At 44.4% G+C, this 141,616-nt stretch overlaps 12 protein-coding genes across 15 annotated transcripts in view; 6 read left to right on the top strand and 6 right to left on the bottom strand.

Moving 5' to 3' along the window:
* itgav (integrin, alpha V) overlaps positions 1–8,641 on the bottom strand; it is a 39,413-nt gene extending 30,772 nt beyond the window's left edge. Inside the window, exons 1-2 of the mRNA XM_069662694.1 lie at positions 8,113–8,641; positions 6,041–6,171 (exon numbers count right to left, since the gene is read on the bottom strand). Coding sequence (XP_069518795.1) covers positions 6,041–6,171; positions 8,113–8,279 — 298 coding nt within the window. The 5' untranslated portion in view covers positions 8,280–8,641. The remainder of the gene's footprint in view (positions 1–6,040; positions 6,172–8,112) is intronic.
* Positions 8,642–18,642: 10,001 nt separating this feature from the next.
* Positions 18,643–19,557, bottom strand: LOC138592051 (olfactory receptor 5AC2-like). Its single transcript, XM_069662658.1, has one exon. It carries the CDS (start codon positions 19,555–19,557, stop codon positions 18,643–18,645), a length of 915 nt encoding a protein of 304 aa, XP_069518759.1.
* Positions 19,558–23,458: 3,901 nt separating this feature from the next.
* Positions 23,459–24,406, bottom strand: LOC138592050 (olfactory receptor 4D6-like). The gene has a single exon (XM_069662657.1). The coding sequence runs from the start codon at positions 24,404–24,406 to the stop codon at positions 23,459–23,461; it is 948 nt and encodes a 315-aa protein (XP_069518758.1).
* A 2,676-nt stretch (positions 24,407–27,082) lies between these two features.
* LOC138592049 (olfactory receptor 4C12-like) lies at positions 27,083–28,396 on the top strand. The gene is made up of 2 exons (XM_069662656.1): positions 27,083–27,994; positions 28,295–28,396. Exons 1-2 carry the CDS (start codon positions 27,083–27,085, stop codon positions 28,394–28,396), a joined length of 1,014 nt encoding a protein of 337 aa, XP_069518757.1.
* A 15,604-nt stretch (positions 28,397–44,000) lies between these two features.
* On the top strand, positions 44,001–55,289 carry LOC138592047 (MAGUK p55 subfamily member 4-like). Its single transcript, XM_069662655.1, has 17 exons — positions 44,001–44,022; positions 45,071–45,192; positions 45,300–45,377; positions 45,569–45,652; positions 45,730–45,861; positions 49,781–49,862; positions 49,968–50,053; positions 50,265–50,336; positions 50,424–50,620; positions 51,119–51,177; positions 53,042–53,080; positions 53,169–53,336; positions 53,419–53,499; positions 54,314–54,407; positions 54,526–54,634; positions 54,842–54,976; positions 55,104–55,289. Exons 1-17 carry the CDS (start codon positions 44,001–44,003, stop codon positions 55,287–55,289), a joined length of 1,746 nt encoding a protein of 581 aa, XP_069518756.1.
* Positions 55,290–58,952: 3,663 nt separating this feature from the next.
* On the top strand, positions 58,953–64,715 carry LOC138592434 (transmembrane protein 237A-like). Its single transcript, XM_069663243.1, has 10 exons — positions 58,953–59,022; positions 60,452–60,574; positions 60,670–60,775; positions 60,865–61,019; positions 61,374–61,494; positions 62,702–62,893; positions 63,104–63,177; positions 63,269–63,356; positions 63,448–63,569; positions 64,648–64,715. The coding sequence occupies exons 1-10, from the start codon at positions 58,953–58,955 to the stop codon at positions 64,713–64,715; spliced, it is 1,119 nt and encodes a 372-aa protein (XP_069519344.1).
* Positions 64,716–65,389: 674 nt separating this feature from the next.
* LOC138592909 (abl interactor 2-like) lies at positions 65,390–89,815 on the top strand. Its single transcript, XM_069663807.1, has 12 exons — positions 65,390–65,506; positions 71,970–72,137; positions 75,815–75,991; positions 76,429–76,446; positions 78,137–78,240; positions 82,900–83,052; positions 84,826–84,950; positions 85,174–85,506; positions 86,119–86,283; positions 86,425–86,505; positions 86,623–86,811; positions 86,929–89,815. Exons 1-12 carry the CDS (start codon positions 65,390–65,392, stop codon positions 87,102–87,104), a joined length of 1,806 nt encoding a protein of 601 aa, XP_069519908.1. The 3' UTR covers positions 87,105–89,815.
* Positions 89,816–92,059: 2,244 nt separating this feature from the next.
* On the top strand, positions 92,060–97,174 carry cnot11 (CCR4-NOT transcription complex, subunit 11). Its single transcript, XM_069663474.1, has 7 exons — positions 92,060–92,773; positions 93,164–93,328; positions 93,759–93,911; positions 94,820–95,022; positions 95,423–95,625; positions 96,365–96,461; positions 96,718–97,174. Exons 1-7 carry the CDS (start codon positions 92,455–92,457, stop codon positions 96,913–96,915), a joined length of 1,338 nt encoding a protein of 445 aa, XP_069519575.1. The 5' UTR covers positions 92,060–92,454; the 3' UTR covers positions 96,916–97,174.
* A 754-nt stretch (positions 97,175–97,928) lies between these two features.
* lcp1 (lymphocyte cytosolic protein 1 (L-plastin)) lies at positions 97,929–109,764 on the bottom strand. The gene is made up of 16 exons (XM_069662881.1): positions 109,648–109,764; positions 105,606–105,687; positions 105,160–105,308; positions 104,241–104,364; positions 103,935–104,067; positions 103,302–103,383; positions 103,048–103,213; positions 102,215–102,357; positions 101,446–101,541; positions 101,146–101,341; positions 100,766–100,844; positions 100,402–100,516; positions 99,378–99,511; positions 99,055–99,175; positions 98,831–98,955; positions 97,929–98,513 (listed from the first exon to the last, which is right to left on the bottom strand). Exons 2-16 carry the CDS (start codon positions 105,670–105,672, stop codon positions 98,381–98,383), a joined length of 1,863 nt encoding a protein of 620 aa, XP_069518982.1. The 5' UTR covers positions 105,673–105,687; positions 109,648–109,764; the 3' UTR covers positions 97,929–98,380.
* Positions 109,765–114,332: 4,568 nt separating this feature from the next.
* LOC138592541 (GDP-Man:Man(3)GlcNAc(2)-PP-Dol alpha-1,2-mannosyltransferase-like) lies at positions 114,333–119,319 on the top strand. The gene is made up of 6 exons (XM_069663373.1): positions 114,333–114,412; positions 114,683–114,904; positions 115,299–115,501; positions 115,607–115,775; positions 115,927–116,579; positions 116,984–119,319. The coding sequence occupies exons 1-6, from the start codon at positions 114,348–114,350 to the stop codon at positions 117,265–117,267; spliced, it is 1,596 nt and encodes a 531-aa protein (XP_069519474.1). The 5' UTR covers positions 114,333–114,347; the 3' UTR covers positions 117,268–119,319.
* Positions 119,320–119,718: 399 nt separating this feature from the next.
* On the bottom strand, positions 119,719–136,026 carry LOC138592540 (serine/threonine-protein kinase Nek5-like). The gene is made up of 23 exons (XM_069663372.1): positions 135,901–136,026; positions 135,672–135,768; positions 135,497–135,594; positions 135,330–135,413; positions 133,233–133,303; positions 131,375–131,461; positions 129,016–129,070; positions 128,596–128,709; positions 127,879–127,965; positions 127,030–127,117; positions 126,300–126,406; positions 124,148–124,194; positions 123,904–124,068; positions 122,899–122,977; positions 122,371–122,481; positions 122,180–122,260; positions 121,585–121,686; positions 121,413–121,493; positions 121,077–121,199; positions 120,817–120,994; positions 120,599–120,709; positions 120,373–120,514; positions 119,719–120,167 (listed from the first exon to the last, which is right to left on the bottom strand). The coding sequence occupies exons 1-23, from the start codon at positions 136,018–136,020 to the stop codon at positions 119,855–119,857; spliced, it is 2,541 nt and encodes an 846-aa protein (XP_069519473.1). The 5' UTR covers positions 136,021–136,026; the 3' UTR covers positions 119,719–119,854.
* A 5,149-nt stretch (positions 136,027–141,175) lies between these two features.
* Positions 141,176–141,616, bottom strand: part of LOC138592509 (integral membrane protein 2B-like) — a 19,299-nt gene continuing 18,858 nt past the window's right edge. For all 4 annotated transcript variants that reach the window (XM_069663334.1, XM_069663336.1, XM_069663335.1 and 1 more), the window contains exon 7: positions 141,176–141,616. This exon is cut by the window's right edge and continues 334 nt beyond it. The gene's annotated coding sequence lies outside the window, so the exon portion shown is untranslated.

The raw sequence follows: 141,616 nt of genomic DNA, 5'->3' as shown, positions 1-141,616 counted from the left end.
TGTGCACAGCAAGAGAGGACGCATGCAGGTGTTAGTACCACAGATACAGTCATTCATGGTCCAGGAGGATACATCGTGTGATATCAGCTGCTGGGCCGGTTCAGTGGAGGACGGACAGAACGTGAGGTAATCACCGTGTTTAACTGCTCAACAGATGCTTCAGTCTGTTTCTGGAAACTGTTTGGACCAGAAACTCCTGCAGGTTGAACTGAGCTAACACGCTAAGGACTGATCAGCTCTGACAGTCACACGTTACACTCAGAGCTCTGCGACATGAAGGCGACAAACATCAACACGTTATTCTGTAAGTAAACAGCATCTCCAGCATCATTTTCTTATTGCTTTTTCCATGAAACCTTAAAGCTATAACAAGAAGGATTCTCCTGGAAAAACAAAATACAGACGTTTAAAATAATAATAATATGGAATAATAAATAATAATATAATATAATATAACTCTTCACTTCTGGGCCTCTGTACATGTGTGTTGGTGAGTGTGTGTGCAGACCCTTGTGAGACCCTTCCCTCTGCTTCTATTCTGTTGTTTTGCTTTGCAAGGGATTCAAAGCTAACCGTCAGTTAGCATACTAGCACAATGGTAACCGTGATGCTGGCGGTGTTAGCGGGGTGGGCGTGTGCTCGCACGAGAGAGTGAGAGTGAGCTTCTGGTGACGAAGAGCCCAGGAGGAGGAGGGGCCCAGTTTGAGTGTGCTGTTGACAAAATGCAAAAACAAATCCTCCTGATGAAACCTTTCAGTCTGTTAAATGTCAGAAAATAACAAAGATGTGGTCGTTTCAAACTCTGACCTACACTTCAAATATAAATATAAAGAATGTGACTGTCAGATTCAGTTAAGAAGAAGAAAACAGGGATGCAGGGAGCAATGACACCTGAGAAACGTCTCTTTTCTGTGACTCACTAATGATCAGATGATTTCTAACTTCAGATCCAACAAAAGTCACTCTTACTGAAGGAGCTGCTGTTACACCAGAACTCAATTAACTCTAATATGTATATGATAGATATAAAATGTGTGTAAACCTGGGTCATACATTCAGCTCACTCCTGTAAACACCTTCTGGACGGCACGGGAAACATAAACAAACTGTTTCAGACTTTTTTTCAGCACAAACATCAGATATGCTTCCTGCTTCGTAACGAGAGCATGGGCTGCTTCTCTTCTAAAAAAGTCTTCAGGATTCAGACTGCTGTCTGCATAAACAGAGGACATCTGAAGACGTAACTCTGGGCTCTATGAAATGTTCTTAAGCAGCTTTAACAACTCAAAAAATCTATATAAACAAACTGTATCTGCAGCCCTGAATGAGAGCTAACGCCCTGTTATCAATGCTGGTGCACTGTCCAGTTAAACCAGCCTCTAACCTGAAGTATGTTACAGCAGCAGAGCGTGTGAGGGAAACAAACTCTCTTCTTCCTCTTACTGAGGCGTTTTGAGCTCATCACTGTTCTGTGCTAAACACAGCAGCAGCATCGTGTCTGCCTCGTCACTGTGTCTGAATGAAGCTGAAGGAAAGATCTTATTCACGTGTGTACCACAGGCCATGCAGTGTGTGTGTGCGTGTGCGTGTGCGTGTGTGTGCGTGTGTGTGTGGAGGGGGCAGGGCACCACTGTGTTAGGACTGTGGTGTGTTTGTTATTTCCTGCTTTCATGGCTGAGGTCTCCCACAGAATACCAAACAGGCTCAACACAACTCACAAACAGCCTGCTATTCACACTCCGTCTGCTGGACACTTCCTCTTTCTTTTATGTTGAGAGCTACTTTGCTTCATCATAAGCACTTTGCTTCATCATAAGCACTTCAAACACGTCAGAAAACATTCCTCCAGGGAGCAGCAACGTCACGATGGCACAAATCCAACCAAACCTTTGCACTTTGGGACGATTACAGCGAATGAAACCAATCGTCCTTTTTGTTTTCTTAAACAAGTGAAAAACAATGACTGTACATACAGATGGACGACGCGCCTCCATCTGCTCTCATTGTATGAAAGTGATGCCAAAGCGGCCCCTGTGATAGGCGCTGCCATCTTGGGATGGTGACGTCAGTTGGGGGCACAGCTGTGCAGTAGAGATCAGCGGGTGGAGCCGCTGTAACCACTTCCACTAACTAAAACACACACTTAACTTAGTAAAACAAAAACAGCTTCTCTGTGTTGTTTTGAGGTCAACGTTCACAGGTATGAAACTGATCAGCTGCAGGAGACGTATACATCAACAGAGCTGTCAATCATCGAACCTGAGCGTAAATGTAGCATGTGCAGATTCTCCTTTGCATCTATGGACAGGATTGAATGTGCACTTGCATTGAGAAACAAGCTTTTTAAGGCAGGTACCTTTGTTTTATTCTGTTTTTACAAGTCTTATTTGGCATCTTGTCACAGGAAGTGATGTCAGAAGACAAACAGCTCTCTCAGCCAACAGATGAGCTAAGTAAGAAGCTGCTGGCCATCAGGCCGTCATATATATTTGTATTATTATTGCATCATCATCACTGGGTCATCAGTCAGCTGCTGCTGCATGGACCGAGCTGGAACAGGATGGTATGAGTGACGTCACTGTCTCACATTATTCTCTCTATAAAGCAGCGAGCTTGTTTCTGTCCTAATCTTTTCAGGTTGTTTCTTTCTGCACATGAATCATCTCACACTCTCACATCTGGAGCCTCTCGTTTCCAAACAGTGACACCTCCTCCCTTAACGACCGCCTGCAGCACAGTAAACCATGAGAGGCTAGTTACAGTGCAGCTACAGTGGGCGGCGCGGGGCAGCAGCAGAGGATCCGACGTGTTTTGAAAGAATTCCTCTGATACGTTTTGTTCCCAGCAGCTGATAATCTGAGTTCAATCTTTAACATGGAGCAATAAACCCCCCCCCCCGCCTGCACCCACTGCTGCAGTCTCTCCTCTCTGTTAGCTACAGGGTAAACATCAATACAGTGAAGCGTCCCAGTAAACTGACACACTTATTAACTAGCAAGATTCAGACCAGCAGACAATCACTGTAGTGTTGTCTCACTGTGTGGGAGTCAGTCCAGGATGCTAGCAGACGCTAAGCTAACGTTAGCAGCTCTGTCCTGCTCTTTGATGGATTTGGGGAAGTTTAAACTCCGGCTAAGATTAGCACGACGTTTGCCAACACATCAGTTAGTCCTCGTGCTGAGAGGATTCTCTGATCTACATTTCACCCTTGTTGGAAACAGTCCGAGACTCCTCCCTGATGAAGGCGAGGTAAAGCAGCGGCGTGATCAGGAGAAGAGCTTTGTTTGAACTCTGAAGGACTTCGAGCTAACACAGACCCGCCCCTCACGATGAGCACACGCTCTGAGAGTAGGAAGTTCCTCTCACATGTCCTTATCAGAATCAGAATCACTCTATAGACCAGGACGTGAGCACATGAAATGACTCAGGAGTCGCACACAGTTACAGAGAAACACACAATACACATGAATACAGCAAGAAAGGGGCAACGCAGCAACGACAACAGGTCCAATCATCTATAACACAGAACTACCTTACACCTGTTAGCTGTCGCCTCAGTCTGTTAGCAGTGTAGGTACCATGACCTGGGACCTGTTACTTTAGCCTCAGTAAGTTAGCTTTAGCCTTAGTCTTTTAGCATGGAATCTTGATCTGGGACCTGTTAGCGTTAGCCTTGGTCTATTTGCACAGTGGAATGGACTGGGACCTGTTAGCCTTAGCTGCAGAGCTCCAGTCCGTTAGCGACATATGATGTAGAAATACCGAGCCTATCAAAGACTCTTTCTGCTGGATTGTTGTTCTAAAATGATTCCAGCAGAAAAAATGTAAAAGTCCTCCAGAGACAAAGTTTCCAACTAAACAATGGAGCAAACAGAAGCTTAGCTAGCAGCTAGCAGCTAGCAGACTAGAACTCAGCCTTTATCTGACAGTGGCAGCAGAGTGACAGACAGGAAACACCAAAGGAAGGAGAGGGATAAGACTTGGTGGTTGTATAATGTGACACCAACACGCCCCTCCATGGTTATTTTTGAGGCTTTACACACATCCCACTGAAGTGTTCCTGTTCTGACGCTTCTATCAGTCAGCAGCTGTGAGCATGTGGCTGTATCATGCATGCCCTGCTTAGTGTGTCCCCTCTATTCCTGTCAAATACACTGTTGTTTCTTATCACAGAGGAAACAGGCTGAACTGTCCCGAGAACATTTATCGAGAAGAGAAAAAAACAACCTGCTGTCAGCTGATGAGTTCTTCTACACCCTCATTTAAAGACAGTGATGAAAGCTGGTGTTAATCTCAAGTGTTAGTCCATACGTATCATCACCCAGACCACCATGACACACACGGTGTGTTTCTGCGTGGTGAATGTTTTTGTACAAGAACGTCACCATCCACAAGAAGTGACAGGTGTACATAGTGTATATATTTATTATTTATATTATTATAGCATTTTGTCTTTTTGTCTTCCCTCCCTTGTTTGACCCTGTCCTTCACTTTGAGCTGTTGTAACAAGTGAATTTACCCCAATGGGGGTCAATAAAGTCAATCTTATCTTATTCTATCTTATGTGACATCAAGGCCTCCTAAAACACTTATCAAACACTCATCCGACTTTACTCGCTTTACACCTGGGTCAATCCTCATTGGTCACATTTATGCAACGTCACCGTTTTCTGACAGCACAAAGAAAACAACTAAATCCATTTCAAACAAGCGGAGCGGTTGGTTCTGTTTGTTTGTGTAAGACCACCGCGTCAGACTTTAGGTTTCAGAACGCTGACGGTCAAAACTTTAAAGTGAAAGTGCAAACAGAAAACTCTCCTGGCCCTCTCTCCTTTCAACCTTAAACACCAGTTAGACATTATGAGTGCTGTACAGACCCAAAGAGCAGGAGTTCACCTCCACACAGGCGAGCCCACACAGCTCCTGCTGCAGCACACATTCCTGAATGTGTCCTGACATGAGATAACAGCAGCCGGCTGAGCTGAGGCCTTATTATCCCATCACTGAGACTCTGTCACTGTGAAAGCTGCTACACGCTGCTGTGAGAAGGGAACGGCCATGAGGCGTTCAGTGACTGGAGATCTTATTACTAGATGTGTCTGTGCTGTATATTCATACTTTCAGTTCTTTCATGTAATCAAGCTCCAGTTTAAAACTAGTTAGTGTTGTACTTTCCCTGAGCCACTCAGTGAGCTAACACGCTGCACAGGCCTCTCTGTTCAGCAGCTGTTCAGATGGACTTTAGATGAAGGTTGGGCCATGGTTACCAAACTGGCCAACAACATGCTGCTTTGGACGATGATGCTGTGTGTGTGTATGTTTGTTGTGGGGGCACTGGGTATACTGGACATTAAAATGAAAACAAAACACAAAGCCAGTACGCCCTGAGAGTATTAAAAGGTAGACACAGATAAATGCAGGTCTGCTTGTCTGTCTCTGCTCTGGTGATGACTGCCACGACGTGTGTCTGCCTGAGCGTCAGGGAGGGACCAGAAGCAGCAGGTTGGGGGCTTTTATTGTGAAAGGAAACGTGGTGTGTTTGAGACGGATGTGACTGCTGACTGTGATCATTTATCAGATCTGTCAAACCAGACGTTTCTATATGTCCTTGTTTCTGTGTCAGTGAAGCTCTGCTGTGTGTCTGTCTGTCCTGACATGAGAGTTAGAGGCCTCCACCCCCCCCGACATCAGCGCTCAGTACAGCTCAGTGTAGCCGGGACACACCGACACACTGAAGCTGCACTTCATAGATTTACACTCTCTGAATAAATCTGATCGATTTGACCGGCTTAGAGTGAACGTGCTCCCACACAACACTGGACATGTTGTGGTTTCACTGTTCATGCAGCACAGCAGCTGAGGCAGGGCTGGATTAACCTATTAGGGGCCACCGGGTAAAAAGGTCCAGTAGAGCCTCTACTGACCTCCCGCCCTGCGTGTCAGTTAGCTTAAACAGAAATGAGGCAGGTCTGTAGTGGCAGCAGGAGACTCTGAGCACGTCGTGTCCTCACATGAGACACAGAAATGAGGTTTTTGGTACCTGAAATGTCAAACTGCAGCTGCTGACAGGCTGAGGAAGCCGTCCAGGGGCAGCTGTACACCGCTCCTCTCTCCACCACACTGCTGGGAGTCGAGCTGTTGGCCCGCGGAGCTCCGATCAGAACGTCTGACCTGAGGGAAGGAAATAGGAGAGGAGACACAAGAGGAGACATGAAGTACTTGACAAACGTTACTGAGTTATTCCAGAGTCCTGACCAAAGTGTCCTATAAAAGCACATTGTGCATTACATCATTATTTACCTAAAAGCAAAGAAACTTTCTGCTCTAACATTTCATTGCTGAAGGAACAGCTGCTCAGAGACGCGCTGGAGGCCATGCAGGCTCGTTTAGAGGATTTCACTTCACGTGAACACAAAGTTTAAAGGTGGATTATTTTATATTCAACCGATTTTTACACATTTTTTGGGTGTAAATGACAAATAGGTAATAGGTTAGATTTCTGATGCAACAAACATTACATCTCTCTCCTCAAAGCCACCAGCCTCCATTAACAAAGACAGTACTTTAAGCTCACAGACACAGGAGGTACTGGTCTGCTGCCTTCACTGGTCAGTTTGTTTTTTATCTGTCTTCCACTTTAAAACATCTGAAGTGAGTTTGGTGTTTTTAAATGTAAGACACAAACAAAGTAACCAGTGAAGGCAGCAGCAGACCACCTCCTGTGTCTGTGGGGTAAAAGTACCGTCTCTGTTCATGGACTCTGGTGATTTTTATTCACGCTTGTTAAGTTGAGAATCTTCTGGTTTCTTTCCTCTTCTGTGACATGACACTGAATATCTTTTTCTCTTTAAAATCTTCTTACATATTAATAAACCAAACAAATAATCAATAATCTAGAGATAAATGATTCATCTGCAGAGAAAATGACCATTTGTTGCAGCTCTATTCTTATGTCTGTTTTCTGACCCATGAACATAGAGGTCACTGTAAGGTCACCAGATCCTCAAAAACTCATCAACAACAACAAAGAAGATGGTTGTATGCTGTCTGATATTTGGGACAAAGTAAGCGTAGACATACTAAAGATGAAGTTCAGAGTCTGCAAACTGTACGGCTGACACTCCTCATGACTTATACTATTATAAACGCTCATACAGTGGAAATATTGCACCAGAGGAGGTGAGGAACTGTTTCCCAAGCCTTCATCCTCTCTCTGTGCACGCTTGATATGACCCCGGGCTGTGTTCCATCGGGCCTTCTGGCTGCGATCAGCAAGTTTAGCTGCTTAAAAGCACCCGTTGTTATAGGTTAAACCTCTTTAATTACAGCGCTGGAATGTAACGAAGTCCAGTTCAAGTTTGGGGTTCTCTCTACACGAGGTAAACTTTGTGCACTTTGTTCCAACACATTAGTCCGACAGCTTTGGTAACTTCTGTACAACATTCTTCTCCTTGTTCAGATAAAGACTTTTCATCCTCTCGTTGGACTGACAGGAACATAAACACTAACAGGAAACATTTTACAGCAGCAGGACTTTTACTTTTCATTCTTGTTGTCTGCTTTGCTGACAATACTTACAGACTTTCATTTCAGATTGCAGAACTTTAACTGGTGTGTAAGTAGATTATCTTTCAGCAGTGTAACGATCACTTGATACAGTTTGATATACAGACTCAATGATCAGTGCGTCAGTGAGGATTTGCTGCTTTTGGCAAATTTAAATGAAAACTGAACTCTGTGACAAAAAAAGCTTTTTGCTCCGGAAACTGTAATCTGCATGCAATTGCATTTTTGCACTGGTGTCTGACAATTTATAGACCGAGCGACTATTGATCAATCGTGATCAGAGCAGCAGTCGATTAGCAGTCTAATCGATCATGAAAATAATTTGGTTGCTGCCCTAATGGTCTGTTTGGAAGCTTTCCAGGACAGTATGACTTTTTTATAAACTAAAGACTTTCTGAAGGCACATTAAAGCTTTAAATCACCAGAAAATGTGACAACTGAACGAATAATGTAGTTAGAATTAAGGTATCGATCCTTATTATCTAGTAACAGCTGAACAAACGCTAAGGACGGTGTATTCAGACATGTACATGTCCATCATCTTACTTTTGGTTGTTTGAGGTTTTGAAGAAATCCACCGAGAAGCCGAAGTAGCTCCCGTCCGGTCCGGAGAACACGGACGGTTTGTCCACATCCAGGTTGAAGGAGCCTGAGCGGCCGAAGAGCGAACACAGCAGGACGAGCAGACGGAGAGCGGCGCGTCCTCCGGCCATGGCTGCTGGACTCCTCCGCGGGTTAGCTGGGGATGAGGACACCGATGAAGATGATGCCAGTGAGTTAGCTAGCGTGCTGTGGTTTGATATCCGCCCACTGAGTCACTTTAAACTGATGTTGAATCTCCGTCTCCTAATGGGTCCGCACCTACATAGACCACGAAGAGAACAAGCCGTCATGGAAGTGTTAAATAAATCGTATTTCCGGTTTGTACCGCAGCCGTTACACACGTTAGAGCGGCGGTACAGAGCCTGACGTTAGTCCGGTCCTGGTCGGCTGGTCGTTAGCTTGTTTTAGCCGATAAAAGCAGGAGAAACATGGGAGGGAGCCCGGGGAGAGGCCGTGACTGTTTGTGTGTGTATGTGTGTCATCTCAGGCTTGTCCCAACAATCTGAACTCACGTTAGCTGCATCATTAGCTACACAACGTCCGGTTAATTTCTTTCAAAACAAAAGCCTCGGACCTGGTAAATCGTACCGATGCGAATTTCATCAGTACAATCATTCGGCTCAAAAGATAAATGAACCGAATAAACAGTAACAAATAAAGTGTTAAAATTTAAAAAATTAAAGATAAATAGACATTTTAATAGAACAAAATGAAGCGCTCATGTTCATGGTATTAAGAATATGTGCAAAATAATAAATCAAAGATTAGTGGTAGTGTTTTAAGTAGGTCCATGAGGCAGGATGAGAGTGTCAGTGGGGCTCCTGAGCCTGCAGAATGAAATGTATTTTATCTTAAAAAAGAGATAATACAGTGTTACCCCATTTTAAACAAATACAGCTGAGTGAAATATAAGTTAGAACTTTATTGATCCCGAAGGAAATTATATAAGTGAAATATTTTATTTCATGTCGTACAAATTGAGCAAGGTGAAATGTGATTTGTGGCGATCAATTTTTTTCTTTTAAAGCTGCTGTGAGGAACTTTAGCTTTGTGTTGATTTTGGCGCCCCCTGTGGACAAAGCCGGACCTCTTATCTCTCTGCTAATTTTCAGAATCAGGATCAGAAATACTTTGTTAATCTCTGGGGGTAAATTCGGGAAATTTGTCCTGTACATGCTTAAGTGGTGGTTTTTAATCAAAAATGTCCTCCTGTTTTCTTCAACAGTCATATTTATTACTCACTTTACATTTTTTGCCCTGGAAAATGTAAACAAACGCAGCGTGTAGTTAACTGCTTCATCTGACATCTATTTCATAACCAGTAAAAAACTCCTCACATGAGCTTTAGGAAAAAATGACTTTAAAATGTATTTTGCAACAATGAACGTTTTTTTTTATTTTTTTTATTTTAGAGGATTCTTTAAAAACCTTCAGAACAGTAAGTGATATCAGACACATTCATATTTATGTCTCTGAACAGTGGTGCTTCAATCTGCACAAACTGGGGTTGTGGCCTTTTTTTGCACCTCACACATTTTAATTTAAAAAGGCTTTTATTCTGGCAGGTTCCAGCATGTTTAGACTCAATAACATCCATTATTTTTCTCACGCAGTGTGAGGTGGACACATAACTCAACCTTTTATTTTAAACTAGGAGCACTGATTATGTCAAGCAATCTAGTTGTTGATTACTGGTATTAGGAACTCTTGTTTCTCTTTGAGTGATGTGTTTATTGGCCTGACAAGATATTATTTACACACACGTCTTGAGAACTATGACTTGACCACGTACTTGATGATGTCAAAACACGACTGGGCCAATGACTACTGCAACTTAATTTAAACAAGATTACCCAGCAGTACAAGACTTTATCTTATTTTGAAAGCCGAATGTGTTTCCTGTGTTTCCCGTCAGTGTACGTTTAGCTTGACGGAGCGAATTCCTGACGCACAACGGGAAGTTCATCCCGCCGCATCAGAGGGAGCACGCACTGCTGCAAGACAAGCAGGCGTCACAGATAACAAGGACATTATATTTGGGTTTTTCTTCTCTGTCTCGTCTCGTGACATTTTCCTTCACAGTTTAACAGCGTTCAGATCAGTCAACGGGGATATTATATTAATTATAGGACATCATGTTTGTAAAAATCAGCGTTACTACTTCTAATGCTTGGACTAGGCTACTATCTCAATTGCTGCTATAAAAGTGAAGCAATTCTGTGTGAAGGGAGTGTAGACTGATCCCACAGTTAGTCATTCTGTCAGAGATAAACTGATACGAACTAATGCCCACACACTTTATCTTTATACAAGTCTATAAATGTGTGTAGGTTCTGCCCATACTTAGTCATGCAGTGATGAACATTTCAGGTGGAGCACAGTGTCTAGCAGGGGTGCAGAAAGCATTAAGATTCCCTTTGTAAGTAGAAGTAGGCCTACTGATACCACACTGTTGAAGTATAACCAGGAAATGTCCTTAGAGTGGTAATAACAGGCAGGTCCCAGCAGTTCCTAATCAAGTCAGGACAGTTACGTCATGACAGGCTGCACACACGTTAAATTAGATTCAAGTTCAAAGCTAAAGACACTGAAGCCGACAGAAACAAGTCCCAAGTCAATGCAGGCAAGTAGAAAGCCAAGTTTCAAGTCAAGAAAGGCAAGAACCATTGTAAGAAACAAGGTCCTGTGTCATGATGTTCAAGTTCTCAAATTGTTTTAATGTCCAAAATCAAGACAGGAAACTTCAAATAAAGTCCAGATTTAGTCTTAAGTTCAGACAGACATGTCAAGTCTAAATTCAAGTGCAGTTAAGGACAGTCAAGAACCCTCAATGTAAAATGCCACAAGTCGACAAGTTGGTACGTCCCAAGTCAGGACAGTCCAAGCCAATCCAAGATAAAAACAGTCCCACCAGCCCCACGTCAAGCTGCATGTCAGGACGGTCCCAAAACCCCAAAAGCTACTCGTTCACAAGTTAAAGATAGAATCTCGGAGTCTCGGCCGGCTCCCTTTGTCACGGCTGTAACTCCTGATTTTCCTTTTCAGACTGTTTGCTTCATCTGAGCGTCGAGTTTGTTTCTTCTTCTTTGGATTTTCACTTCTTGTTGAAGTTGTATCTGTAGTCATCCATCTTTTCTTTGTTTGTTCAGCCATAGTAGATTACTGTTTACTCGCAACACTTGCAGAGAGCGGAGAAGCAGCCGCTTAGCTACGCCTACCCTCTCTGGCAGACCAACCACTGCTGGCTGATGGAAAACGCGTCACTAACTGGGCGCCGCCACAGACACCCAGCCCATAATAATACTATATACTGCAGATGCAAAGGCTTTCATCAGTGGGACATAGGCTCAGTCACCATGTGTTACCTCATTCAGAGAGAGAGAGAGACTTACAGACATTTATTCATCTCTTAATGAAATGAAAATCTTCAAGATTGTTACTTTAAGGTCTTAAGTCAATAAAGGTACGTCCTAAGTCAAGACAGTCAAGGCAAGTCCAGGTTAAAGTTCAACTAAAGTCCCAAGTTAAAACAGACGAATCCCAATAGTCAAACGACTGGCGAAACCTTGTTCAAATCTGTTTAAGTTTTAAGCCAATAAAAAGATGCACAAGTCAAGACAGGCAAGTCTCCAATTATTGACCATTCAGGAAAGTAAAAAAACAAGTCTTGAGAGCAAAATCCAACATGTCCTTCAAGTCTCAAGTCAAGACAGACCGATCTAAGTCATGTTCTAGTCCAAGTCAAGGTACAACCTAGGACATGGGAGTCAAGATGAGCAAGTCCCCATGTTCATTCTAAGTCATGAGTCAGTTCCAAAGGTAAGGAAGTCAAGTCGTGTCCCAAGCTGAGGCCAGAAAGTTCACACAACTCGAGTCCCAAGTCAGAACTAACAAGTCCAAAGTCAAATGTATATCCACCCAAATACAATCAAGTCAACGCACAGAGGTTCATGTCAAGGCCTGCAAGTCCCAAGCCCCTCCTAGGACAGGAAAGGTAAGAACGTTGTGAGGTAGAGTTCAAGCTTAAGAAAAGTTTGGCAGCACAAAAGTTCTTACAGAATGCACGGAGAACAAGCCAGTTCTTTGTCTTTAAATCAGCAAGCAGCCGTGTGTGTGTGTGCGTGTGTGTGTGTGTGTGTGTGTGTGTGTGTGTGTGTGTGTGTGTGTGTGTGTGTGTGCGTGCGTGCGTGCGTGCGTGTGTGTGTGTGTGTGCAGCAACATCTCAGAAGTGGATCCAGAGAGTGAGCTGAGGGGTTTTCGTCTTATTTGGCCATGAGCTGCTCTGAATCACTAACAATGAATCGTGCTCTCAAGAATGTGTGGCAGAACTCCCATGAGATCCACAGGAGGGGGGAGCTTACGTGTGTGTGTGTGGAGGAGAAAGAGGGCTGGTGTAATACACACTGTGTGAGGCAGACATATGTAGATGCTGGAAGGCCTCAAGGTACACATGTAAGCCTGGTTTACATGCCAGGATGGAGACGTGAATGTGTGTGAAAGAGTGTGTGACAGGGTAAAACATGGGAGGAGGGAGCGAGAGCGTGCGCGTGTATTTGTGTAAGAAAGAGAGAGAGATGTTGTAATGGACATTGAGCAAGGCACAGCTATGCAGGCTACGTATCATTTAGAGCACATATGCTTGTAAGCCTGGTGTTCATGCTCTGTGTGCTTATGTTGGGACGAGGGCCTTGTGGCGCAGCGAGGAACACCTGGCTGTAGAGAGGTCCTTAAAGGGGCTGTTTGAGGGTTGACCCCTGGCTCTAAGGTTCAGGTCATTCATTTTAGGTGATGTCAGGGCTTTGATATCGATCTGTTTGGCTTACAGCAGCAAAAGCAGGTATGTTAGACTTCTTCATCCGGGCCCAGTTGAAACGTAGTGTAAATGTATTACAGCTTACAGATTGGATCGAGTGATGGGTTGTTCAAAAGAAAGAAAGGATTCTTGAATGGGAGTGATCAGGTGATCCAGTTTAGTTTTTGTATCTGGATGAAACCTTCAGTGTGTGTTTGCCTGCTGCTGGCCAGTAGAAAGAATGCAGGTGTAACACGAGCCTCTTATACTCTGCAGCTCCGCCTCAGCGCCGTATGAAGCTCCGTCCTCTTTCCACCTTTGTCATTCTACACTGGACCACGAGACGCCGGCGTAAAGCCGCCCCAGTGTGTGTTTCTAAAGCCCTTTTACACTACCAGTTAAAGTTGGTATTATTACACCTCTGTTCTGAAATAACGCCGGAACGCTTTAGAAACACACACTGGGAGGCTTTACGCCAGCGTTGCGTGGTCCAAGGTGGCACGAGGACGGAGCTTCGTCACGGCGCTGAGGCGGAGCCACAGAGTAAAAAAGGCTTATATACCGACCTGGCGCTGCAGAGGTGTAAACAAACAGCGCGTGCTTCAAATACTGATGGCGGCTCAGAGGCGGTACGACTTCGCCCCACCATTCAGCCTCCGTGCGTTTACATAGAAGACGGAACAGAGGCGTAATAATCCCGGCAGTGTGAAACGCCCTTAAGATGCTCCGTCCTCTTCTTCCACAGAGTCCTTGGTCTGTAGTCATCAATCTGTTCTTTTTCAGCTCTGGTTACAGTTTACTCACAAGAGACCTGGAAAACATTACACAGCTTCCACCCACTCGTTTTTCTGTGGTGGACGAACCACTGCTCTGTGACGTCTGCTCAACACCCAGTTTATAAACCGAAGAATACTGCTGACACATCGTCATCTTGTAATCAGATGTGCAGAGCAACATCATCATGTGTGATACTGTTTGTGTCCACTCTTTTCACCATCTTGTCTCTAACTTAGTTTGTCTGCTCTCTTCTGCTGAGTTAGTGAATTCAAGCAACAAAGGGAGAAGGACTAAAATTCAGGCACACAAAGAAAACGAGTAGGAAGACGTTACATTTACAAAAGGGCAAGGGTCAGGAACAGGTACATATGAGTTAGCAACAAGATCAGACAAACAAATCACTAAGAACACAGTTGGTAGGCAGGTAAGGAAAGGGTCCAAACACATGAGAAGGTAACGAGAAAAGAGGAAGAGGGCAATTTAAAGATAAAGGTAGGCGGGTGCAGGCTGCGTTAGACATTCACCATCTGGCCATCAGCAGGTGACCACTGGGAAAGTCTGCAGTTGTCTTGGCCAGGTGTCTCTGGAGAGTCAGACTTTGTGTCTTGACCTCCCTAAAAAAGTCTGCAGGTATCCGGTGAATTGATTTGAGAATGAGTAGTCTGGATTGGCCCTCAGGATTGCACCGTAGGCCTGAGGGAGGAGAGAAGGTCCTGGACAAAGGGACAGACTGTTGGGACCAAAGCTTTGAGCCGGCGAGCTTCACAGTGAGACTCGCCATGAAGCTCCGTGACGTCGAGGAAAGCTGCAGACAGCTGATCAGAGGTCATCACTATCAAAGCTTTATGTCGTCACATTGTCAATCCATTCATGATATTATAGAATGTAGATGATACCTGCTTTAAGGTGAGTGTAACATGTTATATCAATAAGGATCATCTCAATTACACCAGGAAGAACAGAAGTAGGCCTTTTGCAAATGTGAAGCACAAACAGGTGTGAAAGAGTGCGAGTGTTATAAGTAGGACTCTTTTCACACAGTGTGGAGGCGGTTTAACTCCAATACAAGAGAGTTTCATTTGAAGCTAAGACTGATGTCCAGTTTAATGGTAGACAGAAACTATGCACCTGTAACCAGGGGCCTCTTCCTCCACAGGTGAGTTATGAAGCTGCTGTAAGAGGAAGGCTGTCCCTGGTTGATCTGTTTTGTTCTGACACACAGTGAAAGGATCATGATGAGCTGTGGTGAAAATGATCAATAATAGTAGAGCAGGAAAACAGTGCACAGGGGAGAGATACAGGGGGGAAGGATGGAAATGTGGGCTGCAGCAGACACACAAACTCTACCTGTGACTTTGCTGCCACTTAGTGGTCAAACAGGAGACTACAGATCAATACGTATGAGTCAAACGTTTCATCAACCATCAAAGACAGGGATCTTCAGCAAGACCAAAACTAAAGTTCAGTTATAGAAGTAAACCTAATTAGTCTTCAGGCATCGGGTCAGGCGGGTTCCCTCTTCTGATATGATGTTTGTTTCCTTTAGTGTTCATACACGGTGATGAAGCTTTATTCACTTCAAATCACCCAGTTCATGTCTGTAAAGTCGGCCTTTATATTTATCAATCAGTATTTATCCCAGAACTTATTGCAACCAGCACCAATCAACCAGCACCAAGCTACTTCTGTCTGTTGTCTTTTTGCATTGTGCGATACATTGGGTCCATTAGCCGTCGTGCAATGGTTCAGAAATGGGGAAGAAGAGAGAACCACGTTCTCTGACTGATGATGCCCAGTAGTCTCTCTCCTGTTTGGCCCACATAGGGAGGATCCTAGTCCAGATTTGCCCTGTGTAACCACTACCAGACTCTTGTGACGTAATCTGTCCTCCATGCTTTGTCTGACTTTAATCTCTGCTCTGGCCTCCTGTGAGTCACTTCCCTCCTTGTGTTTCACCTCTTCTCCAGCTCTTGTTACTTTGAACACCTCCTGCAAGGATGAGAGGAAGAACATCTTCAAGAGCTCCAAACAAGTCCAGTTTCCTTGTGGATTAAACCTGAGTTTATGTTGAAACTTCACAGATGAGAAGGGGCCCCAGGATTCATGGAAGGAAACCAACCCTTGAACTTCACAGGCACGCCAGTCCTGTGTGCAAACTTCAGCCGCTCAACAATATGAGCAGGACGGAGGCTGTATCTTGCAAGTGTGGTCAAAAACTAAGTTCTAAATAGGCTTCTCTCAGACTCTCGGAGTATGCAACACCGAACTTGCATCCAAACACACATCAGCTGTCAAAGCCACTGAAGAATGAGTCTGATCTTTGGGGACAGTCGTCAGTGATTGATGTAAAGCATCCGCTCCATGAATCTGCTCATCCATACCGACAGCCTGCTCTGAATGTTCCTGAAGAGACACTGAACCTGAACTTGTTGAGAAGTCTTTGATTCAGCTGGAGACTGCTAGTTGTGATAGTGTTGCCTGCAGACGTTTATGTAGAATGGAGTTCCTGCATTTGCCCAGGGCGAGCCATGACAACACAAGTTGGTCGTCTATATCTGTTGCCTGCTTAATGAGCTGCTTAATTACACCAGTGCACTCCAGGTAACCTGGCATCCCCTGAATTCCACAGTTCTGGACTACCGTGTCCATGCAGCTGTTCTTCAGACTAAAAGTGCACATCCAGATGAGACAGTGCCGAAGGAGACCCTCTGCTCATACCAGTATGGATGTGCGTCTCCCAGTTTGTCATTGACTCTCCAGTTGCTACCCACGTTACTGGTGTCATCCAGTCTTTTTGCTAGTCCCTCATGTAGGAGGGATCTAAACTTGTGAAGCTATATCTACTGAAACCTCTGTACACATCTTGACTGTGAACAAGCAGGGATCAATGAGGCAGCTGCTGTCTGCCACAGTGACACGATGGTCCGACCCTTTAGGCTGAGATGTTTGTGTGACACAACCCTTAACGACAGTGTGCGATAGATGCCCATACTCGCTGTCCCGGGGGGGGCACATTGGCCAACCTTTTCTGTTGGATAGTGAGGAAGACGGGTTGTTGGGATTGTGAAGAACCTTTCTTCTGTAACACAGATGAGAATAATCAGGAACATTCAAGTATAATTCTGCTGGTGGTGAAGCGGCTGCATTTTAAAGCCTTTGTCCCAAGGTCAGGCACACTGCTAAAGACTGGAGTCCAGACATGGGGGGGGTTGTGGTGTGACTGTGGACTTTTGTTGTTACTAATGAAGCAGATACGTTTGTGGAGACCGGGCAGGGATGGGGAATCTGCAGGGACCATGCTAGGCTAGCACCAATGAACCAGAGACAATAAATAATATCCCAGTAGGCAGAGACGAGATGATATGTTAACAATGATGTGAGTCAGTGTGCCATCAGAGAGCTGTATCCAGCCAATGAGAGAAGCTGTCAGAACAGAACAGGCGTGTCTGTCGTTGCATGTCATCGAGGGGTGTTTGGTCCACTGGCTGTCGGGGATGCAGAACTTTATTTCTTGTAACTTTAGGCGACACCAGACGGGAGCTCATGAAGGGGAGGGGGCTCTCCACCAACAGTCGGGCTGAACAGTCCGGGATGCATGCAGTGCAGCTACTTCTCCTGGTCCTTCCTTGAGGCTGATACTGCTTTCTTTAATTCTGTGCCTGAACTTACAGTTTTCTGGCTGTACCTTTGGCTACACCTGAGATGATTAATTTGCTGTAAAAATAAAATTGAAACAGAAAATAGGAACGGGAGGCGCAGTAGCTCAAAGAGCCCAAAACAAGTTGATGTAAATCAATAAATTAGAATCTTGTTTTGGGCACTTTCCACTGATCTGTGTCACATGCCAGTCTGATGTAGCTTCTCCAAAAAGAGTTCAAAGGTCACACAGTGCAGGACTGGAAAATTACAACATTATCTTCCAGAACACAAACGGAGAAACAGGGTGCGAGTCATGCTAGCATGTTGAGCTTGCAGCAAGCTGGCACCAGATAACACTGTGTTAATGAGAGCCCTGACAGAGAGGCTCATGTCAGCAGCAGCCAGGGGCGCAAACAGTGGGTATGCACGACATGCGGTGCATAGGGGAGGTGAGTTTAAATGTCTGCACTCAGACATAACACTACAGTGCTGTTGTGATGTATCTGAGTCTGATCAGATGCAGCGTCCAATCAGTAACTGATCGTCTGCTGTAATATGTAACTTAAAATAAAAGTCTGTAATAAAAGTCTTATGTTTTATAAGTCCATGAATAAATACGATTTATACACGTAGACATTAAAAAGAAGAAAAAACCTCATGGAGGAGCCTACTCCTCCTACGTCCACAGGTGCATCTTTCATGGAACAGATAGTTAAAAGGAACACGAATAGTTACAGAGGTTATAATTTGTGAATATACAGCAGTACGTAGAAACAAGTGGAACATCTTTGGTTCTACTCTTGTCGAGGTTTGTTGTATTTCTCTCTCTCTCTCTCTCTCTCGCTCTCTCTGTCTCTCTCTCTCTCTCTCTCTGTCTCTCTCTCTCTCTCTGTCTCTCTCTCTCTCTCTCTCTCTCTCTCTGTCTCTCTCTCTCTCTCTCTCTCTCTCTCTCTCTCTGTGGCTGGAGAAGGCAGACGGTACACTTCGTATAGAATGAATGGTCTTAGTGGTAATGGTAAAGCATCAGTCTAATCGTAGGCCATCAGTGAGACAGGCGGTAAAAACACCTACGACCACGCGCTGTTAGAAGAAGCTGAGAGGGGACAGAAACATGACAAAGTGCTGCCTGATGGAGCTGCAGCTGACACGAACAGGAACACAGACTCGTTCCTGTCTCACATCGTGAACAGGATTCACAGCATTGTGATGAATGCATTATTAAACATGGATCATCTGTGACAGCGTCTGTGAAACCACTTTAATAATCAGATTAGAAACAACCTTCTGAGGTGCTTAGAGATCTCTTTCATTTTGACTCCATATATGATCGGGTTGAACAGAGGATGGTACAGAACGGCCTGTAGAGTCATCACTAAGCGTACGGTCTTTGACAGATCCGATCCCAGCCGCACTGTGAGGATGTCATATCCACAGAAACAGGAGAAGCTGATTAACACCAGCAGGTGTGGCAGACAGGTCTGAGCAGCTTTCCTCCTGACCTCTCTGCAGCTCTTGTAGGATATGATGAGGATCCTGGTGTATGTGAACAGTATGAAGAGCATCGGGAGAAGCCCCACATCCAGCAGAGCAAACACTCCAAAGACAGACAGTGCCCTCGAGCTCACACAGTGCAGACTGTAAATCAGATTGTTACAATAAATCCCCTTCAAAGTGAAATGACAGAGTTTCATATCAGCACTGAGTATCACTGCGACCGCCGTCTGACAAGCAGGCAGGAGCCACGCCAGAGCCAGGAAGGCGCTCACGGTGGCTCTGCTCATGATGCTGGGGTATTGTAGAGGTTTACAGATGGACACGTACCTGTCGTAGGCCATGCCTGCCAACAGCAGGAACTCTGCACCGCTCAGAGAGTAAAACAGATAAAACTGAAAGAGACAGGCAGAATATGAAATGATCTGTTTCTCTGATAAATAATCAATGAACAGCTTCGGGTAAATCGCAGCGCTGAACATCGCCGAGTTCAGCAGCAAAGCAGCGATGAAGACGTACATCGGCTCGTGGAGGTTTCTGTGCTTCCAGATCAGGCACACGATGGTGAGGTTAAAGCACAGGATGAGAGTGAATACGATGAACATGATCCAAAAATACAGATATTTATATTTCCTTACTTCCACATGACCTCCGAGAGTTATATATGTGACATTTAATTCACTGTCCATGCTGAATGTCATCAATTAAACCAACACTGAAAGAGACAGATAACACGTGTGAGAGAAATCTGACTCTGAGGATCACATCGACACAGAACGTGTGTTTGATATTATTGATCAAAGGATACCTGAACGTAACATGCACCTTCTGCGAGCTCATCTTCAGGTGTCAGACGGTGTTAGAGTCAGACTAAATATTAGATGAGAGTTCGTCCCCCTCCATGGATCTCATTAAGTCCAAAAGCTGCTTCTGTGTGAACAACTTCATCAAACTCTAGAGGGACGAGGTGCCTGAGATCAACAGTCTGTCCCACGTTGGTGCTCGGCCCTAATTATTACAGAGTACAACAAGTTTCACTGTAAGATGAACTTCCATGAAAATGCAGCGATCGCCTCTCAGATACGACTAGAAATATGTGAACAGGATCTTTAACCTTCTGAGGATTGAACCTGAACGCAGCGTACGAGCTTTAGTTAAGATCAGATTTAACTCAGCATCAGAGGATACTCAGGTTACAGTGGCACAAACAACCGTCATCACATTCACACTGGCTCTACCTGTAGGTTTCATACGGTGGGGCGAAAGAGGAGAAGCTCCGAGGACTAGTGAAGTGAGTTTATGTCACAGACACAATAAGGATGAAGACACACTTAGATAACGTGAGTATACTGAGCCGTGAACAGGTACAACAGCTGATGGACCTCAGTGAGCCAGCTCGACACAAAAACAAGGACACAGCCCGATGTGTGGATGTGTGTCGATCCTTCTGCCCTCGTCTAACTGTTGTAACAGTTACGTTTTAAAGGAGCAGTCCTTCCTGGTCTGGACGGACCACAAGAACATTGAGTACATCCGAGCAGCTAAAAGACTGAACCCTCGTCAAGCCAGGTGGGCCCTTTTTTTTTCACGGTTCAATTTTTGCATTTCTTACCGTCCAGGCTCTAAAAATGTCAAGCCTGATGCCCTGTCTAGACTGTTTAAGGGAGATTCTGCTCCTAAGGATTCAGAGACAATTATCCCTGAAGTTTGTGTAGTGGGATGTGTCACCTGGGAGATCGAGGAGCGGGTCAAGAACGCTAACCAAGGGGTTCAGATTCCCCCAGAGGTACATCTCAACAAATTGTTTGTCACCCCTGATCTTCGGGGGCCAGTGATTACTTGGGCTCACTCTTCTCTCTTCTCCTGTCATCCTGGTTTCCGCAGAACTCTGTTCCGGGTCCACGAGAGGTTTTGGTGGCCAGGTATGAGGAATGATGTCAATGAATATGTGGCGGCCTGCATCACCTGTGAACAGAGCAAGAGCAAGAACGCCCCTAGTGTCGGGCTTCTCCAGCCTCTACCGGTACCACAGCGGCCCTGGTCGGACATTTCTCTCGACTTTGTCACTGGTTCACCGCCTTCTGAGGGTAACACTGTAGTGCTTACAGTAGTAGACCGCTTCTCCAAGATGGTTCGGTTCATACCGTTACCAAAGATTCCCTCTGCCAAAGAAACGGCAGAGGTGCTCTTGTCTCATGTTTGTCGAGTTTTTGGGTTTCCCAGGAATGTCCTGTCTGACCGGGGTCTGCAGTTTGTGGCCCAGTTCTGGAGGGCGTTCTGCCAGCTCATAGGCGCCACTGTCAGCCTGACCTCAGGCCACCATCCTCAGACCAATGGGCAGACGGAGTGGTTAAACCAGGAGCTGGAGAAGGGACTCCGCTGCTTGGCTTCCCAGAATCCTGCTTCCTGGAGCAAGTTTGTCATGTGGGTGGAGTATGCCCACAACACGCTCCCCTGCTCCTCCACTGGCCTGTCCCCATTCCAGTACGTCTTCGGTTACCAGCCACCTCTGTTTGCTACCCTGGAGAAGGAGGTCAGTGTCCCGTCTGCTGTCGCCTTGGTCCGACGTTGCCGTCGGATGTGGACCCGGGCCCGTCAGAACCTCCTTAAGTCCTCACTGGCGTACAAGAAGTTTGCGGACCAGAAGAGGAGAGCAGCAGAAGAGGTTGGACAATGCGTGTGGTTGTCCACCAGACACCTGCCCCTCAAGCTGCAGTCCCGTAAGTTGGCACCCCGTTTTGTTGGACCATTCCCGGTGTCAAAGATTATTAATCCTGTTGCTGTGAAACTGAGACTTCCTAGGTCCCTTCGTGTGAACCCCACTTTTCATGTCAGTGAGGTTCAGCCCGTCAGAGCCAGTCCTCTGGTCCCTCCTGCCAGACCCCCTCCTCCCGCCCGGATCGTCGATGGGGGCCCTGTTTACACAGTCCGGAGACTGCTGGCGGTTCGCCGTCGGGAGGGGCTTCCAGTACCTCGTAGATTGGGAGGGTTACGGACCTGAGGAGAGATCTTGGGTCTCTTCTCGGAACATCGTGGACCCGGAGACTTCCACCACGACCACCCTCATGATCCTGGGCCTTCAGGAGTCGGCCATAGAGGGGGGGGGTAGTGTCAGGTCCTGAGTTTTTGTCTGTACTTCCTGTTTTATTCTGCTAATCTCCCCACTTCCTGTTTGCATTCATTTGAGGTTTTTTTACTCCCTGTGTGTGTGATTGCTTATTGTTTTCACCTATGTCTCGTTGTCTCCTCCCCTCTTGTGTATATTAGCCTGTCTTCCCCAGTGTGTCTTTGTCAGATTGTCTGCATCCTTTGTGAGTAGTTTTCCGGCGTTTATTCCTCGTGTTTGTTTCTCAGTGTATGATCAGTTTTCCTCGTGTTCTCCTTTTGCCCAGTGATTTGGTACTTCTGCCTGTCTCGTTTGCTACCTTGGTTTTGACTTTTGCCTGTTTTTTGGACTACGACTTTGCCTGCTGATTTTGTTCTGCTGCTATTGACTGATCTCCCGTGTACCGAACTCTGCCAATAAACGGTTTAACGAATCTGCTCTGCCTCGGGTCTGCTCTGTTGGGTCCTGTTGTCTGCCTGAACGTGACAGGCAAGGCTGAGAACAGCTCTCAAACTCAAGGACACAATGATATCTGGCCTGTGAGATAATACATGTCTATCAGAACTGGCCCGCCAGTACACAGCACACACACCGCTGAAATCCCAGAATGCACTGCAACAGTGGGCGCGCCAATCAAGACCTGCGAGCACCGGCTGTGTGAGTTAGTAGGCTTGTTCGAGATGAGCGAGGCCTGCGCAGAATCGGTCGCCGCCTTGCCAAGCACATCACATGACGGTTAGATTGTTGTCCTGACTGTGCGAGACTTTGAAGTCCCGCGGGAGCGAGGCGGCCGCAGTTTTCAGGGCCAGGCGCTGCAGTTGCTCTCCACCGACTGCACAACGCCGTGCATGATGGGAAACGACTCGCGCTGGCTTGAGTGAAGCACCTATTGGCTGAAAAAAGCCTTGACACCCCCACAAGGAAGTGATGAGACGTCTGTCTGATTCATCATTATTCATTAAACTTCATGAAGTGTCAGACAGACACCAAACGCTTTTATCAAAGTACTGTCATTCACATCGTCATGCTTTACTCATTCCTCATGAACGCTGTCTTAATAAACATGAATACAATGAAGTTTATATCGAAATAACTATCAAAAGCCCTGAAGTATAATCAGAACTTAATATGAAATCCAGTTAAAATAATGATGATAGTAATAATAACAGCAACAATAAATGAAGACTTTATTCACTTCAGTTTACAGTGTGTTGGTGTTATCGATGCTTGACGAGGCGAGCAGCAAACTTGTCAACAAAGAAGTGTCCGACTTTATGACTCCTCCCCCGACTGCAATCGGCTGCTCTGGCCTGTTGTCGAGGCGAGCCGGCAGTCATCTGTCTCTCGACAGCGAGGCTGCTGAACGACATCTTTGAGTTGACTCGGGCCGTCAACACTAAAGAGACTCTTTACTTGTGCAAATAAATACATTCATTAAATACCTTAAAGACTTGCATGATTATTCCGGAACAATGAAACCTGCATCAGTGATTCGTCTTCACACAGAGGACAGTGTCGGCCGGGCACAACAACTTTTTCAGGTGTTTGGAAATTTCTTTCATTTTCAGGCCATAAATGAGCGGATTCAACAAAGGATGGTATAACACTACTTGTAACATCATGATAAAGCGTGCAGTTTTGGGGAAATCAGATTCCACTCGAGCTATGCTGATATCATACGCACACAAACAGGAATAACTGATCAAAACCAGCAGGTGGGACAGACAGGTTTCAGCTGCCTTTCTCCTCACCTCTTTACAGCTTCGGTAGGAAACAATCAGGATCTTTGTGTATGTGAACATAATGAAGAGCAGCGGCAGAACTGTAAGATCTACCAAAGTAACCACACCATATAAAGTGATTAATGTCGAGCGCACACACTGAAGTCTGTATATTGTGTTGTTACAAAATATGGCTCTTAAGGTGAAGCTGCACAGTTTGTTCTGCGCGCTCAGGATCGCTGGGACAGCGATGTGACACGCTGGCACGAGCCACGCGAACAACAGCAGCACACTCACTGTGTTCTTCGTCATGATGGAAGAATACTGCAGAGGTTTGCAGATAGACACATACCTGTCATAGGCCATGGCTGACAGCAGTAAGAACTCTGAGCCTCCTGTAGAATAGAATAGAAAGAACTGAAAGAGACAGGCTGAGTAAGATATGATCTGTCTGTCGGATAAAAAGTCGATGAAGAACTTGGGGTAGACGGACGTGCCGAGAACGACGGAGTTGATGAGCAAAGCTGCGATGAACATGTACATGGGCTCATGGAGGGCTTTGTGTACCCAGATGAGGTACACGACCACAGAGTTACAACAGATTATTAGAACATAGACGATCAGCATGAGGAAGAAGTAAAGATATCTGTATCTGTGAACGTCCACATACCCATCCAATGTTATATATGTGACATTTAACTGGTCAGCCATTAATAATGTCTGAAACTAAAGAGGCAGGTGACATGAAAAGTGCACGTGAATATGAATTCAAAGTCTATAACACAAACATGTAAGTGGTGCTGGAGTTTCTTGGTCCTGTGAAAGGAAGCTGATGAACACACACAAAGTGAAGCGTCTGAGTCTTCTGGAGGCTTTTATCAGATCGCTTCGTCCCCAAAGGATCTCATTAAACTTTCAACCAAAGTCAAAGTAACAAACTTCATCCAGCTCAGGAGGCCCGGGGCACGTGTGCAGGAACAGGAAGTCCTCTCTGATACGTGTGTCACACCTATAAACATCTGTCATGGCCTTTTAGGTACATCTGATGCCTTGTTCCTAGCACATCATATCTTGGGTCATCCTTCTAGTTTGCCATAACACACTGTGATTTCATCTCTTGTGGCCTACAAAGGTCAAAGGTCATTTTGTCCTTCATCCTGTCATCCTGACCTGAGTTTAGCGCGGTGAGAGGCAGGTGCTCTGCAGGAGCTGTCGACAGTCTTAATCTAAAGTTTGGCTTAAATCACAACAAAGCTGTACGACTCTAGAGCGAGTACGACCGGGAGGCCAGCAGGATGAGAGCATGACAGGAACAGATCACATCACCTCCAACGTGTCACAGGTTTTATATTTCACTCTTTAGGCCGTTCAGAGTTCTTACTGCTGTCAGCCGTGGCCTATGATTGATATGTGTCTACGTGTTAACCTCTGCAACATCCAGCTGTCAGGACTAAATCAACTGTTAGTATTGTCTTAGTTTTGGCGTCTGCCTGCTTGTCGGACGGATCGACTACAGTTAGTCCAAAAAGAAAAATCTGTACGTTTACTTTGAAAGAGATCTTTGTGTGAGATGATGAACAAACAACCAACCAAGGACAGAAAGAGATTCTTTGACAGCTGCTGCCGGGCCGAAGGAGCAGGCTTACAATATATCATTATTCACCCAGGAACCACGGGGTCGAATGGCGCTCCATTAGGACAGTCGGCTCTTCAGGCTTTGCTGGATAGTCCAGCTGGATGCACTATTCATGTGGAGAACTGGAAACTACAAGAGTTTTCCAATGACTGTATATATAGATGGACAACGTGTCTCCATCTGCTCCCATTGTACGAAAGTGATGTATTTAGATTTTATAGTTTGACTCATGTCCCATCTGTTAACATGGAGGAGGCGGGCTTTATGAGCTATACTGCAGCCAGTCAGCAGGGGGCGACAGAGAGGGTTTGGCTTCACTTTTAGGGAGCGGTCATGTCGGCCATCTTTTTATACAGCCTGTGGAATTTTCCTAAATGTTTAGTTGCAAACTGAAAACCATCGTCCCTGGCAGAAGGTTTCCTGAATGTCTCACGTCAAACAAAATCGTTCCGTCTTTCCGACTGCTGCTGGGAAACTGTCTGCCATTCTGGGAGCCCCAACAGCTCGCTCCTCGTGATGACTAAGTTTCCCAAATGACCCGACACAGCAGTGACCTAAACGTGAAGCGCTCTGACTGGGTGGGCTCCAAATGGAACGGGAACCATGGCCACCCTGTTCAAAAAGGTATTTCAGACAAAAATAAGGAATTCATAACATTTTAACTGGAAGGATTCGGATGAATTCATGAATGGTCATGTCTTTTCTTAATGGAAAAATGTCGGCAGGGCCAAAAGGGAAAATGTTTTCGGGCATTTGACGTCAGTTAGCACCAAACAATTTCAACCAATCAATCTGCAACATTTAGCCGCAGAGCACCAAGAACGCTCGGTCAGTTAGCTAGCTGCTGCGCTGTGGAGAACGTCTGTCTACGCCCACTTCTCAACGATCACATCAAATCCCTCTCATGACATGTCCCGCCTGCACGTCCTGTTTCACTCGGAAACACGTCACGATACGGAAGCTGGATACTCTCGAGATGCCGTTTCAGCTCGACTTTAAGAACCTGTTTTCCACATGGATCATTCCAGAGGGTTCTTTGTGTTTAACGAAAACCAGAATGTTGGAAACTTTTGTGACTCAAAAATGGATTTGTAGAAAAAACTGAATTTAGCATGTTAAGGTTTCCTGAACTCGCCAGTCGAGGTCGCCTATTATACTGAAAAAGAAAGTTGACTCACGTGTGAACAGAAACATTCAGGAAACATCTGGACCCAGATTATAACCCTGGATCACTGATGGCTCCCCGGCCTACAAGACACAAGCACCTCTTTAAAGACTCCTGTAGAGGGAACAGGGGCTGGAGTCTGAACACCTGCAGCCTGTGGCCAACCTGCACACCGGAAGAGAAGGCCTTCAGGTGTGCAAACGTCTGGGTGTTTCTGGTCGGTTGTTTGGACGTGGCAGCACCAGGCACATGCTCACTTTCTGGCACAATGAAGGATGTTTGCTCGCATGAATTTCAAATTGAACCCATTTTCATTCCATGCTGACTGAAATAATGAGAGAACAGTGTAACAGGGCAACATCACAGTTTGCTGACGGTGTTGACGTGTTGGTGGAGCCTTTAATGAGCTCCTTGGAGACGATGAACAACATGAACAACAGAGTCGAACAAACAGCAGCTGCATCTTAAAGCCTCGTGACTACATGAACCAGACATTAAGATACACAACACATGGACAGTCTGTTGTCAGTCTGACTCTTTGTTGTCTTTAAGGTATGCTGCACATTATAACCTGATGATGTTCTTAATGGATGAAGTGTTTAATGTAACATATATAACTCTTGGTGGGTATGTTGAAGGAGAGAAATACAGATATGTTTCTTTTGTAATTATTTTCATTCTCTATATTTTAATAATCTGCTGTAATTCCACGATCTTGTACCTCATTGTGATCCACCAGAACCTGCATGAGCCGATGTACGTGTTCATCGCAGCTCTGCTCATTAACTCTGTTCTCTTCAGCACCAACATCTACCCAAAGCTGCTGGTTGACTTCTTATCTGAGCAGCAGGTCATAGCATACCCAGCCTGCATCTTTCAGGCTGTTATATACTACATTCTTACCTACTCAGAGTTCTTACTGTTGTCAGCCATGGCCTACGACAGGTATGTGTCTATATGCAACCCTCTGCAGTACACCACCATCATGAGAAGCACAACAGTGAAGGCCTTTCTGGTCTTAGCGTGGTCTGTGCCTGCCTGTGAGGTGACCGGGGCAGTCGCGCTGAACTACAACATGAAGCTCTGCAGCTTCACTTTGAAAGGGATTTTCTGTAACAATTCAGTGTTCAAGCTTCAGTGTGTGCGCACAGAGGCACTCTCCATATACGGAGTGATCATGTTGCTCACCCTTGGACTCCTGCCTGTGCTCTTCATCCTTTTCACGTACACCAGGATCTTCATGGTGTCCTATCGGAGCTGTAGAGAAGTCAGGAAGAAGGCAGCACAGACCTGTCTGCCACACCTGATTGTTTTACTCAACTTCTCCTGTTTCGTCAGCTACGATGTGAGCATCGTTAGGCTGGAGTCAGATATTCCAAAAACTGCTCGCTTAATAATGACCCTACAGGTGGTTCTGTATCACCCGCTCTTTAACCCCATCATGTACGGACTGAAGATGAGAGAGATTTATAAACACCTCAAGAGGTTATTCTGTCGGGTCAAATCATACTAACATGTCAACACAAGTTACTGTTTCACCTGTATTATGTGATCTCACGTACTGATGGTTTTTAGAATGATGCCTGACACACACTAATAAGTATCAAAGTGGGCTGAACCAGGCCGTCCGTCTCCAAACATCAACAACAGACTTAGTGTTATTTAATGTCCTGTTCACTGTGTTCACGTGTTTCTTTTAGTTTCAGTACGACTCACAAACAGCTTCATGAAACCTCAGCGTCAGTTCAAAGCTGCTCCGTCGTCAAAATCTTCATGTTAAAGATGTTGTTGTGTTTAGAGACTGACGCCTCCTCAGGGCTCTGACGGACCTCAGAGCTCTGACGGACCTCTGACGGACCTCGGGGCTCTGACGGACCTCAGAGCTCTGACGGACCTCTGACGGACCTCGGGGCTCTGACGGACCTCTGACGGACCTCTGACGGACCTCAGGGCTCAGACGGACCTCAGGGCTCTGACGGGCCTCTGACGGACCTCAGGGCTCTGACGGACCTCAGAGCGGTGACAAAAGGAGAACACAGATCGTTTCAAATGTTAGAAACATGAATAATTGAACATTTTTTAAGTCCCAGCATCTTTAATCACAGGAGCATTTTTTTTTTTTTAAGATGATATTTTTGGCTTTTTGCCTTTATTCATAGGACAGCCTAAGAGAGACAAGAAATGTGGGGAGTAGAGAGAGGGGGATGACATGCACCAAATGATCGGCAGACCGGGAGTCGAACCTGCGATCAGTGTGACGAGGACTGTAGCCTCTGTACACGGGGCGCCCGCTCTACCAACCGAGCCAAACCAGCGCCCCAGGAGCATTTTACAGACCTGTCATCTTTCTTCATATTAAACAACAATGTGGAAATTATTTTTGTGTTTCTTGTGTTTATAACAGTTTAAAGTTTGTATTTTAGCTTTCAAATGTCGGTGCGTGAGACAAGAGAGGGGGGTTTAAGTAAAGTATAAGTACACGTGTGTGTACTAGTTTTATTCATCACTTGTTTATTTCATGAATCTTAACCTCCTGAGACTCTGAGTCCTCACACGGGGACATCACATGTTGGCTTCACAGCACCATAATATTTAACTCTGCAAAACTTGGACCCGTTGGTCTCATTCATGGACACGTTGTCCACCACCCTGTGATCACAAAAGCACATTACACTGATCAGTGTACATTCAAGATGGCCGTGATCCCGACCAAAATGTGTTACAGTCGGTCTCTACAGAAAACTCCACCAGGTACAAAACCTCTTCAGATCTTATGATTGAAACTTGTTTATTTAATGCGTATGAGCAGTTGTAGCTTGATATGGAACATTTAACTCATTTTATCAACAGCAACAAGCTACGACACCGTTACGACAAGGTGCTCACATGAGGACATGGGGACCTTTTCAATGTAACACAAAGACAATTCTTAGGTTTCATACTTATTAGGTCCTATTAATCCCCAAACGGTAGGAGAAATTAAAAATGCATACCAAACAAAAGCTCGGGTCTCAGGAGGCTATGAAACTAAATCTTCACAGTACTTGACTAATAAAGGGGAAGTCCAGCAATGGTAAAGGTAAAGGTAAAGTTTGCTTGTCTTGATTAAAGCGTTGTCTGATATCTCGTTGAGCTCTGTCGAGTGTGAGAAAACAAACGTGTCAGATTCATTGAACATTTATGGCTGTAAGTTTGGTTCTGATGGCAGCGAGGGTCACGTTAAGATGGATCTCACAACTTTACTGCTTGGTACTAAAGACACAGAAAAATAATCATTTAATGATCATTTTATTTGTATGGTACTTTTCTAGCTAGCAGCACTTCATGTGCACAGTAACTAAACATGTCTTTACCAGTGTAGAGCGCACGGCACTAAATGATTTAGGGCGTCTGACACACTTTTGCTAGTAACACGGAGACAAACTAAGGCGCAAAGAGGTTGGCTTAAATCCCTGGATTATTCATCGGCGTTATTCATCGGCGTGTTTTCGGACTAACGTGAATCAAACCCGACCCCGGGATATTGAACTTATTTCTATCCACTGTATCCTTGAACACGCAGAAAAAACACAGGTTACTGTACGATACATGTCGAAGCACGGACTGATGTTAAAGCCACTGAAGTGATCCCACTGCCCAGGAGAAACAAAGATGAGAAGAGGCACGCTGTGTGTGCCTCCTGGGGCATAATTGGCACTGGACAGCGTTTTAATATCTGTGGGCACGACTGTCGGTGCCACAGGGAGTTATGTTTGAGTATGGTAATTAAGTTAGTTGCGTCTCGGATTCTGCTGTATTATAGAGAGCGTAAGTCTGAATGAGCGCGCAGTATGGAGAGCTTTTTGTCTCAGTAGTTTTTGGCCCATGTGCGGCTGGAGCAGGAATCTCCCTGAGGTGGAGCAGGTGTGTGTGGAGGCAGCAGTGAGCTTGTCCACGTCTTCCTGCACTTCTCAGCAGATCGGTAACAAACCGAAAGCAGCATCATGATTTAAGGAGACGAGGGAAACCAAAACTCGCAGTCTGTCCCTTTAACAATGTTATTTCACTGCATCTGCAAACACACTGCTTTTCCCTTAAGAGTCAAAGCGCTGCTGTGGGTCCCCGTGTGAGTGACAGGCAGACTCATGTTGATTCGTGTGAACTCTCCGATGTACAGTACGTCCATAATGCGCTCTCTAAATAGCAAACACTGACTGCACCACAGACTTTAGACTTTGTTGGTCTAAGGCGCCGTCACTTTCTGCGTCCTCTAGACAGCAACGCACCACCCGTTTGCCTGACCACACCTCATTTCAAAACCAGCACAGGCGCTAACGGTGGCGCAAGATCACTCGCTATTTACACAACGTGGGCGCTGGGAGTAACAATGACGACTGCGCCGGGTGGAAGATAGCAATGACACTTGCGCTGTGCGCTTTGGCGTTTTGCACCGGGTGGACGATTGTTATCTGGGTGACTTTATGAAACGTACAGCTCATGATGAATGTCAACAGAGCAGACAGGCAGGGAGTTACAGCAGGTGTAGGTGTGTGGGGAGAAAGAACTCGAGAGGTGAGCAGATTAAAGTAGTTTTGTGAACAAACACGACAATATAGTGGAGAATGAAGCACATTTCTAACAGGGAAATAGGGTATATCCTTCTTTAAAGGGGCTTTATGTAAGGTTTATTGATCTATTCATCAATCAAATCATTTTTTATTGCCAATGTGTGAAGGGATCGTAGAGGAACTGATAAATTGAGACCTTCCCCAGCTTCCTCCATCGGCCCGAACAACCTGTGAGCTGATCTTTATGTAAAGCACTCGAGACAGTTTTTCCTCGAAAGAGGATGTGACGTATCTGCGCGTTCACGAGTACCTCTACTGAGAGCTCGTTCTACACTACAGTCACAGTGTGCAACACGAGACAACGCAGGCTGTGAAATGGAGACCGAAGTGACCGGCACCCACAACAACACCAGCACAAACTACACACAAGAATAATAACATAAGTTTTATCTAGTGAAGCCCGTTTGACCAAACAGGAAGTGACCGACGTCAGGGAGAAAACTAGAGTCAACATCGGCAGGGCATGCGAATCATGGAGACCTTCGATTGCTTTGGGGATCAAAACAGACCCACGACTTATTGTTGTCATAGAAACCTGCGTGCAGCATTCTCTCACCAGGTGCAGCGTGTTTCCTCTCACAGTAGAGCTAGTTGGCTAACCTTAGCATGCTCGCTAACGTTATGACTACCAAAATACTATCTCAGTGTGTGTGTCAGTTATCTAGCTTGACAAATAACTTCACCAGCTAACGGTGTTGATTTGTAAATTATGTAGCAGAACAAAGCAAATGTATAACTACCAATTGTTTTCTATTAGCCAGTATCATTGCATTACCTGCCTAGGCTAAGGTTAGCCGGCAGTTAGGCATCATAACAAAACACCATCGAGTAGATAACATCAGCTAACTCACGCAGACTCACGGGGCTGATCTGGCTGCTAATTGAGTAATTTGCCGTTTGGTTACGAAGCTCATTGACAGATCCATGCAGTGTAGTTATGTTAGAGCTAGTCGGCTAACCTTAGCATGCTCGCTAACGTTACGACAACCAAAATACTATCCGAGTGTGTATGTCAGTGTTGTCTAGCTTGACATATAACTTCCCCACCTAACATGATGCTAAGTTAGATATTATGACAAACAGTGTTGATTTTGGACAACATGATGCCGGTCAATGAGCACGTCTCATCAGTGAAAAGTAAACAGGGCCGGTGAGACTGAGCATGCTCAGTTTCGTGTGTCTTCGGCAAAAACCCCGGATGCTCGATCATGCGTGAGTGTCCGTGCGAGCGCGTACAAGAAGGTTGACTGAAGTTCCCTCAGCGGCCGACCGTGTCGCTAGGGATGAGGATTTTCTGAAAGTTACATATAGCACCTTTAAATAGGGTACTGGTTTTCTTTGGTCTCTGGTCCTCAGATACAGCCCAGGACTCCCAGGAATGTAAAGCTCTGCACCCTTTCCACACATACTCCATTAATGCAGAGGGGGGCGGGTCTGCGTCCCTTCTTCCTGAAGTCCAATATCATCCCTTTGTTTTTGTGGTGGTCAGTGACACATCAATCGTTATACCTCTAAACCTGATCTCAATAACACGGCTTTTACACAAATGATGTGCATTACTTTCATAGGTATAAGTATGGACAGTGAATAAGAACAACCTGCACTCTAAATAGTTTCTCATTCCAATGTTGAAGCTGCAGAGCCCTCATTTACATCACATGTTGATGGTGAATATAAGGTCAGAGTCAGACAACTGTAAGCCCTGCATGATAACAGGAGGCCACACCAGGGACACAGCGAGGGGCCTTTTCTGAGGAGGCTAAAATACATTGAGCCACTGCACAGATCAACTGCAGTACATTGTTCAGCTTCTCCAAACTGGTTATACAATTACTCTGAATAAGTTCCTCATTAAATCCATTTACTATACGTAAGAAGTGGACAAAGACCTTTAAAAAAGGAAGCAATGCAGCCTTAAACCTGCTGTGTTTCTAATGGCCAGCAGGGGGCGACTCCATTGGCTGCAAAAAAAATGTCTGACTGTATGACTAGTTGAGAAAATGAAGAGTTGACTTCTGATCTTAGAAAACATCTTAATGAGTTTATGGCCTCAGGCTCAGGTTTGAAGTCTTCTTTAATTTAGCCTGATGTTCAAAGTATGCTTTAAAGCTAGGCTACCTGTGACTGACAAGCATCATGGCAGCCTTTCAACCAGCGTAGAGACGTGTGCACCCTCTCAGCCAAATATGGTCCAAAAGAACAAGAGAGTGACGTCACGATGGCTACGTCCACTACTAAAGCTCTCCATTTAGAAGATACTTATATTTTATACTCTAATAGAAGGTCAAAGAGGTCATGACACGGTTTCAAGTACTATAACGAAAGCATCTAAATTCAACAGATTGTTTTTGTCCAAGTGTGTGTGTGTGTGTGTGTGTGTGTGTTTGTGCGTGTGTGTGTTTGTGTGTGTGTGTGTGTGTGTGTGTGTGTTTGTGTGTGTGCGTGTGCTTCAGAGGAGGAAGTTAAAAAAGTAAATGCCAATTAGCATGATGCAATGTATTTGGATAACAGCGATAATGTCCACACAGCAGCCCTCAGCTAACGTGATGTTACTGTAATGAGAGTCATTAGCGTCCTCCGGTGTGTTCCAACTCGACTGTGGTGAACAACAGGACAGGTCCCAGGGGACAGGCCGGACTACAGCCAGTCTGATAAACAGCTAATTAGGACCCAGCAGCCACAGCGTGCTGCCCCAGGAGAAAATACCTTCTACCCTGCTCATCACCAACAACTGTCCAAATGATGACACCAAAACAGTTCAACTTTAACTGAGTGTAAGAAGCAGCAAAGTTATAAGCACAATAATAATGTTACAGGAGGTCAACAGGTCACTGTGTCTTTTGTCCTTTAACTCCAGACTGTAAACCCAACAAACCTTTAGCATGTTTGCTTCTTACTACAAAAGGAAACATTGGCTGAGTTATATCTGTAACGATAACTAAAGTCTGTCTGAGATTACGAGTGTGTTCTTTCACCAGGTATAAGTTAACCTGACTGCTGTGCGTGCAAAGTTAGCCTGCCAGTGAACACGTACACAAACCATGCCGCCATGCTGGCGTCTCAGAGCATTCCCTATAGGGCTGCAACAACTAATCGATTAAATCAATTAAAGTCAATGATTAAAATAGTTGGCAACGAATTTCATCATCGATCAGTTGGGTCTTTGTCATGATGCACGGCATGCGCTGTGAAAACCACACCGGGGGCAGCCAGCCAGTGCCGTGGCTTGTGTAGCTCCCGTGATGAATTACAGGAAGTAACGCTCTCTCTGGTCTCCTCTGGGATAAACATTATATTAGTCATTTTTCAATGAGGCGTATCCGTCTGTTGTGCAGTGCTGTTGATGTGTCCGCCTCCGGTAGATTAGTGTCCGTTTACACGGACAAACGCACAACTACGGTTTCATTTGAAAACAAACGTAATGGACTGAAACTCCGTCCGTTTCCTCTCCGTGTTGTGATGGGCCCACAGCCGGGCCGCTGGTGAAGGAGGACAGACACATCTGCCGCAGACAGCAGATCTAGCTAATGCTAATTAGCTGGAATTCAGTCGGACAGACACTGGAGGATAACTTAACGTTATGGAGTTTTTTAATACTCCGTGCCGTTAGTCAGAGACGGACTAAAGTGAATATTTTATTTATTCACAACAGAAACTTCAGTAGTGTCTGATTAAATAAATAAATTGATTAGTTACAGTTCCATATTATACTCAGGTCTGCATCCTCAATGTCCTGTTTTTTCTGTAGTGGCCTCGTCTGAACTTTCCTTTTTCATGTGAAATTATTAAGTAAATCAACAAGATATTAACTGAGTTACATAAATGATATATTAACTTTGCATAGACCAAGAAAATAAGATCATATTTCTTGTGTTTTGAATATACATGTAATACTAGAGTTGAGCTTTTTTTTTCTTTTTATCCGATTAATTATCAATTAATTGTAGAAATAATCGACAGATTAATCGATTATCAATCATTTGTTAGTTGCAGCCCTAAACTAGTCTACTCACCCTTCATGTTGTTTCTTGTGCCTTTAAAGTTGAGCTGAAACGGCATTTCGAGAGTATCTAGCTTCCGTATCGTGACGTATATCAGAGTGAAACAGGACGTGCAGGCGGGACATATCATTAGAGGGATTTGATTTGATGGTTGAGAAGTGGGCGTAGACAGACGTTCTCCACAGCGCAGTAGCTAGCTAACTGACCGAGCGTTCTTGGTGCTCTGCGGCTAAATGTTGCAGATTGATTGGTTGAAATTGTTTGGTGCGTACTGACGTAAGCACGCGAGAAATTTAGTTTAACTGGAAGAAAAAATGATTCTGATATAAGAATACGAAGAAATTGATTTTCTGTGTTTTTTTTGGCCTATTTTGTCAAATAGATGCACCATGTCACCGGGGATGTGATCTGAAAGGATTAAAATGACATTTTTCATTTCACCTCGACTTTAATAGAAGGATGCAGCGTTTCCTCATCTGATAGTCTCTCCATTCATTATTACATTTCTTATTACTTTTCTTATATAAATCCTTTTTAAAAACGTACCTGTGATGATGAACAAAGTTTTCTGAGCAGAAAGCTAGTTTTCACAGGTGACAGTGGACGCAAAAAACCAGGACTGCGGCGGCTGCAGCTTCTTCCTGGAGTGCTAGCTGTGCCTTGTTAGCCTAGCCTGTGGGCTAACACTCACTGACTGTTGAAGCTGTCCCTCGGAATTCAGACGTCGGTCCAGCCGTCTCTCATTGTGGTACCAGCAGCGGAGTTAGGTACCTAGCAGGAGGAAGCTAGCACCGGGAGTTTAGTGTCTGTGTTTCGTCGCGGGTGCTAGCGATGTAGCATGTTCAAGGTAGGAGGCCCACACACCGACGAGAGTTACGAAGAATGTGTTGCAGTTGATCAGGATGACAGATTATGTGGAACAACTTTCTAATGTACGTTTTTTGATGTAGTTACGAGTCCGACTCCTGTACCTAGTGTTTTTGAAGGGTGGTGAACTGGAAGTTAGACGGATCTATCCACCTAACAAATTAAAATCAAGAATCAATTCAATGTGATTGGTCTAAAGTTACATCAACCACAAACAGAAAATATTTAATGTAATTAATTGAATTAAAATCACACCACAGCCAAGTCACGAAATTTAGCTGGTACTAGCTTTTGAGAAACTGGGTTTCCCACCCCAAACTCACTGCAAGGCACCGTCCTTCTCACCAGGAGACCATCCGTAAGACAACAGCCATATGCTTTGACCTTCACCTCTGCAACAGGCGTAGCAGCATCCAACAGCTCCCTCACAGAGGGCTCTGACTGCTAACCCTAACCCTAACTCTGCGTGGGAAACAGACAGACTACTTCAAACATGGTTCCCCAGTAACACGCACCTCAACAGGTTCTCCACCAGCACGAGCTCCAGAGCGTGTCACAGCACAGGCTGCAAACACCTCCCGGAAGTTACACTCACTCTCTGGTTCACTGCTAACCACAGGCACTGGATTAACAACTGGAGGAGGAGGTACACCCGGCCACACCCGCCCACCAGCTAGCCCATTCCCAAGAATGACATGGACTCCTTCTACTGGCAGCGCCGGACGTACCGCGATGCACACCTCACCCTGTACCAGATCTGAGAAGAGATTTATTTTGCACAGGAGCAGACAAACTGGACAGTCCCATACCCAGACCTCGCCTGAACCACCAGTGTCAGACTTCTCTGAGAAAGGAAGAACTGAGGCCAGAATAAATGAGCCTAATGCACCTGTGTGTCTGAGGAGTTTAACTGGCACCTTCACTAGAAGCTGTCAGAGAGACAAAACCCTGCGATATGAAAGGCAAATAGGCCTCATCACATGTAACACTGTCACACACCTGAGTAACAGGTAGGTCAGAAACCACCTTCACCACAGGAGCAGCCGGTGCCACCGACTTCACGTTTAATTGCTTGTTTCTTCTCTGAAGAGCAAAACAATCAGCTTTTACACGTCCCCTTTTTGGGACAGAAATGGCACTCTTTTCAGAATCCTGTGAGTTTGTTACGCTCCCCTCTGAGCGTTTCCCCCCGGGGAAAAAACATGCGCAACAGAGCTATCTCTATGACCACCACCCCTATGCACGTTTCCCCAGTCATTAAGGTGAGTCAACACATATTGGCCTGCCAACGCAGCTGCCTCACCTACCGTTTCTACCTGCTGCTCAGTTAAATACGTGGCAATACGGCCGGGAGCTGAATTTTTAAAATGCTCCAACACAACAAGATCACATAGATCATCAAATGTCTCCACCTCAGAAGCTACACGCCAACGATTAAAAGAGTTCAACAAGTCACGTGAAAACTCCAGGTAAGACTGTTTATCATCCTTCCTACTGTTTCTAAACCGCTGGCGGTATGCTTCAGGAGCCATTTCGTACACCTTGAGGACCGCAGCTTTCACTGACATGTAACTCAAACAATCAGTCACAGACGACGCTGAATACGCCTCCTGCGCCTCGCCGGTCAGATGCACTGCAGCATAACCGTACGATCCGCCTCAGGCCAGCCCCTAGCATCTGCTATTCTCTCAAACAGAGAAAACAACGTTTCAGGATTCCTTTCATTAAACTTAGGAACGAGCCGCAAATTTCCAAGCAAATCAAAATGAGAAGAAGAGGAACGGTCCGCTGAAGAAGAACCATCTCCGCTTAGACCTTGACTTGACAGACTTAACCTCCCTTCTCTGATTAAACTGAGTTTTTCCCGTTCCAAAGTGATTCTAGCCTGCTCAGTTTCACACTTCATTTTCTCCAGGCTGAGCTCTTTGTCCACTTCAACACGACGTTTTACCTTTTCGTGTTCTATCTGCAACAACAGCAACTCTTTCTGCTGCTCAAATGACAAAGCTATACCTGGAGACAAACCTGCAGCACTCGCACCCTTACCTCCCGCTGTGCCTGGTAACACGTTCATCTCGAACAAATTAGCCTTCAAAATAGACTTAACGGTGTCCTTGAGCCTTTCATCACTGATCTCAGCTTTATAGTGGTCCGCGATCTTCAGCAACTGTTCTTTGGTACGACCATCTAAAAACATGTCTGACGGACTTCAAAAAGCCGTTTTCTAAACTCACACATGGAACATAATGTTTAACCTTTACCTTCGCGTGGTCGAATAAGCGGTCAAAGCTCCACTCTGCTTCTCTGGACACAAAGAACATCAAACTCAACTCATTCACACAGGTGTTTTCTCTCAGCTCATTACACTCACCAAGACACAAATGCCAATCACAGGGAATCCCCGTACACCCGCCTCCAAACTGACATACGTACCACATACGTCACTGAATCCACCAGCGCGACTGCCAGGGGGAACCCCCTACAATTAGCAGTACCAGGATGCGTTCAACACAAAAACTGATTAACATGACATGCACCAAATGATCGGCAGACCGGGAGTCGAACCTGCGATCAGTGCGACGAGGACTGTGGCCTCTGTACACGGGGCGCCTGCTCTACCAACTGAGCTAGGCCAGTGCCCTGTATGTGCTTTTCTACATTGTCTCCATCGTGATGTCACAAAACCAGCAGCTGAACCGCTTTACGGCAGTTTTTCACATCATTTAGACGACGCTTAACGTTCTAACCCTCGCACGTGGGAGTGGACCTGGAGTGAAGCATCGAGGGAGGCGCTGTTTATTAACATGGACATGAATGTGCAGAGAAGGACTCAGACTCAGCCCAAGTGAACACAGACACTCACTCAGGATTATCCAGAAACTGGTTTACCATGTGGTGACTTCATATCGACTAATTAGCCTATTTGTTAAATTACCAGACAACATGATATATCCTGATATCGTCATCAAGATATGAAAAGTCTTATATTGTGATGTAGGATTTTGGCCAGCCGTAGCTAGTGCTATATTATCACGGCAGTAAAGTCCTGATGCTCAACATCTGCCACCAAAGATCATTAACACTGATCACACTGATCTCACACAGACTGAAATGGACCACCGCTAACATGCTCACACTTATAAACAGCTGAAAGGTATCTGTGTGACCGGATGGGTTTGAGGAACTTATTGCATCATTTGTGTTATAAATGTCAGAGTTAAATTAAAACACGTTGAATATCAGAAATGCTGCCAAACACAACAAAACACGACTATTTAGAAACTCGTTTGTGAAACTTTCAGATCCTTTCTTTAACGCACAGAAGAACCTGAATGGTTGATAGCCTAATGTGGAATCGGGTTTAACATTTGACCTTGAACTTTGACCCTTGCTCATGAATTGTCGCAGTCCAAAGCACAAGTGTGGTGACGTTTTGACCAAATCAAACCTGATGTGAACATAAAGTGATATCAGTCTTTATTAATATGAAACGGGTCTAAAAATACAGTTTCATTAATGTACACAAATACTGAATGTTGATTGTTTTCTTCACTGTTCCTGGACTGTTATTATTTATCTGTTATATTCTGAACATTCAGTCTGGCTCATATAACTCGGTCTCAACAGTCCACCGTGAACCTCGGCCCTCTTGCTCAAGCATGCATCCCAGTCCGTAGCACACCAGTCCACTGCAAAGCATTATGGGTCAGAATAGCCTTTAAAATCATGTTAGCTTTATTGTTGCAACATGTAAGCAGATGAAGAGGACATGCTGGTACTTTAGGCCCACTATAGGCCTGAGACATAAATCAGGACTGAATCTCGTCCAGCTGAGTAAACATGAAAATGTTTTGCAGCACCACGGCTCTTCTGTTGGCGGCCATGTTTTCTTACATCTGCTTGTGTCTACGGCTCTTTCTGTCTCTTTCTGAAGGATCAGTATTAATCTGTGAGGAGGTGACCTAGTGACCATTACCCTGTGTTAACCCCAAAACACACACACACACACACACACACACACACACACACACACACACACACACAGGGTTACATATGAGCGCACACACAGCTGATGACGGCTGGCCTCTTGAAGACCCAGATGTTGCAGCCGGATTTAATGCCCCACTGTTATTGTGTGTTTGTGTGTTACCCTCTTAACACTGTGTTGCCTGCTGCTGCTGAGCATGTCTGACCTTGTGTGTGTGTGTGTGTGTGTGTGTGTGTGTGTGTGAGTGTGTGAGTGTGTTACTAAAAGCAGCAAAGAGTTAAGAAGCTTTGTGATCTGTTGAGGTACTTAAAGTGAGTGAGGGAGCGAGGAAACGATAGAAAGAGGAAGCTATAGGATGAAAGAGTGAGGGGGGAAAGAGATGTAGGATGATGAACAGATGGATTGATTGACAGGGGGCCAGAAAGGGAAGGAAAGAGATGAGTTAAAATGCAGAGAAGAAAGCAAAGAGAAGAACAGAAGAAGAAGGAGAGAGGGAGCGAGGTGGGTGGGGGAGAGGGTGCTGGTTGGTGGATTAAGTCGGGATAGAGAGGATTAGAGTCTGTTTTGGTCTGGTAGTAAAATCACATCCATGTCAGTCACCACTGGCCGCTGCAGCCGCTGACACACTCACACTGCTGACACACTCCAGAGCCGCACGCTGAAACATCCCCGGAGCTGAACTGGACCAGAGGACGACGACGACGACACGGTGAGTCACATCTTACAGTTTGGACTGTACGTGTGTTTTTACTGAGCACAAACCACGAGCACTGCCTGAGAGTCTGCAGCTCTGTGAGGCTAAATGCTAACATCAGCATGCTAACACACTCACACTGACAGCGTGAGTCAATTAAGTTTAGTGTGTTAGCATGCTAACAGCTGCTTATTAGCACTGCGTTGAAAGTAGGGACACGTCGATGATGCTGCAGGTTTTCAGTCGTAAAGAAAAACGAAATGTTCAACGTGATGAAACGAAATGAGAGGAAGTTTAAATTCCCTGACGCGTCTTATAGCAGAAGAATTTAACTGTTACAGCGCGCACACACACACACACACACACACACACACACACACACGCACACACGCACACACACACACACACACGCACACACACACACACACACACACACACACACACACATTACAGCGCTGTACACTATGTCACTATGTAGTACCCACACCAACCACTACATTGCAACCCTCACATTGCTTTGGGGCTCTCCTGATCAGTCCTCCATGTGACCAGCCTGGTTATCTTTCCTTCGTCCTGAAACAACCCACAGGAACATTTCCTGTTGATGCAGGCAACACCTCCTCATACCTGTCTGTACCAGACGAACAGGTGGAACATGTGGTTAACAGCTGAAGTTTACAAACCTCTGGTTTGGGCTAAAAGTGAACACCTCAAACACACCTGGAGGAAAGTGTTTGTTTGACTGATCCATCAGAAGACATCCGCCTTTTCTCCAGGTATAACTACTAGGACACCTAGAGGTCGCCGCCAAGCTGTTAACATAATCAGGGTCATTAAAGGCTGTTGTTCAGAAGCTGTGAGGTCGTGTTTTTAGTGTGGACGGTCTTCCCACCTCTTTTGTTCGGTCCAGACGTCCAAACCTTCTGAACCAACCGAACAGTGTGAAACCTCCTGCTTGGATAGTTCGGACTTTTGTACTGATTACAGGATGTTGTGTCGGGCTTCAGTAAGATCCAGAAAAAGGAAAAATAATTGAATGTTAACTTTAAGCTGCAGCAGCACACGGAGAGAGGAGGAGACCAGGTGATCACCTGAAGGCTGGTCTGAAGACTTCATGAAGAGTTCATTTTTACATTTTGTATTATTTGGAAAGTCCAAACTGACTACACCTCGACGTCAGACACACACCTGTTTACAAGCCAATCAGTTACAAGTATGCAGCTCATGTAGACGGTGACAGGAGGACGTGTGTAGGTCTCAGTGTGAAACCGGGCGTAGACATGAAGCACAAACCGCTCAGCTCAACATAACGCTTTGGTTTAATCTCATCCTTTTGTTTTAGACATTAATAACATAATTTAACATTTTAAAACCATGAACATCTCCTCATTCATCATCCTGTCACACAGGAAGTCACACAGGAAGTAAAAGCAGGGCGCTGGGAGCTACAGCAGAAACTGCTTCATGTTTCCGTGTCTCTGACTCGGTTCCCTGGGTTTGTGAGGCTTCAGGTGTGTGTGTGTGTGTGTGAGTGTGTGAGTGTGTGAGTGTGTGTGATAGCTCTTCCTGAAGACTGCGAGTGGAAACGGAAGCTGAGGGAAGATAAGGAGCTAAAGAGGAGGCGTAACCTCAAATTAGCCCACATTCATTAACCTGCTGCGGTAAGAGGAAGTACCAAAATACCCTGAGCTGTGTTTGCATCATGCAGTGACGTGTGTCACGTCTCTGTGCTGTCACCGCAGATCAATATATCTGTCTGTAGAATGACAGAATCATCAATACAAACCAACATCACAGACCTCATCAGCTGCTTTATGACGGTAAAATAAACGATCATGTTCAGGTCGTCCTGAGTGACATTAAAGACTTAATGTGTTAAAAACCACCTGCTCAGTGTGAGTGTTGTACATGAAGGTGTGTTTTCCTTTTCCATGTCATCACCAGGTTAACATTTAATTATTAATAAGATATTTCTTGCCTCTAACATAGGGATGCCGATATTGGATTTTTTGCCGATATCCGATGTGCCGATATTTTACAACTCATTTAGCCGATTACCGATACCGATATTTTTTTCCCGCACACCTAATTGCAGAGATCATCAACTCTCTTCTATTGGAATTAGCGTACAGTATGATGGTGACACTCTTATCACATGTGTTACAACGGTCTGGGTGACGGGTCTTGAGATGGTTAATCAAGTTTGTAGTGTTGAAAGACTTTGCCTTGGCTCGTCCTCGCATCACCGGAGCTGAGCAGTCATTGCAAACAGCAGCTTTGCTCTCTATTTTGGACACTTTGAAAAACTTCCACCCCGCGGACATTTTGGCTTCTAACTCTCTCACGCTGCAGGTAGACACACGTGACATCATCACGCTGCGCCGCGCAGGTATTCTTCGCGCCGGGGACATTGCAGCGAGGGCGGGCATTTAATCAAGTATGCAGCAGCCCATTATTTTATCGGTTAATTATATCGGCAGATATCGCGTGATACTGATAATGTGCCGATAATATCGTGTATCCCTACTCTAACACACACACGTTAGATGGCGGTGGCACGAATGCCCCGCAGCCTTCAGGACGTCCTCCTGGGAAGCTGTGAGTCCTCGAGCTGCTCTGAGAGCGGCCTAACGTCACCCAGCAGCTCTGTGACAGACTGGAGGAGAGGACAAGAGATGCATGAGAGCTGTGGTTAAGAACCAGGTTATTCACCAAACACTGACCTTTGAACTCTTCCTGAGCTGAAACATTCTGTTGTTTCAACATGAACTTGTTTCTTTGCTTTATTCGAACTCTGAATGACATATTTTGGTTTCTTAACCAGTCGACATTTTCTGCAATAAAAGACTCAGTGAGAAGATTTGATTTGAAGTAATAGAAATGTTGTTTACAATAAAACTAGAGTTCATTTCACACAAACACAAACGTGTAAACAGAAGAACCAGAGAACAGGTTCTGTTTGTTGTCTGAAGTCTTTCTGACACATAAACATGTGTTCATATATTCTTTATTTATTATTCTTTTGTTGTTTATCAAATCTTTTTGTGATCACTATTTTACAGTTTATTAACCATTATAACATATTTGTTATCAGCCCACATGCTGCCTGAGAGACAATGTTATCTAATCAGTGCACATCAATATTATATTTATTATATTTATAGATGTTTCTGTTGTGAACACGTCTGGTTTTAACACTTTAACCTCCACATAAAAGACTCATGCAGCACGTTGAAGTTTCTTTGTGAGAATGAACCGTGTTCTTCTTGTTCAAACACTGAAAACATTTATCTCTTATTTTCAGTGGAATAAACCTTTTTATTCTTCTGCACTGACGGACCATCACCATGAGACAAGCCATGGAGGATGGTGAGAAACACACACGTACACACACACACACACACACACACGTACACACACACACACACACACACACACACACACACACACACACACACACACACACACACAGACACACACACACAGACACACACACACACACACACACACACACACACACACAGACACACACACACAGACACACACACACACAGACACACAGACACACACGCACACACACACACACACACACACACACACAGACACACACACACACAGACACACAGACACACACACACACATACGTACACACACACACACACGCACACACACACACACACACGCACACACACACACACACACACACACACACACGCACACACACAGACACACAGACACACACACACACATACGTACACACACACACACACGCACACACACACACACACACACAGACACACACACACACACACACACACACACACACACACAGACACACACGCACAGACCACCTGACCTTTAGCGATGCTTTTATTGTTTATTGTTTTACTCCAGTCCAGTCCGAGCCCTGAACTCGAGTCTGAATCCGTGTGTGGGTTTACTCTCAGAGTAATCTAAAACCTAATTCAGTTGGATTTAGAGTCTGTTAATGGGGTCAGGGCTCCTCCGTCATTAATCCTGTCTGTGTGTTTTTCACCTTCTGCTCAGGAGAAACCTCCGCCTCGAACAGCTGCTGTCATATTACACACATGAAAACGATATTTAATCTGCTGCTGACCCCTGGAAACGTCTTAGTGCACAGCGTGAGGCTGCTGTGCTAAAAGGGTTTCACATACCGGTGGTAGAAGTCATAATATCTTACAGACACATTTAAGGGAATTGCTGCACAGCAGAGTCACACTGTGCAAGAGTCAACTAAGAGCAGTTGTGGCAGAAGTATTTACAGACAGCCCTGTGTTCAAACCTTACTGAAGTAAAAGTGTGCGTCTGCAGACTGTAGTTAAAGCGTTGCATGTGTTCTGCATCCCTGCATAATGACTGTGTGTGTGTGTGTGTGTGTGTGTGTGTGTGTGCGCAGGTGTCAGCGAGGTGCTGTCCAGTGTGGTGGAGGACGTCGGCCAGGCGATGGACAGAAACATCAGCGGAGCTCATATCCTGCACGAGCTGCTGAGCGCTCCGTGGCTGCGCGCCGTGCTGGAGGTACAAACACGGCTCAGCAGACAGGCACACACACACACACACACACACACACACACACACTGTGAAGATGTCAAGCAATGACATCATTTCCTGTTCTGTGTCTCCAGATGTATGAGTGCCTGTTGCAGTTCCAGAGGTTGACACCCAGCCCCTTTCTGCCTTACGCCTCCGGACTGTCATATGAGGTCAGTACACACACACACACACACACACACACACACACACACACACACACACACACGCATATCCAGCATGTACTAAAGATTGTGTCAGCACTTCTTTGCGCTGCAATCACTTTCATAAAAACAGAGGCCTGAAAGTTTGAATCACATACGTGTCTTCAGACTGTGTTATCATCTGTCTATCTGTCCGTCAGATCATGACCACCATACAGAAGATCCACCGTCCTTCAGCTGAGGCTCGAGAGCTCTACAGCCTCCTCAGCTCACCTCACATCCAGGTGTGTTCTCTCATTCAGGAGCTCGGACATAACTCCGACTTGTTGCTCTGTTCTAACACCTGTCGCCCGTCTCTCAGGCCCTCCTGTCGTCCCACGACAGCGTAGCTCAGTCAGACTATGGACCTGTTTTACCTCCACTACCTGACGAGATGCCTGAGGATGAGGAGGCCATGAGGATCGTCTGTCTGGTGAAGAACAACCAGCCGCTGGTAAGACAGAAGATATGTGCTTTAGTTTTATACTCGTAGGTTTAGATTTTTAAGGTTTTGCTGATTCATTCGGGCAGCGGGCCTCTGAGTGACAGTGTGGTGTCTTCTAGTTAACTATTCTAATGGTGGAAGCTTTGAGATTGTCCTGGTGTAGTTTGTGCTGTCAATGCGTTGCTTTAGATATTGTCCGTATCCCTGGGTTGCCTCTCTAAATCTTTTAATTCAAAACTATAAGAAAAGATCTCTCCTTTATCTTTTGTCCACTAAGACCAGAGAAGAGCGCAGAGGAAGTATAGAGGATGGAATAGGAGTGATCCGTAGTCGTTGGAGCAGCCTTCGTCGCTTCACGTTGGAGCGCCTCGTCCCAGCGAGGAGGGCGTGGTCGGGGGAGGAGCTCAGAGCGACTGAGACTGAAGCCGTGCCTTTGCCCCTCCCCAGAGGAGGACGGTCACGTCCTTTTCTCCCCCGATATGAGTCCACGGGAAGCTGCTGTTTGTGTCCGCAAAGCACAGAGCTGCAGAAGAAAGGGCTCAACCAGTCAGCTCCCTCTGTCTTTAGCCCCGCCCCCTGCACTGGTAAGAGGAGGACAGGAAGTCATTGAATCCATCAATCATCCGTCCAGTTTCTCATTCCGTCGTTCTTTGATCTGTCATCAACATGTTTAATAACCAAAGAAGAAGAACGACCCTAACCCTAACCCTTCACCCAGCAGGGTTTTTATCTGAACCGCTCCAACAAAACACACTGAAGGTTAACCTTAAACTAAACGCTCGACCTCCAAGTGTACTTGAGACGTTTCAGGAGGTTAGATAACGTTTCCGACATTATTCAATCCATCTCTTGATTCTTCCATTTCTGCGTTCTCAAATTCCTTTGTGGAAAGTCCATCTTTTGATTCATCCTGCAAATGTGTTCAAATCAGTTCATCATCATCCATCTCTCACATTACTATCCCATCGTCCTCACCGTCCATCAGTCGTCACCAAGTCAAAGACATCCTCTCTTGCTCCTTTGTTTTCATCCATCTTTTTCATCTCACCGTCATTCTGCTCCTTGTTGACTTGTTGCTGCTTTTCGGTTCTTTTTCAATGATGTGTCCAACTTTATCTCCTGTCTTCATCCTCTTCCCACATGGAGGTGCATTTTTAGAGAAACCCAAACACACCAGGGAAAAGCGTGCCTCTACTGGAGGCAGCAGTGATGACTACGCCTACCCTCCTCCTCCAGTCCCAGCGTACAGCCTCAGCCTCCCAAACTCTCCCGTCCTGTACAAGAGAGGACCTACAGGTGGACACTCGAGGAACATCCCTACACCGGGAAGAAGCCCCTCTGGTACTGGGACGAGCCCTCTCAGAGCTCACACAGCACCTTGTAGCCCTGCAATTCTTCGCTCCACTCGGCAGCAGGGGGTTAGTACTCTCCCCACCAAGGGGAGGCAACATGGGGCTCAAAGTGGATCTAATCAAAAATGCCAAGAACAGCCTTTCTTGATGGTCAACTACTCTACTTCTCCTCGCCACAATGGAAGCAAAAACCAGACAAGAGATGAGCAGCAGCCAAAGCTCCTTCAGCATCTTCAGCCTCCTGATCTCACCAAACAGTGCAACGTGGAAGAGCTCTGGTCCACTGTTCAATCAGTGCCCAGTAGTGTTGGGTACGGCACTCAGGATGTCCATCATCTTGGCGAGAAGATGGTGACAGCAACAGAGAGGATCACAGTCAGCACAGAAGATAACACCCAGGCACTCAACCTGCTGGCTGAGGTGGTTGACAAGCTCCAGGGGCTCATTGTGGCCAGCAAAAACCCGGAGGTGTCACCTTCACGCAGGCAGAAGAAGTCCACTCCTCCCACACCACCTCCACGGGTCTCCTCAATCTCTCCAAAAGTGGTCCGCAAACCTCCCACACCTTACCCACGCCACCTCTCCTCCTCTTCCTCTTGCTCCTCCTCCTCCTCGTCCACGTCTGTCAGTGCAGAAGACTTTAAGACATCCAGGAGTCCTAAACGAACGAACAGAGGCTCCAAAAGGACAGTGGTGACCTTTGGTCCCACCCACAGAGCGAGCGTGAGTGGTAGTAATGGACAGATCAGGCTTAACAACGGAGCTGTTTCTAGAGCCCCAATGGAGGACAAACAGAACTGTAACAGCACAGGATGCCTGACTACCAAGAAGAAGAGAAGGAATAAGTAGACTTAAAACAGACTGCCCCCTCTCCTTGTCTGCTCTGGCATTGAAAATAGAAACTAACTTACATACCTCTAGTTCTTTAATTTTTACACTCTAAGTTGTAGATCCACATCAGCACTCGGACTCCAGCTGTTAGTTTAAGGAACATCTGAGTGCCGTATGTTTGACCACATAGAGAAGCAGACCGATGTGAAAAACTTTCCTCTATGAGACGGTTTGTTGTTCATATCTGGATTTATCACTGAAAGGAGAAGAAGCTAAATATTTACAGGTATGCTGAAAAACATTTTAACTTTTTGATCCAGCTATCCCTGATCTGTGACCATCATCATCGACCACCTGTCATTCATTCTTTTATTGGACACTCTTCCCATATGTTAATCCAAGCCTTTCTTTTGTTGCAGCATAAGAATGATCTAAATGTCTCTATAATTACTGAATGGAGTCACGGCTCATCCAATCATATAGCAGTTGCTAAGTGACACAGCAAGATAAATGTAGGTGTCATCTACATACAGTATGATGCAAATGTAAACTCTTTCCAGTTGTTGGGACCTTTACTGCTTATGTTTTAAAAGTAGTATAAAGCCTTTATTGTCTGTAGATGGAGCTTGGTGACGTCTGATAAATGTCCTCAAGTGATGTCACTTGAGTCAGCATACGTTGTGGTTGCAAGTTGGAATAGGAAACAAATGTGTTTTGGGGAAGTCCTCTGTAGCCCACTGCTCATATCTGCTGCAGGCTAGAGGCTGAAGGCTAGTCACTAATAGCATATCATAGCATGATCTCCCACCTCACTCCCACACACAAAACTGTTTTAAACAAAAGAGGCCCAAGGAGTGAACCCTGGGGAAATCCACATGTCAAGCCTTTTTTCTCATATACAGAGCACATGGTCCTTTTTCAAAGGTGTAACTTGAGCCAATTATAGACAAAAAGCCAAACCCAGTGTTTGAGTCTGTGTAGCAGTATCGCTTGATTGGCAGAACTAAGATCCAACAAAAGCAGCCATGTGTCAGGAAGCAGTTCTTCCACTCATGTTCCATATAAGGTCGTCAGGCAGACTTGTATGCACTTTAGCTTCCTCCCTTTCAGTCAGTTATCAGTAATGCTAGCTGTGTAGCCTGGGGAGGACATTCACATTTTTCTAGCAGTCAGTCGGTCCACCAATTTAGTCCAGACTGAAATGTCTCTAAAACTAATGAATGGATTGCAATGAATGTAAGTTCAGGACTTCATGTTCCCCTTAAAATGAATCTAAATATCTTTACTTGTTGATGTCGCGCCATCATCAGGTCACTTTAGTTTATGACCAAGTACCTGCAAAACTAATGACACTACCATTAACCTCAGCTGTCCTCTCAGTGTTTGCAGCTGAATAGCAAATGTTAGCATGCTAACAAAGTAATCTAAGATCATGCTAACATCATGTTGGCATTCTGATGTTAGTATTTAACAGCCTCATAGAGACTCGTAGTGTTGTTAAGGACATGAAGGCTAAAAGTCTTCATGTAAGCGTATGTCGGGACCAAGTCCAACATCAGGTGTTAATGAAGGTGTTCTACCTGTTAAGCTTAACAGAGAGAGAGTGGCAGAGTGACAGTGCTTCATCGTCTGTTACTTTCATCCCATCCTCCCTTCCTAATTCATATCCCCCTCTTTACACACTGAGCCACACTAACAGGTGGTTTTGCAGCTGAAGGTTGTTGGAGTAACTCTTTGTCTTTCAGGGGGCGACTATAAGGAGGGACGAGGACACGGGAGAGATCTACATCGCCAGAGTGATTCATGGAGGACTGGCCGACCGCAGCGGTGAGACTGTGTTAACTGTGTGTGAATGTTTGCATGATGGACGGGACAGTAACAGACGTCCTGTTGATTTATCTGACTTTGATCAAATGTTTGTGTGTGTCACAGGTCTCCTCCATCCTGGTGATATGTTAGTGGAGGTTAACGGAAACCCTGTGGTGGGTCTGGAGCCTGAGCAGGTCATCCAGATACTGGTGGGTCACCTGAGGGAGATATTAATCAATAAAACTAGATGAATAAGTAGAACCAGGGCGCGCAAAACATTGTGTTCAAAGTGCAGATAAGTAAATGAGATAAGAATCAGCTCTACTTGCTATGAAAAGTAGTGACTACAGGTACAGCTCATACTTATGATGTTCTTCTGACTCTGGAGATAATGGATCCTTTTCTTTCCTGTATGTGCAGATTAATTCCCACGGAACCATCCTGTTTAAAGTGATTCCAAACGCAGCTCAGAGCAGCAGCAGCCAGAAGTCGGTAAGAAACCATCCACCCAACATACAGCAGGAGAGACTGAGAACACAGGAGACCTATCTTCATCTTTCCCACCTGTCTGTCTGTCAGGTGTACATGAGGGCGATGGTGGACTACTGCCCCATGCAGGACTCCTCCATCCCCTGTCCCAATGCAGGGATGCCGTTCGGTAAAGGAGACCTGCTGGAGGTGGTGGACCAGTCGGACGCTCAGTGGTGGCAGGCCAGGAAGATGCCCTGCTCTGTCTCCTGTGCTGGTCTGATCCCCTCGGCCAGCATGCTGAAGAGGTGACACTTACACCTTTCACCCTTGTTCAGGATGAGACTGTTTGGTTAATGAGATCAGGTCTTAAAGGGCAGTTCCACTGTTTTAGCATTTAATACAAACACCATGTTAATTATGTTAGAGTCCTGAAATGTGTCATGGTATAACAAAAGCTGAATGCAGGTTGTGACAGGTGTGTGTGGCTCACATGTTGTGTTCTGTTTTACTGTCTTCCTGCCTGTCTGTCTGACTCTCGCTCTCCCTCTCTCCCCCCCCCTCTCCCTCTCTCTCTCCCTCCCCCCCGCCCCCCCCCCCCCTCTCTCTCCCTCTCCCCCTCCATCTCTCTCCCTCTCTCTCTCTCTCGCCCCCTCTCCCTCCCTCTCTCCTTCTCCCCCCCTCCTCCCTCTCCCCCCCCCCCTCTCCCTCTCTCTCTCCCCCCCCCTCTCCCTCTCTCTCTCCCTCCCCCCCGCCCCCCCCCCCTCTCTCTCCCTCTCCCCCTCTCTCTCTCTCCCTCTCTGCAGTAAACAGAGGGAACAGTGGTGGTGTGAGCCGTTACAGGTCCACACGTGCATCAGACCCTGTGAGAATCTATTATTTTATAATCAATAACTTAAATGAACAGTGAGTGTAATCATGTTGTAAATAATAACATATTCAGCCTGTAAGGACATAAAGTAAAAACAAGCTCTGTGTGTGAACAGTATAAATGATCTTAAAGGTGTAGTTACAGCTGGCTGCCTGCAGAGGGCGGTGTTAACCTCCACACAGGCCTAATGTGAATGTGGTAATACAGCAGAGTCACTGTTAACAGCTGCTTCTTTCTGTCTGTGAACCTGCTGTCCTCAGTGACGCTGCCTGATGACGGTATTATTATGATTATTATAGTCATGTAGTCTTTATCGTCATTTTATTCCAATAGTTTAGAATCCTTTCCGGTGACCTCTGTGGGAATGTGATGATACGAGTGACCTCTGTGGGAATGTGATGATACGAGTGACCTCTGTGGGAATGTGATGATACGAGTGACCTCTGTGGGAATGTGATGATACGAGTGACCTCTGTGGGAATGTGATGATACGAGTGACCTCTGTGGGAATGTGATGATACGAGTGACCTCTGTGGGAATGTGATGATACGAGTGACCTCTGTGTGAATGTGATGATACGAGTGACCTCTGTGGGAATGTGATGATACGAGTGACCTCTGTGGGAATGTGATGATACGAGTGACCTCTGTGGGAATGTGATGATACGAGTGACCTCTGTGTGTAGCAGTGACAACCTGCCTCTAACTTTGTCTGTAGTTGTAGTGATTGAACTGTTCTTTGCTGGAGGATCATTTTAAGTTAATTTAGCGACAAAGGGATCAAATATTCTTCATATGACTCGTACAGGCCTGTTATTATTTACTGCTGAGTCATGTGCTGAATGTTTCCTTCATGTTTAGTTTCAGAAACGCCCACACACACACACACACACACACACACACACACACACACACACGGCCCTTACACTCCGTTATATAGGACAGGTTAAGAAAATATAAGAAGGGTAGCAAAACAAGATAATTGTAATCTAACAGAAAATATTTAAAAGCTTCACATTATTACTGTACGACTTGAATCACACAGGATCCTGCACACTGTGTGTTTAGCTGTTATAGATGAGCTTTAACTTAACGTGTCTTTTCTGTGTGTTTCAGAGGACGATCGATTACACGCTGACAAACTCGCCTTATCAGGTAAACATGTGAGACACAGCGCTGAGTTTGTGATTCTGATTGTATAGACTGAACAGAACAGAGATGTAGCATACAGTATACAGTATACAGTATTTAGTATACAGTATACAGTATACAGTATACAGTATTTAGTATACAGTATACAGTATACAGTATACAGTATTTAGTATACAGTATACAGTATGGCATTTCAAACACGTTCACATCAATAGTTATGGGAAGGGCTGTGCTGCCCCCTGCTGGACACAATTGAAATATCTCACCCCTGTACTTCTTCTGTGATGTGATTTGGTGTTAATGTGACAAAAATAATTGAATGTTAAAGACCAAAGGGCTGGATTAATATCTTTTTGATATGTATGACTATAGTTACAACAATAAACACACACATCAAATGCAAAGAGTCAACAGCCAGAAGGTTCCTGGTTCGAGTCCCGGTTCAGACGTAGTGGGCGTTCCTGTGTTCGTCTGCATGTTCTCCCCGTGCATGCGTGGGTTCCTCCGGGTTCTCCGGCTTCCTCCCACAGTCCAAACACATGCTTGTTAGGTTCACTGGTGACTCTAAGTCACCCGTAGGTGTGAGTGTGAGTGTGAAAGGTTGTCAGCCCTGTGATTGACAGGTGACCTGTCCAATGACAGCTGGGATAGGCAGACAGATGGATGAGTTTAATGTTAATCATATTGATCCTGTTTTCTTCCTTCAGATGAGAGTGAATGTGATATAGCTGACGGGATCTACCTGGGTAAGACCGATAGTTAACTAGTTAACATGTTTGTACAAACAGCTAATCCTAACAGAGTGAATGAATGCGTCATGTTTTTAACCCTCAGCTGGTTTCCGTCGGAGTTTCCGTCTGTGGAGGAGGACGTCGTTCAGGAGGAGGCGACAGTCCTGCACCTCCTGCTCGCCCAACAGCAGCGCTCTGTCCACCCCGTACGAGGAGGTGGCTTTGTACCAGCGCCCCCCGCAGGAGAACCACCGCCTCATCATCCTCATCGGTAAAGAGTGTTTACGTTGTGATGTCCTTCAGACTGTGAAGAGGATCTCTCATCTGTTTGTGTTTCTCTGCCGTGTGAACAGGAGCTTCTGGAGTCGGCGTTTCTGAGCTGAGGAAAAGACTCATCAAACACAACCCTTCGACCTTCCAGGGACCCGTACCTCGTGAGTGCCCACTGCCAATTTAGATGTCCCCATAGGTTCAAACGCTGCTGCATGACACTGAATGAAATCATAGAAGGAAATAAAAACATTAAAGAAGAAGAACAAATCACTGCTTTGAAGCCTTAAGTTCAGCTTTTAAGCGTCGCCATCTTGGATTTTTAGAGCCACAGCTGACCACATTTAAACAAAAGGGCGGAGCTGGAGAGAAGAGAGGGGTTAGCAAACAATTAGCAAAGTCAAAGTTATATTGATTAGCTGGCTAATTAGCTTGTTGATTTGATTTGTGGTTAGCTGAGTTATTTTCCAAAAGGCTCGGCAAACACGGCCCAGAGGTTACGTTCAGTGACTGAATTAGCTGAGGGGACACCTAGCAGACAGCTAGCAGCTCCCAGCTGTCACTCAAAGAGGCCACGCCCCTAATGCTGCATCACTGTAAGCCTTAATATAATGTAAACAGGTGAGCTGTATAAAGATTCTCCCCGTACAGTTGTCATGAAGAGAGAAATGAGCTGTAGAGACCCAAACTGTTTTTTGTACCAGGCTGTAAACATGTTTATTTCTGCTGTAAAGTTTAACATGGGGCTCTATGGGGACTGACTCACTGCTGGAGGCAGCCTCAAGTGGACACCAGAGGAACTGCAGGCTTTTGTACTTGCAGGTTGTTTTAAGGTTGCTGCTTAATTACTGAACATGACCCAGCATTTTCAGCAGCTTTTTTAACTGGTGTTGTTAGCTCATTGATTTGAACTCTGCTCAGTAACGTAACTGAATATTTCCTGAGAGGTTTTGATTGGCTGTTTTCTTGTTCCTCCAGACACCACTCGTCCAATCAGAGCAGGGGAGCAGGCAGGACGAGAGTACCACTTTGTCACCAAAGAGCTGTTTGAGTACATGGTCTGTAACAACAGGTGGGCTCCTTCATCGTCGTCTAACTATATGTTAACTTTTCTACTGTTTTGGATTAAATTTAATTACATTATAATCTTTTTATTCATTTACCTGATGTGTGTGTGTTGATGAGTTCAGGTTTGTGGAGTACGGGGAGCATAAAGGTCACCTGTATGGGACCAGCACTGATGCTATTGATGACGTGCTGAAGAGAGGCCGAATGTGCATCATCGACGTCGAACCACACGTGAGTCAGACATGCGTTCACTTCTTTTGTCCTTCTGTTGTCGACCAATCATTTAAAAAGATTAGAAACAACATGTCAGTCCATGTCGCAGTACGATCTGGCTTCCTGTCTGTGGCTCTCAGCTCCAGGATCTGTATAAGGAGGAACTTGTTTGGGACTATTTTCCGTGGAGGATTAATCCAGATATGTTGTTGTTGTTATTGTCAGAGCATCCAGGCGCTGCGGACGAGGAAGCTGAAGCCCTTTGTGATCTTCATCAAAGCTCCGGGCCTGGACAGACTGAGACAGACCCGCAGAGACGCCCGAATCATCAGCAACTACACCGTCAGCAGAGTGTTCACTGTAAGAGCCCGACGCTGGTTAAACTGATGATCTTTAAGCATCTTTTACTGCTTTCATAAATCTGCTGATACATAAAGAGAGAGTACCCGCATAATCAGAGTTGTTCATGAAGCACACTGTCCTGCAGGAGGACGACTTCGTGGAGCTGGAGGAGGCGTCCCGGCTGATCGAGGCCAAGTACAGACAGTTCTTCGACAGCATGCTGGTGAACGACGTCCTGCAGGACGCCTGCATGCAGCTCTGCTCCACCATCCAGGAGGCGCAGGAGGAGCCACAGTGGATTCCTGTCAGCTGGAGCCGGGCCGAGGAGTAGAGGAGAAGACACAGTGAAGAGAGGAGGACAGAAAGAGGAAGAGAAGTGTGGGATGTTATGTGAGGATGGAAACGAGACTGTGAAAACATTTGCTCTTACTCTTTGAAACGTTTCATCAATCAGCCGTTTAATTTGCACAAATGTGTTTTTCTGCTGCGTTTAAATTGCAGAAGAAGAATTTGAACCTCACTGCTCAACTCCTGAAAGTCTAAAGAGCTCTCCTTCATACCAGTGACAAGGCTGGAGAGCTCAGGTCACACACTCTGAGTCTCCTGATAAAAGCTGCACTTTAGAGTAATGTTCCTTCAAAACGTCTTATTTTTGATACTTATCACAGTGAAGATTTAAAGGAAACGAGCCCCATGTCAGCCGTGGCTCGGCTCATGTAAACCCTCCTGTGACGCCGTGCTGTCTGCTCTGTACTGTAAGTGCTTTTGCCAAGAAACCTGTTCATTAAAGGGGATCTCATAGAGGCTTAAAATGTTGGAATGACAGTCATCACTGTTTCACAGTCGAGCTTATAATGTGTGAAACTTGTAACAAAGACGTCTGCTTCTGCAAACGAGGACTCTGATCATCACAGCCTGTTGGATGTAGAGTTAATGATCATGTGTACATACGTGTGCTAATTAAAGATGAAGCTGAAGTGCATGTGTCGTTCCTCCACCCCCCCTCTCTGTCAGGTTAATCCTGTGCAGGACAGATGCAGCTCAGTGGATTTAACAGAAGGATTAGTGTCCTCTCACCGCATCAGGCAGCTTTACTGTCATGTAGACAAACTGCAGCGAGAGGCGTCGGAGGAACAAGACAGGCAGACGACTGTTTATATTCAGTTTACAGGTGAAGTGACAGAAACATGAACGTGAGAGAGACGTTAAACTGAACGTGTGGATTAAGATTTTATTCATTTCATCACCAAAATATTCAAATAAAAGCTTCAAACTTCAATAATCAAATGTTTTTCTTAATAAATGCACACGCTGGACTCCATGCTTAGAGTACGTGTGTGTGTGTCTGTGTGTGTGTGTGTGTGTGTGTGTGTGTAATAGGATTCGATGTCTTGACCTGGTTTCTGCGGTGTGAAGGTTTAAACTTTGACCTGAAACCTCAGACGGAGCCGACACACCTGCTCAGGTTTACTCTGCACTGTTTGATTTCACTATACTTGTTTATAAGTGTCTGTACGATTAATATGACCTCATGTAATCTGTGAGATCAATAACTCTTCAGTGAGACGGACCTGAGCGCAGCAGCAAGACAAACAGACCTTACCAGAGCACGTGCTCGCCCCCTGTGGAGACGTCAGTGAGTGAGGTTCAGCTCAAGCTTCAGATTGTGCAGAGACGTCTGAATAACAGAGGAGGCAGTTTGTTGTCTTCAGATCTGATGAGGAGAGAATGAATAAAACACGGTGTCGTCTGCGTAAAGGCTGACCTCAGGATGTCGTCCCACAGGGGAAATCTGAAGCTCTTCTCATCCTGTTTGTACGTACTTTATTGTGATTGGCTGTGTTTTGTTTTGTGTCTAAATTAATGTGATAAAATTGTGCAAATAAGACTGATGATGCATTTTAAGTGGAAGCAGGTGAGCAGTTTGCATCAGCACATTTGGACGTGTACGATCCTGAAGGAAGGATCTAAATTTCACCACTCAATAATTCTCAGACGGCCTGATTCAGTTTCTGAATTACCGACCTGCACAGCGATTGGATCGATTGCAGGTAAGATTTGTAGGTGAAGGATCATCAGCATCCATAGCTGCTTTGTAGCACTGCCAGCAGGTGACATCACAGCTGATCAACCAACCACAAAGCTCCTGCAGGCCGTCCCACCTGTCGCTGTAAACAGGCCTCAAAGCTGTGGATAAACCTCCCCCTCCTTCTGTCTCTGCTCTCGTCTTTATCTCACCTCCTCACTTTGAGATCTTTCAAGTTTTTATCTTGAACATTTTAAAGCCAGTCAGTAATTTTGAATCCACCTTCAGGATTAACCGAGCGGAAGGCGGAGAAGTAACGGGAAGGAGGGTTTGTTTACACGCTGTGGATCATCCTGAGACGGCTCGGGCTGACAGGAGACAGACGGCCAAGCTCTGAACTGTTTCCTCACAGAGACACAGCGGGTCAGCTGCACAGGTGAGCACTCATTCAGCGTTACACACCCTGTAAATACCTGATGTCTTTCATGTTCTCGGTGTAGATAGAAGTTCCTCTTTATGATACAAACATGTGCAACGCTTTAATGAGGTCATGCTTCGAGTGTTTCCCAAAGACGAGCGAGTTAATCAGAACATTTACATCATTCATGTTGTTGTTATTTTCATGTTACGTTACGTGTTTGTGTAAAACTGAGGAAACAGAAAGGACAAATGATGACGTGGCGGGAAGAAAGTGACCTCTTTCTGGTCTCAGCTGTTCGCTCTCCTCGTTACTGACCTTTGACCTCATTTCATTAATCATGCAGCATGTTAGCTTAGCTTAGCTTAGCATGCCGATCGTCCCTTAAGTGCTCCGAGAGTCTGTAGAAACACCAAACAGCAAAGATCTAGTGGAGACGAAGGTCGATGTAAGATGACTCGCCCTTTGTTGAATACGTTCTGCACCTGTATGAGAGGACGTTACACTCCACACCAGCAGGGGGCGGTGGTCTCTTTTCATCATTTGTAAAAGAGAAACAGAATACCAAGGAGACGAGCTCATCTCGCTCCCCGATGACACAGTTTCGTGATAACGCTCCTGCTAGTGTCGGTTGTGTCTGACAAAAGGAGGCAGATGTCTGACGGCCATCGTTGTTTTGCTTGTAGAACGAGAAAGGACTCGTTAGTTTACTTTACTCTCCTCTGTTTGTCCTCTTGGGCACTGATTATCTGAACAACCAATCAGAGTGATCTGTCTCACCAATGGGCTCCATCTGCCAACATACTGCAGGACACCTCAGAAACGGGCTGATGGCCGACCGTCAGCCAGGTGCTTCTGGTCCCTTTGATTGATTGACATGATTGATATCACCCTCTGTATGCTAAATATGAGGCTACAGCAAACAGCCAGTTAGCCTAGCGTAGCACAATGAACATTAACTGATAAAAAGCCACTGTAGTTCTGTCTGATGGAAACAACATTTAAAATGTAGAGCTCGATAACTGTAGCGACTCTTAATGTGAAAAACACAAGTTACGGTTTTATAAGAGGGGTATGTGATTTAACTTTATGCTAAGCTAACTAGCTGAAGACTGCACCTTTACATTTACAGCATCCCTGAACCTGACTGTCTAAACAAGGCTTAAAAAGTGTGTTTGTCCTGATGGGAGGAGCCGGTTCAGATGAACGTGAGCGTCCCTCAGACACCTGAGCTCAGAGGGCGTTAGCATCCTGTTCAGAACCACAGTGATCATAACACTGAAGAGGTGTTGGATAAAGCAGAGCACTCATTAGATGAACGTTACAGCTGTGGTTTGTTTCCTGAAGCTTTGTTCTTCACCTCTTCTCAAAGCTCAAATCCAATTATCTCAAATAAGCATCGACATGCGGCGACCCGTAGATCCTTAAACGTTCGTTAAGTGACCTGAATAAAAAACCCTAAAAAGGGAAATAGTCGTTTACACTCTGGAGGCTCTTTTGTTTGACTTTCACATTTTATACTGTTGATCCTCTCACAGAGACACGCCACCATGCCCACGGTCAAGAGCAAGAAGAAGAAGCCCAAGAAGGAGGTCAGCGTCGGAGAGGAGCAGGGAGAAGGTGAGAGAGTAGACACTCAGAGGATACCTGGGATCAGATATTCAGGCCGATACTGCCTCCTCTTTGTGCTGCTCAGAGCGACTTTCAGTGCAAGAATGGAGTCATGTGCAGATATCTGTTCATAGAGATAAATACAACACTCAATAACTGTTCAGCGATGGTTGACGGGTTCCTCACATCTGACAGGTTAGCTCATGGAGGTGACGGCAGTAACCCTGACTTCTGGTGTAGGCCGCGATTCTCTGGTCCCTGATGTCAGAGATCAGGGCGGGTCCTCCTCCTCCTTGTGCGGGTCATTGTTTACATTGTTTACAGTCTACGACTTCAGAAAGGAGCGGAGGTTCAGATACACAGTCTACAACCAGAATTGTTTCCTGATATTAAAGATCTGGGAGAAAACCTTTTTATTATTCTGGTCTTTGTTCACAGACTAACGACAGCTTGAGACGCTGGAATCGGGTTTGGGACAGCGATCTGCACTCCTCGGCAGATATCTGTTTGTGGACATGAATGAAAAAGAAAAGTCGTTGTGTGACGAGACGTCAGGTTCCTGAAATGCTCTTCTGCCGATGTCAAAACCGATTGGCTGTCGTCTGATGATCTGATGAGTGTAGCTAGCAGATATCAGGACAGCTGGTATTGGACATCCAGGTGCAGACCATCTCGACCTCGTGCTGGTCATTGTTCAAAATCCAACTTTCAGCTTGAGATGTAAAAAAGGAGTTTGAGTTGAGAGATGATGTCTGTGACTGGACTGTTATCTGCATTCATATAAAGAAATCTGTTTATTAAGTTCACTTACAAGAGAATCATCATCCACTGATTGCTGACGGGCTCTGGGTTTACATTTCAACCAGTGTCAGAAGTCATCTGTTACCGTCTGACAACAACTGAGCCTCTTAGAGAGGCGGCCCACATGCAGGACTTCTGGTGTAGACAGCAGATTAATGATTAACTGATATCCAATCAGGACTGAGACTTCCTCTTCGCTGTGCTGGTCTCTGTGTACAATCTGACTAACCACAGAGCTGGAGTTGAGAGCTGACATCTTTGATTGGATCTTTATCTGCACTGAGCTGTTCTATGTTTATGGAGGGAAATAACACAGTCAATGACGGCCGACGGGCTTCAGGATTCATTTAGGCCGTTATCTTCTTGACAACGGCAAATATTCCGGGTTACTGGTGGAGCCGGTGGAATTCCAGTTAAATGGGAAAGGACTTCCTCTCCCGTGTGCTGTTCACCGTCTGAACCGTTTGCATCTTTTGCTCTCCACACTGTTTTGCACCTGAAGCTTGCTCAGACGTGATTTGTCAATATCTTCAGACAACAAACAGAAAGCAGAACACTTCTGACTCACCTGCACACCTGCACACAGTCAGATATCTGTGTACAAGAGACTCACTTGTTTTATTATGTTCTTCTTCAGTGGCTCTGGAGATGGAGGAGGTGACCAATAAGAGCCCCTCTGACAACAGAGAACCTTTGACCCCAGAGCCGCAGGATCCAGCACCACAGAAGAAGAAGAAGAAGAAGCGGGCAGCGACCATCGGTAACACCAATTCATCAGCTGTTATTACAAACGTTACAAGGAAAACGTGTTCGCTGGAGGTTAAATCCTGTTTGATGTCATGTTTGTCTTGTCAGACCAGGAAGTAGAGCACGCAGACACGCCAAACGGCAACACCAACGAGGCGGCCATGGACGAAGAGGAGATGACGGTCGCAGTGACCAGAAAGACGAAGAGGAAGAGGTGAGTACCAGGGTGACAATCAAAAGGTTGAAAGGTCAGCTGATCACCAACATCATGAGAATGAATGTCTGATCCGCATCTCACGGCAGGAAGGTGAAGGCGACGGAGCATTACAGCAACGACCTGGAAGCCGAAGACGACGACATCATCACAGACGCCCAGTCCCCGATCCCCCAGCATTCCCTGTTCTCCGCCCCGCATGGACAGAGCCAGCCGGTCGGGAAAGTCTTCGTGGAGAGGAACCGTGAGTGTGAAGCAGGTGTTATTGTGTGAGACGTACGAAGCAGCAGCAGTGACAAAAACCTGAGCAATGATACGTAACCTGGAACAACTTCCTGTTGGCTCCACGCTGCCTCCACAGTGCTGCTGTCTAACTGGGTCACCTGCAGCCAACTTCACCTGACCAATCAGGTGGCTTTAGTCCCTCTGAGGGTTCAATCAGGCCGGATTACATTCAGCTGCAAATGTGACCAAAGAGTCGAAATATGTTGCTCTTGTACTTGTTAAAGTGTGTGTGTGTGTGTGCGTGTGCGTGTGCGTGTGCGTGTGCGTGCGCGTGCGCGTGCGTGTGTGTGTGTGTGTGTGTGCGTGTGTGCAGGGCGTTTCCAGGCAGAGCGAGTGGAGCAGCTCCGACACGCAGAGATGATGGATGACTACATGGACCCCAGAGCGCTCTGGACCACCAGAGACGTCGCTCTGAAGGTCCACAGTGGCTTTAGGTCAGCACACACACATACACACACACACACACACACACACACACACACACACACACACACACTGCACTGACTTACATGTACTATCTTATGTTAGAAAACAACTGGTTCTTATTTACTGTGATCTAAATTAGTTGCTTAGTCGCCAAACAAGAAGCAGAAGTAAATCTCTGTTGATCATATCATCACCTCTGAGCCGTCCTGACCTCTGACATCTCGAAAGCTTTGATTAAAACATTTTGTAGTATTTTTTCTCAACTGACTTCATCTAATGTGTCAGGTTTGGTTAGAATCACAAAGGGAGAGGACCCCACTGCAGACTTAAAGAAGGATTATTGAATCACAAAAGGACAAAGCAACAGTCAGAACAAGAGGTGGACTGTTGGTGTGTCCAAGGGGAGCAGCGACAAAGTCAACATCTAAAAGAAAAGTAACAGTCGAGAAACAGGCGGTAAAGCACGAGTGCAGCTGAAACCTCCACACGAGGAGCACAGGTAGACAAACACAAACTGCACAGAAACAGGAGAACACAAAGACGATACACTGGGGAGGTGAGGGTAGTAAGACACAGGTGAAAACATTAAGGGCGGGACACGATCAAACACTCAAAGCAGGAAGTAAAGCAAAAGTGAGTGACAAAATAAAACAGGAAATGAAAACGTAACACTAAAATACACGACAAAACGAGGATAATGCGTGACAACTTACTCAGCGTCCTCCATCCATCCATCCATCCATCCATCCATCCATCCATCCATCCATGTCAGCAGTCAATCACAGGGCTCAGCATCCTTTGCTTTGTGAAACTCGTGGTGACACTTTTGTTTCCAGTTTCCTTCAGCTTACTGACATGAGCGTCCGCTCTCCCAGAGACAGCGGACACATACGGGCCTGAGCTGGCTCACCTGTGGTCTGAACATTTGGTCCTGCAGAGCAGACACGTCCGTCTCTGCAGAGGCTTTGTTTGTGTTTAAAGAGATATAAACAAGTAATGAAAGCTGATCCATTGTGCACGTGCAGTACAGCTCGCCTCACTTAGGATGCTGGTGTTATTTAACTGTGTACATTGGTGTGTTTGAGGTGTCAGTGATGTAATATAACTCTCTGTGGTGTGTGTGTGTGTGTGTGTGTGTGTGTGTATGTGTGTGTGTGTGTATGTGTGTGTGTGTGTGCGTGTGTGTGTGTGCGTGCGTGTGTTGTCTGTGTGCAGGGTGATCGGTCTGTTCTCTCACGGCTTCCTGGCGGGCTACGCCGTGTGGAACATCATCGTAGTGTACGTGTTGGCGGGCGAGCAGATGACCACGCTGCCCAACCTGCTTCACCAGTACCACCGGCTGGCCTACCCCGCCCAGTCCCTGCTGTACCTGCTGCTCGCCATCAGCACCGTGTCCGCCTTCGACAGGTCTGTGTGTGGACTGTGTGTGTGTGTGTGTGTGTGTGTGTGTGTGTGTGTTTAAAGGACTAATTCCAGACTTTAAAAATACTAAATTATTCCCTGTGCATTCATGTAAAAGCAGGATTTTACTGTTCTGGTTTATGAAACTGGAGCTCAGTTTTTTGTAGGACAGTCAAACAGTTCAGATAATAAAGGTGTGTTTGTTCTCACCTGCAGAGTGAACCTGGCCAAAGCCTCCATGGCTCTGAGAGGCTTCCTCACCCTCGACCCTGCTGCTCTGGCCTCTTTCTGTGAGTGACACAAAGACAGGATGATGATGATGATGATGATGGTGATGATGATGGTGACAGTGTGTAATAATGACCACCTCTCTGTGTTCAGTATATTTCATCGCCCTGATCCTGTCCCTCAGTCAGCAGATGACCAGTGATCGCATCAACCTCTATCCTACAGCCAACGAGACTCTGTGGTGAGACGCGACATCCTGCTCTGTTCCACTGTATTTATTGTATTGTATAATTATTAGTATTATACTGACATATTCACCCTCCCTCCTGCAGGCCTCCAGGTTCAGAGCAGCAGATCCTGCGGCCGTGGATCGTGGTGAACCTGGTGGTGGCGCTGTTGGTGGGCATGGCCTGGGCTGTCGTCTCCACCCGGCCGGACGTCGACTACACAGAAGGTGGGCGGAGTATTACACATAAAATAATCCACCAAATAACATCAATATTATAATGTATAAAGTATTTTATCAAAGCAGCTGTGAGGAACTTTCATGTGGATTTTGGCCCCCCCGGTGGACAAAGTATGTAGGATCTAGTCCCAATCCCGTTTTACTTTGAAAATCCAGGACAGAAGGAAGAAGGATTAGCTGATCCTGGATAGCAAAATCTGGATCACTGTGAGCCAGATTCATTTAAAGCTGCTGTGCCGATTTTACTAGCTTTACTAAACTTTGGATATTTAACACCGGTGGCTGTTAAGTGAACTGCAGTCAGCTTCCTGTTGCTCACACACGTTAGTGCAAGCATGCATCCTAGGTATCTTCAAAAACCGTCACATGACGTACACAAGACTGAGCGGCATCACATTAGTCATACGTCATTGCTTGCATTGTTAGTTCATCATTTATTGTTGGCTAAAATCAACATCTTTTAACACAACACATGAGTTATGAATCATGTTAGCTAGTAAAGTAATTTGGCAAGCTAGCCCACCAACATGTACACTCAGATTTATTATGCTAGCAGTAGCAAACACGCTAAGGCTAGTCAGCTAGCTGTAACTAAGCTACACTGCATGGATCTGGTGTATTTTGTGTACCTCAAGTTAGCCAGTTTACTAGGATCAGCCTCTGGTGTCTCGATGGGTTAACTCAGCCAGTCAAGACAGGTTTCTGATTTTATTTTACATTAGCTATCTGGTAATTCCTTTCCTTTGGGTGAGAAAGATAATGTTAGCTAACAACAGCACACAAAGGTCCCTCCATAGACTGAATGCCCTGCTGATGTGAAATCTAGTCTTCAGCCATGTTAATTTACCCCATCATGAGTGAAGTCCTGCATTCAAAATCCTTCTCAGGGATTATCAGCTTAATGTACTTGTAGTATGAGGATAAATCTATTCATTTAAACTGGAGTTTGAATTGTGCCAAAGTAAGGATTGTTTATATCCTGCACACACTGACTTCCAGGTTAGTTACGTTTCATGTTATTGAGGTATACTGGTGTGTACTAAATCTCTTTAAATCTTCTTTGCAGAGTTTTTGATGACCATGGAAGTGGAGTCTTACCCGAGAGGAGACGAGAATATGGACAGCCCTGCCTGAAACTCTAAAAACCTTTTCCTGTCTGTCTGCCTGTCTTATGTGTGTTTTTATACAATAAGTTATATAGCACTTTGTTTTCCTGAGTGTGATTTTTTTTTAAATAAAGAAATACAGTATGTGTACAGTAGCAGCTGTCATTTGTTGGTGTTTTTGTTATACCTCTTCTGTCAACAAGGTGGCGCTAATGCTCAGGAAAAACAAGCAACAGACAGTGACATAAATTGTAAACTGTGAGAAGGTTCATAAAATTAAACTTCACTGTAGCGTCATTCACTTAGCGTCATGGCACGAAGACAATGAGTGGAATCTGCCAATATAATTCATATGAATCTATAATTTGTACAAAAACTTACTTTCTTATCGATCCCCGGTTGACGCGAGTCACCTGAACGCTCCATTAAACTGATGAGATGAAGATCTCGGGATAATTAGACACTTTGGTAACTTGCCAGACCGTTTTTTTTCATAATAGCCTTATAATTGCAGATGTTGATATAATTTGATTATAGGTTTGCTCCTTTCCCGTCAAGAGTCACATCTCGGAGTAATCCCCATTTTCCCATCTTTTCCCGGTTAACCGTATTAGAGTTGTGATATTTCCCAAAGTCCATGAACGTTGCAGGATACATCCAGTCAGCGCGCGCCGCGGCCGTTAGTAGTAAAATCATGTAAAGATGGCGGAGTTACAAATGCTGCTGGAGGAGGAAATTCCTGCGGGACGGAGAGCTTTACTGGACAGTTTTACTAACCTGGAAAGAGTCGCGGAGTACTGCGAAAGCAACTATGTCCAGGTACGAGCCAGTATTTTGAAAACCGGTGTTTATAGGTCAAGTCAAATGAAATATCGGGCTAATGTTGGGAAGGAGTGGGCGTTCTGGAGAGGGGAGTGATGGAATGACAGTACCAAGCTCCGTTATGTTACCGTTAGCTTTTGTACGAAAGGTAAAAGTCAGGATGAAATGAATATAAAAACTGACTTATTCTCTGTCTGAACAAGGAGGACCCAAAAGTCAATTCGGCTGTCAAATATTCCACCAAACGTTACCCTTTTTTGTAAAGATTTAACTTTTTACAACTGGTTTAACTCCACGCTACTGAGGGAAACGTGACTGTTGGAATGTCATGTAATCAACTGTTTTAGTTTGAAAAGTTGATATATCACTTAATCGTTTTTAAATTTCTTTATGGAATGGATGCCGAATGAAAGGGCAATGCTTGTTTATTTGTAAAATGTCTCAATGCATCTCCTACAAGGTGTGTGATATATACAAACAAGCAGGGAATCATTAAATTAAGGTGTTTTTTAATGGGAGTCTGGTCTGACACTCAGTGTGTACCATAAATCAAACAATAGGAACGGATGGCCTGGTAAAACTTAATTGTACTGTTGAAAATCGATATTGTAAGTAGAATTACATTGTTGTAATAGTAACTTGAAATATTGAGCATTTTCTTGTTTCTTCATATACTCGTATAAACACACAACGTTGCTTTAAATCTAGTTTCAAACCAGTCCATGAGCTGGTATGGATGTGTATCTGGCAAGCTTAATATTTGTCTTTGAAAGAAAATATTATTGATTTCTTTTGTGATAGTTAAAGATAAATTTTACGTGTTTGCAGCCTTGAAATATGGCCATACATGTATTAAGACATTTCTTGAAACAGTAGCAGGCTAGCACTTGGAAGAGTAGAAACTGGGCTTATAAATGCTTATGGTCTAAACCTGAAATGATAAATCACTTAGTTGTATACTAACTATTAACTGTATACTAACTATTAAAATGAATGCCAGCTATTTTGAATATTGATTAATTAGTTTGAATGTTTTTTTACATTTCATCTTCTTTAATGTAAATATTTTTGTTACGTACCTCTATGATAGTAAACTAAATATTTTCGTTTCAGGACAAAACGGGGCCATGGGAAAGACATTTTTTTTTACCACTTGTCACATTCCACATTTTATGAACCAAATAACTTCTCGTTTATTCCAGAACATATATGACAGTGTTTCTGACAACAACAATACTCCTTAATTAGAGCCATATAATGAAGATTTGAAAAGTACAGAAATATAAATGTTTAGTCTGCAGCTCAAAACCAAAATACATTTAAATTATTTGTCATATGAGACAAAAAAATGCAGCAAATCCTCATGACTAACAAGCTGGAACTATATGTTATTATATGTATGTTATTGTGACATATTTAAATGTTAAAAAGTCACAGATAAATTAATTCTCTATTGATTTATTTTGGTTATGTCTGTTTGTCTTAAATATCCAGTGATAAACACATTCAGGCGGCTAACAGGAGGTGTGATGAAAAGCTTGTTATATCCATATTTCATGTTTATAATGCTGGTTAGATAGCTGTGTACTACATCCTTCTGTGTGTGTGTGTGTGTGTGTGTGTGTGTGTGTGTGTGTGTGTGTGTGTGTCCGTGTGCGTGCTTGTGTGTGTGTGTGTGTGTGTGGTGTGTGTGTGTGTGTGTGTGTGTGTGTGTGTGTGTGTGTGTGTGTGTGCGTGTGTGTGTGTGTGTGTGGTGTGTGTGTGTGTGTGTGTGTGTGTGCGTGTGTGCGTGTGTGCGTGCGTGCGTGTGTGTGTGTGTGTGTGTGTGTGGTGTGTGTGGGCAGGCAGGCAGGCAGGCAGGCAGGCAGGCAGGCAGGCAGGCAGGCAAGGCTGTTCTGGACAACTGTTCCTCCTCAGTTGGCTCACACGCACCTGTTTATCATCATGGCCATGTTTCATATTCAGCTCATATCTGCAGCTCTGCCTGTTTTTCAGTCTCCATCAAAGAAACAGGACAAACTGAATGATTATATTTCTGGAGACATATCCAGACATATAAAGAGGATGCATCTCCCAGTGTTCCCACGTTTCATCGCTTTACTGTTTTGACTCTTTCTGTCTCTGTGAGCAGTCACGTCCTGCCCGCAGCGCCACACCGAGTCTGCTCCAGTAAAAAACCTCTTTTCTGCTTCATTAGCGTGTTCATGCTACACATCCACATGGGGTCTAACTCAGGCCTCAGTGTGTGGCCTACATCCCCCTGCCTGCAGATGTTGAGAGCTGTTACATAATCCAATAATATTACTGTTATCTTGTTTGATGGGCTAAATATTTGGGTCCAGGTTTGACCCGTGTTAAGCCCCGCTCGAGCCTTTGTTGACAGGATTAAATCTGTCTACATCTTTTTAAGATGCGCAGCATTTTATGGATAAAGTATTTATGATCTTGTTCTTTTGAAAATTACAAAATGTGAAGAACTGAGGAATCAAATGTCATTACAATAAGTGGGGATGCATAATAATATCTGCATAACCAGGCATTAAAGCCTGCATGCTGTAAGAGCTGGAAGAGGTGAATGTCTGAGCAGTCTGCACAACATAAAGTTTGCATTTAAAATAAAAGAGACATTTTCTGTGAGGAAAAATGAAACAGACTATTACTGCAGGAACTCAAGTTGTCCAATATAACACCGCCCACATCTCCACTGTGGGCTGCAGCTGGGAAAGCTGACAGAAAATCGAGCTGCTTCTTACTCAGAAAGAGCTTCTTCTGCTGCTGTGTTCGTGTCCAAGACAAACCTGGAAGTTAAGGCTGCATATTTACTTTTATTGAGTAAAACATAACGTCTCCATGTGAGTCAGAGCTGCCGTGACAGTGAGCAGGAGGAAGACCCCAAACTCCACTCATCAACGTCAGTTTTTATATATCATAACCTGAGATTTACACGTCTTTAGTAAAGCCCCTGAGTTAGCCTGTACTGAGCATGTGCAGACCCTCCCTCCTCCCTCAACACTCTCACACACACACACACACACACAGTCCCGTCCTCCTCAGCTGGTCCTGGTTATTTGTCAGCAGAAGAAGTCGTCATGTAACTCGACCTCCTGCTGCTCATTGAAAACACATGGTGCTGCTGCAGGAGGCCGGGCCCGTGTGTGTGTGTGTGTGTGTGTGTGTTTTTGTTGGAAACCATGGCGATTGGTTTTCCAGTTGACGGAGTATCAGCCTCCACCTTCAGCGTCTGTGCCAGGAGCAGATCCTGCGGGGGCGAAACGAGCTGAGTGTTTGGAAAGACGCGTTGGATGATATAATTCTGAAATTCAACGTTCAAACTGATTTAAATGATTTAGTCGGTTTTCAAACGGCTTCTTCCTGCAGGTTTCTACATGCTCTGTTGTCCTTCTACTCAACCTACCTCGTCTCCATCTCCTTCAGTCATGTCCTACATTTGTCAGAGTACCTTTGAAGTAGAACCAGAGAGGAGCTGTCTTTTCTCTAGTCATTGCAAACGCTGCAACATTTTCACACATTTAAGCAATCCTGATTATATATACAGTGAATCCATGATAATCAATCCAACTCTCGATGTTCTTGTGATCATTCATCCTTGTTGGAAACTGTTAGCCGTCCACTCAGCCACTTCCTGATGCCTTGTGTTGAGTCTATTGACCAATCAGAAGCTGCGTTCCTGACCGGAGGCTCTGTTACTGATGTGTGTGTCAGTGCTGATTTATAAGTGTTTGTACAGTGAGATAGTAATCCCCCTGTCTATCGGTGCTTTAATACGGCTGCAGCAAGTAAGACAGAGTAAATGTAATAAAGTGCAGATTCTCTTTGCATATAAAGAAAGCATTGTAATGTACACATGCATTGTAATGAGCATTTCATGGCTATTGTAGTTTTATAGTTTTTACACTTCATGTTGCATCTTGAGACTGAAATCAACCAGAAGTGATGTCAGAGGACAGGCAGCCTGCTCAGCCAATAGATGACTTTATTGGAGTGTTTGTCCCAGTCGCTCACAGAGGATGTGTGATGTGTTCTAAAAGCCTCAAAACAGCACCACCTGCACTGCAACTAAAAAAACGATGAGATACGACACGATACGACACGACACGACACGACACGACACGACATGACACGACACGACACGACACGACACGACACGATGAGATACGACATGATACGACACGACACGACACGACACGACACGACACGACACGACACGACACAATATACATTATCCTCGTAGGGAAACTTGTCTTGGAGCATGAAGTTGAGTCGTTGTTTTTTGAGGAACGTGCACACATTCATTCAGTGAGACAGAGAGCAGCAGAGTGTTCATTAAAAAAGAGGTCAGAGGAATCAGAGCGTGCATATGATGAAGATCTGATCTGATTCATCTACAGGAAACTCGTATAGTTAGAAATGAGAGAAAAGCAGCAGCAGAAGTGTGTGTGTGTGTGTGTGTGTGTGTGTGTGTCCTCAGGCCAGAGGAGGCAGCCCTCCAACTAGGTCAGTGCTAACAGGACATCAGATGTCTGACGGGGAAACAGGACAGAAACAGGAGAAATAAGGATGAAGTGATGAAGAGAGGAGAGAGAGAGAGAAAGTGATGAGGAGGGAGGGATGGAACAATCAGCGAGGAAGAGAAACAGATGGGAGACGGGAGAACAAGGGTGTGACTGGATCTGAAAAGGTTTCTAGTGTTCAGGTGTGTCTGTACCTGTGTAGAGTCCTGCTGTGAACCTCCTCAGCTCTGCCTACACATTAGAGATGGACAGGTGAGAAAGTGCTCAGAGGTTATTAAAGGGTAGAAATACTCTCTACAGTCCTGCTTTTATTCATGTACTTATCAAAGTCAATGTACAAGACAAACATAAACATAAAGAACTATATATATATTATAATGTTTATTATCACTAATGTGTAAGCATGTTTATATTGCAGCTGGTTGAGCTGATAGATGAATCGCTGTAAAAACATCGTCGTTAATAATCTGATTCATTAAAGCCGTCACATAAATATTAAGGATGTTACATGATTAACCTCTGAACTGCTGCAGAGCACAGGCATAAAGCTGCATAAACAGGAAACACACAAGTTAAGCACAAACACCTGCAAGCTGTGTAACTGTACCTGAAATGTAAGGACCAATCAGAACACAGTATTTAGTTTGTTATTTAATTAACTTCTTTCTGAGGGATCGTTTGAGCTCCGACTGGATGTAGGTCTGTGGGTCACTGAGATTGTGTGTGTGAGTGTGTGAGTGTGTGTGTGTGTGTGTGAGTGTGTGTGTGTGTGTGTGTGTGTGTGTGTGTGTGTGTGTGTGTGTGTGCTTCTGTTTGTGTTGTCTGTTGTAGTATTTCAGTGTGTGTATTTTGTGTGTGTGTGTGTGTAAGAGAGAGACAGTGGTGTCAGTGTGTTTCTCGTCAACCGCATGAATGAGTTAGCACTGACCTACATCCTGCTGCACACACACACACACACACACACACACACACACACACACACACACACACACACACACACACACACAAATCAGTGTGTCTTTCTGCTGTATGTACACGTACTGTAAACATTTGCACACATAAATAAATGTACTCACACGTGGTTACACACTAACTGATGCACACTGACAAATGCACTCATTCAAGCACACACACACACACACACACACACACACACACACACACACACACACACACACGTGGTATCTCTTGGTAAGATGCAGAATGTGACATTTCAGCAGGAATCATTGTGAGCTTCTGTGTGTGTGTGTGTGTGTGTGTGTGTGTGCTTGTGTGTGCTTGTGTGTGTGTGTGTGTGTCTGTGTGCGTGCAAGGGTCGACAATGAGCACAATTTTCCAGTAGCACTCCGGGCCAGTAACTTTACAGATTCACTGGCCCTGCCATTAAAACCACCGGCCCTGAAATCATTTGTTATTTCGATATTATTTTAACGTCAGATTTTGTGTCTCTGTTTGGGTTCTTATTAATGAATGTGTTCAATCGTGGAACTATTATAAACTCATAAAAACAGACCATAATAAGCATGTGGGTGTAAAGAGGCTTCTCTTACCACTCTTGGTTCAGCAACTCTGACACCTGCATGACTAAGTAGTAATAGAAAGATTGAGTATGTTACCCACCATTACTGACGCTGTTCAAATGTATGTTTAATCAGCGTGATCAGATCCAATCTTACCGTCTCCTACTTCCTGTGGTCGTTAAAGGTAAACAGTCCGCGGCACGTCCTGAACGGTCTGTTTATGTAGCCACAGCGCTAACGTGCACAGCCCGTCTTCCTCCTGGTTGGCTTCAGTTTGCCTTCATGTTTGAGACATTTAAAACAAACCTATTTTAACTTGTTGCTCGTGTTCTGCCTTTCATGGTTTCTTTCCTCAAGGTGTCAAATAAAATGGCGGCCTTGTTTAATCTGTGTCCTCTCTCCCTGCAGTCAGCAGACAAGCAGCGAGCGCTGGAGGAGACCAAGAGCTACACCACCCAGTCTCTGGCCAGCGTCGCCTACCTCATCAACACGCTGGCCAACAACGTGCTGCAGATGCTGGACATCCAGGCCTCGCAGCTGCGCCGCATGGAGAGCTCCGTCAACCACATCTCACAGGTCTGCTGGGAAGTCGGGAACACACTGCAACATCAGTGTGTTTAATTTATGTTCATGTTGAGTCCCAAAACCTCCAAATGCACAGGCTTTCTTCTTCTTCATGGTAAACTGAGATGCAGGTTTTCCCTCCAACATCCTGCTTTTTAACATGAAACCTGCAGGAAGAAGTCACACATGCATCCAGTCATTTATAGCTAGAGGGTGCAATCATGGGTGAAAGCACACAATATGTACTCATGTATGCATGCAGGCTCCTTCATGTTCTGCATTGGTCTCCTCTCTGAGTAAAGCCAAGTGCAGCGGCCCAGAAATCATCTCAGGAGGACGTTGATCTTAAAATATCCCCGAGCATGTCACAAGAATAACCTGTGAGGGACATTAGCAGATGAATGTGTGGAGTGTAGAAACGTGCACTCCGGCCGCTCTCTGGTGATGGATATTATTAATAACAGAAGTGTTCTTGCTGGAACGAGCTTCTCTCAGGTGAAGACTTACAGACTGAACAGAAATAGTTTAGTGTTCTGAGAAACGCAGACCGTGTTAACACCGTGCAGAGCTCCGCACACAGCCAGGTGTGTGGGTGCAGAGTGTTGTGTAAGCCTGATGACTGATGGTGATGCTTCACTGCTGGGAGCCTTCACACCTACAGGTGCATTTATTTACAGCTGAAAACACGAGGTTACTTTTCTTTGTCTTCCCAGTGTGAGCATTTTAATGCCCCTAATAAGAGTGGTTCATTTGATACTGGGAGGAAGGATGGTGATGGAGGAAGGGACGCGCTGCCTCAGACACACGAGGACACGACTGACCACCTTCATGTACCGTGTCAGTTTGATTCTATTCTTCTCTCCTTGTTCATGTCAGATTTCAGCCTCATATAATCTGACGGTGCTCTCCTCTGAGTGCAGCCACATCCCATCGTGATATTAGAAGCAGCATTAGCTCGAATGAGACCCACATGGAGCTGATCACAGTGAACCAGACTGCATGAGTTCAGACAGGAGGCAGACCCCCCCCTCGTTGGGCCGCCTGCTCCCTTTCAGCACAACTTGTTATTCAATATTTGTTCTAATTAGATTAATCAGACTTTGTTTGTTTTGCATGTGTAACTCTAACTTGGTATTAACCCACACACACACCACAAACATAGATAACAATAACTCAGTCACGTAGGTCAAATATAAAAGATAATGATGCATTCAAAAGCTCAAGTAAAAGCTGTAATCAGGGACGTCGTGATTGTGCTTTAAAAAATATTAACCTAGTAAGGGCACTGTGACAGTAACTGCTATTTAAGGTGAACTACTTAATAAACCACAAAGTAACTGTGATTTTAGTTTCAACATAAAAGACAAATATTCATCTTTGTGTTCGTCTGGTTCAAAATGTCCCCAGCTTTTATTTTGAAAATATAAGGAGGCGTCTCACAGGATTAGAGCTGCCAACTATTTTAATAATCGATTGAATCGTTTAAGTATTTAGTACTCGGGTCAAATGTTCTGGTTCTGGTTCTTTGCTCCTCTCTGACAGTTAACTGAATGTCTTTAGGTTGTGGGTTAAAACAAGACTTCATCTCGGGCTTTGGGAAACGCTGATCCACATTTTATGGACAAATAACCAATCGATTAGTAAAGAAAACCATCTTTAGATTAACCAGACGAGATGACTCTTCACCTCCAGGTGAGGCACAGGTGAGGCACAGGTGATGCTCTGCTCTCTGTTTGCTCTCAGAGGTCTGATTAGTTCTGTGCCTTCATCTTCACCCTCAGAGTTTCTCCTCACTGCTGCAGCTCTCTCCAACACTTTCAGTTTCCTCAACAAGCCCACATTTCATGCACACAGAGTGACACCCTGCTCAGTGCACTCTGTGCTCAGACTCATTATTTAACACCAGCTGAAGCGAAGCAGTGTTTTCATTGATAAAACAGGCCCACAGCAGTCCCTCACAGAGGAGCTGTGTGCTGTCTAAATGTAGAGACGTGTACAGAGGCTCGTTTTCCCCTCAGATTCAGTGTCATCAGAAAACTTTGCAGGCAGAAATAATGAGTGTGTTCTGTGAGGCCTGATCTGTGATTGCACGTCATAATTACTGCTTCTGTTCAGTCACATCTGTTATGTAGGCGACAGTTTGGTGCTGTGAGTTCACTCATAAAGCAGCACTTTGACAAGATCTTTCATAATATATTCTGTGTTTCATGCTGCAGTAATCGGCCAACTAAGTAGTTCTGTAGGAAGAAGAAGAAAGACGCAGCTCAAACTGAGGCCACGTCTGCACGCTAACAATCTTCTGTCTGATGAATCCGTCTTAAACAATGCTCATTTTCTAAACGTGAGTTTGCAGGAAGTTTCATGAGGTACTGTAAACAAAAAATACAATTAACACTTCTTGTTCCTGAGGCAGTGCTGGAAGATTGTTCATGTTAAAATGCACCAAAAATACCCTCAGTGTGAGAGCTCGGCATCGGTGTGAGAGCTCGGCATCGACGTGAGAGCTCGGCATCGGTGCGAGAGCTCGGCATCGGTGCGAGAGCTCGGCATCTGTGCGAGAGCTCGGCATCGGTGCGAGAGCTCGGCATCGCCGTGAGAGCTCGGCATCGGTGCGAGAGCTCGGCATCGGTGCGAGAGCTCGGCATCGGTGCGAGAGCTCGGCATCGGTGCGAGAGCTCGGCATCTGTGCGAGAGCTCGGCATCAGTGCGAGAGCTCGGCATCGGCGTGAGAGCTCGGCATCGGCGCGAGAGCTCGGTATCAGTGTGAGAGCTCGGCATCGGTCAGGTTTACGGACTGTTAGTGAGACAAAGACAGAATCACTGTGGGCACATAGAACAGATGATTTATAGACACGATGGCTAATGAATTAGTATGACTGACAATAGATTGAAGTTAGTAGCAGCCTTTTTAAAAAAGCCTTTGTTGTGTTGACTGACTACAAGATTGTATGTTCGGGGCATGTTTACTCGTCTGCTGCTGTCTTAAAGGTAAAAAACTTCTAAATGCTCAATAAGGTCGATCATTTTGTTTCATTTTTTTTAAGGGCCAGTTCACCGATTGTCAACCTCAGTCCTATCATGCTAACATGGGGAGCTAATGCCGTTATGGTAGAAAAAAATGCTATTTGGCTCTGTGCCTTTGGAGGACGCTATCCGCTTCTCCAGCGGGCCCTGGAAAACCGACTATGTAAAACGCGTCATCTGGCCGAGGCCAAGGAGCTCGCTAAACTACACTTCCTCAATCTAGGACGCCGCCTCCGATGTCATATCTCGTTCAAAATCATCAGGTATGAAATGTAGACTGCAGACCTGAAGATTTTTTGAAGATCCACCGGTATGTTCTCGTCGTATTTCTGATTCTGTATCGCTCTGAGCCGTTGCCTGCAGCGATCAATGTCCTTGAATGGAAAACGGTAGTGTTTCACTCCAGCGTCTCTCACTAGGCCGTTCTTTTCAGAGGGAGGGCCGCAATGCATGCTGGGTGTTGTAGGAATGTAGAATTGGGCGAAACCACGAGCTGTTTGTACAACTTTCTCCACAGCTGTGGCGCCAATTTCAAATATCATTGCTTCTATCGATGACAGAGAACACCAGCTTTGACTGACAGGAGCTTTAACAGGGGAGGACTGCTCCTATTTAACTGACTGTAAGTCAGTCTCTAACTCTCTCCTGCGTCTCTCTGCTCTCAGACCGTTGACATCCACAAAGAGAAGGTGGCGAGGAGAGAGATCGGCATCTTGACCACCAATAAGAACACGACGCGCTCACATAAGATCGTAGCTCCGGCCAATCCAGAGAGACCTGTGCGCTACATCAGGAAGCCCATCGACTACAGCGTGCTGGACGACATCGGACATGGAGTCAAGGTGGGAATAAAGATTCAGACACACATGATTAGAGATGTTTTCAGTCACATTAAGACACTGTAGAATAGAAAATGATGCAAGCAGTTTTTTTCCAACATTAGTAAGACATATTTTTGTGCAGGTGAGAGTCTACAGACTGTAGACGTGCATGTCCCTGTGCTCGAGTGTTTCTGCTCCCAGTGTGTCTCATTAAACATGTAGAGTATTCCTTGTATGTAGGGTTTACTTGTGTAGTGTAGGACTAATGTGTTTTCCAAACTGAAGAGCCACCTGACATTTAGTTTCTCACAGTCGGCGCTGCTTCACGTCCCGTCCCTGTAAACTCTCTCTGTGTCTCTGGATGTGTTTCTGTGTGCATGATGCTGCTCCGACACTAACCTGCTGATCTACCTTTCTCCTCTTCTCTCTCCCTTTTCTGCTTTCTTTGACGTGTTTAGTGGTTGTTGAGGTTCAAGGTAAGAATGCACAACACACCTGCACGTACAACAAGAATCTCACGTGTGTAAGTGAAGAAGGAACGATGGTTTCTGTAGGGACACTAACTGATTTATCCCACAGGTTAAGATGCTTTCAGACAGCATGATGTTACCGAGCTCTGTCATGCCACCTACACACTTATTTTTACACTGATCAGAAAACACAACTGTCTGTCTTATAATTAAGAATCCTGGGAGACGTCTCACCAGGAGGAATGAGTAACAAGTCTGTCTGAGACCAACGTCAGACAGGTGTACTTTCCTCCCCGCTGGTGATACTCGCTGTTTGTACGACTGTTAGGACTAAATATACTTGACTATTGCAGTATTTTATTTTGCCATACTGTGAGAGTATTAAAGAAGTATTTTTAAATAGTTTAACACACAAAGAGCCTGATTCACTAAAGGACTGCGCAGCTTTTGTTCCAGCTAAACCTGCAAATGACACAAAAGACTCCGCCTCCTTCTCCAAGCACACTCAGAGGGTTAAATGCACCTCAAAGCATGCTGCAGAGCAAACAGCGTCTCTGTGCTCCGGTGCTGTTTGCACATATTTAAATGAGTCATTGTGGAAACATTTTCTATGCAAATGAGTCTCGTGGCAAAAAGCAGCTCCAGCGCTAACATCAGCGCGCAGCTACAGTGAGGATATCACCGCCTGCAGAGAGCTGGTGTAACTGCAGAGCAGTATTATAAGGGCTGTCACGCTCTGAGGTTACACTGATCATGACGACTATTCCACTTTTGTGTGATCAAAAAATGTGTCTGTTAATCTGTTAATAATATTTTATCATTATTATTATAATCGGGAGGCCGATCAGTCCGCGGCTGTGCGAGGCTCAACCCCGGCACACACGCACACTTTGGAGCCGTTATGCAGGACGGGGATTATTATCTGGACAAGCTGCTGCACGCTCGTTTATAAAAATGAAGCTGAGAGTGAAACTAGTAAACGCCTGTCGAGTCTGGACTTTACAATAAACTGTTAAAGAGCTGCCCCCTCCTCTCCCTGCTCATCATGGATCTGTGCATGGAGCTCCGTCAGTGTGGAGCTCAGCCTGAGAGCAGAGGGTGGAGCTGCAGGCAGCTTCTCTCCACAGTCAGACACAAAACAAGAGCAAACTGCTCGGAGCTGTGAAGCTTTAAAGGTGTGTTTGTCTGAATATCATCAGAGCAATCTGCTTTGTGAATCGGACCCTGAGACGGAGCAGATAGCGGGGGCAAATGATGCGCCATGTATGGAGCTATCAGCGGCCGCAGTCCATTCTCAGTGAAGTCCCCTGAAAGTGTTGGTTCTGTTTACTTACATAGGCGAGTGTTTATTCAAAATAATTTCAAATTGCATAAAAAGTAGTGCCATTATGTTGGATGTTACAGGGACTGTAATAAATACTTGTGCTCTTGTTGGCTGTAGGTTGGCGCTGCATTCATTGCTAGTTAATACTAATGTTGCCCTGCAGGATGTGGACTTGCAGACAGGTCCAGATATGTACCTAGATGTCTCTCGGGGGGGTTGGGATGAATATGTTCATCCTCAGTCACGATTTACAAAAAGCTTTAGAGGGTTTAACATCAGTGCTGAAGCTGTGTAAACTCAGCGCCGGTCATCTTAGGTAACCTGTGCACTCTGTGGGCTTTAGTCCAGGACTCACCGTTTGTTCCTCTGCAGGTGAACGGCCAGCAGAACATGAAGCTAGGAGGAGGTCTGTCCCGCTCCAACCCCCCCACACAGAAACCGCCCAGCCCTCCGAGGGCCGGCAAGGGCATCTTAGGGTACGTAGCTAACCTGAGACACACACACGAGCACATGTTAACACGCACACACACTTTCACACCTTCTCTCCCTCTGACTTTTAGCGAGCCTCTGTCTGTTTCATGGTCTCAGGTAATCGAGTGTGCTCTGCTTAGTTCTTGTTTTGTTTTGGGGCAGACTCGTCCACCTTCACAGGAGCAAACGTGTGTGTGTGTGTGTGTGTGTGTGTGTGTGTGAACGTGCAGCAGTGTGTGTGTTTGTGTGTGTGTGTGTGTGTGTGTGAACGTGCAGCAGTGTGTGTGTTTTTGTCTCTTTTGGGAGACATCCTGCGGCGAGTGTATTACAGATTAGACCCGGCAGACAGGGATGACATCACACACACACACACACACACACACACACACACACACACACACACACAGCGCTCAGAGGAGTCACGTCATGCGTTGTGAAAGCTTGTTGTGTTCTGTCCCCTCAAACATCTAGGTCACCCAGCTGTGTCTCTCCTTCCTCCTCCTCATCTTCATCTTTGTTTCTCTCTCTCGTTCTCTCTTTACGTTTCTTTCTCAGCTGTCTTTCAGTTTCTGTCTCCAACACTGATTTTACTGATGTTCATCTCCATCTTCATCTTCCTCTCTCCGTCTGTCTGGCTGAAACATGAGGTCAAAGGCCAAGTTTTTGTCATTCATAGGAAGAGCTTTAGGAAATGTTTTTTATTTCCTGGAGAGCGTGAGATGCGATGCTTGGTACCATTCATCTACCTGCTGTAGAACAGGTATGAAACTGAGACAGCAGCTAAACAGCTTATCTGAGGATAACAACTGGAAACAGGTGGAAACAGCTGGCGTGGCTCTGTCTGATGGAGGCATTGTTCTGTGAGGAAATAAAAGGAGATACACATTTGACTACGGTTGTTGTTTAACCTTTTATTAACTAAAAACTCACTAATTTAAAAAAAGCAGATCGTGACGTGACGTGATGGTCAGTATCTGAGCCCTCTTTGTCTTTAATCCCGCCACACAAACACACAGGTGTGTGTAATGTGCTAATTCCTGAAAGTGATTAAACCATGAAAGGAGAACAACATGAACAAATAATAGTGAACAAAGCATATTATTAGCTTCTACAACCGTGTACCCGATCACATGAGACATGTTACTGGCTGCAGACGGTCGGCTTCTGTAGAGCTCAATAAGCTCAGTAACATCCACTCCATCGTCCTGCTGCTGTGCGGAGCGGGCCATCTCAGTCTGTTAAATAGCAGCGTGCATTGTCCAACAAAGTGACAATTGCATTCTTCACACACACAAGTGATTACACACTATAAAAGCACAACAACAGTGGTGGCGGAGTTAAAGTCATGTAATCAGTGTGTGCATGAATACCACATAACAACAGAACCACACACGACCTCAGAAAGCTCCAGCTACAGTTCCCTGATTAACATGAGCAGCGACTGTTGGAGTTTCCCCTGAATGAAGCCTTAGCTCGGCCCTCCAGCGATTCCCTCGTGCGTAATCCTCATCATAACATCCACAGGACCGCTCGTGAACGTTTAACTGTTTAAATAAATAACTGCTACAGAATAACTCACCATTTGAAAAGTCATCCAAAGAGAGGGACTCCCACAAACTCTCCTCTCGTCCCACATCAAAGCCACTCAGAGGGGCAGTTACTTTATTTTATGCATGTAAATGCTCCATGTACACTTTAAATGTCAGGAACCAAACACTTCACTTATTGAATCAAAACTAAATCAAAGTGTAAATATTAGACATAATGTAAATAGTCCTTCCAAATTCATTTAAATGAGTTAACCATGTAAAATACTGGTTTACATATTAACTCAAGTTATTACATGCTGACTAGATAAACATTAGAAACTACATGTAGGCTCCTACAGCTGTGTTAAAGCTCCTGTGAGGAACTTTGGGTTTGTGTTGATTGTGGCGCCCCCGGTGGACAAAGCCGTACCTCTGATCTCTCTGCTGATTTTGTCCTGTTCGTGCTTCAGAGGTGGTTTGAACAAAATATCTCCTCCTGCTCTCTTGAACATTCATATGTGTCACTCACTTTAAATGTTTGCCCTGGAAAGTGTTTCAGTTTCAGGCATTCAAAATGACTATGCAGAAATAATCAATCTTAAAAAGGTCGTATAAAGAAATGAAAATGAATTTGTTTCACAACCAGAGAAAAACTCAAAGGAGCTTTAATCAAAGAAACATCAGAGGCTGATTATAAATCATTGAATTATTTCTTTAAAGTATGCACATCTTAGATCATACGGTACATGTATAGCAATTATAGCAAGCATTACACATCTGTGTAACAGTAGTGGTTATTATGTGAGGCCGCATAGTGTTCTGTAAAGATGATTTTATCTGAGATATAACATCCAAATCAATAAGCTTTACAGGCGCCGGTAGACCAGGCTAGCTGTTTCCCCTTGTTTCCATTCTTTATGCTAAGCTAAGCTAACTGACTGCTTGTGTAGCTTTATATTTACCATACAGACATCTTACTCTCTACTTCTGACTCGAAGCACATGAACATACAATCTAAATACATTTTAAAGAATTCAATAATTTCCATGCTTCAAACAGTATTTTGGGTGTGTTGTTATTTCTGTGTGTGTGTGTGTGTGTGTGTGTGTGTGTGTGTGCAGTCAGAGCCAGCTGGCCTCTCACCACCTGAGCCCCCTGTGGTCTCTTTCTTCCTGTTTCCTGTCTGTTACCTGCTGATCAGCCGGCTGTTTGTGGGACATGAATCTTAATTATGTGTCAGATTATCAACCTGCTGAAAGTGACAAAAATACCTGAAGATTTAATGTTGAGTAAACAGAGACGAGATATAGAATAAGACGAGAGAGTGTTTGGACTTACAGGGCGGAGTGAACAGAAGCAGCTCAGAGAGTGTTGGAACGGAATCAAGCCAAGTCCGCCTGTTCCTGCACCACACACACACACACACACACACACACACACACACACACTCCCACACACACACACACACACACACAGCAGTGGGTTGGCATCACACTTCAGTCAACAGGCCAAATCTTTCTGTCATCACACACACTAACAACACCCCAGAATCCCACTCGCACAGGATTTTCACTCGTTCTTTGTTCTGTGTAAATCTTATTTTTTCGATGCAAACCACGGACATGCTGATTGTTAATCAGAGGCCGTGTGCATATTAAGCTTCTGCAATGTTGACTTAACTCCAGTGTGGATGCTGTGTGTCTGTGAGTAAAAGCAGGCTTTCCTGTTCCTCCGGATATTGAGGGAAAGTCTCCTCCCGCTGAACGTATCAAACCAACTGCTGTGTGTTTTCATCCTCGGGTGATGTTCCTGTGTTCTTCTTCTGTGATGCTGGAGGAGCTAAAATCCTCCAGAAATACACCCTGACCTTTAAATGTGACCTTAACAGATGTTTGTGTTCCTCCTACAGAAAGCAGGAGGAAAGAAAACAGCTCCCGCTGAAGACATAAATCTTACATAATGATTGACATCAGGTGTTCTGCTTTATGTTTGTTCCCTGCTGCCTTAAATCCATAACTTTGTATTTCTAACTTTTTTCCCCACAGACATGTCAGTTATGACTTGAATATCAGCTCTTTATGCTGGTGTCTGCTACAGATAATAAGCTACAGCGCCCTCCTGTGGCTCCTCACACACACTACCTTTAATCAGATGGTCTTCAACAGAAACGATTACAATAAACCTCTTAAAATAAAGAGCAGGCAGAACTACATACATGCATCTGTAAAAAGAAACTGTGTACAAGTAAATACACATCAAAGTTAAACTACTCGGCTCAAACATATTAAGTAAAGATCAAGACAATCCAGAGGCTTAAATTAAACCAAGGAAGCTTCATGTCCAGGAGAGAAACACATGATGATTAGGCCCAAAATGAAAATCAACATTATTTTGATCAATATTGAGATCCCATTTATTTATTAATTTTAGGGACTTTTTTTATTGTACTTTCCCATTTAAATAAACAGAGCAACACGTTCAGCTCCATTCTGTGCTGCATTCAGGCTCATGTACAAATTTAGCATCAAACTAAGACTTAAAATCAGGACGGGGAGCAGCTCGTTCCTCCCCTCGGCCTTCACACACTCATCATGCTGCACTTTGAGCTGTTTGTTCAGCTGCTTCAACAAGTTAGTCGTGTTGCTTTGCGGCGCAGACGCAGGTTTCATGTTTATTGATTATTGTTTCTTCTTAACATCACTGAAACCTTGTTTCCTCTTCCTCTCTAACCTGCCGCTGAGAGGTCGTTGCTCATCACATGACCTGCCAGCTCCCCGTAAAGTGAAGCCCAAGCCTCGCCCCCTGGGGGAGGGGCTGTTAGTTTAGGGAGCGCTTGGTTTGATCTGCAGCAGAGTTTTCTACGGGCGGAGCATTGTTTCAATCATGTTTATTTAATCGTGGAAAGACAAAATCATGATCTGGATTAATATTAACGTGCAGCCTGAGTCGCTGCAGGTTGTTTGAACAAACCTTCAGTCACTTTGTCTGAACACAATGTCTTGCTCTCCGATGTTGAACAGGTCTATCGTCATGTTGTATGTTCTGAACAGGAAGTGCTCCCCCTACAGGACAGATATCAACTTGCCCCTGTCCTCTAATTAACCCCGTCTCCACCCTCACCTCCTGCATATACAGGAAAAACTCCCCCTACAGGACACTGGAGCCAGTGCGCCCCCCAGTGGTGCCCAACGATTACGTCTCCAGCCCCACCAGGAACAATATGGCCGTCGGGCAGCTTCCCAGTCCGGGCCGCACCGCCACCCTCAACCATCGACCCCGAACATACAGGTAGACGGGTCAGAGGGTCTACATGGCTGCTGGGCGAGACTGCAGAGCATCTTTACTCCGCCAACACATCGCTCTTTCTAACTAATGCTTCCATTCGTGCTTTTGTTCTTTATATTTCTGGCTGATCTCATCACATGAAGGAAGGTGGCCGAACATGAGCAAACATTATGGGAGTGTTTGAGTTGTAACAGGTTAAATGAACATGTCTGTAAATCACTTTTAAATGTGCTAACAGCTTCCGACAAATCCGGGCTAGCTGTTATCCCTGTTCCCGGTCTTTATGCTAAGCTAACTAGCTGATGGCTTCATATTTACTGCACAGACATGAGTATTTTTAATCTTCTCATCTAATCTGAAGTAAATTATACAAATTGTCAAACTATTCCTTTAAAGCCTTATAAGATTTAGTTCCCTCAATGTTCTCTGTGGATGTTGGAGGCTTTTATTTTGAAAATTTAAGCAGGAAAATATCTGAGATTTCCAGTTAAGTTTCTCCAGAGTCTTTGCTCATCAGTTCTCACCTTTCCTCTGGCGTCATTCTGAAACGTGGCTTCTTCACACCTCCTCCTGCTTCGGCTCCTCGCTGTGAGATCTGCTGCTGTTCAGAGTCTAGCTCTGCTTTCATCCTCACAGCATCAACTAACAGACTTTATGCTCATTCATCAGAGTTTGAAGCTTTATTTTCACCGCTCTGCTGTTTCTGGCTTTTTGTTTTTGACGCTCTGCAACAGAAAGGAAGCGATGAGTTGAAACCCTGAGCTCTTAAATTCAGCAGCTGGTTTATGTGTCCACGCTTATTTAATTTTCATTTATGGACACGAAGATTTTCAGATTTCTTTGATCCTTTTGAAGAATTTGGTTCCAAAATAAGACAAATTTGTTTTCCAAATGCAGAGGCTCTAGATATGAACATTTCATGCTACACACAGTTTGTATGTTTGTCTCACTTGCAGCTCTTTGTACTTGTTAATTTAAAAAGATTAGATGCCTGTTGCACATGCAGCTGATGAAGCTTTATTTCAAGCAAACATCAAGAACATTTTAAAACACGTAGTGAACTTAAATATCCAAATAATAGAAGCATCAGCTCTTCTTGACATCAGATACATCCTCTTTAGTATGAACCATCTATTTCACTTTATTATTTACTACCATATTAACGTATGTAATTATTTGTAATGGCATAATGTACTATATGAATCACTGAAGAAACCTGGACTCAGAATGTAAGGAGGGAAATCACTGCTCTCGTACAGACTGTTTCGGCATCTTCCCGTCCAATCAGCACCTTCGTCTGCTCCTGGTTTGGATCAGATTCCATGTTTGCATCTTTTCAATGTTTCATTGCTTCTGTTTCTGACTCTAACTCGACTCACTGCTGCTTTTCTTACAGACATCGCTCTGCTTTTATTTTGATATTTCTGTACATGAAGCTCACTTCCTGTCTGTTTTATAACCATCGCTTCTTTATTCGTGCTTCTGTCCATCTCTCCTCCTCTTTTCTCCTGTCTTTCCTTTTATATCCTCTCGTATTTCTCATGTCCTTTTCAAAACTTTAAAATGAGTCAACGTGTCAGGAAAGAGAAAATGTTCATTTAGATAAAAAAGTTTCATTTAAAACATCGAGAAGACACGAACAAAATCAAAAGTAAACTAAAGAGTATTTTCTCTATCAGTTCTATGTTCCACGGACCGCCCAAAGACATTCTGTTTACTAAGATACAATAAGCTACAATCACTGACGTGTGTGTGTACCTGTGTCTGTGCACGCAGCGGTAGCAGTGGGGGCAGTCACCCCAGCAGCAGCAGTCGGAGCAGCAGCAGGGAGAACAGCGGCAGCGGCAGTGTGGCCGTTCCCATCGCAGTGCCGACGCCCTCCCCACCCTCCACCTTCCCAGGTAACACACACACACTTCTGCACGTGCATGGGACACCTACACATCCACACTTTGTACCTTCTTTCCTTCTCGTTGTGTCCTTCCTGATTGTATGACGCAGGCAAACTGCGGCGTGCACTCAGGAAGCTTCTCTTTGTGGCCCACATTTGAAGACGACTGAATGACCCTTTACACCACATTAACAGTGCATTGTTTGGATGTTATGCTTTCCTCCTCCTCGAAGTTTCCCCGACTACTGGACCAGCTAGCTCCTCCTCCACTGCTCCTAACTCCTCCCCCTCCCCCTCCCCGACTCCCTCCTCCTTCTCCTCCTCCTCCTCCACCACCACCTTAACACAACCCAACGCCCCGCTGCCACCAAACGCACCCTCACAGCACGCTGACTCTTCTCCTCCACCTAAAACACAATCAAACACACCTGCCAACTCTTCCCCGCCCTCTAACCCCGCCCCGAGCACGTCCGAGGTCCAATCAGATGCTTTGCCTGCAGAACTGTCTCCTCTCCTTCCTCCTGCCCCTCCTTCTCCACTCTCCTCCTCCTCACCACCTGCTGAAGGTGAGTCTTCTCCTGCGTCATGAGTCCTGCTCCGTCCCGTCCTTCATCCTTGGTTTTATTTGCGTCATTATCACAGCCACCACATACGGCTCGCCTCGATATGTGCAGGAAACACAGAATTAGATTATGTCTCTCGGAGACAGTCGAGTTTTTAAGAGGACACCAAAACACTGAGTAAGAAGTCCTGAGGGTGAAGCTGACCGGCAGTAATTTATACTTTAATTCCTGAACTATTTTTCTCTCCTTTAATAATTTAAAGTTAATTAATTTTCACCCCTCAGCAACAACCCGTCACCTGTTTTATAACATGAGGTGGTTTTATTCTGAGGAGCTGCACAGACAGAAGTGTTAAGAGCCTCACACACCACACGCTCAGTCTGTGATGTGTTGTTTCACTCTGCTGCTTCTTCATCTGTGGTTGGTGTTCGGCTCAGTGTCAGACTCATGCTGCTTTCAAAGAGTATTGTACTTACAGGATGCATCATACTGTGTGTGAAGGAGTGGGTGGTTAAGAGGCCTCGCTGTCGCTTCTTAAAAAGAGCCGTTAAATCCATTTATTAAAGAACTGACCTGATTTACAAACAGGTCTGACCTCTGACCTTTCTGCCTCAGGTCCCATCGTCCCTCAGTTCTTCAGCATGAACCGGCCTCAGCCCCGACAGCAGTCTCCTCAGGTGGGGGGGTCACTGCCGTACCGACGCCCCCCCTCTGTGACCGGTCAGCCAATCATAGCACAGAACCAGGTCAACGGAGGTCCCTACTACAACCAAAGCCCAGGTATGACTCCTCCAACCGGCCTGCGGAGGGCTCGCACTTCTGTTGGGATTGTTAACATACAATGATAAATACGGCGGTACATTTTTATAAGAGGAATAAAAAGCTCATAATGTTGGTAAACTCTGGTTTGTGTGTCTGCAGCGTCCCCCCCGCCCCCCTCCATCCTGCAGTTCTCTCCTCAGCTTCCTCTGATGGGTTTCGTTGCTCGAGTTCAGGAGTCCAGTGAGTGAAAACGTTTTAGATGAAGCTGTGTTTACTGTGACTAAGAGAACGTCTAAAATAAAGTCGGTTTATTTTTACTCTTATCTGAACGTGTTATCTTCTTTCTATTTCCTCCAGTCACAGACACGTCTCCTCCTCCTCCTCAACCGCCTGCTTCTGAGAGCCAATCAGGACCCGAGGAGGCTCCGCCCACTCCTCAGCCCCTGGAGGACGGACATGAAGAGGAGGACTCGGCGGTGGTGGAGTACAGCGACCCGTACGCTGAAGAAGACCCCCCGTGGGCCCCCAGAAGCTACCTGGAGAAAGGTACGCTACAGAACCCTGTGCTGCTGTGTGCTTCTACTCTGTACACATTTCATCACGTCTTCACAGCAGCGTTTAAAACAAAGACTTTTAATATGTTGCTGTGTTTGCCCCCCCCAGTGGTGGCCATCTACGACTACTCGGCCGACAAAGAGGACGAGCTGTCGTTCCAGGAAGGAGCGATCATCTACGTTATCAAAAAGAACGAGGACGGCTGGTACGAAGGAGTGATGAACGCCACCACCGGCCTCTTCCCCGGGAACTACGTGGAGTCCATCATGCACTACGCTGACTGAGCCACTCTGTGTGTCTGTGTCTGGACCTGTGTCGTCTCACATCTCCGTTCAAGGCTCTGAACCAGGACGGGAACGTTTGCTCTGCTCCAGTTCTTGTTTCCACACTAACAAATCACTAACATTTTACTGTGAGTATGTTCTACTGTCTGAGCTACATCTCTCTCTCTCTACCCATAAGGCCTTGCTGACATTTAGGGGTTCCATGCAGGTTACACTGCAGTCTCTTGTTGGAGCACTGAGAGGCGTCCTGATGTTGTAACTTGGTGTGACGGTGCCATGTAGACGCTCAGAGAGGACAACATGTTATAGAATCGAGGTTTTCTTTTGATCACACAAAATAATCCTCACAATCTTCTTTGAGTCTTCTTTTTGTGATCAACAGACAGCAATGTATTAAAAAATGTCCTCTCTGGGCCTCCGTAGTTTTGCCCATTCCATGTTGGGTTTTCGTTCTCTCTCCCCTCCCCTCGACCCCCCAACAGATGCACAGCTTTTTCCCCTGAAGCAACGACTTGAGATTATATTTAGCAGTATGAAGAAGCTGTCATGTGACACATTTCTGGTTTGATGCCAGATTAGAAAAAGAATCAGAGGAAGCTATGATGACGCCACTTTGCACTCAACACTAAATTCAGAGACTTTCTTTCTTCGTGTTGTTGTCCTCGTCCTCTGAACCGCTCCGTCCTCAGCTTGAACAGGCTGATTCGTGCTCTCTGTTGGGCTTGAAACACGTTAGAATAACCTCAGAATCAGATATGCTGTATAACTCCCCGGGGAGGTTACAGTTATTCTGACTCAGAGAAAGTGTCGAGAAATATATGGCATGAAATAGAAGTAAGCAAAAACGTCAAATATGTGCTTTATATGTTCTATAAAATAAGATTGAATGCTGAGAAGTGATCTATGGTGATTTAAATAGGAATGCCAGGATTCAATCTAAAAGATTTTAGGCTCTTATTGTTGGTCAGTCATGAAAAATCGCTAAATATAAAAAAAATAATATATATATATATAAAAGCCACTGCGGCTAGATGACGTCCATATTGACCCTCTGAATCTACAAAGTTTAGTTAGGATTTTAAAGTTTACTCTTCCCTGTGTCCTCGTTCTGTTGACCTTTGCCTTAACTAAAACCTTCTTACTTTCTCCAGAGCCTTCTTTATCGAGAGGAATAAGAAGACTATGATAGTCACAACAGCTTAAAGCAATAACATCACACGTCCCTCTCTGGTGTGAAGTCTGTAATTTAAGCTTCTGTTTGTTTATTTAGGGCTGAAAAGCACAAGTTTTTAAAGTGGTGTTAAGGACAGAAATAACCTTAAATACATGTAGAGCTCAGTTTGGAGGAAGACTTTTATTTTGTAGTAAAATCCAACATCTCTGAAGGGCCGTTTAGCTTCTTCGCCAGCATATTTCATACATGTTCACAAAGTTACCAGTAAAGATTGAAACACTAGTTTAAAGATAACTCTACCGCTCTACCACACAGCTGTGACAAAGGTTCCCTGTGGAGTTCTGACCACTCGGAGTGCGATGGATGTTTTTGCAGTGTGATTGTTCTTTTGCACACAGGGACACATTTACCTTCCTGCCAGTGGTTTCACATCATCTCACTGATCCACATGCATTGGTAACAGGTCTATACTGTATGAGCAGCAATGCTCCAATAAAGACAAGTTAGCATTGATGCAGGCTTAACAATGCACTTTTAAATGGAGACAAATCAGCTTGGTAAAAGTTTTATGGAAGGAAATACATTTAAGATCTTTGTTAGAGCTCAAAGCAGACACTCGGTGTGTTCTGGTGAGAAACGCTGAATGCAAACACAAAAAGGGCACCCTGAAGTTTAGAACAATGGACTAAATCCAACCCTCAACCCTGCTGTGGAACAATGCTAGCATGCTAACACGCTAACCTAAGCCTGCAAACATAGTAAACGTTCTTTCTGCTAACAGCATGTTAGAATAGTTATTGTTAGCATGCAATGAGATGGTGAACATTTAGAAATCTTAACTGAAACGCTGAAATCACGTTTTGTATAATTAACAGTTCCCATATTTTGACGTCTGGTCAGAATGAAGTCTTCCTCTAGACATCCAGAGTCATATCGATCAGTTTATATCATATTCCCCACGACACACACACACACACGAAGTCCTCCTCTGATCTCTGAGCCTCGTTACTCGTCGTGTTTTTTAGTGAAGTGGACCTGACTGAACCGCCTTCAGGAGAGTTTGGACCTGTTTCCAGTTTTAAAGTTTACAGTGTGTTTGCCTGCATGCCTGATATATAACTGACATTTTTATTCACCATGTTTTTATATCCTTTTTGTATTGTATGTTGTTTTTTATAGTTTCACCATCATGCTTTTGATCAGCTGGAGGTTGTGATGTTTCTGTTCAGTGCTGTTATGAAGGTGGATATTTTGTGCCATATATGAAGGTGTGTGTGTGTGTGTGTGTGTGTGTGTGTGTGTGTTAAAGAGTGTGTGCCTTGTGTGTGAACCAGTATGAACCAAACCTTCCTTCCTGGACCCTTGTTGTGACTATGGACCTTAAAACAGTGTTTCTTTGTTGTACCGTGTTTAAGAGGCATTTGACCACACAAACCAGACTGTGCCATATTACTTTGACAATTAGCTAACATGAGGTTTTGTTTATTGTCCACAGAGGACTACTGAAGGGGAATGCTCATGTTTAAACCTGGGGCCAATTTTTGGGGTTCTAAATGACAAAGACGTACCAAAATATGTGAGCAGAAACGGACGTTACATCGCTCTCGTCAAGGACACCAAACTCAATTGGAAAAACGTTAATTTTACCCCACAGAACACAGGAGTTGTTGGTGTACCGCTGTTGCGATCGCTTAGTTAGTTTGTGTAATTGTGTGACAACAGTGTCTTAAATGGTTAATTTGGATTCAACACAATATTTGTTTAACGCTCATTAACACAGAAAAATGTAACAGATCCAGGCAGCACTAGGTCAGCAGCTCCTGTGTTCTTAGAGGTAAAATTACCGTTTTTATCAATGGAGTCTGGTGTCTTTTAGTGGATATAGAATATGCTGCAGCCATTACAGCCTGTTTCTCTGCTGCAGGCTGAAGAAATCTACTGGAGACATTCCAAAACTTTATGTACCTTTTGATCATTTGGACCCCAAAAGATACATATATATAAATAGTGCCAGGTTTTAAAATACTACAATTACCCTTTAATCGTTCTGACCTTGATGAAATGTATTGTGATGAAATGTTTCAGATATTCATGTACCTGTTAGGACCAACTGTAATAACTTGAGTAATCATCTGACATGTAATCTAGCACCATCATCAGGTTTATTCCGAACACTTCGGCACATGCTGGTTTTTGTTTTGCCTGCAGTTTCCCTTTAAACCGTTTGGACTGAATAATGAGATGATCTGTCAAACGCTACAGACGACTTCTCTCAGGCTGATTTTACCTGGAATCTGCTTCAACTCTCAACCTGTAGATGTTAAACCTCTGACTTCACCAAGGTTTTAAATACTGACAAATCTATTGTTTTATGTCCTCTGTTTCCCATCATCAAAGAGAACTATACAAAGAGTTCAGAATAGAAATACTTGACATTCCTGGATAAACTTGTGTTTCACCAGAAGGTTTCTGCGTCTCATCTTTGCCCCTTTCAAATCTTTTATTTCATCTTTTTCATTGCGACTTATTTGAACTTAACCTGTAGACAAAAAAATTAGAGATAAAATCCTTTACCTGGATAGTTCTTCCTCTGTGTTTTGTTCCTCAGTCTGCAGCTTCTATCTGGTAGAACGTGACGTCTGGAGAAGTTTTCAAAGTGAACACGACTGAAAGCACACCAATCTTTTGTAAGAAAGAAAAAGTGAAAATATGAAGTAAATGTTTTAACAGCTTTTCTGTGTTACTGTCTCTTATTTCAATTTTACCCCCAGAAGCAAAGCCTCATGGGAAGTTGAGTTGTTGAGAGAGGATTTACAATCTGTAAATATTTTATGATTTATTAAATGTGGGAAGTATCACTAGGAGTAATACATAAGTAAGCCTTAAAATCAGACATTTTAAGGGCTGCATTTAATTTCATCAATGATTTTCTTTCTTAATATTTTGTCCATTCAATTTTAGAAAATAGTTTTAATAAGTTTCCTGACACAGAGGAGTAGGAAAAGCAGCAAATCATCACTTCTGAGAGGCTTGAATTTGGATTTATTTCTTGAAAAAATTACAATTTCTCGTCTCATAATTGATTATCAAAGTTCTGAGTTACAGTGACAGACACTGATTAATCATCAGACACTATGTTACATTTACCAGCTCATTTTCATTTAATCTAAACATATTGAAAGATTTATTATCTAAATGCAATTGAAAGTATATATTTATTAACACGATTTTTTAACTGTGCCCTTTAGATTAGAAAATTGTTAAAACTATGGAAAACAGTTAAGAGAAAGCTAACTCATTTCTATTTACTGAGACATTTGATAAGAGCCAGTGAGTGTCACTTTTAAGATGTTACGTTTTGCCACAACATCGTCATCTGACATGAACACCCATGGATATCATCTTAACTGAATTTTAGAGAGAAATCTGACTAAAATAATGGTGGATGGGTCTGTCATTTCTGTAATTACTGAAAATTGCAACTAAACTTCACAGGTTTCTCAAGGAACCGGAAGGGAATCGCAGGGGCTTATGGGTAAAGAAACAAGTTAGCTGATTAGCTAGTCAAGTTAGCCTCACTTTCTTGTCAGTTATACATTTAAAATGGACACTTTGTGTGTTTCTAGTTAAAAGACAGGGGAACAGAACAAGTTTCCCTCATAGATACAACCTTTAACTGTCTTTATTCATTACAAAACAAGCATAACATTTAGGAGGGAACTGACACCTCATAACACGAAACTACGGGACCCACAATGCACTGCGCCGTAAGGGTCAAATCTGAATTTAAACGGCTAATGCACCGGACCTGTTTTCAAATTAACAGTTTCGCTAACACTACAACAGACTGGAACATAAAGCTCCATTTGTGTTTGTGGGTTTTGTAAGACTTATGTAGTCAGCGGGTCGGTCAGGTGTGATTCTGTCGGCGGACTCTTTACTTTGTAACATGACTTCACCGGTTTTTGTCAGTTAGCGCTGCTAGGCTAAGCTAACTCGTTGCTAACTGAGCTCGTGTGATGACTTTCAAACTAGCTGGCTCGTTCTCGTCAACAAAGATGAATTAACTTTCTCTAGTTAATCACTAAGATGGTACATCAGCTGTGTTAACGGCTAATATAGAGTTTTACAAGAGTCCCGATCAATAAGGAGCGGAACACCCCGAGGCGTGGAGACATGACTCTCGCTCCGAAGGAACTGTCCAACCTGCTGAGCATCATCTCGGAGGAGGCTTGCACCAACACCTTCGAGAGCCTCTCCACACACTTCCATCACTACTTCGGGAAGGCGGAGCACTTCCGGGTGGGTTCGGTGCTGGTGATGCTGCTGCAGCAGCCGGACCTGCTGCCCAGCTCCCCGCAGCGGCTCACCGCCCTCTACCTGCTCTGGGAGATGTACCGCACCGAGCCGCTGGCAGCTAACCCGTTCGCCGCTGTGTTTGCTCACCTGCTGAACCCCTCACCTGCCGGGGAGGAGCAGGAGAAGGTGCTCTCAGGTACGGCTGAACCCTCCCACAGTGTTATTATGCTGAAATGTACTGTTGTCCTGTGTGGCAGTTTTTTGACAGCAGTATGACAGGAGACTTCCAACAACTTCAACATGTGACCTCCTCCCTCTTCTCACTGTCCCATGTCCCCACTACACACTTTGCACTCTATAGTATATACTATGTATAAACTGAGTGCTATATGACATCAATTGTCACTTTATTATGCACACCCAGCTAAAGCTAATACAGTCTAACCTATTTCTCTGTTGATACTTATTTTAAATCGTAGACAAAACATTGAGAGTACAGTACAGTCTGTGCTTTTGATGTGCTATTTAATCATGTGTTTCATAAATACGTAAAAAAAAATGTATTATCATTATGTGGTGTGTCCAGGCTTCTTGCCTCCTATCACCCAGCCTGAGAAGTTCTTCCTGTCCCAGCTGATGTTGGCTCCTCCCAGAGATCTGTTCAAGAAGACGCCCAGACAGGTGTCCTGCATGGACGTCGGCAACATGCCCCAGTCTATAGACATCAGTGGGCTGCAGCTAGCTTTAGCAGGTACATACACAGACTGACACACACCAACAAACATGGAAACAAACTGGTGTTAAATGAAGCAATAAAATGGTTTATTTTCATAGGAATATGTTTAATTTTACTCTGCTCCTCCTGAATGAAAAGGGAGGGTTTGTCAGTTCTCTGTGTCTAAGTGCCTAAAAAGTGCTTAAAACTTGCTCTAAAAAACCTGTACATGCCCCCGTTAACACTTCTTCCTTTTTGATAATAATTGAATCTGTTTTCGGTGTAAAATGAAGTCACTAAGTTAACATTTAAGGTGTCTGCCACACACACCAACAACATTCACCATCACTTTGGGCCCCAGTTTATTTGTTAACTTTGTTTTTTATTTGTTTAATGGATTTATTTATATCTGTGTGTGTGTGTGTGTGTGTGTGTGTGTGTGTGTGTGTGTGTGTGTGTTGTGCAGAGCGACAGTCGGAGCTGCCCACTCAGAGTAAGGCCAGCTTCCCCAGCATCCTCAACGACCCTGATCCAGATTCATCAAACTCAGGATTTGACAGCTCGGTGGCCAATCAGATTATTGAGTCTCTGGTCACAGGGCCCCGCCCACCTTTGGAGAGTAAGTGTTTCATTAATGTTGATATAAAAAGCATTGTGAAGAAAACTGAACAGAGTTAGAGGGGAGTTTCCACCACAGGAACTTTCTGTTGGACGATCTAAACCTGAGTTTCAACCTGAGGAAACAAGTGACTAACTGTAGTTCCACTAACATATTTTCAGGGGGTGAGGTTGAGTTTCGGTTTTTCTCTGAGAGGATTCCTGCAGACTTTCTCTTTCTTTAATTGTCCTGAAGCTGAAAAGCATGAAACAACGGGGCAGGGAGGGAGGAAGGCAAACATTGCTGATAGTGACATGTTGATAATGTTCTTATTAAACATGAAACATTCAGCACTGCTACTTCTACTTTGGAGAGAGTTTTTTTTTTCCTCCTCTGGTCTTAGTGTTATTCTCTTATAACATCAAACTCAAACATCAGTGTAGCACAACAGTAAAAACAGAGGACTAATTATTTGGGTTACTTTTTCCTCGCAGACGAAATGATGTTTCGAATGTTGCAGTTGTCTTTTTGTACTTGCAGAGTGAGACAGAAATCTCTTCTCTAGATGTCAGAGTTCTCTTCCTCCTTCTCTTCCTCCTTTGTCAACTTCTACATGATTAATTACACTTTTCACATTCGCTCTGAGTCAGAGACAGAAGTTAAAACATTTCATCCATCTGACCAGTGTCAGTAGATCTTCTCGTCTCCGTCCTGGTGTCTGATGATTATAATTCATTGTTGTTCACATCCTGACTCATTCTGCTGACTCTATGAATATGAAGAAGCCTGTAAAGCTGCTGCAAATGTTGGTGTGCTTATTAAAACAGCCAGTATGAAACCGACCAGAATAAATATCAAGTACAGCAGGAGCTGTCTGATCTGACGAGTGTGTCCGTACTCACAGCCCGTCCTCCTCTCTCTGTCTTCAGGTCACTTCCGGCCTGAGTTCATCCGGCCGCCTCCTCCTCTGCACGTGTGCGAGGACGAGCTTGCATGGCTGAACCCCACCGAGCCGGACCACAGCGTGCAGTGGGACCGATCCATGTGTGTGAAGAACAGCACCGGGGTGGAGATCAAACGCATCATGTCCAAGGCCTTCAAGAGCCCGCTGTCCGCCCAGCAGCAGTCACAGGTGAGCTCACAGGAGGTGTTATATTTAAAGTCTGAATTTAAAGTTTTTCTCTTTAGTCTAAAGCAGAGATGTGTGATGACAGGTTCTGCATGTAGAGGTTATTATTGGTATTTTAATACTTAGCAGCTTCTTTATTATGAGGGGTTAAATCACTGTTTTTCTGAATGGAGTCTGGTGTGTCTGCAGAGAGCGATGTAACGTCTGTGTGTGGTTAAAACAATCATCTTCCTCTGTAACAAAAAGGTCTATCTCTGTAGGGATCCTTTCTGTCATGTTGTCACACACTTAGAAGAACAATCTGAGCCTGTCAGTGGAAACAACAAGAACTTTTAGTGGACGACCTTTTCATTTTATTGTTGTGCAGAATAAATGGGGTAACTAACCCTCTGTGTCTCTATAGCTGCTGGCTGAGCTGGAGAAGGACCCCAAGCTGGTATATCACATCGGCCTGTCCCCGGCGAAGCTCCCCGACCTGGTGGAGAACAACCCGCTGGTGGCCATCGAGATGCTGCTGAAGCTGATGCAGAGCAGCCAGATCACTGAGTACTTCTCTGTGCTGGTCAACATGGACATGTCTCTGCACTCCATGGAGGTCGTCAACAGGTCAGGATGATGTGAAATCTACTCTCAGTACTCAAAGTTGTTTTTACTGCAGTTAAAATGTGTTCAGCTGAAGAATAAGGAACATTTACACGTTTAGGAACACTTGATCCTTCAGTTTATCACGAACATTCAAAATCAACATGTGGAGAAACATGTTTACACCTTTTTGATTATCTTACATTTTACGCTCCTGCATATAAAGCACAAGTACATCAGTGTTGTACTTGAGTTGATGATCTTGGTGACATTGCTGTTCTGCTGAATATGTTGATGTGTGCGACACTTCAACTGATTATGAAAATAACCCGTTTTCAGCCCCAATGTTACAGCTGAAATAATTTATTATTATTATTACAGTTGTAATTTTAATATCGGTAGTTTTTTTCAGGAGCCACAGGTTAAAACTTATCAAGTAGTTACAGCTGCAACTGACGGTTCTTTGCAGCACTTCTTCAGCTCTACTTATAATACTACTTACTTTGTAATTGTTGCAGATCTATTGAACTTTTATTTAACTTGTCTAAACTCGTCCAAAGGTACAAGAAATGACACATTTATGAGCTCAGAAAGGTTTTAAAGATCTGCTCTTGTGTTGTAAAGATCAAGGCCGGTGTTTTAGGTTTGCTGCTGAGTTCGGAGACGCTTGTTAGCGGTGCCGGCAGGATTATCAGACCAGCTGAATCTTTAAAGGAAACATTTCCTCTTTAGATATTTCTGATTTTGTTTGTTGTTTCCTCAGGTTGACCACAGCTGTCGATCTGCCTCCAGAGTTCATCCACCTCTACATCTCCAACTGCATCTCCACCTGTGAGCAGATCAAAGACAAGTACATGCAGGTACGCATCTACACCGTAAACCTTTTTTTTCAGTTTGGATTGAGCAGAATTTTTTAATTCATTGCAGTCAGTTATTGGATATTAATTGTTTGCATAAGATTGACACGATCCTTAACACACCAAACCTAAAGACTTCAACAGAACGAGAACAGAACTGCTCAGTCTCAACGGGGAGCTGTGGAGGAAACACTGAAACCAGTCGGGCTTCATTCTAAAACAAAGTGTGAAATGTTTCTGATCATCTGTCCTCCTCCAGAACCGTCTGGTGCGTCTGGTCTGCGTCTTCCTCCAGTCTCTGATCAGAAACAAGATCATCAACGTGCAGGACCTCTTCATCGAGGTTCAGGCCTTCTGCATCGAGTTCAGCCGGATCCGAGAGGCCGCCGGACTCTTCCGCCTCCTCAAGACGCTGGACACCGGAGAGAACCCGGCCGAGGCCAAGCCTGCTAAATAACGCTGCTCACAGAGCCGAGGACGGACAGGACTCGTTTTAAACATGTTAAAGGGACAACATCACGTCTCTGCTGATCCCAGCAGCAGGACCTGATGCAGAATGACAATATTGTAAATAAGTAGTGACCTTTCTTTAAAGCCTGCTCCTCTAACTGCTCGTGTTCCTCTCTCTCTGTGATCCAGGATTAACTCAGTTCAGCTTCTCATTTTTTACCGCTGCTCTCTTTCCTCTGGGATTCAATCTTTTCTCTAATTAAACACTTTAATCGAGTCTCTCAGGGTTTGTTCTTTTGTTCGTGTTTCATCAGCTCACTCCCTGAACGCTGAGTGAATGTTTTTAGCTCTGGTCTGCTCTTGAACGCAGCTCAACATGTAGAGACACCGGTGGTGAGTGACGGCTTCTTGACATGTAGAAGTCGAGCTGATTCTGAGCGATCCCTGATAAGAGACGCTCCGGCTGTTAAAGCCCACAGTGCAGGAAACACACTTCTTCACCTCGTTACAGTTAGAGAGTTAGTTAGATGTTCAGACTGATTCCACTCTTCGGTCTGTGCTGTAAACATGAAGCTGCTTATCTTCAAACAGGAAACAGTTCCTGTCCAAAGGAAACCAAGTCCACCTGCCAGCACCTTTAAAGCTCCTCAGTGAGCATGTGACGTGACGTGTCATTAACCTGTAAACAGACGTTTTAAAGGGCAGCATGTCACGAGCGCCACATGTCAGCGTATCAAATTAAGTGTGATTACATGTATAAGCTTTGGACTGATACAGGCTAGCTGTTTCCCCTTGTTTGCAGTCTTTATGCTAAGCTAACTAGCTTCATATTTACTTTGAGTAGAAAGCTAATTACCTATAAGTGGACCTTAACACAGGTATGATCAGAAGTGGGCTTTGTTGCACCTGTAACCACACCCACAGTGATGTCACAGTGTCCTGGAGCGCACCTGTGCATCAGTCAGACAGGTGAGATGTTGATGTTAATGGACAATGTACACAATCACACCAGGATCACAGTTTTAATACAAAAATGTGTTTATTTGTTGTTTACATGGTTTGAGGTCGTGATCTGAATCGTGTCTGAAATGAAAAAAGGAAAGACGACCTGCAGCTCTGAATCACTCCACACTTCCCTCCTGATTCACCTGCACTTCTGCAGGTAACTGCTTTGTACAGACAGAAAACATGGTTTGTAAAAATCGAAGGTGGTCCTGTTTCAGTTTTTAAGGTTTATGTAACAGAAGTGAAAGTAACAGACTGAAGTGAAGCTAATTGAACCTTTTTATCTGAAGACATCAGAGCTGTTAAAGAGTTGAACATGTTCTCTGTTAGAAACCTTTAACATCACAGATTTCAGGTGTTTTGACTCAACCAGCACCATCTCCTCTCTGTGCTGTTTAAAGACTCCGCTGAGCGTCGGCCTCCAGCGTCTCCTCTGTAACTGACGGTTGCTGGGTTGGTTCGGGTCTTTATGCTCTCTTCATGGCGCGCGCCATCAGGCAGGCGAACACCGTCATCACCATCTTCGGTTTGACCTCCACCAGGTCCTCGGGCAGCGCGTACACCCGGGCGCCGATCTTCCTCGCCATGGAGATGGCGTACCTGGAAACACAGACCACAGGTTAGCATTAGCCTGTTAGCATGTGATCACGACCTGGGGCCTGTTTTTAAATGAAATCAGTTATTTTGGAGTTTTCTCTTCAAAACTGAAGTGTTATGTGTTAAAAGTCATTCGCAGCTGCAGAATGAAACTGAACCACCACAGATCATGAGGGTTGTGATCTCACTTAAATGTGATAAATTGTCACACATGCAACAGACCACCAACTGAGACCAAGGTGAAGGGTTTGACTACCTCTGTAAAAGTGAAAAGGCAAACATAAAGTGAGACAAAGAACGTGTGCACATAAAAGTCATACTTTGCGTTGTTGAGTTTCTCCTCCTCCGTCAGGTCTTCTGTCTTCAGCAGGTCGTATCTGATCGATCCGGGCTGGATGGCGTCGATCAGGTCCAGAACAGGCATGCTGCTGCTGATGGACCCGTCCTACACACACATACATAAACACAGGTGTAGTCTTTAAATCAGCTCCTTCCCTAAAGATATCCCAGCAGGCAGTGGGTGAGCGGAGCTGCGTCTTTGTACCTTGAAGCTGGAGATTGTTGATTTTCCCGCATTAGTCAGCGTGCCGTTCACCCAGCACACGATGGTGTCGTCCGTCACCTTCTGCCCGTCGCCCAGGTCCTCCAGGATGTTCAGGGTGTACCTGAGAGACGGACAGATCAGTCAGACCTGACACTAACAACATGTCCGGATAAAGCAGCCTCCTGCAGCACAATCACACTTCTCCTTTAGAGATGAGAGAAACATCCATAACTAAAGCTACACGTCTTTATAAACACCTGCAGAGACCCTTCACCTCTGAATCCCTCCTGACTACAGATTTTTTGATGATGACGTGTTGTTACCTCCTCATGAGCTGCCACAGCAGAGCGAGGGTGAGGGTTCGATTCCCTGCGTTCAGGTCCTGACCTGCGATGCCCACCAGAGAGAACTTGGCCTCCTTCTTCCCCAACTCGACCGCGTAGTTACAGTTCTCCAGCTGAAAGACACAGGTGTAAATGTTACAACAGGTACAGGTGAGCTGAGGAGCTGTTTTTGTTGACAGCTGGACTGACAGGGGGGCAGAGTTTTGTTCTGCTTTAACAAGAGAATAAAGACACAGTAAAGAAGAGAAAAGGTTTGGTGACATAATAAGCAGATATCACGGATAGATCAGTGTTAGTGTTGATGTTTTCACATTAAGCATAAATATAAAATCTTTTCTACACAACATTTAAAGCAGAAATCGATGTAGATTTATAAATGGTGTCATGATGCAGTTTGTCCAGCAGAGAGCTCCAGAGTTTACAGTCCTCTCAGCACAGCCTGCAGCTCATGCAGCAGAGTGTCACTGCTAGGACTGGTTCACAGTGTATCATAATGTTAGAATATCCTTCAATAACATTATTTAGTCGTATCGATTTATTACAGAGCAAATATCCAGCAGGGCGGCCCCAGCATCAGACACCTGTGCATGTTCTCCCTCTAAGTCTGTCACGTCATGTGTTGTAATGTCACATATTGCATCGCTTGCTGTTAAGTGCTGAAGTAGGTTGATTCTTGTGTTCTGACTGATAAGCAGTAAATGATGATGATTAATTTGCAGGATATTCCTTATATGGTCTTTGTGCCGAGCCGTGTCGACTCATCTATCTCTGTTTCTGCTGCTGTCTCTCCTGTGTTCATTCTGACCTCGTTATGAGTCTTGTTAAAGTTCTTCACAGAGCTGAGGATCTTTAACGTCTGTGGTTTTTAGTGAAATATCTCAGCAGCTGTTGCATGAAATCTTCTTCACACGTTCATGTCCCCCTCAGAATGAGCTGTAATAACTTTTTAATGTGTGTGTGTAATATGTCTGAGGTGTGTGTGCTGTGTGATCAGCTGTCGTACCTTCTTCATGTTGCTGCCCAGCTTAGAATACGGAGGCTTGTTGACTTTGTCCCAGTCCACAGGGACCTTTATCTTCTCGTACAGCTGGAAGATCACCAGGGCGTCATCAATGTCTCTGGAACACACACAAACTCTTCCAATGAGATCTTGACCTTACGTGACCTTTCCTGTAGAGCCGCTTTAACTGACAGTCCTTCTCTATTATTGGATGTAAATGGCTCCATGTCGCTCCCTCAGGAAGTGAACAAATCATCTGTAAGCCAACTAAATGCTTTGTGGCCTTCTTGTTCCAGCTGTGCTCGTCTAAGCTGTCGGGGAGTTCGATAAATAAAACTCAGAGAATATAAGTGTTGAGCTTTCTTACGCGTAGAGGTGGTTGACTCGAGGGTTGACCCCCAGAGAGTTCATCCAGTTCCTGAACGTTCGCTCCTCCCTCGTTTCACCTGCAGGACGACGTCAGATTAAAACAGTGCTGAGCAGAGATTCAGAGCTGACACCTGGACGTGTCACGAGAACATGTTTTTTTATTTAGTACTTAGTGTTCCCTACTTTCACTGTCCTCGTACACAGACTAAGATTAAAGATTATAGCTGGAAACACTTTGACACTTGCTGTATGTTGTACTTTAACCTTTGTGCAGTTCGCCCCAGCAAACACATGTATTTGTTTAAACCCAGACATTAATAACTCTGCAGTGTGAAACCCTCCTCTCCGTGTCTGTGGACGGGCTGGTAACATTCGGACCTTCGATGGAGCTCCAGTCGATGTCCTGGTTCTCGGGTTTCTTCAGCGCCGGGTACTTGTTGAACAGGTTGGCCACGAACGCCAGGTTCAGTTTGGGGTTTCCTCGCACGACGTCCGTCGGCATGACGAACTGTCTGGCGCCGAGCCGGTCGGCCTGGTCCAGCATGCACTCGGCACGCTTCAGGTCGTCCTTCTCCTGCAGAGACGGACGGATGAAGACAACGTGAGTGAACTGAAGTGAGACGGAGAAGTGGAGGTAAAGTTTAACAACTGCCAAAGATGGCCGCCTGACGAACGCACCCTGATCCCTGAGACGTCGATGGCGATGGGGGGGATCCCCTCCTCGTCTCCTTTGGGCGCCACCTGGTTCAGGAGGTTGTAGTACGCTTTGGAGTCCTGAAACACACAGACGCAGATTGGGAACGTTAACAGATATGAGAACAGCTGACCTTATGACCTTTAACAGAGGAAGTCATGACGCAGGTTTCAAATACATTTAGTCTCTCTTTGTCTTTGGACAGAAAGGAAACATTAAATCATCAGAGAACAAAGAAAGAACAGATTAGATACTTTCGTGTTTCAATAACTGCAGAATAAATGTGTGAACATCATGTTTTCACCACATCTGTCCAAAGATACAAACATGTTAGGGACATATCTGGAGCATCACGCAGCAGCTCGACATCTTCTTTATTTGGAAGGAAGTGACCAATCAATCCTGAAACTATGAGAATGACTATTTTTACATCCACCAGGAGGAGCTGGAGAGAAGGACGTCACCGCGACCCGACCCCGGATAAGCAGAAGAAAAGGCACGGATGGAAGATAAATGTATTCTTTATATACATCTTATATTTATTGGAATAAGGAACCTGATTGGTGTTTGTTTTGCTCAGACATCTCCGTTCCAGCAAAACCGACCAAGCTCAACTTACATCCCGTTGTGCTGTCAGTCAGCTCGTAAAGTACAAATGAAAAACAAAACACCAGAAACAAACGTATTAAACTGTTAAAGAGGAGCCGTCTCTGCCGTCTCTGCCGTCTCAGACGTCTGGACTGTTTTACTCACCTTGATGTCGGAACTGAAGTTGTTGATCTTCCCACAGCCGGCCTCCTCCAGGTGATAGTTGGCCCACCGCAGCAGCAGCTCCTCCGGGGAGAGCTTCATCAGGTCCTCCAGACTCTCTCCGTCACGCAGCAGAGCAATCAGAGCTACACACACACACACACACACACATATATATATATAATATTCCATTTCTTTCTTCACCAGAGTTAGATGTTCCTATTGATACCACTCCTGTGTCCTTACAGTAAATATGAAGACAGTTAGCTTAGCTTAGCATAAAGACTGGAAACAGTTGGAAACAGCTAGCCTGTCTCTGTCCAAAGCTAACAAAATCTAGCACCTCTGAAGCTCTCTGAACTACATCTTATTTTCAGCAGATTTCAGCTGGTTACACGCGGGACTACTTCCTGTCCGGACGCAGTGCCTCCCTCGATGATGTGCTGGTTTCTGTCAGCCTCACTGTGACGACCAAACTGAACTTTTATACTTCAGTTTGTTTTTGAGTTTTTTTGCAGATCAAAGAAACAAAAAACTAAACGTTCCTCGATGAGACTCGCTGCATCTTCCTTCCTCCTAGAGCCAGGCTAGCTGTTCCCCCGTTTCCAGTGTCTGTGCTAAGCTAAGCTAACAGGCCACTAGCTTCAAACTGACTTTACAGACATGAAATATGATTAAACTTCTCATGTGACTCTTAAAAAGGAAGAACATAAGCTCCTAGAGTGTAATCTTTAAACTGTTGTTGAGTGACGTTCGACGTCCCTCTTGATATTTGATGGACAGAATTTTACAAACATGTTTGATTGACAGGAGAATAAACATAAACACACGCTGACCTTCGTTCTTGCTAAGCTCGATGTCGGCGAACAGGCCGATCTTGATGACCTGCCACAGCAGACCCAGGACCAGGTGCTGCCGGCCCTCCTTCAGGTCCTCCGCCCCGATGTTGACCACGTGGCAGCCGATGGCCGACGCCGAGTTCAGCGCCAGGTTCAGGTTCTCCTGTGGGTCAGAACGACACGATACAGGACGTTAACACGCTCACACAGCAGCTAACAGTTACACTGTGAAGAGTCACTTCCTGTCTCACCTGGATGGTGAACGGAGTGAGCTTCTTCTTGTTGATGGTTCTCTCGTCGATGGTGTCGGGGACGGACAGGTTGATCATTTTACTGAAGAGACAACAAAAGAGAATTTAACAAACATTCAGAGAACTGAACAACCTACTGAGTGGATTATTTCAACAGCTCCTCTCTTTGTCGAGAGTTCGATGTTTCATTTGATTCCATTCACACGTCTTTATGGTTAATATGAAGCTACGGCGAGCAGCAGGTTAGCTTAGCTTAGCATTAAGACTGGAAACAGCTAACGTGGCTCGATCGAAAGGTAAAAACACAGGAAACATCTCGTTTGTTTTTTCTGTTTTTGGGGTCTGTGACCACGTGAAAACAACAGCACAGCTTGTTTCTCCTTTTTCTGCTGATTAAACAAACAAGATGAAGTGTGTTCATCGGTGAGCTTTAGAGATGTTAGCCAGAGCCAGGCTAGCTTCCCCTTGTTTCCAGGCTTTATGCCAAGCTAAGCTAACCTGTTGCCCTCTGTAGCATCATATTTGGCGTGCAGACTCTCGAGAGGTGTCAATCTTCTCATCAATATCTCATAACAGTGAGTCTTCTCTAAATGTTACACCAGTCAGACAGATGAGTCTTAAATCAGACCGCACCAGAGAACGATCCCGTCTCCCATGGCGGTGAACAGGTCGTTGCTGCTCGGATCCATCGGCAGAACATGTTGACAGTCCGGATCTTTCTCCAGAGCTTTATTGATCCAGTTCACAAAGGCCACCTTCTCCTCCTCTGCAGGAGGAAGAAAAACAGCGTCAGACCACAGCAGCAGCCGAGCGTCTTGAAATAAACTCCGACTGTCACTCGGCTTTCAGGGCTAAGTCACAGATATGAACCTGCCTGTGTTTAATAAGGTCTGACGTGATAGGACCGTGATCAGTATGATGTGTGTGATGGTCACAGACCTGAGTAAGAGTGCTGGGTGCCGGACTGCTCCGATGTTCCAGCCACGTTACAGATTCCCTCCTTCTTGTTGATCGCCTTCCTGAACGTCTTGGCCACCTCGGTGCTCTTCAGCCCGTGGGCGATCTGCAGGAGGACACACGGGAAACAATATCATCTACTCATGCAGAAGACCGATCAGAAAAGGAAGGAGGCTCAAGTCTGACTTTGAGAACAGGTTTAAAACGTATAGTGTTAATAAAAAATGACACATGGAAACCGTGAAGAGAAGGAACTCGATAAAATAATGTCACCTCCACAGCAGAGCAGAGTGTTTACAGGTGATAAGAAGTCACAGGTGACAGTTTAATATTCCTGATGATAAAAGAAACAGGGAAAACTACCCCGGAGTTTGGTATCTTCCTGAATCTCATTTTGATGTCTGCAGTGAAACATTAGTACAACTTTGATTTTCATAAATGCAATCAATTCAAATGAGTCTGAAACCTTTCGGTCCTTTTTTTAATGTCCCAGGGGCATTTATGACTTTTGCAAACCAAACTGCCTCTGACGCAACAACCAATCAGAGGAAGGAATGTGTGAAGCAGAGGTAGGCTGCTAGGCTAGTTAGCTTGTTACAAAATCCAACTGATACGGCTTCTAAAGTCACGTAAACTTGAGTCCAGTGTGCTAACTACTGATATAACAGCTGATCCAGAACACTCCACAGCAGCGGCCATGTTGGATGTTCACTAAAATGTTTCCACTGCGCTTAACTCCGCCCCTAATTAGATAAATGGTTGTGATTGGTCCGACCTAAAGCAGGGCGGATGGAATTCCTCTGGTTCCCCGTCAACATTTTTGAGGTACATAAAAGATAAACACTGTATGTTGTGTTTGCCCTGTGTATTTGTGCATGTGACCTTTGACCTGTGAACTCACCTGAGTGAACTCCTCAAAGGTGAGCTGGCCGCTGCTCTTGGTCAGCTCCTGGACGATCTCTCGGATCCTGTAGCCGGGCAGAGCCAGGTTAGCAGCTTTGAAGAGCTCTGTGAGCTCGTCCTTGCTGATGAACCCGTTATTGTCCACATCTGGAGGAGGGAGGGGTCAGAGGTCAGAGGTCAAACACAGGAAACAGAGACCAAAACATAAATACCATTCTTCTACAAGAGAGCTCTGCAGCTTTACACTGAATATACTCTGAATTCTGGTTAATCCGTGACCGGGAGCATGAACGCGCTTTGATGTACCAAGCAGAAAATCAGCACAGGTGCATTCTGGATCTTTTACACGGACTAAAAATAGAAAATGGCTCCGGCACCCGTTTACTTGGTGGTACTTCCTGAATGAAACTCAAGAGGAAGCCTCAGAACTGTGGGTTCTCTCACCGATCTTGGCGAAAGCTTCTCTGAGGTCCTCCAGCTCCTCCGGGGAGATCGGCGTGGCGGCGGCCATGTTGGGACCCTGAATCTGTCACAGAAGAACAACAGAAAGTCTTTAAGTCAAAGTGAGAACCGTCGTGTCGGAGCAGCCGTGTTCAGCGGGGCAGAAGAGGAACTTGAGAGATGGTAACTTCTGATTTTGTCCTGTGATGCAAACGCTCAGTTCTCACTTCTGCCAACCTCCAACTTCCTGCTTCTGCTGCACTTCCTGTCTGACAGAGCGCTGCTTCTTTGTGTGTCTGTAATACGTGTAATAAGATCTGATCACCTGGTGATCGACTCTCTGACGGCTGCTTTAATCTCTCTGAGTCATGATGGACAGTTTTTAAACAAGCAAAATCAGAGCTGTTTTTTTATTCACCTTCATAGTTAAACTCCAAAAATACCCACAATGCAACTCTACCACCAACAGTTAGGTGGAAAAGGTGTAACATGTTCGCCTCTTTTAAACTCCTACATGAAAACACTGATTCCACTCGTGTGCCTGTCTGTTGAACATCATGCAGTCGTCAGCTGCTAATTAGCTTAGCTTAGCACAAAGACAGGATTAAAGATTAAACAAACCACATTTAAAGTGTTGATTATTAAGTTTAAGAGGTGCTAACAGGTAGCAGCTTTTGCTAAGCTAGGCTAACTGACTGTAGACATTCAACATGTATGTTTGTTTAACTGATTTCTTCGACACAAATGTTCAAATGTCCACAGAACGGAAAAATCGAGTGAAGGAGGACGAGTGAAGTCATTCTGAGAAGAAGCGTGGTCACATGACACACTTTATTTCAGTCTGATGATTCACCCAGTGTGTGAGTGTGTGTGTGTGTGTGTAGATTTTTAGATCCTTTTTTGGTGTTAACAGGCACACACACACACACACACACACACACACACACACACACACACACACACACACACACACACACACACACACACACACACACACACACACACACACACACACACACACACACACACACACACACACACACCTCTGAGGAGGACGTTAGGAAAGAACAAAAAGAAGCTTAAACCACAAACTGACTTCACACTTTAAAGGTCGCCTCGAAATCAGGTCTGAAGTCAGTCTCACCTGTGTCTGCCTCAATTAACACATTTCATTCCTCTGATGATGATGATGATGATGATGATGATGATGCACCATGTGACACACTCAAATATAGCACATATGAACAGACCTGCAGCAGACGTGATTAAACTGAACATTGACTGATGTGTGTCAGGAGGGAGGGCAGATCAATCACTCCTTTTACACTTATCATATTTCTATTGTCATTCTATTAAACACTGTTTATCTGCACTCAGACCTTATACACGTCATGTTTTAGACTCATATTTGATGCTGATGTTTTATGTTTGTTCTGTCATGTTGGAGAAATCTGACACAGAACTTCCTGCAGCTTTAATAAAGTTCCATCTGATCTTCTGACTCCAACAATCTTAACGTTAAGCAGGACTTTACTACTGCCTCTATGTTGGACTGCAGCTAACTGACCAGCAGGCCTGAAACAACTCAGCATCACAGCCATCAGCCTGACTGACACCCTGCAGACGGCTCACGTGTTTTGAGGAAGCATTAAAGAATAATGAGATCTGCAGCGAGCCTGACTCTGACAGTGGAACAGAAGCTTCTGAACGACCTCAAACACATCATTCACACTCACAGGAGAATGTTCCAATTCATACTTTATTCTTCTGTCCAGTTGCTGACTGATTATTGGACAACTTGCTGCAGCTTTAGATGTGAGTTCAATTGAATATTAGGAGCAGACATGCAGAGGTGAGCTAAGCTGCACACTTAAATCTGCCTCCTACTCCTTTATGATGCAACTTTGCAACAGCACTTGTTAAAGCAGAAAGGTGTGAATTCCTGCAGCAGGTTGACGAGGCTGAGAGGACGGGCGACCGTTTGCTGTTTGTTTTTTAACTCAGAGGTCACTTTAAAAGGTCAAAACGATCATTTGTCTTATCTCTGTGTTTGTGGAGGATATCATGTAGCTTCAGTCTAAATTAAACTTCTTCTGTTAAAGGTCGTCGTCGTGTGTTACGCTCCTTAAACTGACTAAGCTCAAAGTAAAGTGAGGGAGACGGTTTAGTCTCTGCATGTCGAGATAATTGAGGCCTCTTTAAGATGTTTAAGAGATGTCCGTCACCTCGGAGTCTCTGCAGCTCTGCACGTCTGAATGTGAAACACAGCAGCTCTGTTCAGTCTGCAGAAATAAAACTAATCATGTCTCATCAGCTCTGGTAACACAACGACCGTTAAGCTGCAGAGCTTTGCACGACAAATACACAGAAAGTCTGGAATAATGACTCCTGCATTCAGACAGAGAAGAACAGACCGGAAACAATGCTAAAGAATCTGATGATCAATCACTGAAACAAGAAAGACAACTAGGGTTACATCCCAAGTCTCTAAGATGATGTTTCCTTGCTTCCTCTCTCCTCTCCTCGTTTCCTCTCGTCTCTCCGTACATCTCTGCTGACGCAAGGAAAAGATGCGAGTGAGGGAAGCGTGGAAACAGTTTCAGAGACCTGGGATGTTCCCAAACTGTCACAACCAGAAGAACACAAATTCTGTCATGCTACATTTCTCCCACAATGCACCTGTTCCCTCCTGCACCCTGATTGGCTGCTGCTGGTTTGACTGAAAGTGTATCTGTGCTGAAACTGTTTAATCTTTGTTTGTGGAGGAAATCGAGTCAGTCCCAGGTTTTATGATTTGTTTGTTTTATTGTCTTGTCTTCATGAATCGCTGCGTGTGCTGTGAAACACTTTGTCTTACGTTTAAGTGCCTCAAAATAAAATGACTATAACAGGGATAAATATGATGTCACCAGATGGATGACTCTAGTCCAAGTCATCTGACTCCACTCCTCTGCAACGCCACCATTTACAACTTCTCTATATCTCTATAGTGTTGCACAGACAGTCCTGCATCCATACTGGTCTTGATGTTATATTTATTCCACTTTATTCTTTCCACAGTCACTTTGAGACGCTGTCTGCACCCTGCTGCTTTAGTTTGTTCGTTTTGTATATTGTGTCTTTGTTTGTGTCTTCATTGTAATGTTTAATAAGCTGCAACTACATCCCAACATCCCCTCGGCGATTCATAAAGTTCTGTGTCAGTCAAGTCAAGTCAGTCAGACAAATTCTGTCAGCTAAAAGTACAAAATGTTCTGTGCCACGTCCGCGGGCTGGAGGCAGAAAGTACCTCAGACTTGTACAAAGTGCAGTACTTGAGTAAAAGTACCTTTCACCACTGAACTTGCATATTTCTAAATCTGAAACTGATCTGAAGTTTCTTCACGAGGATCTGACGTCGTGAGCAGGACTGTCTCTCTGAGCAGCGTGCTCTCGGTCTGTCAGAATATTTAAGTGTTTAACTTAATCAGAATCACTCACAACTTTATCCAAAACAAACGGTCATTGTTTAAAAAACCAGCAGGCGGAGGAAAGTTCAGTTTCTGTTTGCTCTCCCTGCCTTTGGGGAATAGGGTTTTTTTTGCAGTTGAAGCGAAGCTAACCGCAAACTTCCTCTTCAGCTCGCTGCAGAGGTTTAACTTCTTCTTCTGCCTGTAGGCCTCACTCCGCAGCACAGCGCTCTTCTCTTACAGTTTTCAATCATTTCTGTCAAACTTGCTCAAAGTTACATTTTTAAATGAAAGTTTAAAGTTCTGGTTTTGTGTCCTTGCACAAAGTAGGAAAGTTTGCCAAGCAAAACCTGGCGTGCAGAGGAGACAGGTGAGAGTCTCTGCCAGGAACAAGTGCAAACATTCTGCACAAACATGAGACACAAACACGTTAACTCTCTGTCGTCTTCTGTCGTCTTCTCTTTTCTTTTTTTGCATCAATCTTTCACAAAAACACACTGGTAACAACAAAGTCCCCTCAGGTGTCTCCGGTCCCACTGTGCTGCCTTCAGGGACACTTGTGTGGATTGGACTGACCTGCTCTCTTCTGTGTTTACCTGAGAGGTGAGTCAGGATGCTGGGGGTCTCTGGGCGTGGAGGGGTCCTGCGTGGGGCGGTCTGGCTGCTGGTCTGCTCTCTGCTGACTGACAGGCAGCGCTCTGAGTCGACACCGACAGCAGGGCGACAAATCATCTATTCAAATGTACGAGGAAGGAAGTGACACGTAACACTTCAGAAACAGGAATGAAGGCGTTTTGTCTTTATATGGCAATGCACGCCGAATGTAAGGCAAGGTGACCCCCCGCAGGCTCCGAGGGGTTCAGAGATGAGTGTCAGGCTCTCAGAGAGGGGGGCCGGGCTGTAGGGGGTCTGTATGTGTCACCAGGCTGAGGGCCTTATTTAAAGTGCTCACACAACCAGAACACAGCTTCAGCAGAAAACATGTTGACTTCATCCCTCTGCTTTAAAGAGTGCGTGTCATTATTTAGAGGAAGTGTGTATTTATCGACTCTGTTGATACTTTTAGTTCAATAAAGTCGTCAGTGAGGAAGCTGCTCCTGTAAATCAAGACAGTCAGAGAGAGAGACAGGTGTTCAGGGAGACAGGAAGGTAGTTTGAAATGCTAATCAAAGGCAGAGACAGAAGGAGACAGGTAGATACAGAGATAGAGAGGTAGACAGAAAGACAGACAGGTAGACTCACAGACAGGTGTTAAGAGAGATAGGAAACTTTAAAAGAAATATCAATTAAAGCTAAAGATAGAGAGGAAGTAATGAGACAGAAAACTAAAAAAGTTGCAGACAGGTATTTGAAGGAAAGACAGGCTTATTGGGGCAGACAGACAGGCAGAGGCACAGAGAGATTGTTAGAGAGACAGACAGCTAGATTAAATGCCATTTTAAACTAAAGATAGAAAGTTTGGATGAAAGCAGGTCACTGAAATAACAGACAGGTATAGGACATACAGGTACATGGACAGGTAGTTTATAGGGGAGACAGGTAAGTTTAAAAAAAAAAGTAAGCAGACAGGTACTTATTAAGACACTGATGAAGACAGACGGGTTGTTGGGGCCTTAACTAAAGAAGGACCTGACACCAGGTGGATGCATTAACTTCAAGTTACATGGGACAGAATCTGTGAAACTAGATCTTACCTGGTTAGCAGTGTTAACTTCCGGTCTGCAGGTGTTGTTTCGATGCCGAATAGATCCACACACTCCTCATATTACTGGCAGAACACCTGCTTCACTGTCCTTTTGCATTTTCCCGGTAAATATCCGGTATTTCTTCTTCGTTGTTTTTCAGGTTCTGGTGCACCGCAGCTGGCTAACTGTAGCAAGTTAGCTAGTTGATGCACCTGAGCCAATCAGGAGCAGGTGTAGAGTTTCGGCACCGACTTTGAGAGTTGACGGTTGCTATGACCGTTACTAAGGAGTTTGTTAAACCGGAAACCGAATAGAGCGATTCTCCGCAGTAAGATATTATATTATTTACGTCTTTGAATTAATCTAGGTGATTTTTAATTGACTGTCATCAGCCGTACACAGATTAATGAAAAATAAAATAATAAGAATAAATTAAAAAAAATTCATTCAAATGAGCGCTAACTATCTTAGCTAGTCGCTATATAAATATTGTGAGTATAAGTAAAGTAGAATTATGAGTCATAACTCCATATTGCAAATATTAATATTAAGAGTGAATATGCAAAATGGCTGTTTTTAGAATAATATCTGATTTATTTTTGGATCCTAATTATTGATTTATGATCTATAAACATGTTGAAGCTGTTGTTGTGGAGGTAACTTAACTACTTAAAAATACACATCATTAGTTTATTTATATTAATAATTGAAACCAACAGAGTAACTATGTTCATAAAGTTAATTTGATGTCATGAAAAGTTCAATAGTAGTGTTAAATGTACAGTACTGATAAATGTAGACTAATAAATAACTGCTGTTGAATACAGAACACAAACCTCTGTAGGACAACAGAAGCAATCATAGATCTTTGAATGTTATTGAGTTTATTGAAAGCATAAATACAAATTGAACTGCCTGCGCACATATTACACAGGTTTCTCTCCTCCTGTCAGGAAGTTACACTTCTGTAAAAATATATCACATATCTTTATTCTGCCTGTGTAATACAGAATCACAGATGTCATCACGTGTACATATTTAATTGGTCGTTTGCTTTGTCTCCTTTACTTTTATAAATATTGTGCTTATTCTACACTTTCAGAAGGGATTTATTTGTATATTGAAAATAACAGAAAAAGTGCTAATTAAAATGAACTGTTTGCACATCCGAAACCTTCCAATGAAGCTACAGGATGTGAAACAGGCCGTAGAAAACATATCGTCCGATAACAGCAGATGACTAATGTTTCCATCATCAGTCAATAAGTGAAGCTTTAAAGTCCCGTCAGCACTATTACCTCCTTCTACCTCACCCTTACCCCCTCTACCGCTGTCAACCTCCACACATCCAACCAAAGAACCTCCTGCTGGATCTCCTTCAGGCAGGTCAGACTCATGAAGGCACACTCTGCTGTCATTGTCCAACGTCATGAAGAACATGTCTGACATGTCCATCTGCTGTCCTGCTTCACTATTCATTTAAACTAACATCATCTGTAAAAATCAGAATCAGAATCAAGTTTATTGCCAAGTAGGTTCACACAAACTAGGAAGTTGACTTAGGTTGACTTTAGGTGGAGAACAATAAACACAGAAGTAGAATACAAAGAAGTAAAAAGCTATTTATCAGTAGCACTCCTGCTGTCAGTCAACTTCAGTAGAATAAGATTAAAAAACAGCAACTACATAAACGCCTAAATCTAAACAATCACTGAACAACCACTGACTCTGCTTTTTATCTAGAAACAGACTTTCCTCCTTAGAAAACCCACAGCTCAACAAATACCCCAAAACATGTTTGGATAAAGTTCATGACAGCTCCCTCCAGTGGCTGGAGTCATTATGACACCTGTCTGTCAGGTGGTGTGTTTACAGTTTGAGTAAGTAGGATGTAGGGCGTTACTCAACTAAATGTCAGGAGTCTGCTGTGTGTGTCCTTTTTCCTTTCAAATTCACGTTTGTTTCTTTTAACATAACCATGATTCTGTAAACCTAACACAGGTGCACTCACTCTGCACCAACCACATGGCACCCAGCTACTGTAAACTGCTTCTTTAGAATAGCAATATCTAGAAATCATCTGACAGCTGTCCTGATGACCGATCAACCCCTTAGTGACAACATGGTAAACACTGTTAACGCTCGGCAACGCGCATTAAAAAAGCTTCATTGAGTAAAATCAGATCTACCATCCGTAGTGATCTGAGTGTGACAGCTTGTAACAGTGTCACAGTCATCATCATCTTAGCAAGTACAACGTTTAACCTAGCAGCCACTAGTAACACCTGAACACAATATCCAGAAAGATGTCACTTATTTCGTATCATATCATGAAGTTATCAAGCTGGATATAAACTCTAAATAAATGTCATTAAACGCGTTATCGTTCAGATATTTTATTCATTAATAAACTCAATATTGTTACGTCTAAAACAGAAGAATAACAAAATGTCCCTTTAAGAATACCTTCAAATTGTATATTGGCAGACACCCGGTTCCTCGTCCCACCACCAGCTGTCTGCCTCAGTGTCTTTTCTCAGAGCTGGTGCCCTGCACGGCTCCCAGTCACCACCGGTCTGACACCAACCGACACACTGAGGTCTGCAGGGACGACTTCTGCTGTTCTGGAGCTTTGTAGTTTCAGAGGAGGCGGCTAAACAGTTCATCCACAGAAACAATTTGTGTTGTGACGTTAACTTTAATAAAAAGTGCAGAAGGTCAAAGAAGCTTTGTGTTTCTTTTATATCTGACATCATCGAGCAAGTCTGGCCGCTTGGAGGCTCCTTCAGCAGGGTCAGAGGTCAACACCATCAGAGACTCAGCACACAACCAACGTCCAGGGGAGGAGCAACTGTTTTTGTAGTATAGGGTGTTGTTAAATGTTGGTGCCTGAAAATGGCAAACAGGTAAACAGTCTGTAAAGGTTGACCCTGTAAGAGCTCAGATATATTCACGCTCCTGCTGTCTGTGGAGCTTCTGTATTAGCAGACGAACACAGGCACAATGTGCATAAGGAGCTGTTTGTTTAGTATAACACATTTATTTTTCATTTTGTCTCTATATTTCTTCACACGTCCTCAAAGGCAAAACAATCAGGTAGATAAAAGTGTAGGATGGGCTTATATCGGATAATGTTTTACATTGAATTGAGTTGTGTTTATATGGATTATAAAATGACCTGTTTATTGTTTTTTTTCTCAAACCAAATCATATAAATTGAGTTTAAACAGAATCTGAATGACTAGATGAACATGTATTCATTCATGTGTATGTGCACACTTTCATGTATTCTTATTATCAATCATTGAGTAAGTATAATTAAGTATTAAGTGAGTTTTCTTTAACTGTTCTCATTGTTTTCACACATAAAACAATAAAAAGGTGACACGTAAGAAACTATTTTTAATTATGAAAATTATATTTATGGTATTTCTTTTCCTATATGCGTGTATTTACCCAGCAGTTGTATTGTAATATTTGTTGTAATAAATAAATAAAAGTCACGTGTCGATGACGTGTAGGTAAACAAACACTGAGCCAATCAGAGAGAAGCAGCTCAGTGAGTTGACAACAACTTCCGGTAGTGTAACGTCAAGTGTTGTGTTGTCAAAATGGCAGAACACGACCATCACCACCATCACCATCACTTCTCCCTGTGTTTCTGCGACTTAATGAGGTACGTTTCCCTCTTACTATTTCTCTCTTTAAATAACTTCTGATAAAATGTTAAAAAACCGGAGAGACACAAGGAAATGATCCTCAGAACTAGCGGGCATCTGACAGCTAGCTTTAGCTTTGCTAGCGGCTGAGCTAATCTCGGGGTTTAATTGTAGCTACAGATTAACGGTCGTTCTCTAACAGTTCTCTAAAGTTAGCTTGTTATCAGTCCCGGGGGTGTCACATCTCTCCTCAGTCAGTTCACAGTCCTCTTCCTCCCCCTTCCTAGGTTGTTGTGGTCTCTGGTGGTGCCATGTGTCTACCTCAGCCTGGTCCTGACCCTCGTCCTGCTGCTGCTCCTGATGGGGGTCCGCATGTGGCTGCAGGGCCGCCGAAAGGCCCGCCGGGCTCAGGACGGAGGCCCCGCGGTGGCTTTCTTCCACCCGTACTGCAACGCAGGAGGAGGCGGTGAGCGGGTCCTCTGGTGCTCCCTCAGGGCCCTCATGCACCGGTACGGGGGACTCACCTGTCTGTCTGTCTGTCTGTCTAACCACTTGTAACAGTAAGGAGTAGTAAGTAAGGAAACATCAGTGTAAAATCCTCATGATTCAGAAGCTGAGACCAGTCAGTGTTAGGTAATCAATTAACTTTCTGTAGCTCAACTCTTGAATAAATGTACTCTTAGTTTCAGCTCTATCTCATATGACATGTGACTGTCAGATGAACTTTTGGCGGTACGGTGTGTCTGCATTTATCTGTGATTCTGTTTCACATGACACTCTTAAACCAGTCCTCTTGCAACTGGGGAACAGCTTTATGCTGTGTCATTTTCAGCTGTGAGTTGTCTAAAGTAAGAAAGGAGACTGATGAAACTAATGTCACATGTTCCCTCCTCCTCCTCCCAGATACCCCGGCATCTCCTTTGTGGTGTACACAGGCGACCAGGGAGTGACAGGAGAGCAGATTCTGGAGGGAGCCCGACAGCGCTTCAACATCACGCTGCCTCGACCAGTCACCTTCATCTTCCTGCGTCACCGCTCGCTGGTGGAGGCGGGCTCTTACCCTCACTTCACCCTGCTGGGCCAGAGCGCCGGATCCATGTTCCTCGGTGAGAACTCATCAGGTCTTGTGTTCACATGGATTCACAGGATCGTGCCTTTAAATAAGTGCTTGTTGTGGAGTTGTGTTTAAGATTTGTGAGTGTGTGTTTCAGGCTGGGAGGCTCTGACGGCCTTCGTTCCTGACCTGTACGTGGACTCGATGGGTTACGCCTTCAGTCTGCCCATCTTCCGCTACCTGGGAGGCTGTAAGGTGGCGAGCTATGTTCACTATCCCACCGTCAGCACCGAAATGCTGTCTGTGGTCAGAGAGAGGAACCCCAGGTAACACCCACCATCACATGCTTTAGATGTTTAGCTATCCCTGTGAGTAGTTTACGTGGATGTCTAAAACTGAGACAGAAAGTATTCACATGTATCCAGTTTCATGTAAAAACCTCACCAACCTTCTGTCTTTGTCTTCCTTTGATTCCAGATTCAACAACGCAGACTTCATCTCCAGAAACCCGGTGCTGAGCGCGATGAAGGTGGTGTATTACTGCTGCTTCGCCCTGCTGTACGGCCTCGCCGGCTCCTGTAGTGATGTCATCATGGTGAACTCCACATGGACCCTTGGACACATCCTGGCCCTGTGGCGCTCCCCGAACCACACCAGCATCGTGTACCCGCCCTGTGACGTGAGGGCATTCCTGGATGTCCCGCTGGAGGAGGAGGAAGAGGATGAGGGGGAGGAGGGCTGGGAGGAGCTGGGACAGGAGCTGGGAGAGGAGGGAGGAGGAGGAGGAGGAGGAGGAGGAGGAGGGGACAGGAAGTGCCACTCCATCGTGTCGGTGGGTCAGTTCCGGCCGGAGAAAGATCACCGGCTGCAGATTCGGGCCTTTAATAAACTGCTGGACAAGAAGGGGGAGGGGCCTGGAGGGAGGGAGTCTCTGCGGCTGGTGCTGATTGGTGGATGCAGGAACCAGGAGGATGAGGAGCGGGTGCTGATGCTGCGGGGGCTCTGTGAGGAGCTGGGCGTGTCCGACCGCGTCGACTTCAAACTCAACGTTCCCTTTGAGGAGCTGAAGAGGGAGCTGGTGGACGCCACCATCGGCCTGCACACCATGTGGAACGAACACTTTGGCATCGGTGAGACAACACACACACACACACACACACACACACACACACACACACACACACACACACACACACACACACACACACACACACACACACACACACACACACACGCACACACACACTCACGCACACAATTCAAACACTAACCCTGTACATAAAACACCGACATACAGACATGACTCGGGTATTTGAATTCAAAGTATGGTAGGCAATACATTTTGAAAACACTTATTTTTAGATTTGTTAAACTCTGTTCACACTCTGAGAAACACACAGGTCTGCTCTCTGTGGATTGCAGGCCTGAAAAAGCCCCGTCCAATCATTTGTTTCTGTCCAGGGGAGTGGCTTTGACATGTTTACATGTGGATCCTGAACGTCTCTGCATCAGCTCGTCTCCTCTGTGTCTGCAGGTGTGGTGGAGTGTATGGCTGCAGGCACCATCGTCCTCGCTCATAAGTCTGGCGGTCCGAAGATGGACATCGTGGTGCCGTTCGAGGGCGGGCAGACCGGCTTCCTTGCCGACAGCGAGGACAGCTACGCCGCTGCCATGGAAACCATACTGGCTCTGTCTCCATCAGCCAGACTGGAGATCCGACGTAACGCCCGGCGCTCCGTGGAGCGATTCTCTGACCAGGAGTTTGATGCCTGTTTCCTCTCTGCCACGGAGTCGCTTATGAGTAAACTGGAGCGATGAGAGCGAGCAGACGAGGAGTCCACCAGGAACCACGACTTTATTTATCCTGTTTATTTTATTATTAGAGCTGCGCAGATGTATCGGGTGGAGCAGCGAGGGTCAGATCGACGATTAGAACAAGCTTCCAGCGCTGTTACTAAAATGTGACAGTGCTTCAGTCCTCATTTAAAGAAAGAGAAGAAGACAGATTCCTGGTGGACACCTGGGCTGAAGCCGGGCTGAAGCCGGGCTGAAGCTGTCCTCCTGCGATAAATAATCAAAACAAAATAAGCAGGACTTTTCCAGTGACTTTGCATGTGTCAAACTCACGTCCGTGTCAGTCTTCAGGTGTTTCACTTTAATGACAGGAGAGCGACGACAGATAGAAACATGGAGCTCTCAGCAGGTCTCTGATTCGATGTTTCCTCTCACAGGTTTCAGACCTCCAGCTGAAAGTCTGCAGACACAGAAACCTGAGCAGGGCTGATCGGCTTTAAGCATCTTACCATGTTGAGTTTCTGCTGACAAAGCAAACTGCTAATGCTGCGATTCGTTTTAAGAAGGTTCAGCGAGTATAAAAACCACATTGTTTTCACCATTAGACTCAGTGTTGACGAGATGTTTGTTAACAGCTTCAAGTTCAGGAAACTTGTTCACTCCCAGTTTTTCCACAGAGAAGTTACACTGACAGGTGGAAAGACTTCAGTGCTGCTGTGTCTCCTGACTGTCCTACCTGCTGTCCGTCCTGTCTCCTGTCCTGAGGTGCATGTTGCTCAGGTTGTCCTACTTCCTGCTCCTGACCTCCCGGCTTCCTGTTTCGCTCGGCTGTACACGGACGCAGACCCTAACAGTCAGAGAGGAAAGGTCAAAGGTCAAAGCTGCAGTCTGAAGCCCATAGTCTTCTGTTATATTTCTGATTTTAATGCCTCAGAGTTTTTAAGTCTCTGGTTTGTTTTCTCTGCAGGTGACAGTTTTATCATTAACTGCTTATCTTTTCATATGTGGTCCAGGATTTGTTGAGGTTAAAAGGTAACCACTAAAAAAACATCCAAAGATGTCTCATTGTAAGTTTTATCTTGTTAGCTAGCTAAATGGCTAATTCTGACTCCATCAGAGGCTCAGCTGGGTTTGTTTCGAGGTATCACTCAGTCCTCATGTAGCACAGACTGTAACTGGACTCCAAAAAAACAGTCAGAAAATGTGAATGGATGCTTGTTTCGATCCAATACTTGTGTGTGAATATTCACACAACAGAGGATTTATGAAACAGATTCAGATACACCTACACACATTAGATGGACAACATGTATTACTGATGCAGAACGTCACTGTGTGATGATTTAAATCGTCATTGAGTGACCTTTAAGTCACATACAAGTGGGTTTCAAGTGTCACCTTTTGTTCCTCAGACAATGTAAAGGTGTTTCCACATTTCCAGGTTTTCCATTCAGGTGTGTGCACAAAGTGATAACACACAGACGAGAGGTTAATGTCAACACACTTAATGAGTCATTCAACTCAAACGTTCACATTTCCTACATGTGTTCAAATACATGAGAGTCTGCTGTGAAGTATTGCTTCTTTTTTATGCTATGCTAGCAGTTTCCCTCTGCTTCCAGTCTTTATGCTAAGCTAGGCTAAAACATGCTGACTGTGGGAAAGAAAACAAAGAAGCACATTTCCCCAAACCTTCCTTTAAGCTGTTTAATCAGACGGAGAGCAGATTTCATTCCCAAAGCGGCACAGCTTCTTATTCTGTTAGTGATAATACTGACGTGATGTGATGATAGCTTTGTTCTGACCTCACTGTCTCTGACTGATCCCTGAATTTACTTACATGAAGACTTTGGATGTTTTGTGTGAACGTAAAGAAGCACTTTGGTTTGAGGTGACGGCCAAATCTCTAACATGTAAATGTTGTTTCACTTCCTGCATTCCTGTTTGTGATGAGGTCCAGGCATGGAGATATGTTAGTGTGTAAAATATTAAAGAAGCTTTATCTTGAAAGAGGCACTGTTCCTATTGAAGTCTGTAGAGAGAAACTGAAGTTATTCATAAACAAATCTGCAATAAAAACGACAATAAAACACTTCATTGTAGTTATGTGTTGTGTGCTGCCCCCCTGTGGCCAGAAGCAGTTACAGCACAGGAAACATCAGAATAACCTTCTGTACCAAAGACACCTGGAAGTCAAAGCTATACTCAGATTTATCTGCCTTTTCAAATGGTCCGAAACAAAAGCAGCATATTTCTCTACTGAAACCACAGTGAGCAGCTGCTTTTAGAAAGTGCTTTTCTGTTCGGCTCTTTAAAACATAAAACTCTATATTTGTGAGCAGTTTGAAACCGATTTGGACGAGCAGTCTGAGCACGGCCTGAATCCTAAACCTGCAGATTGATCTTTAATGGGGACTTAACTTTCAGAGAAATGTAGAATGATGCCGTCCTTTAAACAACTTCTCAAAGGACCTTTAATTTATAGACAGATGAAGGCTGTAGAGGACAAATCGATTCTTCATGCTCCAACATCTTTCATCCCAACTCTGACAGGATCCCTTTAAAGAGCTCAAGTAAAATAAGGAGAGCAGGGCTGCTCCTGTCTCTGCACTCAGGCGGTCTGCTGCTGCGTGTTTAAAGCTGCATTGTTATCTGAACGCTCAGACCGACCGTCACGTTCTTCAGGCTCAGAGGAAACAACCTCCATTGGTCCAGCAGCGACGTCTGCACCTGAATCCTCAACCTCCAACTGAACGGACTGAGAGTCTGCATCACCTCCTGCTCCTCCATCCTCCCTCTCCTGCTTCCCACCATCCACCTCGGCCCTCTCCTCCTCGTCCGAGCTGCTGTCCTCCATCACAAACAGGTTCTTCATGGAGTCTGCCACCGCTTCTCTCAGCTCGTCCTCGGACTCCTCAAAGTTCCTGATGACAAACGGGAAGTTAAAACGATCTCATGTAGAGCACTGTATCTTCTGTATTCTGTGCAGAGCGCAGGATGTTTTCAGACCTATGAAACATTTACGTGTGTCCAAGTTGTATAAGTGTTTCTTTTCTCTCACTGACATTAATTCTGCTGTTTTCTTTGTATAAATTCAAAAGTAATGAAGGGAGGAAAGTGCTGACTTACGTGTCGTCATCGTCCGACCTCGGCTCCAGACGCTCTTCATCCATCTCCACGTCAGAGTCCTCTTCTTCTTCTTCCTGTTTCCTCTCCTCTCTCCTTTCCTTCTCCTCCTCCTCTTCTGCTCTGTCCTTCTCTGGCTCTAAATCTGAGAGTGGAGACATTTCAGTGTTTCAGCTTTGATTTTGTCCACGTTCATTACACCCTGACTGTGACATCACTGATGTCTGACCTGCAGTCTCTGAGTCCAGAGTTGATGATGTGAGTTCAGCCTCAGCGAGAGCGATCAGCAGGGTGTTGGGGGGGCCGTCCACCCACTGCCTGCGACCTGCCGCCTCCTCACCTGAAGTTCATTACACAGAGAGAGGGGATCAAATCCTCTAAATGTACATCATCATCTACATGTATTTTGGGTCGTCTTCTCTCAGCTGTTTTACAGGTGTAATGCACCTTGTTCCAGATCGACTGCAGTGTTGTAGACAGAGTTCACGTCCATATTGGCGAGCGCCTCCAGCAGAGTCTGAGGAGTCCTCTGGCTCCACCCCTTTCTCTCCCCCTCCGACCAATCCCTGAGCTTCAACTCCTCCCCCTGCTGGAAGCTCAGTGTCTGGTTCAGAGGGTCCACTTCCTGTTCGGGGAGATGTGGACAGAATAAGAGACACAGAAAGACGAAGAGGTGTGAAGGAGAGACAGAGAGAGTTGGCACGTACCTCTTCTTTTGTCTGTCGTCCATCGCCCTCCTCCTCCTCTTCCTTTATTCTCTCCTCTGTCTCCTTCTCTGCTTCCTCTTTCATCTCCTCGTCATCTAAGCGTATTTCAAACATGATTCCCTTCTGCAGAAATTAAACGAACAAAAAAAGCTTTTCTTAAGCGTATCCTGTTTTCTTTGTCTAAATCATGAGCACACGATCATCTCTGTTCACGCTCACGCTTCAGATGTTGTTTGAAGTATTGTTGCAGTTGTTCTTTATCTTACATTAAAAACTTAAATGGTTTGAATGTGGAGGAAGAAGTGATTCATTCCGAGTGTTCAGGTGTAATCTCACCTTGTCTCTGTGTTTCCTCTCCAGCGCTCTCCTCTGCTCTCTGTTCTCGTCTCTGATCTGCTTCAGAGCTGCTTCAACGTCCTGCAGGCAGTATTTTTACGGTTCACAATATACTCTAAAGTTATGTATAAAAATGGCAAGAAAGAGCGTAACTTAACAGATCAGTAAGTACCTGTGCAGGTGTGGCTCTCTGTTGCTCTTTGTTTTCTGCAGGCAGTTCTGGGTCTCTGGGTTTGTCCACCACAAAGGTGCCGTGTTTGTGTGGTGGCTGAGCCTGACACATTAAATGCATGTGAGTGAAGATGCTCAGAAACTCCTCCTGTCACTGAAAATTAATCTAGTAGAGCTGCTGATGGTGGACGACACATTCTGGTTTCCATCCAAAGCCAGCGTTATCTAACATTACATTATTATCACTGTTATCCTGTAACTACACTGGACTGTTTGAATCTGGTCCAAGTGCGGTGCTTTCTTTCAGACTGAATTATGAGCTGCTCTCCTTTCTGCTCTTCTTTCTCCTTGACTTGTACTGCCTCGAGATTTAGGCAGATCACATTCACGTGTTTCAGGGGGATTGCTTTGACACTTCTCCTGTTGTAAACTCTAAAACAAGCTTACTCTTCTGTTTTTGTTTTCACATTTGCCTTCCAGAGCTTTCAAAGCACCAAAACAAACCAACATGTAACAGATGATGGGATGAAGAGTGCTGCAGGATGTGACAGGCCTCATCATCACTGCCTGCAGAGGAATGAAGTTTGTGTTTGTACCTCTGCGTCGGCTCTCAGCCTCATCTGTCTCATGTCCTGGTGATACTGCTGTCTGATGAGATCCAGCTGACGCAGGTACTCCTGTGCACAAACATACAGGCATACTCTGAAATGTAGCATGCAGTTACAGCTCAGGTGTTGCAGTGCGGGTCCTTCACTGTAACAGCTGCTGTGTCTCCTGACTGTCCTACCTGCTGTCCGTCCTTTCTCCTGTCCTGAGGTGCATGTTGCTCAGGTTGTCCTACTTCCTGCTCCTGACCTCCCGGCTTCCTGTTTCGCTCGGCTGTACACGGACGCAGACCCTAACAGTCAGAGAGGAAAGGTCAAAGCTGCAGTCTGAAGCCCATAGTCTTCTGTTATATTTCTGATTTTAATGCCTCAGAGTTTTTAAATTCTTCACATAATGACTGTGTGTTTTGCTGAGCCTGTGTGCATGAAGTTCCTCCCTCAGCCCATAACACAGGTTTCATTGTGACTCCTTCCTGTTGTGGTTTCCGGAGGCTTCTCTGAGGTTAACAGGTCTGACTCACGATGTTACTGTGGCCAAACACGCATTAAAAACATCACTGCTACACAAGAGCAACCTCACAGACCGTCCTGTGTTTATATGTCGTCTTCCTTTTTAAATCCAGGCTGCTCAGTTTAGTCTTCATGTCTGACATGTTTAAATGTGACAGATGAATCCTGTGATCATCAGACAGCTTCTCTGCAGAGCGTACCAGCTGTTTCTCTGCTCTCAGCTTGTACTGGTTGGCCTCGTGTCTCCTCTGCAGGTATTCGTTACGAGCTGCAGCCACACTGACACAGACAGACAGGTAGAAACGGAGACAAGGTTTAATGCTGTTAATAATATAGTGTTTCTTGTTCCGGCCAAACGACATTAAGACATGTCAAATCAGCAACTTACTGCTCCATATAATAAACATAAACATAAAGCATAAACAAGCTAACATGAATTATTTACTTGAAGGAACATTTTGTGAAAACTGCCTTTCACTTTTGCAAACAGTTAGCTTAGCATAAAGACTGGAAATGGATGGAGCAGCTAGCCTAGCTTTGTCACGAGTTACAAAATCCACCAAAACACCCTTGAAAATCTTTTTTTTTTTTTCCTTTGGCAAAGCTGGCTGTTTCCCTGTTTCCAGTCTTTATGCTAAGCTATGCTAATTGACTGTAGCTCTCTACTAAACAAACAGACACGAGAATGGAAGGCAAACTTCTCGTCCAACTCTCATCAACAAGACATATTTCACATATTGTAAAACTACTCCTTTAAATCAGTGTGAACATGAGGTGCTGTTAGCTGCTGGCTGTTAGGTACAGGTGGTGCATGATGGGTAATTAATCTGCAGGTAAAGGAAGGCGAAAATCCAACTTAATGCACAGAATAAATAACGGAGGTATTGTAGTGGATGTAGATCAAACATAATCAGGCAATCAAAGGAAATGAATCTGCTGCAATTACGATTATTTATTATTTATTATTTATTATTTTTAGTCATTTTAACAAGAATATAAACGATGAATTACTTTCAGCTTTTTAAATGTGCAGATTTTCATCTTTCTGTTTGTGAACTGAATATTTATCGAGTTTTAGACTCACACAGAAAAAAATAAAGCAAAGTGTAAAGTTATCACCTTTTTTCTGTCAATTTAAAGTCTAATCACAGTTTAATCGATAACATAAAAGAGGTAGTCTGAGCCCAGAATGTGAGGTCACTCACATCTGATACGGCTCCACAGACGGGTCTTCACATCGCTCCCTCTCTCGGTCCTGAGGAGGAGGAGGAGGAGGAGGAGGAAGGACTTCTTCCCTCTTCCTCCTCTGTAAGGCGTCCAGCTGGGCGTGGTAGTGATGGTAATGACTGACCGGCTGCTGCTCAGTGAACCTGCATCTATAAAAGTTAAAGTTCTGCTCAACGAGGTGTCACAATGTCACTGATAAATTGAGGGATAGGTGTGACTCACCTGTTCTCTCTGTCTGCAGCTGCGTGTGCTGCTCTCTGATGAAAAGGCTGTAAGCATTCACACAAGAAGTTTGAGTTACACAGAAAAGCAAAAGGAAACATAATAATAATAATAATAATTATAATTATAATAATAATCATAATAATAAGTGTGTTTGCAGGTACAGAATAGTTTCATTGTGTTCCTCCTCAACAGTCTCTGCAGCACACTGTACACATGTTGTGCTTTCAAACCCCTTAAATTAGCAATTACATCACGTTGATGCAGTGTAAAGGGTGCACATGGCAGGCTATGTTTACATGTATGTGTAAAGGGTGCACATGGCAGGCTATGTTAACATGTATGTGTAAAGGGTGCACATGGCAGGCTATGTTTACATGTATGTGTAAAGGGTGCACATGGCAGGCTATGTTTACATGTATGTGTAAAGGGTGCACATGGCAGCAGGCTATGTTAACATGTATGTGTAAAGGGTGCACATGGCAGGCTATGTTAACATGTATGTGTAAAGGGTGCACATGGCAGGCTATGTTTACATGTATGTGTAAAGGGTGCACATGGCAGGCTATGTTTACATGTATGTGTAAAGGGTGCACATGGCAGGCTATGTTTACATGTATGTGTAAAGGGTGCACATGGCAGGCTATGTTAACATGTATGTGTAAAGGGTGCACATGGCAGGCTATGTTTACATGTATGTGTAAAGGGTGCACATGGCAGGCTATGTTTACATGTATGTGTAAAGGGTGCACATGGCAGGCTATGTTAACATGTATGTGTAAAGGGTGCACATGGCAGGCTATGTTAACATGTATGTGTAAAGGGTGCACATGGCAGGCTATGTTTACATGTATGTGTAAAGGGTGCACATGGCAGGCTATGTTAACATGTATGTGTAAAGGGTGCACATGGCAGGCTATGTTTACATGTATGTGTAAAGGGTGCACATGGCAGGCTATGTTTACATGTATGTGTAAAGGGTGCACATGGCAGGCTATGTTTACATGTATGTGTAAAGGGTGCACATGGCAGGCTATGTTAACATGTATGTGTAAAGGGTGCACATGGCAGGCTATGTTTACATGTATGTGTAAAGGGTGCACATGGCAGGCTATGTTAACATGTATGTGTAATGGGTGCACATGGCAGGCTATGTTTACATGTATGTGTAAAGGGTGCACATGGCAGGCTATGTTTACATGTATGTGTAAAGGGTGCACATGGCAGGCTATGTTTACATGTATGTGTAAAGGGTGCACATGGCAGCAGGCTATGTTAACATGTATGTGTAAAGGGTGCACATGGCAGCAGGCTATGTTTACATGTATGTGTAAAGGGTGCACATGGCAGGCTATGTTAACATGTATGTGTAAAGGGTGCACATGGCAGGCTATGTTTACATGTATGTGTAAAGGGTGCACATGGCAGGCTATGTTTACATGTATGTGTAAAGGGTGCACATGGCAGGCTATGTTAACATGTATGTGTAAAGGGTGCACATGGCAGCAGGCTATGTTAACATGTATGTGTAAAGGGTGCACATGGCAGCAGGCTATGTTAACATGTATGTGTAAAGGGTGCACATGGCAGGCTATGTTTACATGTATGTGTAAAGGGTGCACATGGCAGGCTATGTTTACATGTATGTGTAAAGGGTGCACATGGCAGGCTATGTTTACATGTATGTGTAAAGGGTGCACATGGCAGGCTATGTTTACATGTATGTGTAAAGGGTGCACATGGCAGGCTATGTTTACATGTATGTGTAAAGGGTGCACATGGCAGCAGGCTATGTTAACATGTATGTGTAAAGGGTGCACATGGCAGGCTATGTTAACATGTATGTGTAAAGGGTGCACATGGCAGCAGGCTATGTTTACATGTATGTGTAAAGGGTGCACATGGCAGGCTATGTTAACATGTATGTGTAAAGGGTGCACATGGCAGGCTATGTTTACATGTATGTGTAAAGGGTGCACATGGCAGGCTATGTTTACATGTGTGTGTAAAGGGTGCACATGGCAGGCTATGTTAACATGTGTGTGTAAAGGGTGCACATGGCAGGCTATGTTAACATGTGTGTGTAAAGGGTGCACATGGCAGGCTATGTTTACATGTGTGTGTATGTGATTGCTACTGTTATTATTCTTACTCTGCAGTGGGCCGGGCTGTAGGCTCTGAGCGGGACCCTCCACTCTGCTTTAGCAGGAAGTCTCTTCACAGCGGGTCTCTCTGCTGCTCTGGACTTCAGGATCCTCTCTGAGAATACAGAGAATAAAAACAAGACTTTGAATGTTTTTCCTGCATAAATATTTTGCACATGCAGCCAGAAGTGTCCTGATTCCCCTGTTTACTCTGCTCTTCCTGCTCTTGTTCTTCAGTCCGTAACAGCTGAAAATGTCAAACGTTTGATGAACTCATTTTGGTATTAGTTTCTTGTTTAGAGAATAAATGGTATTTAAAACATGTAAAAACATGCGAGCTGCCAGAGAAGAGATTAAAGATGACAGACACACACGAGGGAACCATTGTGAGGCAGACAGGCGAGTAAAAACAGACACTCCCTCTGTGATTTAAGACCGACAGGCTCTGACTTTGTGTTCTGATGTTACCAAAACACAACGTGTGCCAAAACGAGACGCTGCTGTAATCAGACCAATCAGAGCTCAGCAGGAGAAGTTCTGTTTCCTTCAAGTTTATCAGAAGTGTTGAAGGACGACAGCTGGAGCAGAGCCAGCAACAACAACGTAATGTCAGTGAATGACCACTGGGTGGCGCCAGAATCCACATTCAACACAGATCTGATGCCGTGTAAAGTTTCCGTGTCTTCCTCTGCTGCGGGGGTCGTTGCTTTCTGTGTTACACGTTGTTTGTGTGAGTACCTGCTGTGTTCGCTCTTGTTTTAGATCTCTCAGACGCCGCTGCTTTGTGTCGATGCAGCACCGTGTGGCTGAACTCCTCCTGCAGCACCTGCACACACAGGAAACCACACACAAACACTCACACGCTTCTTCAACTGTGTTTCTGTGAAGCCTCATTACAGAAGCAAACATTAGCATATCGTCAGCATCGAACAGATGTTTTTTTTTTTTTTACATTTCAGTGACTTTAAATTCATAGTTTAATAATCATCAAAGTATAATCTTGAAGCAGCTACAAAAGGTTTCTGTTAGGATTGTTAATAATAGAAGATTTTTATTACATCACCTCAAACTATAATTACAACAGTTTCTGTGGGCAGCACTTCCATTTGCTTTGTGCAATGCATTGTGGGAACAACAGCCCCTTAAAATAGTATTCTGGTTTTGTCCTTAATTAAATGTATTCTGAAGAGAGATGTTGGAATGATAGCAATTATACGATACTGGTATTTATATGTATGTCTTGGTTTGGTGGACTCGTTTTTGTTTTTGTTGTATTGCTTTAATAAAACGTCTACACATTTACACAAGTGACAGTGGAAGAAGAAGACAGTAAAGCCACTTTGCACACTGGATACTTTCTTCTTATCTTTTAACGTCTCATTCGTAAGCTTCAGTCTGAATCTTATTTCATGTGTTGTTTTTATGTTCCTAAATGTTTGTTCAGTGTTACAGGTGGTGTCTTAACAGTTATTGAAGCTGCTGCATAGGTGTTATTTCCTGTTACACCTATATATGTATATAATGCTCTGTTGTTGATTCAAACTAAATGCTTAATAAACTGATCAGTGAACTGATCAGACTGATCACCTGTGGGTCCAGGTGTTTGCTGATGTGTTTTTCCAGGAAGGGACGGCAGAGGACGGAGCTGACCGAGGGACGATCCCGAGGGTTCACCTGAAACACGCAGAAGATCTTTGATTTATTGTTTTTATACACACGATAAGAATACACATCAACAACGGCCGATTTCTAACAACTTGACACAATCCTAAACAATAACCGAGGTCAGCTGTCCTGCTCTCGATGAGAGTTCCTGTAAACATGTGAGAGTATTTCCTGCAGTGACGGTCGTCAGCAGTGTGTGTGCTGCAGCTCAGATGATCAGCCTGAGACAATAGAAGCTTCCTCCTGTGCAGCTCAGGCCAGTATCCTCCACAGCTGCTCAAACACTTTCCTCAGAGTCTCACTTTTATGTTTCCTCTGCTACATACTTGTTTTGTTAGAGCTCAGAGGAGTTAGCATGATTAAAGGAAGACTTTCAGACACAAACGCAAGTCAAAAAGTCGAGCAGACCTTCCCTGTGCTGGTTTAAATGCTCATTATTTTATATGTTGACAGTTTCATGGACTGGAAGGTTCAAGGTGCATGCTCAGGTAGTTCAGGTCTGACAGACACTGATGTTGACTGAGGTCCACTGTGCGTCAGATTCACACACGTCACCTGATGTTTACGCACAGTTAACGACACGCATAACTTCCACAGACTGTAAAGACAGGTAGATGAACTGTTATCAGAGCGCCTCACCTTGAAGAGTTGGGTGACCAGCAGGCGCAGCTCGTAGGAGTAGCGGCTGGGTACTGGGTTGAAGCGCCCCCTGCAGATCTTACTGACCAGCTGCCGCAGACTGCTGCCCTCAAACTGCAGGTGAGCACAGGTAAGCTTTATTTCCACTGCATGATACGGCTCGGCTCTACTCAACTAAACTCGACACGGCTGGTGCTATTCTTTATTTTTACTTTCAGTTCATTTTTTTGGGACTTTTATGCCTTTATTGACAGAGAGAGGACAGTGGGTAGTGTCAGGGAACTGGGGAAGAGAGAGTGGGAATGACACACGTATAAGTGCTCTGTGTAGATTAAATTAGCATTGCTGTTAGCATTAGCTCAGAATGAGCTGTGTGCGTGAAGCAGCTGCTGATGAGCGGCTGGGTGTGGTGCAGCTTACTGGATGCCTCAGGGAGCAGAGTTCATACAGGACGCAGCCCAGAGACCAGATATCCCTGCAGAGAGCACACACACACACACACACACACACACACACACACACACACACACACACACACACACACACACGTCGCATTAGTATTTTAAGTGCAATCTGACATTAATTAACCAGAACTCCCTGGTTTTGTTTCCCAGCTCCGTGTTGACGTTTCGACAGACTCGGGGAGTGTTTTTCTATGAAGTCACTGTGATGCAGCTTATTCAGAAGCTCTTGTGTAACTCTACATATTTCTTGTTGGGGCAGGATGCTGGGGCGGTGCTTCACATCATCCTCGGCTCCTCTGAGCTGAAGTTGTTAAAACACCAGAAACAAAATCATCATGTTAAACTCCAATCAGAGCGCAGCTGCAGACAGAGCGGTCTGGTTAAAAGGTTTTTATGTTGTGCAGTAAAACGCCTGCTCTGGCATCCACTTGTTTTGGCTGAGAACCAACTATGTGCTTGTGTGTGTGTTTCGTGTTCTTCTATCTTTGTGAGGTCCTGCTGATGTTCCAGACCATGCGAATGACGACGTCTTCTTTTTCAGAGAGAGTTTGGACTTGATTTTAGGGATAAGCTAAGACTTTAATTTAGGTTAGGGTAGGATCTGGTGTTTGGGAATGTATTATGTCAATGAGGGTCCCACAAGTATAGCAAAACAAACATGCCTGTGTGAGTGTGGGAAAGAGGAAGTACCTCTGACCTTGGTTGTTTCAAAACAAGAGCGTGGAAGAGAACAGAGCGATGATGTGGAGTCTGTTGATAACAAAGGGATGATTATTGGGTCGAGATGTGTGTGATTTTCCTGTTAGTGAGTCTGTGTGTCTCTGTATGTGTGTGTTGTTGAATGTGCTGCAGTGTGACCAGAAGAAAACAATAACAACCTCAAAATCAGAAGAAGCTCCTCTCTCACAGAGTCAGGGTCATTCATAGCTCAGACTGTATATAAGAAAGGGACGTAGTCTCCTGGTTTAAAGAAAATAAAAGTGTCTTAAACCTGCTTTCTTCCTAATGTCCAGCAGGGGGCGTCTCTACGCTGATCCTATAGAAGTCTATGAGAACATGCTCCTCCTCCTCTCCTGATGTATTCCCTCAGTAAACATGTTCCTAATGACTTTATGGTCTCAGTCTCTAGTCTCAAGTCTTCTTCAACACAGCATGATGTTCATTTAGTCACTGATGCTCCATTTAGAGTCACACAGACCAGGAAGAGGGGAGGGGTTAGGGCGGGGCTACCTGTGATTGACAGGTTGTTACCTCAGCGTCCTGAAAAAGTCCTGTTCAGTGTTTGGTACCAAAAGAAGCACATTTGTTTGTTAGCCAAATTAGCATCCAAATTAGCACCAAAGTGGGTGTGGTTTATGGATGCACCTTGCTAACATAGCTAGTGCTAGCATTAGCTGCTAACCTAGTGTTTGCTAATCCCACGCAATCTCACGGAAGATTAAAATGCATACAGCAGACACAAACAAACACAAGGCATAAAGTCATATCTTATATTGTCTCTGTGTGCATCATCTTTAATATGCTGACTCCACAGTGATGTTGTTGTTGTTGTCCTGCTTGTGTCTCTGCTGCTGTCGCTCTGTTTGTGAAAAGGAGTTTGTGGTTTATTGCAGCTTGTTTTTGTGAAAGATGGGTGTAACAGACAGAATAATAAACATCAGAATGTTCATCAGTTTTAAATTAATATCTGCTTTGTTTCTGCAGCTGACATTTTACAGGAGACGCCCTGAACTGACCAGAGGAGACGACTCCACCCAACTGAGCCTGACAGAAGAGGAAAACAAACAACTCCAACACTTCCAGTAACAGTAACATACAACAGTACATACATACAGAGAGTGGACTGTGAACGAAACACAGGACACTGCTGTTTAAGGTTAGGGTGCAAGAAATGAACTCCAGCATTTATACAGGAAACAGGAAGTGTTAGGAAGTGTGCAGCCTGTCACACTGAGGCTTTGGAAAGCTGCTGAGGACTTCAGATTGTAAAAAACTCAAAATGTTTTTGACACTTCTTAATAAATGTTTAAAGTGTCCTTGAAGCTGCTTACAACTTTACAACTAGTTGATTCATGTTGATGTTTGTGGTCGTTAACCTGGTGAGGAAGCTTCAACGTGAGCTCCAAATTCAGCCTGAACACATTTATTATTATTTCAGGTTTACACCTGGTGACTAACAGGAGAAACTGTACTTTCTGTTATGTCGACTACAAGCCCCTTCGGCTCATCACAGAATGGAAAAGAGGTGAAAGAACTTATTATGGATCTTCATGGTGGTTTAGTTTGTGGATGCACAGAGTGACGACGGTACGCACGTCTTGTTGTTGTAGGGTCGACTCTCACAGATCTCCGGGGAGAGGTAATACGGAGTCCCGACACACGTCCTGGCCAGCTCCATGGTACTGCAACACCACAGTGGACACACACAACACACAGGGTTGACTTATAATATACATCAGATCCTTTTGTGTGTTTTGTTGTGACCGGTTTTTAACTCCAGACTGTTTTACCTTCAAACATTTAAAATAGTTAAGATGCCCGTGTGACCATCAAAGGGTCATTAACTAAATGTGTTGGAACTCCAGTAGATGTGTTCAGCCTGCAGCAGTGAAACAGGCTGTCATGTCTGCAACTTATTCTGCATCCACTAAAGGTTCTTGTTGTTTCCACTGACAGGCTCAGATTGTTCTTCTAAGTGTGTGACAACATGACAGAAAGGATCCCTACAGAGATAGACCTTTGTGTTACACAGGATCAGAGGTGCCTGCATGTTGCCTGGGCTGCTGCTAGTTTAGCTGATAAATCAAACTGCAGCCTGAACACTGTCAAACCGTTTGGTAAAGTTTGCCCACACCAAAGAGGGAAAAGAATTCCTGCATGGAGCCGACTTTGTGCTTTGTCATGTTCAAACAGGAAAGAGACAAACTGCAGAAACAAAGGTTAAAGAGCTCTATTGTGTAAAATATGAATGTGGCATAAAGAATGGAGCTGGAGACGGACCATGTTTTATTATTGTCAGCGAGTGAAAGACGGAAACTAAACATGTTAGTTTATAACTCAATGAAATCTAACTTTGGAACAATCTGTGGCCTCAGCTCAGAAATCTTCATGCTGCTCATAAAGTTTCATTTTTAAAACAGGTTCCTCGCTGTATCCTCTGCAGCTAGATACACAAAACAGTTTGATCCTTTCTTTCATCTTTGCCTTGCAGAGAAATGTTTTATCATTTTACCTCTGAGGGCCTTATTGGAGAATTACTTTGAGCAGGAATGTCTCCTTGGTTAAACTGAAAACAACTCAGAGACACAGCTACATAAAGACTTTTTAATGAGGAGTTACAGGTAATAAAAAGTAGGAAAGCACTGGTTTACGTTTAAAAAAACATATCAAATCTAAAGAACAAATTCTTACATTTGTACCTAAAGAGAATCTCTTCCATGTGTTCTGTTGATGTTCAGTGTTAATCCCATTTGAAATGAAGCAATGAAGTCCTCGGTGCTGTTTCACTGACAGAGAAAGCTGACATATCCTGCTCGTGAAGCCAGGCCTGCAGTGCCTACATGTCCCAGAATGCATTGCAGCCTCGGCCTTGTATCTGCAGCCATACACTCAGCAAAATATCCACTCAGACTAAATATTTCCTGGCCCATAACATCCTCTGATCTTTCTCTGCTCATACTGTAGTTTTGTAGAGTAGTTTGCAATTCAAGCCGGGGAAGAGACCAGAAGCTGAATTATTCTGAAGTTCTTCTGGGACACAAACTATGTCACATGACGGCACCGGTTCTGGAAGAACAACAGATGTTGCAGCTGCAGAAACATTTGAGAAGCTGCAGACGTTCTTCACACTATACAACGAACTCTGACAGACAGAGAGAAGGATGCACTGCACTTGAGTAAATGTTCTTACCAACACTGATTATCTTGTCTTAGTTAGTAGGAAGCCCTGACATATGTTCATACACAGGGTGGTATGAACTGGACACAGATCAGACTCTCTGTAGAGTCTAACAGGCGACCATCATGTGTGTTTACGTGTCCTGGTCGAGTGTGTGGAATGATAATGAGTTGTTTGGAGGTCTTCCATGTGTTACAGAGCGCTCAGTGCTAAACAGCTGCACCGAGTGTGTGTGTGTGTGTGTGTGTGTGTGTGTGAAGATGACACTGACTTACTTATTCAACATTCTTGCGATTCCAAAGTCCCCCAGCTTCGCTTTCATCCCTCCGTTGGTGAGGAAGATATTCTAAACCAGAGGGAGAGCAGAGGATGAAAGCGTGTGTGTGTGTGTGTGTGTGTGTGTGTGTGTGTGTGTGTGTGCGTGCGCGCGCGCGTGCGTGCGTGTGTGTGTTTGTGCGTGTGTGTGCGTGCGTGTGTGTGTGTGTGTGTTTGTGCGTGTGTGTGTGTGTGTGTGCGTGTGCGTGCGTGTGTGTGTGTGTAAACAGATCTGGCTGATGATAGAAAGTGATGGTAGTGAACAGAGCAGCAGTCTGTGGTCAGTGCGAGTTATTCTGGGAGTTGGCACACAGCGAGCTCTTTGTTCAGAACAAAGCTGAGCTCAGCCTCACGCTCCTCTGAACGATAACACTCGTTAATTAAACATATTAACCTCAGACTCTGTGGATCATGTTGTTTATCCACTACAAGTTCAACTGGGAATGTCTCATGTTCTGTCAGTTGAAGCTTACTTTACACTACATTTGTTCTGTATCAGACGCTGCAGGCCTGAGAGATGGATGTGAGCAGGTTTCTACTTCTCCTTTAAAAATATGAAACTTTATTTATGCAGCAAATTGTGTTTATTTGCAAGAATGCAACTTAGTAGTTTTACTTCACTTCACTTTATTAACGTCTTTTCTTTCATGCAATGTTATACTTCTTCTCCACCACATTAACTGTGTACTGTTTATGGAGCATTCAGAAGGATTCAGGCGGACAGGAAATGGTTAAGCGATGTCATTTTAGTGCCTGAGAGTTGGTCTGCAACACACGGTGAGGCCAGGCAAAGGTTACAGTCCAAAATGTATTTATTTTAACTTCTTGGCTCGTCTTTATTTACACTCAGATGTTACAGAGCTTCCTCACACACTGAAAACACACAGAAGGTTTGGGTGAGAAGCTAATCATTTATCCTGTGCTGACATGATGTCGGAGTGTTTGTGAATGCAGCATCACTCCTCTAAGTCTATTTAAAAGCTGCATTTCCTGTTTAGTTTTTAAGATTAAAGATAAAAAAGATTCACAAAGATAATTTTTTGGGCCCCTTATGCCTTTAGGACAGCTGAAGAGGGACCGGAGGTATGAGGAGAGGAGAGAGGGGGATGACATGTAGCAAAGGGCAGAGGGCGCTTGCTCTACCCCCTGAGCTAAACCTGCGCCCCATTAATCACATACATGTGCAGTATGTCAAAGATTAAACGCGTAGTTTCCAACCTCCAACCCTCAAGTTGTACAGACAGACACTCTTTTCCTCTCCCTGACTTCTTTAATAAAGTATGATCTTATCTTATCTATCATCTCCCGCCCCCTTAAAAGAATGTAGTGACCTTTTGTAATGAAAGCAAACGTCCTACTTCATTTACCTTTGTACCACCTGAATCCCAAACACATGCACAACAGAGGATTAATCAACATTTATTTACTTTATGTTTTTTTCAAGCAGAAGTGTGAAACGTTGTTGAGGCTCCAGCTTCTGTAGTGTGACGATTTGTTTCATATCATTTCAGTTTATTATTTGGGGGTTCAGACTGTGTGTCTGAAGATGACACACACTCTAGTAACTTTCATAACTTTAATTCCTCCTTATTAGGCTGCTCAATGCTAACAGCAGTAACTGATTGTTGGACAGTTAAGTTTAAACTGTGTCTGCTGCCATGTTCGGGTTCGCAGTCCTTGATCTGTTGTCACAGAAATGTTGTTTATTTCTGAGTGCTGCTGAGATGGTGTCTGTTGTCTTTTTGTTTTCATGTGACTCAGTAGGCTGTGGATCTGAATTGCCTTCTGGGACAAATAAAGTTATCTCAAACTGAATCCTATATTAATTTATGAAAAGAACAGTATGTTGCAGCCCTGAGCTGTGGATCAAAGAGAATAAAGCTGCTGATCACAGTGGAGAGTTTGGTCTGACGGTGTTTTTGTTTCGTCCAATCGTCCACTCCCACATGTCTGAAGAGAAGGTTCTGAGAGAGAGGAAGCAGTGGATGTGTGTGTGTGTGTGTGTGTGTGTGTGTGTGTGTGTGTGTGTGTGTGTGTGAGAGAGGTGGTTCATATACCTGAGCTTTGATGTCTCTGTGGAGGATCTTCCTGTCGTGGATGTGTTTGAGGCCAAGGCAGATCTGAACGAACCAGTCGACCACCTGAGGAGCACACAGTTACTCCGACACTGTGACTTTTATATGACATGTATAAGTTATAAAATGACTCCCCTTCATGTGCGTACCTGCCCCTCGGTGAAGAAGACTCCTCTCTGCATGTTGATCCTCTTCATCAGGTCTCCTCCGTCACAGAACTCCATCACGATGTACAGGCTGCCCCTCTCTGCACACAGACAGTAAACAGTTATAAACAGTGATGATGAGCTTTAATCTGCACACGCTCACACTCTCTCTGTTCACCCTGAAACGAGCTGATGAAGGTGACGATGTTCGGGTGTTTCATCTTCGACAGCAGAGTCACTTCTTTCTTGGACGCTTCCTTTTCCCGCGCTGACATCTGAGCAGTAAACACAACAACAAACATCAGTTGTTTTTCAACGTACATGAGAACACTGATTAACAACCACACATTCCCTCTAATATAGAGTTAATATTTCAGTATGACAGTGTTGACATGCAGCAGCTGTACCTTCCTGAGGTTGATCTGTTTGACCACACACTGTCTGTCTCCTCCTCCTCTGTCTCGAACCAGGAAGGCCTTTCCAAACGCTCCCTCTCCGATCTGACGGATGACCTCATAGTTGTTCATCACACCTGCAACACCTGCAGCAAAAGATCATCAGAATAACGCTTCTATTTGTCACAGCACACAAGATGAAGTAGCCTACATATTGTACAACAATATCATAGTAACATTATCATCATACAATGTTATGGTTGTTAGCTACAATAAATTATGTTCTGTCTGTGCAGCATTTTATGTTGAAGCTGGCCCAAGCAAAGCAACTTTTGTAAGTACTGTAAAATGTAGAATAACCCATTATACTTCATTTTGTTTGCAAAACATTCATATTTAGAGGCAAATCAAATGTAGTAATACATATAGAGAAGTAAAGGGAACAATAAAGTATCATTATTGATATATTCTACCATCAGATCATCATCACTCGGTCATTCAGGTAAAAGCAGGATGTAACTGTTGTAGTTGGTTAACATGGAGCTAATTCTGAACAGATTTATAAGGGCCTTTAACTTATTATAATTGATATTCTCGATTAATCTGCTGATTACTTTCCTCATTGTGTGGTTTGTAAAAATGAGCGAAAATAGTGACAAATGGCTTCACAATGACCCAGATCCCAAAGTGATACCTTTTGACACTGTTTTGTCCACCCAACAGTCCAATACAGAGTACATACTGTTAATATTTAGTTAATGTATGTATAATATACAATATCGCCCTCTGAAACACAGTGTAGTAAAAGTAGAAAATAAGTTAGCATGAAAAGAAAAGACTCAAGTTAAGGAAAAACACCGCAAATTTAACGTTTCTATAAACTAAATGATACTTCCGAGAGTAGAGTACCGGCGGAAGAAGCCCGTTGCCATGGAGACAGATACACGAGCCACTAGCTTTAATGCTAGCATGCTAACAAAAGTTCACAAGTTTGGCGAGTAAATTCTAATTTTCGCAGTTTTTAGTGTCATATAACAGTCTCGTCTTACCTTTAACACACGTTCTTGTTGTCTGAGGCAAAAATTACATCATGAAACAAAGCAGCGGTGAACAGTTCACACAGGTAAAAGTGCCTGAAAACTGTCAACAAAACCGTTCGCAAGCGCGATGGGGGAACACAAGGTATGCTGGGAGTTGTAGTAGATGCATTATTTATCGTTTTAGCTCGGTCATACTCCTCTTCAAGCGGCATATTGATACATTAACACAACGTTTAGTACATCTTCTGATAACAGGGAACCACAGCATTAATATGGTAATCCTTTAAACAACTCCAAGTTTACATCGACTTCATGGCACTATAAAGGGATTCCCTGTATTCATATTAATATTAGTCTTATACATTTACTTACTTACAAATTAGAGTTACTCTTACTCTTAAAAACTTAGTTTATCTAGTAGTTGACTAGCAGCAAAGTGATTTACAAATATTTTAATGACTGATTCATTGTTTTCTTCCTAAATTGTCAAACATTGATTTATTTTAGACCCTCAGTTATGAGAATTACCTGCTTTAGTTTTATATTGTAAAATGAATCTATGTGGGTTTTTAAAGTATGCTCTTACAAAACAAGTCATTTGAAGATGTTGTTGTGGTCTGTAGGAAATTTAAGCTGACATTTTCTGCTATTTAAAATAATTTATGATGATGAATGAATGATGATCTTGAATTCACTAACTGTAAATTAATTTTTATAATACATTTACTTGAAAGCACAAATATATATTTAAAGCACATTATATATATATATATATATATTGTATACATAATATATCTATATTTTATATATAATATATCAGCTGTACCCCTTTTTACTGCTGCTGATGCAAATAATACGACAACTGAACGAAAAACAAAGAGTTAAACCCTGTATTAGAAAAACCTGTAGAATAATTATTTTATTTTGGTAACATTTACTCTGATTTATTTCTTCACACTTTTATCCTCACAATGTTTTAAGTTATTATTTTGAGATTAAAAAATACTCAGAGACCACATAACCGAACACACACAGAGACAGGGTCCAGTGATGACACGACACATCGTCTTTAAATCTGAGTGTGTGTGAAGTCATCTCTCACCTGTCCGGTCTGTAATCAGAGCCTGACACTTCGCTGCGAGTGCAAAGTCCAGACTCTGATTTAATCCTCAGAATGGCAGCAGAGGTTTGCTGCTTTATTCACCGTCTCAGATCAGGTTTCTGTTGTCACATTTTAGAGATCACACCGCACAGGGATATGTCAGGCAGCCACCGTGTGTGTGTGTGTGTGTGTGTGTGTGTGTTTCTGCAGTTATTCCTGGTGTTTGTTTCTATATCCGACAGAGAATGATGTAAATATGGTGTAAGAATATTTGACACTTTTAATTATGGAAGGAGTATTCAGATCCCTTATGTAAGTGTATACCAAAGGTTAAAAATACTGCAAGTTAAAGTCCAAAATCAGAATCAGAGTCGGAGGTTCACGTTACGAGGAATGTCTCATGGTGGAAAGCAGCGAATATGAATCAAGTTAATGTACTTATAAGTGACAAGATTTGAAGTACTTAATATACAGCAAAAAAGGCTGCTGTGACAGTTACAGATGGTCTGACTACTTATATCTGTATATGTAAAGTAGTTATTAAAAGTCAGAGAGTTTGGAGATAATGAATGACGGCCACAGACTTTGATACGATCCATCCAGTAGTTGAGATATTTCAGTTTGGAGGATGGAGAGACCACCTGACCCCTCCAGGTACTCCGGCTTCCTCCCACAGTCCAAACACATGCTCGTTAGGTTCATTGGTGACTCTAAATTGCCCGTAGGTGTGAATGTGAGCGTGAAAGGTTGTCAGCCCTGTGATTAACTGGTGACCTGTCCAGGTGTAACCCCGCCTCTCAGCCAATGACAGCTGGGATAGGCTCCAGGCCCCTGTGACCCTGACCAGGATAAGTGGTATAGATGATGGATGGATGGACGTTTTAATATCAGAGTTTGAAAGCACTCTGATATAAGGAAAGTATTACACACAGCATGTATGATAGGTTTACTTTATAAACTGATCACGTTTTGGATCAAAATATTAACTAGCAAAGGAACCAGAAACTTCACCTGTCAGATAATCATGGAGTCAACGTTAATGTTCAAGTAGAAACAGTCATTAAAAACAGTTCTGAGGCACAGTACTTCAGTCTGTAGCAGGAGTCTCTAACATCCACTCTCATGATCCCTCAAGGTGACACTCACCAGCTACCCACCTGGCCCATTTCCCATCATGCCCCTGGGCGAGGTCCCTCTGATTAGTGCTTTAATCAAGGACAAATTTCCACTGTGATCAAATAACATGCAGGCAGAGCGCCCGCTGTGACACCTGATCCAGTGTCAGTCCGCTGAGGTGACGGCTGCAGACACAAAGTCACATGATGACACAGCACAGGCACCAAGTACAAATAAACATGTCCCATACTGCAGTCACAGCACCAGTACAGCCATGTAAAATACTCCATGACAGGTCAAAGGTAATGAAGTAAAGAAGTTTTCTCTTCTTTACGTATCGTTGTTAAAGTCATCTAAAAATATTCTTAAAAATGTTCACTCTTTCCAAACAGACGACTCAGAGCGAGCACTGCATCCTGCACACTGTTTGAATTAAAATAAAGTTCCTATCATCACTTAAAAACACCCTGCGCTCATATACTGTGCCCATGTTATGTGCAGGAAGTGGTCATGTGATTTGAACCACTTCCTGTCCATCACACAATTCACAGGAAGACGTGAGATCAAAGTAAACCAACCTGGGGACGGAGAGGGCAAAGGAAACAAGAATCTACAGCCATGCTAGCAGCTCCAAGAGCTAAATGCTAACATCAGCATGCTAACATTCTTACAACCTACTTACCTGCTAGGCTGGCACAAGCTGTTTTCTAGCAGTAAGAGCAGCCTGTATAACACTGCATCACAACATCTCCACTGGAAGGGAGCTGTGTGGTGTTTATTTCTCCTCTGATGGCACTTTGACATGTGTCTCCCTGAGAGGACATCCTGAAGTGAACTTTGACCTGTTGCTCCACTTGAATGGCACATTGGTCTGCATCCTGGTGTGCAATTTTGCATGTTCTTCTCCACTAAAACAGCACCCTGGAGAAAACTTCACATTATCTCTAATGTGGGAGCAACTTAGAGTGTTCTCTATGTCTCAATCCCTGGCAGGGCTCTATATCCGGGCTTCTCCTCAGGAAACGCACAATGACGGCATTGTGTCCATGTTTTTTCAGCTGAAGGGCGTCCTGGAGGAACATTTGATCATGTTTTGTTTACTCATAATTCAACCTTGATGGCACCTCCTCCAATTTAAGGGAACACTGGAGGGCACTTTTCACATTTCTCCACTTTAAAGCACCATGAAGGACAATTTAACACTTTGTCATGTCTTCTCCACAAGTCGGGCACCGTAGAGAGCATATTTAGATGTTGTCTCTTATCAAGAGCAACCTTTGGGCCATTTTACACGTTCTCCTCTGGAGCAGCACCCTGAAGGGTACTTTATGATGTCATCTCCACTGGAGGAGACTTTAAAACGTTTTCTTCACTGAAAGGGCGCGCTGTTACACTTTCACTACTGGAATCGCGGTCTCCATGTATGGGCTGCACAGCTCACAGCCACACAGCTGGACGGTTCCTGGTTTGAATCCCGGTTCAGACGTAGTGGGCCTTTCTGTGTGGAGTCTGCATATTCATCCGTGCATGCGTGGGTTCCCTCCGGGTACCCCGTCTTCCTCCCACAGTCCAAAGACATGCTCGTTAGGTTCACTGGTGGCTCTAAATTCCCCGTAGGCTCCAGCCCCGTTGGGACCCCAAACAGGACAAGCGGTGCAGATGAGGGATGGACGGATGGATGGTCTCCATGTAGGACACCTGATCATGTTTTATCTATCAAATGTGCATCCAGCAGCCAATTTTGCTGCACTTCTTTCAGGGGCGATTTCCCCCCTGCCGCTCATCACTGGGTCCTCCAGTGTAGCCTTCTGATGACAAGCAGGCGTAACCTTTATCATGTTGAACATCTTAGTTAAGAGTGAAAGCATGCATGTTTTCTGATCACTATACACAACAGTATAATAGTAATAGTAGATATCATAGAGTAAAAATGTTATGTTGTTTACATATGGAGATGAGGACACATTCTGGACGGTCTGATGTAGAAGATTAAAAATGTCCACATAAGAAGTGACAGACGACACAACAGTTGTTTTTTCTGTTTTGTTTATTGTGTTGGTCTGTTCATATCTTTAAAGAGATTATATACACAAATTAGTACAAGAAGAGTTATCCAAAAAATTACACATTCAAAAAAAGATAGACATCCCTTGTGAAAAAGATTTTAACCTAAGTGTGTGTGTGTCACTGTGAACCCTCTCTGCTGTGAGTTGTACTTATCTTAAAGCTAAACAGGAGAAGCAAATGTCCACACTCTTACATAAAGATCATTTCCAGTTAAGAAAGAACAGGAGCAGTGTTTTAATCGCTACAGCAGACAAAGTACAAAACAAAACGTCTCCCTGGACTCATCGCTTACAAAAGTCGCCCTTTTTCTTGGATTGAAAAACAAATCTATGAAATCATCTATGAAATAAACGCTCATGCTATAACTGTAATTATTTTGATTAAAATAATTTACTGTAGCCGA

Source organism: Semicossyphus pulcher, unplaced genomic scaffold (assembly GCF_022749685.1).
Source record: "Semicossyphus pulcher isolate SPU_LCO1_2020_fin unplaced genomic scaffold, fSemPul1.0.p SCAF_15, whole genome shotgun sequence".
Lineage (NCBI taxonomy): Eukaryota > Metazoa > Chordata > Actinopteri > Labriformes > Labridae > Semicossyphus > Semicossyphus pulcher.
Note: the sequence above shows the minus strand (reverse complement) of the source record. Positions and strands in the feature narration are given on the sequence as shown.

Bases quoted from the DNA above. Each gene is read 5' to 3' on its own strand.
- LOC138592434 (XM_069663243.1), top strand. From the start codon at position 58,953: ATGCCCACGGTCAAGAGCAAGAAGAAGAAGCCCAAGAAGGAGGTCAGC. The intron at 61,020-61,373 runs GTGAGTGTGAAG...GCGTGTGTGCAG, and splicing joins AGTCTTCGTGGAGAGGAACC to GGCGTTTCCAGGCAGAGCGA. The intron at 63,357-63,447 runs GTGAGACGCGAC...TCCCTCCTGCAG, and splicing joins ACAGCCAACGAGACTCTGTG to GCCTCCAGGTTCAGAGCAGC.
- LOC138592541 (XM_069663373.1), top strand. From the start codon at position 114,348: ATGGCAGAACACGACCATCACCACCATCACCATCACTTCTCCCTGTGT. The intron at 114,905-115,298 runs GTACGGGGGACT...TCCTCCTCCCAG, and splicing joins CTCAGGGCCCTCATGCACCG to ATACCCCGGCATCTCCTTTG. The intron at 115,502-115,606 runs GTGAGAACTCAT...TGTGTGTTTCAG, and splicing joins CGCCGGATCCATGTTCCTCG to GCTGGGAGGCTCTGACGGCC.
- cnot11 (XM_069663474.1), top strand. From the start codon at position 92,455: ATGACTCTCGCTCCGAAGGAACTGTCCAACCTGCTGAGCATCATCTCG. The intron at 92,774-93,163 runs GTACGGCTGAAC...TGGTGTGTCCAG, and splicing joins GCAGGAGAAGGTGCTCTCAG to GCTTCTTGCCTCCTATCACC. The intron at 93,329-93,758 runs GTACATACACAG...TGTGTTGTGCAG, and splicing joins GCTGCAGCTAGCTTTAGCAG to AGCGACAGTCGGAGCTGCCC.
- LOC138592047 (XM_069662655.1), top strand. From the start codon at position 44,001: ATGAGACAAGCCATGGAGGATG. The intron at 50,054-50,264 runs GTGGGTCACCTG...CTGTATGTGCAG, and splicing joins AGCAGGTCATCCAGATACTG to ATTAATTCCCACGGAACCAT. The intron at 54,408-54,525 runs GTGGGCTCCTTC...TGATGAGTTCAG, and splicing joins TACATGGTCTGTAACAACAG to GTTTGTGGAGTACGGGGAGC.
- LOC138592540 (XM_069663372.1), bottom strand. From the start codon at position 136,020: ATGAACAACTATGAGGTCATCCGTCAGATCGGAGAGGGAGCGTTTGGA. The intron at 135,414-135,496 runs GTACGCACATGA...TGTGCTCCTCAG, and splicing joins TCTTCTTCACCGAGGGGCAG to GTGGTCGACTGGTTCGTTCA. The intron at 120,168-120,372 runs GTAAGTCAGCAC...GTTTGTCATCAG, and splicing joins AGGTCGGACGATGACGACAC to GAACTTTGAGGAGTCCGAGG.
- LOC138592051 (XM_069662658.1), bottom strand. From the start codon at position 19,557: ATGGACAGTGAATTAAATGTCACATATATAACTCTCGGAGGTCATGTG.
- LOC138592049 (XM_069662656.1), top strand. From the start codon at position 27,083: ATGGATGAAGTGTTTAATGTAACATATATAACTCTTGGTGGGTATGTT. The intron at 27,995-28,294 runs GTCAAATCATAC...TGTTGTGTTTAG, and splicing joins TCAAGAGGTTATTCTGTCGG to AGACTGACGCCTCCTCAGGG.
- lcp1 (XM_069662881.1), bottom strand. From the start codon at position 105,672: ATGGCCGCCGCCACGCCGATCTCCCCGGAGGAGCTGGAGGACCTCAGA. The intron at 104,068-104,240 runs GTCTGTGACCAT...TTCCTCCTGCAG, and splicing joins CACCCAGCACTCTTACTCAG to AGGAGGAGAAGGTGGCCTTT. The intron at 100,517-100,765 runs GTAAGAAAGCTC...TGTGTGTTCCAG, and splicing joins CGAGTCAACCACCTCTACGC to AGACATTGATGACGCCCTGG.
- LOC138592050 (XM_069662657.1), bottom strand. From the start codon at position 24,406: ATGGCTGACCAGTTAAATGTCACATATATAACATTGGATGGGTATGTG.
- LOC138592909 (XM_069663807.1), top strand. From the start codon at position 65,390: ATGGCGGAGTTACAAATGCTGCTGGAGGAGGAAATTCCTGCGGGACGG. The intron at 86,506-86,622 runs GTGAGTGAAAAC...TATTTCCTCCAG, and splicing joins TGCTCGAGTTCAGGAGTCCA to TCACAGACACGTCTCCTCCT. The intron at 86,812-86,928 runs GTACGCTACAGA...TGCCCCCCCCAG, and splicing joins CAGAAGCTACCTGGAGAAAG to TGGTGGCCATCTACGACTAC.